Source organism: Mytilus edulis, chromosome 9, assembly GCF_963676685.1.
Source record: "Mytilus edulis chromosome 9, xbMytEdul2.2, whole genome shotgun sequence".
NCBI classification, from domain to species: Eukaryota; Metazoa; Mollusca; class Bivalvia; order Mytilida; family Mytilidae; genus Mytilus; species Mytilus edulis.
The window spans coordinates 60,626,092-60,770,270 of NC_092352.1; the positions used below are offsets into that span (position 1 = coordinate 60,626,092).

The window sequence follows — 144,179 nt, forward strand, 5'->3', positions numbered from 1 at the left end:
GATCACATATTGTTGAGGGTGATGGGTTATTTTCGTTTTTCGTGATCGGCGCATTTTCGCTATCGTGATCCGTTTTTCTAGAGATTTTTTTATATTTTCGTGATCCGTGATCATGGAAATTTATTTTCTGTGAATCGTGATTGACAAAAAAAATCAACTTGTGAATCGTGATGAGACCCCCCCCCCCCCCCCCCCCCCCCATAAGACCCTTCATTGTTGTAAATATAATGGAATTGCATGTGACTGTCATACAAGTAGATCATTTGGCTGAAGTCAACTAAATCAAAACAGGTTTCGTTCACGGGGTGTATTCAAATATCGTATTTTCATTTAATGTCGACACACTTCGATGACTTACTTCAAAATAAATCTCTGCTTTAATACACACAATACTATATTTACAAATTTAAAGATTACTTTAAACTATTTCATACAAGACATTGTATATGAAAGTTATAAAATGGAGAATGAAACTGATCAGAAGAAAAAGGTATTTATCTATTTATCTATTTATCATCAGTATTTGTGTTTCGTGTATCTGTATTTGAAACCAACGCATGTTTTACATTTTCAATGAAAAAAATGAAATCGGCGCAAATAAAAGAATGACAATTTTAAAAACCGTCAAATGTCATACGCCTATTGACAGTGAGACGAGAAAGAAGAAACATTCAAATGTTTTGATAATATTACACAACATAATGTACCAGAATATTTGAGTAATCTAATTCCCCCAACAATCCAAAGTATAACTGTGTATGCACTACGCAATGGTAACGGTATAATGCTTCCATTCTGCAGACTTGCTTTAACTAATGAATCATGTATACCATCAACTATACGTCTATGGAATAATCTTGATACTTCAAACCGCGAAACAGATACAATAGGAAACAATTTTTCATAAGTGGGGGCACACTGACTGCCTAAGAGGGGGCCCGCTCCAGTCACGTTTTGGTGATTCCCTATGTAAGCAACCAATTTTTTTCCCTAAAAGGGGGGCCCGGGCCCCCTATCCCCCCCCCCTAAATCCGCCTCTAGGAAAATTCAAAACAAAACTCAAAAACTTGAATCCCAATAGTAATAAATACGTTCCGAAATATTAAAGTCGTAAACTTAACATTGTGCTTGCTCAACTTCGATGTTCTGCTTTCTTTCTTTATTATAATCTGTATAGAGGTAATATTATTTATGATCCATCTTGCCACTGCGGTGTGTATCTGAATTTTAGAAATAAAAAGACAGCTTTTAGAAAATCTTAGCTGGCTCCCAAATAACTGTCCATTAAATGTAAAACTATTAACACCAGTTAGTAAGTAAACTCATGATAGAAACCTGGATTAAATTTTATATTAACGCCAGACGCGCGTTTCGTCTACATAAGACTCATTAGTGATGCTCGAATCCAAACAAATTTAAAAAGGCCAAATAAAATACGAAGTTGACGAGCATTGAGGACAAAAAAACCTACAAGTTTTGCCAAAAATACAGCTAAGGTTATCTATTCCTGAGGTAGAAAATCCTTAGTATTTCAAAAATTCGAAAGTTTTGTAAACAGTTAACTTATCAAATGACCATATCAATGATAATTCATGTCAGCACACTACTGGGCTGGTGATACCCTCGGGGAATTAAAACTCCACCAGCAATGGCATCGACCCAGTGGTGTAAATAAACTCATACATGTATATATGCTTACTCAGACCCAAAATGAAAATAGCTTTAATAAAATTGAGAATGGAAATGGGGAATGTGCCAAAGAGACAACAACCCGACCATAGAAAAAAAACAACAGCAGAAGGTCACCAACAGGTCTTCAATGTAGCGAGAAATTCCCGCTTAAATATGTGTTTGAGCTTATTATAGGGTCAAATAGATTCCTTATTGTTTAGATATTAAAAAACATACCAAATGTACATCATCGTCTAAGGTTAAGTTGTGTGGTTTTTGTTGTTGTTGTTGTTGTTGTTGTTGTTGTTTTTTTTTTTTTTTTTTTTTTTTTTTAGTGTCCAATTAATATAAATGTTGAAAAATTGTAATGTTTGCATGCTCTTATTCATTGTATTGTTACATAATTATGTTATACGGAGAAAACTCAGTCATAAGTCTGTTTGACTTGTGTCGCATCCAATTTGTGTTTATGCAAATAAAATATGTTTTAACTGAAACACCGCTATTGCCCCATCATTAACTCCTTATAAAAATCAATTGAAAGTTTCTTAGAATCCTAATCATACAAGGCATTTTTGCTATTTCGATCCGCTTAATTTTTGTTTTGAAATTCCCAAAGCAAATCAAAGAATTTGCTATTCCTGAATATTGGGTTATAAAAAAGAAGATGTGGTACGATTACCAATGAGACAACTGTCCACAAGAGACCAAAATGATACAGACATTATCAACTATACGTCACCGTACGGCCTTCAACAATGAGCAAAGCCAGTGCCGCAAAGTCAGCTATATAGTTAGTACAGTTTTGTCAGTTTTTTCAGTTACGAACCTTTTATCATATGATATTATTCGCACCGATCAATAATTAATATGGAATTTAAACAAATATGATGAAGAAAACTCTGTTTAACTGATGTTTTAAATTTTTACAATATTTTGTATTTGAAAACATACAAACAATAGCACACATAATAAATCGCTGAAATCTTAGTGCAGATCCATGTAAAATTCAAGCTAAACTAAGTGCTTATAATCATAACTTTAACATTTCAAAATATTTAATATATGCGTTCGCTAATGTTATTTAAGCTCAATCATTCGAAGTTATGTTTTTGCACAATTTTATGATATGGAAAATGTATGCAGAATTTTATGGTAATTGTTTTGAAAATGCCATTAAGTTTCTATTAACATTGAACACGCAAACATTTACGGTAACTGGGAGTTTGCAAATTTCACGTTTGGCAGTAAGATCTACATTGCATGCTAAGTATAGGTACAGAGAATCTCTTTGTCAATTTGACGTTAAAATTTTTGCAACAACTTTTAAAGTGTTGCGCTGATGGAATGTTGCCAGGCTAAAAACCTTACGCTGTCGAACATTGCATTTCGATTATTGTATATTTCCAAATCAAGTTCGGCATTTTTTACAAAATGTTTTCGGGTATGACTTTTGGAACGCTTACGACTCCTACACACACAAAAAAAAAAAACAGTCACCAATATTACATGAGATATAAAAAAAATTACGGCTATTTTTAATCTCATAAATACATATAATGTAATCTAAAATCCGAAAATAACGACGACTACTGTTTGGTTTGACCGGGAACACTAACACAAACTGTTACCCGAAGCATATGAATTCAAATGTTACAAAACAATCAAACGCAAGCAAGAAACCAAAATATCGATGTCAGTCGCACATACTCAAAACGTTTCGGCAAAATTATTTAATTTTGATTGCACAAATTATTCCTAGCTCTGGTGCATTGTTACTTTTCTTAAGCCTTAGGCCAAATAAAAATATATGTGTGGTTCTAGTGACCATACCTTCCCTACTGTTTTGTCTTGAAATTAGCCTACCCTAAAGATTTTATTGTCATTTTTCATTAAGCACTGTTATAAAGTCAGAATGATGCTCCCATAGACTCAATGTAAAAAAAATAAACATAAAATAAAAAAAATCTACCTACCTACCCTAACTTTTTTTCAGATGTAACTGGAACCACACATACTATTTTATTTGGCCTTATAATGATAAATCATAGGAATAACAGTTCTGCTGTTTTTTCTTCAATTTCAATTTTATTTGTACATTTGACAAGAAATAAAAATATGCATGATTTATTTTATCAGTATTAAATCGCATATTTATAAGATCAAATATGATTGTACTTTAAATGTTAAATACAAAAACAAATAAACACCTACCCTTAAGGGTATTTTGAAAAACACATCATACTGCATTATTTAGTATTATTATATTTATGCGCTGTTTCAACTTAAAGACGTAAAATCTATATCATGAAAATGCTTTTAAATGGTTATTCCATACATTTTTTAGTTAAATTTGTAACAAGTATAAGATCGTTTATTTGGAGGGACTGAATTATTCAGGTTATGAAATTTGCCGATTTTCGAATGTCGACATTTTTATACAATAAAATTAACGGTACCAATTTTCTTGCACCAGATGCGCATTTCGACAATACATGTCTCTTCAGTGATGCTCGTGGCCAAAATATTTGAAATCCAAAGCTTATATAAAAGATGAAGCGCTATAATCCATAAGGTCCAAAAAGCATAGCCAAATCCGTGTAAGGAATCAGAGCTTTGCATGAGGGAGATACATTCCTTAATTTATAATAATTTCTATCATTTTGTAATAGTAAATTTTAATAACACAAAAAATCCGTATTTTCAATGTTCTAGGGAGCTCAAGTAATCAGTTATTGTTGTAACATGAATGTATATTAACTATGAAAACATATCGGACAATATGAATTAATGTAACCTCATTTTGACTGAAAGACTATCCATTTGTCCATGATACAATTAACACGATGACAGCGCTACATTTCACTTTTAATTTTATTTTGACGATTGTGTGATCCTAAAGTTGTAAGGTAACTTTGTTATGATTATTGTTAGCAAAGTGTGTCATTCAGGTACCAAACTTGATAAATGTGGTATCTAATATAAACCTATAACAAGTATAGAATAAGGACTTTCAATTGTATTTTTAAAAGCACTGTAGATGCAACGGTTCTATGCGTCTACGATAGCAGATAGGTAAATGAGTAGTTATTTATTGAACGTGAGTATGGCAAAAGATGTATTTTTGTTGCTCTCACGCAAATATAAGTTTAACGGCATGGTAAGGCACAAGTATCTATGTCGCCCAATGTACGTAATATTTGACTGACATTGTGATTTGAGTTATTACGTTATAATTATACAACGTCATATATATATATTGACCTCCTTATAATTAAAATAATTAAATAAGACAGAAAAAAAGGTAGCCCGCGGTTTAATGTACAAATGTATACTCATTCTAGATTTGATTCTGTCTTTCTTGCAAAAATCACTATCAAATTATAGCAATTTTACAAGTAGGACATTTACAAATACATAAATCATCCCTTAATTAGGTCAGTAAAGTGAGTTGAACATGTTTTCACTATACTATTGAAAACAAACTATTTCAAAAGTTAAACATGTCTTTGCTCTAATTGCCCAATCAAGTGATAGAACATTGAGAAAATGAAATATTAGGTATCACAAGCACGTTTATCGTAGACAAATCACTATTATTAAATCAATTTGAGAAGGAAATTTTGTTTTCTGGAAAGCACTCAAAGATTTTATCATTTACGGAACCGTCGCAAGTGAGTAACTTAGCATGTTCCAATTTCCGGTAATTGCAGACGACCTTGAGGAATGATGTATTTGCAGCATGCTGCTCTGTAGTGCGTTTTGTTTAAATTGGTAAAAAAAACTATTATTCATTTCCCGTATGGCTATGCTAGTCTAAAAACATCAAGACAAATATTTTCTTACGAAACAAAAGATATTTGTTTGAACTTCCGATTACTGTTGACTGACAAAATAGTTAATGCAATTATAAGTAATTCATATATTAAGAGTGATTTTGGGGTGAAAGGTTACTAGGTCTAATTGAACGTGGAGTATACAGATATAATACAGTGTAGTAATGGAAAGATAACACATTACATACAAAAGTGTATTCAAATCAATTAATTTCGCGAGCGATTTATTTTTCGCGACTTTCGCTAGTAAAAAAATAACGCGAATATAAATTGTCGCGAATAAGTAACACTTATGTTTCAATATTTAATTTCACCAATAAAAATTAGAAGATCGCGGTAATCAATGCCTGTGAAGTCGGGTGAAAAGGGCTACACGCGAAATAAAGTATCTGCGTAAACAAGTTGGTTTACAATTTTTATATTTACCATCTATCACACTAGTGTTGATGCTTACAGTACAAGACAAGACATTTGAAGAAATATAAACAAATACATATGTATACATGTAGGTAAAAAATACTGTCCACTCAAAATGCAAAAAAAATAAATAATCAAAGATACATGCACTAGGTTCGAAGGTTTATGTAATTTGGTACGTCATACGCGAGTTCCGTCTACAAACGGTTATCAGTGACACTTGAATTGACAAAAGATTAAAAACAAAGACAAATACAGCACATACTGAGTTGGAGAGCATTGATGATCTAAAAGTCCGAAAACTAATTCCGATCTCCAAAGTCATATGGATGACATATACAGTAGCTGCTTTATTTTGAAAACAGCATGCCAAAGCTTTTAAATACTATTTACATAATTATATTGTTCACTGTTAGTTTCAAATTTGTGTCCGATTAATTAAGATGTATTTCTAATTCCCGTGCGACAATAATGGCAAATTTCAATAACAGCTTCGAGGAAACTCGAAATACTAAATTTATGCACGAAATAGGAAACAAAGCATTGAAACAAATTAGTTGAGCTACATTTAACCTTTATAGTCGTATTGTGTTAATTCATACAGCGAACTCCAAATGTAGAAATAATGACGTTGTTGTTATGGCTATTCAACCTGACAATCATTCATTTCGCGCATGCTCTGCTTCTCTCTCTGGAGTACAGTGCACACAGTTCATCTTAAATTCGATTTGTTTCTTGTTCTAGGTATGTAAATTGTTATTAATGATATTTGCTAGTATGAAAGATCTTTCATTTTTCACAAAATAGAGTCCTTAGAATAACTGCTAACTAAGATTGAATATTCATATTAAATGACCAAACTTGCTCGATAATCTTAATTATCGTCCTTCCCTCCGCCTATATCACCCTGCTCTGTTGCTCCGTAATTCTCGTATCAAGACTTCAAAACGAGACCAGGCATTATCAGCGACGTCACAATGTGAGATGAGAAGTTATCAGCGATGTCACAATGCGAGAGGAGACGTTATCAAGCTTGCTTTTGTCAAGCGTAAAACTGTCTTAGGGAGAAAAAAACGACAAGTAATAAACGATAAAAAGATAATCGGGGTTTCTTCGTATAGATATCGTAAAATATCAGCAGCGAGCCACAATGTGAAACTTTTTGGCGAGTAAGCGTAGCGAACGAGCTATAAAGTTTCACATTGTGTCGAGCGGCTGATATTTTACGATATCTATACGAAGAAACCCCGATTATCCGATTATATAAGCGAATGTGTAGAAAACCCGATAATCTATACAAAGACGTCACATAAACTATTAAAAAGGACGATTGGGTTATGATAATAGACAGTATATCTGAACACAATGATTAAAAAATGCATATCTTCAGTGCTGTCTCGAATTATGTAATTCCTATAGATAAATGAATTACAGTGTATGATCAATTATAGGTTGATATGTTTGGACTATTTTTTTTTCCGAAAATGTCATAAGTAGTTATCAAAGGTACCAGGATTATAATTTATTACGCCAGACGTGCGTTTCGTCTACGTAAGACTCATCAGTGACGCTCATATCAAAATATTTATGAAGCCAAACTAGTACAAAGTTAAAGAGCATTGAAGATCCAAAATTAGTTAATTCGATATCAATATTATGCCATAAGCAGGTTCGAACTAATACGCTTCTGAATTGAGCTTAAACTGTATAACATAAGGGTCAATGTAACTATTATACCACTAGTGATGCTGAAAAACATCAAGCGGCGTTTAAACTTTTCAATTCCATTTACATTTTTTTGGCAATCATCAGACGATTTCCCATAATTTCGTATGGTGAAAAGCGTATGACTTTCCACAATCAGTATCAGGTATATAGTTGCAAAAATGTGTACGACGGACCCGCCTACTTACCAACATTGCCGATATGGCTAAAAATAGAGCATAGTGGGGAAATGCAGATTTGGCTTATATCTCTGAAACTAAATCAGTTCCACTAAATTATAATCAGATTTATTTCTATCTGCCTTGAAATTTTCAAACTAATTTAACAAACCGTTGATTGATTGCTGACCAAAATTGTCAATTGACCCCTTAAGGAGTTGTTGCTCTTAATAGAAATTTATTTTGTCAAATTTTGTAATTTTTTACAAAAAATTTTCTCCACTAAAACTACAGAGAAAAAATCAGCCAACTTGGCTATAATCATTGTTAAAAAAATAACACGCCTCCCAACCTGCCAACATGGCCGCCTTAGCTAAAAATAGAACAAAACTCAATGCTTGGCCTATATCTTTTAAACTACAGCAAAAGTATAATGGTTGCATTATGTCATGCATCAATTGTAACCAAATAAATCAGATAAGAGAGACGGGTGCGGGAATTTCTCGCTACATTGAAGACCTGTTGGTGACCTTCTGTTGTTGTTTTTTTTCTATGGTCGGGTTGTTGTCTCTTTGGCACATTCCCCATTTCCATTCTCAATTTTATTTTATGTTCATTAGAGCCTCAATTTTTATATTATTATTTATTGGATAAATGTAGGGTAATAATTCATTATGCATTGTAACGAAAATTCGAAATATTACATCAAATATTTAAAACGAAATTTAGTCTTACATAATTATTGAAATTTGAACATTCCAATTTCCATATTTCAGAAATAAGATATGCATGTTAGCAGAAAACAAACAATAACAAATCTAATATAATCGTAACCATCATTCGTAAGCAAAATATGGATTTCATATTTTTGCAAAGTTCTATTTCGTTGCGTTTTTCTTTCTGTTATACAATAATTGGGCAAAGATTGAAAAGTAATGATTTAATCTAAATGTAAATCAAGAATTCCAGTTGGCTTAAGTTATTCTTTTCCATTTATATAATAATTTGTTGCGTATTTTCCATTTCTAATTGAATATTGGCTGTACAAGAGATTTTTCTGACTAGTCTCTTCTTAATCTTTTCATTAAAGCATCGCGAAATATAAGGTGTCAAAAATGTATGTCTTGAGAACGGTGTAACCTCGATATCATAATTATGTTTTTGATCAAATTTGCGGTTGAAGGTTGTTCAATGTGAATAGTAAATGTGATCTCCAAAATATAACAGCTTTTGAGAACACATGTGAAAATAGGTGGAATTACCTGGACAATCATTATCCATGCAAACCGACAAAACAAAACAAAAATAAAAAGCTAAATGAAAAATACGATTCTGCAAAATACTTGCACATTAAATACTTATTTAATAACTGTGTGTTACAGTAAATTGGTACCGTTAATTTTTTTTATGAGATATGTAATTCCTGATCGCTTCTAGTGCAGGATGTCTTGGATTCACACATACATGTACTTATAAACAGTAAAAGATAGCATATATTATCGTTATTCAATTATAAATGTAACAATATAGCGGAGCATGATACATAAATGTTTTCCTTCGTTTTTAAGACATATCAATCTAGAGTTTTATCTCGTTTTTACTGTTCATTGATCGTGGTTTTTCGATTTAAATTTCAGATTTTTGTACTATGTAAAATTTATTTGAATGTATACGTCCGCTTTTAATTTCACTTCAAAATATACTTTGACAGAAGAAGTGTATAAAATTCATGGATTTGTGTGACCTCGATTGTTTAGCTTAGTTTTAGACAGTATATGGTTTGGACAAAGGGAATTTCGTTGATCTGTTAATTAGTAAATGTATTTGTTCAGTAGCAAATATTAGAGACGTATTTAGTTTACAACATGCTAATGCAATATGAATATTTTATGTTATTTTGTATAATTCTGAAAATCTGTCTCCGTTTTTTATTTAACTTGCAAGCTTTAAATGTAGACTCATGACCTCAAACTTATCACTTGCAACCTCAGAAACATAATTTTTATACCCAGCCTTCCCTCGCTCCCCGCGATTTAAGATAAATGCAGATCGTGATGAGGTCGTGGTATGAGCGGCATGAAAATCTAAATTTTCGTTGTGTTCATAATGCTTCTTCGTCCTTATCACACTTATAACAATCAAGCTACGAATATACCATGTTATCAGCACGTTTATTCTGCGACCTCACTACGATTATCACGATCGTACTACGTTCGTCACGCTTCTACAGCGATTGTTTAACAGGCTCATAACACGTTCAAACTGCGATCTAACTACTTAATACAGCCCCAGTCCCACTAGACCACGATCGAACCACGCTCACCGCGATCTAAATTAAATTCAGATCGTGGTGAGGTCGCGGTATGAGCGGCATGAAAATGTAAATTTTTGTTGCTTTCACGATGCTACTACGTCCTCATTACGCTTCTACAACGATCCCGCTACGATTATATATAACACGTTCTCACCGCGCTTATTCTGCAACCTTACTACGCTTATTAAGATCTTTCTAAGCTCATCACGTTCTCACTACGACCATACCACGAGTTATCCGATTGCAACACGATCTTACCACGCTTCTACTGCGATTATAGCACGTTCTTACCACGATTACACTACGTTCAAACCGCGATCTTACTACGCTCTCAGCAATAACGTCAACATCGTGTTCAATATCAATACAGTATCATTCCTTCAGTTCTATTTCTGATTGATGCATGTACGTAGATTTCTCGAAAAAAATACAGTCATGCCATCAAAATCTACTAGAACACGTGGACGTGGTGTTAGGGTTGATGTAGAGGCAAATGGAGCTCTGATAGTAACGAATCTTGATCAAGTAGAGATGTCGGACCGACCAATCCGACCTAAATTACAACCTATTGCTGGTCCATAAAGCTGAAATGACGATATTTTACTGAACGATAGCAGATATGAAACAATAGATGTAAGAAGATGTGGTATGAGTGCCAATGAGACAACTCTCAATCCAAGTAACAATTTTTAAAAGTAACAATTATAGGCAAAGATATGGCCTTCAACACGGAGCCTTGGCTCACAACGAACAGCAAGATATAAAAGGCCCCCAAAATTACTGGTGTAAAACCATTCAAACGGGAAAACCAACGGTCTAATCTATATGAAAACAAGAAGTATGGTTGAGCCGTTAGAGAAAATGGACAAGAAGTCCCAGTTACATACAGACAAACAAAACCTGGAGAGAATTAATATATTTTATGGGAAAATGACAATGAGAATAAATGCCTACCGCGCCACGTTCTTCTTACGACCTGACTACGTTCACACTACGACCATCATTCTCATTGTCATTTTCACATAAAATAAATAAAAAAGCTCCTTAGATTTGGTTTGTCTGTATATAATTATCCATTTGCTCTACCGATTCAACCATGCTTCTCGTTTCTATATAGATTAGACCGTTAGTTTCCCCGTTTAAATGGTTTTACACTAGTAATTCATGGGGCCTTGTATAGCTTGCTGTTCGGTGTGAGCCAAAGCCGTACCTTGGCCTATAGTGGTTTACTTATAAATTGTTACTTGAATGGAGAGTTGTCTAATTGGCACTCACACTACATCACCCTATATCTATTGACACATGTGTGTCATCTCTGCTATCGTTCAGTAGGTTGTAATTTAGGTTGGATCATCTCTGCTGGATCAGAATTCACTACTATCAGAGCTCCCTCTGCCTCTATATCAACCCTTACCGCCACGCCCACATGTTCTAGTAGATTTTGGTGGCATGACTGTATTTTTTTCGAGAAATCTACGTATTAATCAGAAATAGAAGGAATGGAACTGTATTGATATGGAACACAATGTTTACGTTATTGCTCAGAACGTAGTTATAGAACGTATGAACGTAGTATATTGATTGATTGTTGGTTGCTAAACGTCCAGTGGCAAATACTTCATGCATGTTCAGGTCGAGAACAAGTTAGCAATGAATACAATATGTAGGTTTTGTAACAATAGAGGCCAACTTGGATGATGTTCGGGAAAATTTGGACTGCAACAGGAAAAAGGGTATATTGGGTACCGAACAGAAAATTTGCCTTGCAACAGGCCACCTACGGACCCCTCAGAGAGTTGTTGCAAGGGTTCTTAACGTGCAAAGATCGTGGCACTCCCTTTACACGAGGCATCGGATTTAACGAACCCATTCTGACCGGACGTGGCTGCAAACTTGATACATCCCGCACAACCAAACTGACGCCCCACTTTGGCAAGCGTTTGACTGCCGGTCGGGAGAAAAACAAGTGAACGTAGTATAATCGTGGTAAGAACGTGTTATAATCGCAGTAAGATCGTGTTGCAATCGGATAACTCGTGGTATGATCGTCGCGAGAACGTGAAGAGCGTAAAAAGATCACGATAAGCGTACTATTGAGGTCGCAGAATAAGCGCAGTGAGAACGTGGTATAATCGTAGCGGGATCGTCGTAGAAGCGTAATGAGAACGTAGTAGCATCGTGAAAGGAACGAAAATTAAAATTTTCATGCCGCTCATACCGCGACCTCTCTACGATCTGAATTTATTTTAGATCGCGGTGAGCGTGGTGCGATCGTGGTCTAGTGGGACTGTGGCTTAATGGTCGTAGTGAGGGCATAGTAACGTTGCTGTGAGATCATAGCGAAGTCTTTCCAACTAGAAATGTGATTTCGCTACGCTCTCGATACGATGGTACAACTTCCTTTACGATCTCACTACGCATCTTCTACGACCTGATTTCGCCATAAACGCACGACGATTGTTTTGAACATGTTCAAAGTTTGTCTACACTCATCACGATCATTAAGACCTCAAAGCGACCGTACCACGACCTTACTGTGATCTACACGAGCGCACTACGATCTTTAATATTTGTTCTTTTTTCAGAGATCGTATTACGATCGGGGACATGTGTGACGGGGGTTTTATATCCACAGACACCTTTAAAATTTGTTCCTAATTAACTCTTTCTATATAGTGGATCTGGCGATGCCGGATTTGTTGACTTTGTTGATGTACTAAAAATAAATATAAAAGAAGATTGAAACATTTGCTGCGATTTATATAATCGCGTTATTTGCAGCTATGTTTGACTTTGAGGGGTTTTGGCATTACTTGGCGTCCAGATGGACTGACATCAACCGGTGTCCGTCTGTCCGTTGTCGTCAACGTTTTTTTTCTTCAAAATCTTCTCCTCTGATACTATACTGCGTTTTCAAACTAAGCAAGTTCAATGATTCATAAATAATGAACGTATTTCAAAAGTCGGAATGAGACTTATAAATAGTTGTGCATCGATTCTGACGTAACAGTATGCATTTTTGATCTTGTTTCAATTGGTAAATGGTCGTAACATTCCGTAATAATTAGTGAACCTCCATAATTCCAGACGATTAGTACATCCTAAGAATAAGTATTTGGTTAATTATATTTATGTCTTATTATTAGTTGATTGGTACATTTTGTATTTAGAGAAACTGTACCAATTGTTGTATTCTGATTTTCTGTTCGACTAAAAACAACAAACAAGAAATATCTATGGATAGCTTTTTCATTGTTATAGACAAAATTGTTTTTTATTGTATAATAGCATCTCGTGCTGTGTAAAATAATTGTACGATTTGTCAATTACAAATAACAGCGCGACACGACCTAAAGAAATTGACTTTCTTTCCGAAGTTAAACATGCTATAACCCATTTGTTTTTCACATCAGTCTTCCAGATCAAAGCATATTATTACAGTCATTTCCAGGAGACGTATTCTATCAAACCGCTATGAAATATTCCATTTCTAATTGTCTTTGTTGTCAAACACTAATTAAGGGTTCTACAAAACGTTTTGCTGTCGTAGATTTTCTTTTTGTCATGCAAAACGTTGCAAAGCTAAAGAACGTCATCCGGGAGAATACAAATTATTATATTGGTTTGCCAACATTTGATATAATTTGAAATAATCTATTTTTCTTCTAATACGAGTGATTTAAGCCTTTGCAGACGACAGTTAATCGCGCGTGCTAGGGCTTCGGAGATTTTCATCGAATATCTAATTTTTCTTTTATAAAGAAAGATTGATGTTCAAATAGTGGTCACAACACATTTAAAAAGTGCTTTAAAACTATTTAAGCTGAAAGAAAAGGTTCACTGTTTGCTCTGAAAAGCGTACAGCAGGACCCAATCGTAATCCAGCCATTTTTGTTTATCTAGTGTCTATGAACGTGTTAATGTTCATCGGTCAGTAATACCGCGAGGACATGATAATTGGTTAATTAACAGACTACTAATTACTTGTAATGTTGTGGGAGTTGTATCTATGTTGAACACCTCAGAACTATGTGGAACTGTAACATTTACTTATTCTTTTAATTATAAACCTTTGAATACATACGGGTGCTTTCAGCGTTAATTTTGAAGTTTTTAGTGACTTGTGATGTTTTTATAGTGAATACAATGATAGAATTTATATTTTTGCGAGAGTGACCATATTTGAACTCATGCCACTCATACGTAAAGAACGAGACAGAAGTGAACTTTTGTATGGATTATGTTTTGACGTAAGTATTGTATTACTTAAAATTTTTTTTTTTTATAGTGCGGAAGGATCTAAACGACAAAATTAAACGAAAATGTAGATTCGGAATCAGGTCGAACTTTTATAATGGTACTAAAATGAAAATTTCATAGGAACAATAGTGTTTACATAGTTAAATGTAACTTGACTGTGTTATTTATTTACTTTTTATGTTTTACAATATATATACATGTACATGTCACGTATACGGCTGTTTAAGGTACAATAGGTATATTTGGCATCTTCATCAAGCGCCATTAAAAACTTTCTGAGACTCTAGTGTCGGTTTCACGAAAAGTCATAAGATTAAGATTAATCGTAAGTCATGGACAATTCAGTAAACTTAGTATATTACGCTTAAACTTAGTCGTAAGAATTTTTGTGAAATTGACTCGTTTTTCCGTCATTCATTATGATGTTTCTTTTAAAATAACTTCAAAAGAACTATGAGTAAAGGAAAAACGAAAAATTATCTATAAAGGAAACTCTGAAGAAGATAATGATGATTTATACGAGAAAAACTGTGATTTTATATGCTGCACTGTCTTTATAGTTGTTTGGTACATTTCGTCAAGTACAATTCCAATATCGGGAAATTGTTTTGATGCAGAGTATTTCTTGTCAAAAAATATGGTTATATGCTTTAGTTGGGCACGATTATGACAGCAATGATGTCTGACTGCGCTGTCTGTACTTGAATGTCCCTCTGCGGTGGTATTTTTCGCTCCTCTTGAATACTTGAGTTCGATCAAAACATTGTACGAAAGGTAGCATCATTTAAGTCTGTAAATATGATTTAATTTATAATCTAGATTTTTTAGTAGTTTTTAGTTGTTTATCTTATAATTTTGTTAATTGAGAAAAATGTATTTTACAAGTTTTTAAACATAAATGGAAAAAAATAAACTTCTACCTATTAAAAATAACCTTACTTTCTCCAATATGTCTCAAGTTTTATTCAGCAGAGCCTGAGCTAGAAGTAGATCAGCGTATATAAAAATCAAGCCGGCCACTAAACTTCAAATATTTTGTATTTTCAATTTCTTGTAAAAGAAAAATTATCAGCTTCAGGAGATAGTTGAACGGATGGTTTGTTTCCATTAAAAATTTCGTTAAAATGATAATTACATTTTTGTTGTAAAAATATTGAGATTGGTTAAAAAATATCTTGTTCTTGTATGTTTTTGGACACTGTATTTTATCTTAATCTAAAAAAAAAAGGTAAATGCATTATTATAGTACACTGACACCCTGAGTATACTATTTTGTATCGGGCTATTTCACGAGGTAACAGTAGACAGGAAGTACTAACACATTATTCTGACGCCGAGCCGACAAGTCTTTGTTTTTACTACAAGTTTAAGGGCATACGATACAGTTACAGGGAAGGTAATGACGTTGCTAACGTAAAATGTCATTTTCGCGACGTCAAACTATGACATGTCGGGAAAAGATGCATTTTTCGACTGATTTTTATCATTCAAACTGATTTAATTTGAAAACGAGTGCATGGACCCCTATTTTTTAAAACAGCAATTCGTTTCATTTTGCAAGGAGATTATGTGACCCAAATTTTATAAAACTGTAAATAGCGCAATTTTTTCATTTTGATAAACATGCAGCAAAAAATGACGTTTTTTCCTCTATTCATGAACATTTGATAAATATTGAGATATTTCGGAATAAAAATTGAATAATTTTTAATGATACTTTTTAAATACAAAAATTACCGATTATTTAACAAAAAACAATTTGTGTTTATCTTTTAAAACAAAAAAGTAATGTCTTTCTTTCGAAAAAGAAAATTCGGACACAAATCTAAATTTTGAGCAAATATACAAAATTTCGACCTTATTTTACTCAAAAAGTAGCACATGAAGGTATATTTTTTATTATATATTTGATTTAATGAGGTAAAAAATAGCCTATATGCAAATTTTCATCAACTTGTAAATACAGGTTCAAAACTGTATCGTATGCCCTTAATGCCGCGCAGCAAATACCAATTTTAATGTCCTTGATTTGGTACCTTGATTACTCGAGTTGAACGCGCTACCACAAGATCGACCGAGATGGCTAACTTGTTAAGAAATCACTAGGGATGCTCCTGAAAGGACAGTAACATGCATATGCTGCGATATTATTGGTTAACTAGTTTTGCATATCTCAATTCCTCCCTATCTCAATCTCAATCCCTTTTATCTCGATATCAATAGAATAGAAATCAGTACAGAAAATCAACTCAAAAGAACTATCATGAATAAAGAAGAAACGAAAATTATCTAAAAGAAACTCTTACGAAGATACTGATCTAATATGCCAAAAACATTTAGATGGAACATTAGAAATACTGAAGAGGGTGCATGGCCTGAATGACACGAAACATGTAGAAAAAAACAACCACTGACAACATTCCTGACCTGACATGACACAACATAATTAATATTTAGATAACACAACAGACAACTCCTGACAAGTTTACAGAATTGTATGTCGAACACACGTGCACTAAGATGGAAAATACGACAACTGACGCGTTTTCAGAATTGAAAATTTAAATACTATATTAATGAGTGTTCTTATGGAGAAATAAACATTTAAGACTTATTTCGAATGGCAAAACCTTTAAAATATTTGTTTATTATTTATAAGATGGCATTTAAAAAAAAATATTTTTTTAACTTTATTTGATCACTCAGACACAATACATATATACGTGTAACAAGAGGAATACAATATTTACATATATACAAACAATACAAAAAAATGGTGGGCATAAGTTATAACAAGGGAAAAAACATAAAAAAATATGAAAGATACATGTATATAAACTATATATGTATATATTGTCGGCCTATGTAAATTTGTGTCCAAGTTTTGAAAAAAAGGCGAAAAGCGAGAAAGCACATTATATGTATGTATCAAGTACATGACTAAGTGCAAATAAAGCAAACAAATGGTTTAATATATACGGTAACCTTTCATCTGAACAATTATAGTTTGCTGATCGCAGGATAAAAAAAAAAAAAAACAACCGCTGGCTTTAAATATGTGTTTCCCTTGTTTTTTTTTTTTTTAATTTGATATAGATGTAAATACTGATAATTCATTTGATATTTATCGACCTATTTGAACTCGTTGTCATACTCACTTAAAGACTTGATTTAAAGATGTACTTAGGTGATGTTTTGGAGTTCGTGTCAAATTTTCGGACACCTTGGTGTTTTTCCATACAAAACCAGGTAAAATATTTTGCCCAATAACACCCATTCATTTTTTCATATAAGACAAAAGCTCATGAAAGGTCATTTACAAAAATTTTAGAAGATTCTTAAATTTTTTCTTTTGTTTTTGGAACTAAATATTACCAATGCAATCATAAGGTAAAAGTCCGAGTCAGCCTTTTCCCCGGCATATTTTAAATCTTAAATATCTCGAAAAGGAGGTCCATGACCTATTAATATTTTTAGCTTATTTCTATCCTTGAAGAATGCTCTATCAGCTTAAAGTATCAATTTTAAATTCTTGATTTATTAATTTTCAGCTAATCTCACCTAAGTACATCCTTAATATATCTGTTCCAGCATTTGATTTGTGATAATTTTATGGGTTTTTGTTTTTAATTTTTGAATGTGACTTACAAATGTATGATTTTATTTTTTTGAATTAGTAGTTATTCGCACCCAAAACTAATTTTCTAAAACTAATCTTTGATCGGGAGCGTGCTTTGTAAAACGTCTTACATAATATACATTTAAATCGAAGGGTTATTGAACTTATTCGCAAATTAGATAAGTGTTTCATTTATGACTTTCTCGCATAATACAAAATGTATGCATTGTTTTCAAATTGGTTTTCCTTTTCTATAACAAAAATGGCAACTGAAACATTTACGATATCTAAAGATAAGTTATGTAAATGTTTTGGAAATTTGAAACTCTTCCAAATAACCTTTCATATGCGACAATTCATTAATCAGTTACGATACTTCTGTGCGGGAGGTTAATTTTGCTTTGTTTATTTGCAAGTTTATGATTAAAAGAACTGGAACGATAAATAAGTTTGTACCGAATTTCTACTAGTTCAGCTGTACCGTACTAATATGACCACTAACAAGCTCATGATATCTTTTTTTAGCACAAGAAAGAGGACCTAATGATGTATACTTTTATACTTTAAATATTTTTCATAAATGTTTCTATCAGAAAACCATCTTTTTTATTACACAGTAGGTATAGAAAAGAAAATTAAAAAGCATATTTGTGATCTTAAAAATAACTAATAATAGATGCCAGGATTAAATTCTGTGATCTTAGAATTATTTTTTTTTTTGGGGGGGGGGGGACCGTCTTTAAATTCCTTAAAATCTAAGGACATTGTTAAAATAGAATAAAAGCTATTCCCCTTTTACGAAAGTGACTGCTTGTGATAAAATCATTGCACACAATTAACATGGTGGAATCAACAAACAATCAGTGCACTGTTGTCTAAAGTCATAAAAACAAACAAACAGCGTTACACTTTCTCTCAATGCTATGCGACTGTGCACGACTTTAATTCGACCATTCACGACTTTATCGCGACTCCATCCCGACAACCAAATGAAAACATATTTGATAATTCCGATTAATTTACGATCTCTACGCGATCTTTACTTGACTAGCTAGAGAAAATCAACTATGCTCGATCTCAGCCTGATATCGACCAGACCAGATCGACCTGATCGTAAATGGGTCGTAATGATAGTCGGAAATTGGTGAGGTATACACAATTTCAGTACAAAAACGTCCGAATGTTTTATTTCCCGACGCTTTTGGGTGGGCATAGTGTTACACTTGTCCGTCCGTAAGAACGTCCATGCGTCCCAACATTATCAGTTTCCGTTTTCTAATTTTATTTAAATTTTGGCTCAACCAAATTTTATGAAATGTATACACAATGGTTAGTACCATAACACAGTTCAAGTGCGAATTTGTTACATGCCAGATGGGACATAATCTGTATTCCATGGACACATTCTCCGTTTATTTGAGTGGCTTCAGTAAAAGGCCTGAGTAAAATCATACATTTAAAATATCTACATAGAAATAATTTAAAAGCAGTTTTATTTGTGGTCAAAGTGGTAAGAGCTCAGAGAGGCAGGTTAAAAGCTGTGCGGGAGCTTGAAGAGAGCATAGAAGACAAATTAAGAGGTGTAAACAGCAACGGGCGCCGAGAAATGTAGGCGAGGCAGTGACTGACACGGCGACCACTGTGTTGGCAGTATGGGAGACTTGCACTTACTCAACGAAGAGGAACTAAATGTTTATAAAAAAATCTTCATAGTAGACGCTGATTATGGTGGGAGCTTTTATTGCTCTTTTCTTGAAAATGACACCACAAAATGAGATTTGTCACTGGATTAGTTCATAAGTTAAATAGCAATATACAAACATTTTACCATCCCCTTTCCCTTGCTTTCTTACAAATAAAGCGTACTGTTTGTGTCATATATGTGCATAAGGATGTATAATCAGTGTTTTTTCATAGATTTGATATCCAGTAGTTAATGGTGAAAGATAATTCTTTTTGGTTTATGGCAACAACCTGCATGTATTTGCTAAAAAAATATTGCAAAAAGAGGGCAAACATGTCACATGATTTCCCAAAATTTGTCCGAAAGTAGAATGTTAATACCCTGAAATGATACCTTTTCGGAAACTGTTTACTCATATTTATCAAGCGATTAAATTAATTTGAAATTATTGTCTTTCGTCTAATTTTTGTGAGAAATTGCGTCAAAAGTTTGAACAAAAATTTTGGCCATAAGATGACCTATTATAGTTGTTTTTAATATCTGTGCCATTTTGTGTTCTGTGAAGAGTTGTCTCATTGGCAGTTTTTTTTTTTTTTTTTTTATACTACAAACAATTTTGGACAAACGGAAAATAAACCATCTTTGAAAGATAACTTAGTCATCAGCAGTCTAATAATGAATTTTATTGCACAGTTACTTTCATATATGAAAAATGCATCGGGGCCAAAATGCAGGATGTTCTTCCCTTCCGGACATACTGAGATCATCCAAGGTTTTGTTTGGTCACGTGTTGCTGTGTTTTTAGTTTTCTATATATTGTTGTGTTATGTGGACTGATGTTTGTTCTCTCGTTGGTTTTTTGTATTTTGTGTCGATTTGTTTTCGACCTTTGAATTTGATTGATCCTCAACGACTTTGGTATCTCTTGTCTCTCTTTTGAAATTTTAACTCTCCTTGCAAAAGTACAGATATGTACTGTACATGGAGGAATTTTTGTAAAGTAAAAAATAATGTTGCCAATGTCTTTTTGCAGAAATATATTTTTGAGAGTTAACCAGATCTGCACACACTTGAGAGAATCGTGTAGCAGTCATTTGTTCTCGTGTATGGTCGAGTGGAGATCGAAGAGAGGTCGAAGGTGGTCGTGAAGGGATTTGGTATTGGTCGAGTTGGTCAGTGATAAAATAATTGTATTGTAACTGTATGTAAAAATTGTTTGTATCTATGTATCTATGCAAATCAATATTCTTTTGCCTTATTCATGTATGCTCTGTATGCCCCTTGTGGGCCCTTAATTGGAAATAAAATATGTTCTGTTCTGTTCTGTTCTGTTCTATAGAAGTCGCAGTGATCTGAAAGCGATCGGGCATTGGTCTAGTTAATCTTGAAATGATCGGACATTAGTCGAGTACAGGTCGAAATGATCGAGTACTAATCGGTAAAGTTTTTGTATTCCGACCAAACTCGATCTCTACACGACCCCTTCCCGATGAATTCGACCGCTACTCGACGAGTTCTCGATCTCTTCTCGATCCTTACTCGAATGTTTTTGACATGTCAAAAATTCTTGGGTAGAAAGTCAGATCGATGACGACCAAAGTAGATCAACCCGAACAGTCTGGTCGATTGCGTCAGACCAGTCTCAAGATCACTTAATTTGTCTTGATTGGGCTTAGTCGAGTTGATCTGATAGGCAGTGTGAACCTAGCTTTAGGAAATAACTTTTTTTGTAATCTAATTTTCATCACAACAGATATCATATCATTGTTCTTAGGTTGGGAGTTCGAATCCTGCTCGTTGTAAGGTGCGTTTGACTCCGATCTTAATTGTCCAGGAATGGCTGTTCTTGCCGAAGGTTATTCACGGGTACTCTTGACTTCCTCTGTCCAATAAAAACTTACCGCAATAATATTGCCCAGTGTGTCAAAAGTGGCTTTAAACACAAGCAGTTTATCCATCATTGCATTGTTATTTATGTCGGTGAATAATCGCTCATTAATTTTAATCATGACTTGTCATTTCCAAAAAATCTGCAAATTTGAAAATGAAATAGATGAAATAAAGGGTTCAATTGTTTTGTCTGAACTGATTACTCGGACAGTACCAAAGACATAGCCACAATTTAAAGAAACCTTTATTTATTAATAGTCTAAGGTCAACTTTTACGATCTTTAACAGGCGGAATTGTGCTCTTTAAAATTTCAGAAAAAAATATATAAATGTATTTAAAATTTCGTATTAAAATTCTAATCATTGGGTTCACTGCAGATGATACCTTTTAAGACAACCAGTTCACCACCAGCAGTGGAATTGACCTAGTTGTAGAAATAAAAAACAATTATTACTACGGCGATAGAGATCAGTAGTACAAAATGTCTTGTTTTATCTGCACTTTTAATATGTTTTCAACAAGTTCACTTCCGTGGCCGATATGTTTTCTTGTGTGATAATAATCAAAACAAAATTATAGCCTATGTCACTTTGACAAATTATTTATCGATAGAATCATTATTTTCTTCTTCCAAGACGCACAAAAGTCAGTCTTTAATTTGGCCTGAAATTATGGAAAAATAAACACTTTAACCTTGATCAATAGTACACAGACACTACAATAACCTCGAAATCAGTTAGCGTTAATGATATGCAGTCTGTGTTGTGAAATGTTCATTTCAATTTTCTATTTGTCAACTATCGCAAAATGGTAATTGAAGACACGCTTCACATCAACAAAATAAAAGGTTGGAATTTGCTTTAGTGATATTTGTGATAGGACAGGCTTTTGACACATTTTATGATATCAATTTAAAAAATAACGAGGGTATATATGTGTTGTGTATACTTCATTGTGAGATCGTGTAGGTATTCCCATATTGACACCAATTAGTTCAGATTGCAATATAGCTTCACAGGAACAATACAAAATTACATGTCATATGAACACTTACATGTAGTAATATTATGCAATAGAACACATTGAACAACCAAGTTCTCGTCAGAAGTGCGTGACAGTAAGATACTAACTCTTAATTGTATTTAGGTTCAATTTGCTATTTCAGGAATACAACGTTATGCGTAACATTTTCAAAAGTGTATACATTGTACCATGTACATGTATCAGCTTTCCATAAAATGTCAGCTAGATCTTTTTGACAAAATTGTCAAGCCCATTTTGTTGTATGGGTCTGAAGTATGGGGTTTTAGTAATAATGAGGTATTAGAAAAGATACATTTAAAATTTTGTAAATAACTTTTAAATCTGAAATCCTCAACACCAAACTATATGGTTTACGGGGAACTAGGTTCCGGTTCCGGTTGACATAGATATAAAAGTTCGAGCAGTATTATTTTGGGCAACCGACCGTGCGAGGGCTGTATAGCCAGTCAAGGTCGTTAAACACCACCACATATATATTTTGGGCAAATTTGATATTCGGCAAACAAGCAAAGTTTTCCCTGTATATTGTATCAACTTTCTCGCCATATGAATGTTCATTTTAACATTCTGAATCAGACTAAATGGATTTTTTGTCAAAAACATATTTCAAGATTGTGGTTTCTCATATATATGGGAAACACAAAATTTTATAGATAAAGATTGGTTAAAAACTGTTATAAAGCAAAGACTGTTAGACCAGTTTCTTCAGAATTGGAATTCGCTTATTCAAAATTCGTCAAAAGCTATTAACTACAAAAATTTTAAGAAAAACTGGGAGTTTGAGGAATATTTTAATATTTTGAACTTTAAAGTTGCCGTTAATTGTTCTTTGTCGATTTCGAACGACAGATAACAAATTGCCGATTGAAACAGGAAGGTGGCAAAATGTACTGAGAGAAAACCGTGTTTGCCATCTATGTAAATATCGACAAATTGGTGACGAATATCATTTATTAAAACACCAGCTGAAAATTCCGTAACAGATTTAAATAGAAACGTACGTGCATACAGACTTGTACTCGCACATCGTTAAGACAATGACAACTACATTTGTATTAACCAAATTTCAAATGAAGTGGATATAAGCAATCTGTTATTAAATTAATTCTCTTTTAGCTAACAAATTATATGTACTTAAATCAGGTTTTGGCTTCACACATAGTGAACTAACACTTGTCATAAGCGACAACCAAATGTTGTAATTGACCTATTAATCATAATAATTGTTTGTGTCTCTAAGATGCATGCGTTCGTATTGTCAATGATTTATATATCTACAATAATGATATTCATTTTTTTTTTAATTCAAAGCAATACAGGAAAATACCAATAATAACAAAAGATAACACAATGTCTATGGATTTACTTAAGATTTCGAATTAGCAACTTCTTCTCCAATTTAAGAAAAGGGAAAACACATCTAGGTAGAGCAAACTGTATCCCTGTCTGTCCAAAGTCAGCGGGACGAGTATGGTTGTAAACATCAGATGTGATACTTATATTTACCTTTGAAATCAATGTAAAATCTATTGAGCCAGGCGACTTATTTGAAAGACAATTGCTAGCTTTTAAACAACATTAATAATTAAAAAAAAGACTGGAATCAAATGCACTGTTATTAGATTTCTGCAGGTGGAGTCATACTTCGGTACTGCTATGATTTAACAAACTTTACTAAAATTGTCCGTTTATAATTATATAAATTTTGAAATTATTAAGAAAACTAGATAAGTAAGGTTTCAACTCCGCCACGAAAAGATGGCTTTAGATGAATTTGACTATTTATTTTAGGATTTCAAATGTTTGGCTTTGAGCGTTCCTAATGAAGGTAAATCCAGAAAAGCGCTTCGGACGCAAGAAATTATTAATTTATTATATAAAGTTTTAATCCTCGTGATTTTAATTGGCAAATGTATGATATCTTAAAGAGGTTTTTTCGTAATGAAATATTACTTCAAAGTTGCCTTGCAATCCGAAATAAAAAATGCAAATTATATGCATGTATCTCCATGTGTGTGTGTGGGGGGGGGGACGAACATCGACATCAAGAAAAGAAAATTCACGATAGGAAAGTGGCTCAGTTTATCATAAATTTTGGCGTGGTTATTTCCCCTTTATTAGCATTAATGTGTAACAAAAAGGATATCGGAAACTACTTTTTTATTAATGTTTGATAACCCAATTTCTGAACTTCGATCCTGCATTCATATTTTTAATGAACAACTTGGCAACGATATAGATGATAGAACAATCTAAATTAGTTATTTACGAACTCATTTATCATTTTTCTAAAGATATAACGTGAAAATAAATAAAAATGTAAAGGTCGTTTGTCTTTGTTTGTTTATAATTAAGATGTTTAGTGTTGCAAAATTGGTTTGTTTGTTTATTTAAAGGGCTTTTCTATCTTTCTCTTTTAACATTTCAGTTGTTTTAGAGCATTTAGCATGTTTATTGTTTGGTTATATTTGTTTATTTAACACATTTGGTTATTTTTGTTTTTTTCACATTAGTTGTTGACTCTTATATATAGTTCAAGACAAGATCAGAAAATAGAATGTATTTGTTTGCGTGTTTATTTAATTTAAAAGACCTTTACTTATAATTTTTAATGTAAGAATCATTGATTTTGTATATTTAGAATCTTGTTGTGATAACGAAAAACAAACCTTCTGAAATGTACATGTTCATCGTCACATTTATGTAATACATATTGTCGTCATTCGGATATTAACACGTTTAGCGATATCAACATCTTAAACGAATATAAAGGAGGTAGAATGTATGTCACTCCACAAATATTTACAAAACGTTAATTACCTGATTTACAGTATCAGATATTGTTTATACTAAATTACTATCGCAAAGTTCTTCATACTTTATTCATTAAGACGATAACGCAAACACTATACGGATACAGCTTTGGACATTATATTTAGACAATTGCTACTTTTTGCTGCTGTACAGAGACAGTGGACATTATATTAAGACAATTGCTTCTTGTTGCTGCTGTACAGATACATTGGACATTATATTTAGACAATTGCTACTTTTTGGTGCTGTACAGATACAGCTTTGGACATTATATTTAGACAATTGCTACTTTTTGGTGCTGTACAGATACAGCTTTGGACATTATATTTTAGATAATTGCTACTTTTTGGTGCTGTACAGATACAGCTTTGGACATTATATTTAGACAATTGCTACTTTTTGGTGCTGTACAGATACAGCTTTGGACATTATATTTAGACAATTTCTACTTTTTGCTGCTGTAAAGAGACATGTCGATGTTTTGTAAAACTAATTCCTATGGATAATGGCCGTTAAGCAAGCACTAATCAATCAAATAATCTTATGGATACGTTACAGCCTGCGAGGATTCGTTCAATATCGACTAGTAGGGAAGTCTTGGTCGTAAATGTAAGTTTTCGTTCATTTCTCTTTTATTTACATGCACCTTCAAAATTCAAAACCTGCAAACTTTTTTCTTCAATCTTATTCGTTGAACATTTATATAAACTCGTATTTAAAAGGGTAATTTTTTTTAATCTAATTACATGTACCTTTAAAGATTTTCATGTTGTACATCTACATAAATGTTCTTAACAAAAAAATATATAAAATTTATAAATATGAAAACTTGACCCTACCAGGTTAAAGGGCTTCAAACGAACATCAATGGCCGTACGGTGACCTACAATAGTTGTTTACTTTTATGCCATTTCAACTCTGATGGAGAGTTGTCTCATTAGCAATCAAACAACATCTTCTTATTTTTATATCAATGGATTAATTTGCTGTTAGCTGCCAAAGTCCATATCTCGTACAGAAATCGTAGGGTGGACCAGTTAAACAGCACGAAAAACCTCTCACATATGTATTATAGACTTTTTCAAACACGGGACAGTTTTTCGACCACGCTTGATGTAATACAGTAGCTACATTATACATGTATGAAGATACAAAAAAAAAGTAATAAATTAGTAATCAGTTGAACTTGATATGTTGTTTTCTAAAGAACTATTTTATCCTCCAAAACGTTTTATATAATATTTTACCTCCCGAACTTGCATCTTAAAGATACCTTTTATAGCTTACTATAATTATAATTGAGTAACATTGACATTATGGGCTTAATCTTTTTATGAATTTGTTATTTATAATTAAGAGTCAGCTATGCGATGTTTTTTTTTATTACAAGACAATTCGAACACTTTATTTTATACCAAAGACAAAATAACATGTTCGAGATAGGCAAGATGAGTAAACTGCGGTTAGAAAAGCACCAGGAATCTATAGTCTTGAGATTTGTCCATTCTATTGTGTGATTTATTGATTTATTGTAATAATTTTTTTATGTCGTGTAAACAATTATTTCCACATTTATACCAGTACTGTTTTGAGTTATGCCGCTTTGATCAACAACATGTTTTCTCAATCAAAAGGAGAAAATAGAAAACTGCACATACAAATATGTAACACATCAACAAACGCCAACTTCTGACTTGGGACAGGCACAAGCATACAGTATGTTGAGGGTTAAACATGTTATAGGCTTAAGGGATCCCAAACCTTCCCCTAATCTGGGACGGTGGTGTAACAGTATAATACAACATGAGAATGAACTATTAAATTCAGTTGAAAAAAACTTTAAGTAAACTCATCAGATGGGTATACAAATAAAAATACATCTGACAAAAAACACATAGTGGACGTGGCCGGGTTCTTGTAAATCCCAACAACAAAAAGACGCTAAGTACAGATCTGAGAGTATTCGCAGTTACTGACAGCTAGTTCAAAGCCCTTACATATTATAAAAAAATATGCATCTTAGACTAAATTCATTTACATCTTTTTGAGATGACAGACGAGTCAAAGCTTTGCTTACTATATGGATACAAATATGATATATAGCAACAAACGACAACGATCGAATCACATGCTCTTTATGACATACAGACATACATAGTTATGTACATGTACTGAATGTAACGGGGTAAAGTTTTGTTTTATGACGCACCGCCCCCTTTTAACCTTTGGCTTTGGTGTAACATCAAAATATAGGAACAAAGTTTCAAGGAAAAGATCAGTTGACATTTAAAGGACTTGACTCATCCGATCAATAAAAAATAAAAATAAAATTGAGTTTACCGTCTATTTATGTAAGTTTTATATCGATATGGTTGTTGTGTTAAAAAAGACTTGTAGAGAATACCTTAATAACATAATAAAGGAAATCTGGAGTGGTGTTTGTGATTTCAGTTAACGTTTTATGTTTATCTATCATGTATAACTGATCAATCTTTAAGTCGGAGTAATCGTCACTACAAATAACTCAATCATTTGGTCTGGAGGTTTAATTGTACACGTAGAAAACTAATTAGAAATAAGATGCCACATCGTATATTTTACAATGATGCTATTTATTAAGATCGAACATTAAGAAACGATCCTATTGTTACTTTTTGTTCCTTTGAATGAATCCTTCCTTAAAGGTTATCAATTATTTTAGTAGCAAGGTCTTTGAATGATGTCTTTATTATGGTACTAACCTTTTATTTACATTGATTTTATTTTGTATAATAAAATAAATAACCAAGAATGAATTGCTATCTATCATCATTCCTTTAAACATGTATGGTCCTGCAAGTACAACCTACCAATATTTATTTGTTTTTCCATCGCCCAAGCTTAAGCTTTTTTAATACAAAGTCTTGTCAGGTTTTTTCCAAATGTCGTTCCAGCTTCATCCACCAATAAAAACTGACAGTCACGAAACAGTGCTGAAAATGTAGTTAAACATCAATCTATCAATCAATCTAAACTGCTTATCATGTCATCACCTACGTTAAATTCATTGGAGATTGACAGATTTATATCTTAATCTTCAGTTGGATAACATGATGCATGTATAAGTTGATGCTGGATCAGGAACTTGCCTGCGGCAACTTTTAGTAGTTTGAGATCTTTTTGTGCTTTTTGGTATTTGTATTTTGTGTTTTTATTTCAAATTTGTTCAGTGTTGTTACAAACACGTTTTTTGTTATGGTTGTTTCACTTTCAATTACAGCCATGTGCTTTTTGGTATATTTTTTTTATACAGTACAATTACATTCTATTTGAAATGAAGTAATGATGGGGGCATTGCTGTCGGATTTATAGATTGTTGTTGATCATGCATCTCAACGGGATAGCTTTTCTCGCTTGAGCCGGGCCATTGAGATGACCAATGATAATCTGTTTATCGCTATTTGACCTATGACGACGTTGTCAATTTCATGTCGATTTTATTTGCAACGCCACGTGCCTTCTAAGTTTCTAGCGATAATTTTCCATCTCAAGCGAGTAGCATATGAAAAATTATCACACATAAAAAGAACAAAGGAAAAATGCAAAAAAATAGCGATAATGATATTTACCTGTTTCCTCTGTGCGAAATAAAAAGCAAATTTCATTGTCTAACTAAGTTGTTTAGAAATATCTACAATTAAACTACAAATTACATGTAGTAATAAGCCTCCCCCCCCCCAAAAAAAAAAAACAAAAAAAAAACAACTAAATTGTTTTCAGTTGCTATTTAATTCTGCATTTCGTTTAATCACTTACTATAAATAAATCACTTAAAATACAAATAACAAATTGATTATAACATTTCCTTTTTGTAATATTTCCCACGTTCCCTGAATGAAAATATTGAATCGTTCGTTGTATTCATATATACAGTAGCAATGACTTTTCCTTTTGATTATTTCACTAAAAGCCAATAATCTAATGGATTTCTAATTAATTAAAAAGCGATTTTTGTACAAATCCTTTACAAATTTCTTTCAAGCAGAACACTAGTTGCTAATTCAAACCTCCAAGGTTGTATATGGTAAATTTAATAGTTATGTAAATCAATAAATTATATGTTTTACGTACTTTATAATCTGTTCTTCAGACAATACAACTTTGTTATTAGCCTTGAAGAGTCAATTGACGATCATTAAATAGTAATTTCTCTATCAAAAACTAATATTTGCTAATAACTAGTAAGATCATAAGAGTGTATTTCTAGTGCTTATAAAATTAGATTACTGTCAATCACAATGGCTACTATACTAATAAAAATTGATTAGATACAATTATTTCTGACGATAATATATAAACATTACGATCTTAGTTTCAGCCTTTTATCGAACAAGAATCTTTATCGATTATCGGATATTTTAGAGAGTACAGTCATATATATACGAATCACAAAATTGAGAATGGAAATAAGGAATATGTCAAAGAGACAACAACCCGACCAAAGAGCAAACAACAGCCGAAGGCCATCAATGGGTCTTCAATGCAGAGAGAAATTTCAATGCCACATTAAACAAATGAACCAAAATTAAAAAAATATATACATTCACAAGGCTGACAGAGACTAGAAATTCCTGACTTAGGACAAACACAAACATGCAGTAGAGTAAAAGCTGTTTCTTTTAGATCTTAAACAGCGCTTTTATCGCTACATTAGACCTAAGGACTGATTTACAGACGATTTGTTCGGCGAAATATTGAATCTGGGAACGATTCAAAAGAAGAAATATAATTTTCCAAATGAATATAATTACATTCCATACTTGAAACATTGTAATATGTTTTTGTGATTGGCTTAGAACAATCTCGCATCATTCTCAAATTTACCTTCATTTTAAATTGAAATGTACCATTCATTGTGTCACAAGATTCCACAATAAAATGCGCAGGTAAATAAAAGAAAAACTTGATATATCGTGTTTTCATGATCCTATTTAAGAATGTACTTATAAGTATTTTTAAATGGTTCTTTTAGTAATTTTTTAGGTTGTAAAAACGTTTATAATGCGCACATTTTGTTTTATAGTACTTTGGAAAACTCGTTTACATACCAATAAATTTACAAAAAGAAGCATTCAATTCTTAAATAAACACATTCCCAAAAACGACATGCATGTGTTATAACGGTTTACAGCATAATATTAAATACGGACTCACGAATGTTACCATTAAATTAAATTTGATCTGTAAAAAGTATTAGATATACTGTACAGATATATATTTGTAATGAAAGAATATATATATATATATTCATTTGTTTGCCTTTAAGCAACGTCAGCTTTTTATGGTGATTAATAACTTTGTATCTAATATTCAGTATCAGAAGAAAAACCAGACTCTTCAGGCTATTGAATAGTGACTTAAGACGATAAATTGTCCTTCATTAGTCTATATTGATGTTGTTTATAAAGCAGAAACAAGTTGATTTATTGAATAATTAATAAAAAAAAGTTCACACAGTCTGACTTTTGACTTTCTGCAGCCGTTTCAAATCATGAAACTAAATGTAGTATAGATTTCAACCTTCATTGACCGCAAGCATCGATCTTCAACCTTGATTGACCGCAAACATCGATCAGATTACTAGGATTCCGTATTAGTTACACATGTAGAAGAATCTGCACGTCTTCAAGTAAATTATCATGAAAGGAGTTTTACTGTATATTATTCGAGTTACTGCATAGATCGGAGTGGGTCGGTTGCTATTTATATTACAATGAATGAACAGTAAACGATATGAATGTATACTGTTGCCGATATGAATGTACGGTAGACGATATGAATGTACGGTAGACGATATGAATGTACGGTGATATGAATTTACGCTAGACGATATGAATGTACGGTGATATGAATTTACGGTAGACGATATAAATGTACGGTAGACGATATTAATGTACGGTAGACGATATGAATGTGCAGTAGACGATATGAATGTATACGGTTGCTTATATTAGTGTACGGTAGACGATTTAAATGTACGGTAAACGATATGAATGTACAGTAGACGATATGAATGTACGGTAGACGATATGATTGTAAACGGTTACCGATACAAATGCACGGTTGCCCATATGAATAAACGGTTGCCGATCTGAATGTACGGTTACGGATGTAAATGAACGGTCGACGAAATGAATGTATACGGTTGCCGATATGAATGCACGGTAGGAGATATGAATGTATACGGTTGCCGATATGAATACACGGTAGACGATATGGATGGATACGTTTCCGATATGATTGCACGGCAAACGATATGAATGTATACGGTTGCCGATATGTATACACGGTAGACGATATGTATGTATGGTTGCCGATATTAATGTATACGGTTACCGATATGAATGATTACGGTTACCGATATAAACATGATATTAGATAGTTTTATGCTTATTTATATAGGGAGTCTATTTCATATAACTGTGACCAATATTACACAATACCAATATATTCAACTTTTCATTAATTGTCAGTTTTCATCAACGCTATAAGTTTTCATCAGCACTATCAATATAATACAGGTTAAATACTTTTTAATTAGGTGTTTGAGCTGTGCAAAAACTTGAACCCTCTTCTTTTACATTTTTGTTTACATTTTTCGATTCCTTTGCCATTTACTTTTTTTCAAATAATGAAGTCAAATTTATTTAAGTTTTGAAGATGAACTGAAATTAGGTTGTCATATTTGTCAACAAATAAGATTGATGGCCTTTCAAATTTATGTATCTATTGAACGGTTATTTTACATCTTTTATTAAGGAAATGCTAATTTTGTGATTTATTGTGACGTTAGATGCAGATAAGATTTTTGACTATTCAAGAATAAAAAAGTTGTTTAAATAGAGTTGATAAACTAATGAATAATTAAACTTTATGCAGTAAAATTGTTTGACTAGTTATAATAAAAAAGTGTGTTATTTTGATTTTATTTTTAAATTTTGTCAATTAAATCGATGTATATTTCCATGTGCGTGAAATTGACATTTGACAAAAGCAGTTGCGATTTCTTTGTGAAGAAGTGTTATTAACTGATAGAAAATATTTACTGTACACCTTTGACACGATGTAAAAGCTTCAAAAACAAATTTAAAATGTTAAAATGTATTAAGTGCAAATGCATTTAGCGGGCATCTGATCGTATTTTTCGTCAAGTTCATGTAGTAAGCTTTTTAAATGAATGTGTGAAGGGCTGTGTGGGATTTGGATGAAAAGGGTGGAGGGGGTTAAACTAAAAAAATGAATTATTAAGTCAATTATACTTCAAAATCAATAATAATGTAAGTGATATTGTATTTCTATACAGAAAAACGCAAAAATAAACCTTCACTAATTTTTATGTCAAAGAGGGCGGTGGGAAGCACACTCAGCTTTCTTTGCCTTGAGATTTTTTGATACTCAATGACTATGTAGTTCGACTCCAGTTGTTTTATTGACCATTGTTATTGAAATCTAATAATTGTAATAATTGTACTCGTCTGTACCTTACAAAAATAGATTGCAATTATTTCCTATAAGTCTTGGTGATAAGAACGGAGTAAAAATAATAAGTCAATTTCAAATTCCAATAACCACAACTTATAAAATAAGACCCAATATCTGTATAGTTATGTATATTCCAATATCATCATATGTTAAAATTTCTGGTCGTAGAGCGGAACCGCACTGCAAGTCCCGACACCTTGATTGTATTCCCATGTGACTTTCGTGTTTCATCGGTGACATCTAGATTGTCCCGAATGAATAGGATAACAGACAAACGTCTTGGATCCGTCGTTTCAATTTTAAGACTAATTTCTTCTTTTATTGATGTTTATTGTAATCAGGAAAATAAGTGATAACATTTAATTATATTATTACAAATAGACATTCAAAGAAATTTTATTAACACGAACTTGTAATGATAAATGTATAAATTACATAGAAATACATAGTGTGAACTTAGGAAATGATTTTCCGATGAAATGTGCACAGTTGGAAACCAGTTTGTAAACCAATGGACATAAAGGCTGATTTGGCCAATCGAGTTTGAACATAAAGTTCCCATGAATTTACAATGAGAGGAGGGGATATGAATGGCAACATTACAAGAAAAGACTTTCACCCCAATATATTTGGTATTAGTTCTAGGAAAATAGCTTTAGTAACTTTTGATTTATTTAGCTGTAATGGGAATCTGTTTTTCAATATAATTAGGATACAGTTAATTATGGTCGGAATATAAATACTTTATTTACCGAATGAATCGATGTTGGTTTAAAAGAGTATTTCTTCTGGAGTTGCAATATGAGTGGACGACTAATGAAAAAAATCCCACTGAAGATTTTAAACAATCCGAATCGTTATTATAAAACCAACGATGATCATAATACTATTCTTCTTCAGGCTTGCTTTGATAATCCGATCTTTCAAGAGGATGGAAATAAGTTTCAAAATGACGATCATGTGATAGCAAACGACAAGTATCCCGGAAATGACTACAGTTACGCTTCAGGACCAGGACGGCCAACCGAAGTGCACTTCCGGAAGACAAATCAAAGACACAAATACATGCGTATAATTGCAACTGTAGTGATAGCCATTATTCTTATTGCCTTGATCATAGCTCTTTTAGTAGTGTTTGCAGGTGAGTGATTTTAATTTATTTCAATAAATAGTACTAGAAGAGGCTTCATGACCCTTTAATTTACTATTTTATAATTTTATTATATCGTATGGTTATTTCAGAGGCACTAGCTGTCAAATTCATGTACACCAATTTGCCACAATTTCTCATATTTTATCTAAACAATGTAAATCATTTATCATAACTATAAAAGTATAGTCTAAAATAAACAATTTACAGGGCATTGGCTCGATAATATGTAGCTTCGTTTCGTGTGTATATTTGTCTAGACGTCATCTAATTCACTATTGAATTGACCTACAAAGACCTCAGATGGGCATATAAGCGATATAAATTACAAAACACAAATTAAAGATTTAAATAGATAGCGAACTCGTGCAATTGGATTTTTCTAGGTCGGTTTAATTTCATATTATAAAGTGACATATATGTTAATCATCGTTTTTTCCTGTATAAGAAAGATTTTTTTGTGCATAAAATTATTCAATCAAATGATTTACTTTGTTTCACTATCAATGTTGACATTATTTTACTTATTAAGATTACTGAACATGCACAATTCATGCGTTATTCATCTCAAGCTAAGGGGTTAAATTGAAGTTAACACGAATAAAGTTTCAATGAGATCGTATTATGCACTTGCTAGTGAATAATTCATTATAACATTTTTTTTAGCTTATTTTGACAAAATTGAACCATACTGGCTGCTAAAAGCGAATTATTATTTCACTATTTCTCTTTCATTAAATTATGATTGAACAAACAAAAACATCATATTTTAGATTAATGCTATGTTTCTCGTATGTAGCTAGTGACCCTTTAAGAGAGCAGAATTATTTTAAGTTGATCTTAATAACAACAATACTGTTAATGAAGTGTGATGTGCGCAAACGATCCGATAGAAAATACAGCACCGTTGATTAAAAATATAATATATACAAAGTTAAAACTTCTTAGTTGAGTTGGTTCTCCTGGCATGGTTGGTGCTCCTATTCTGGGATGCTTTGAAAGCCTCCAGTGATGGTGAGAGCACAACGATTTTGACAGAGTGTTCTAGTCGGTAACTGTTCTTGGGAAAAATAAGTGTTGATAGATGAAATTCTGCAGTGGTATGGCACGAATTTCAAACTGTGGCTGTTTCAAGTTGGGTCAATATCTTTAATTGTTTTTACATAGGCGGTAATGGTAACGTTTTTTCCTGTAGCTCAGCCCATATCGTAAACTTGGATATGTATGATAGCTCGTTTCGAAGCTGTGACATTTTCACATATCGGGTTAAATTGTCGGGGTACGAAGTGAGATTACTTTTCCCGTAAATTAGCATACCCCGAACATCCTTTCGTGATGCAGCTCCTTGTGGTAAAATATACCCTTTTTAACGCAATAAGTGCTTTGAAAATTTAATACTTTGAACCCATTTAATAGCTCCATAGTTTTTACACATTTATTCTATGTTCCTCTACTTTCCTAATCACCACAAATGGTTAAGCTCAGTCATTTGTATAAAATAAAAAAATGTCCAATATCACTACACAGAGATTTTTTCTTTACACGTGACTTTTGAGTATTGGAATGTAGAGTACTGGTATAGGTATTAGTTGGTGGACTACCTTGTACATGAGGGTGACATCTGCCATTGTTCTTCTTTGTTTCAGTGTATTCAAGTTGAGGTTTTGAACAATTGATGTTACACTGATTGGCTTCTCTGGATTGTATGGTTGGTTTGTTATAAATCTTGCACCATTCCGCTTTACCTGTTCTACCCGTTTAATCTGAGTTTTCTGTTGTGGATTCCTAATACGACAAGTGTTGCGTATCTGTTTGTTTTTGCTGATGATTTAACAGTTTTCTGTTTTGTGAACTATACTATTTCATTTGATGTTTATGTAGTGTTTTGTTAACTGGTGATTTTTTTTTCGTTTTTCATATGTATTCTTTGGTTGTCTTTCAACCTTGTGGTCTTTGATTCCCCCCTTAAAGTATAATACTCCTATTTTTAGTCAATCCTTTAAGTTGGGTCCTTTGATGTTACCGCACACCATCCCTTATACATAAAACAATTCTTATTCAGATACAATGTTAGTGTGTCTAGTTCAAGTTTAAGGGTAATTTGCACTATAATAGTAAAAATTCGCAGGTCTTCAGCATTTTGTTAAATTCTGAAATCCCAAATAGTTTCGGTCATTTAACAAATTCATAAAACAGTTATTTTCTATATCCTTTTTTATATTCATAAATCTTAAATGTAAAAATTATTCTTTACGATAAAAATGATTTACTTCTGTATATGTATAGTTAAAGCTAAGTAATCAATTAATCTTTTCTACTCTACATCTTAAGTATTGTCAACCCGAACCTCATTTCCATATTCATTCAGTAAAATTATAGAACATGTTTATTATATGAAAAATCACTTAGTAAAGTGGTAAACATTGTACACAAGTTGTCCCTTAAGAAATTGTATCGCTATCATATGATATGTTGATAAAGTCTTTACGATATTGGAATTGTTTCACAATGACACAAGAATCAGTATGATTATAGTTGAATCCCGAAGCATCTCGTATCTCTCAAAGTTTATCTTAACCTGACTAGATTGTAAGGGTTATATTTCGGCACTCTATTCCTTCTAAATTTTATGAATTGGTCTAGAACCTCAAGGTTAACATTTGGAACATGAAAGTTATCACCATGCTCTTCTTCCGACCGGTAGTACAACCTGTGTCAAAATGTGGCGAACATTTGACTGTATGTTATCCCTCAATTGGCAGCTTGGACCGGTTATATTGACGATGTTAAATCCGACGCCTTTTGAATAGATAATGCGCCGCTCTATGCACGTAAAAGAATAAGTAACAAATGTCAAGGGGTCCATACGAGGAATGTTTCAGGATTTCTGTCCCGATCAAATACAAGATTGTTTTCAAATGGTAGTTCAAATTGCTCGCCCTTTAATCCTGCAGATCCTTTCTAGTATTGTATTCATATTAACAGTTTCTCGCCCTGAATGTACATGTCACAATTTACATTTGTCGATTAGCAAGCTACAGTTAATCAATCAATCAATCAATCGCTGTAATAATTATAGTAGTTTTATTATTACCCCAACATATTCCGAAACGACGAACATTCAATGAAAGTTTTTAAGTATTAAGGAATGAAAACGCAAATTGGACACTGGTAAATGCTTCGTTCATATTCATAGAAGAAGAGGCAGTAAATCAAATAATAGGTTCTGCAAAGTGACTTAACTCGGCTGACTGGCTGAAAATAAACTCATCATAGATACCAGGATTGAAATATATGTATGCACCAGACGCGCGTTTCGTCGAGTAGACGCTCGAATCTAAAAGAAGTTAAAAAGGCCAAATAAAGAACGAAGTTGAAGAGCATTAAGGAACAAAAGTTCCTAAAAGTTTTGCCAAATCCTGCTAAGGTAATTTATCCCAGAGGTAATCTTCATTATATTTCTGAGGGAAACTTCGACTGTAAATGAGCATCTGATTTAACGATCTCATTGTGATACAGCATGACAGTTTATCTATACAAAAATGAATGCCCCTCTTCAGCTAGTTTTTCCTGTCAGTTGGAAGAATTTCTTGGTGACTCCAGCCAACCTTTGAGACTAAAAAAAGAGTGTTGTGTATAAAACAGCTTTAATTTATTCTTTGAACATACATGTAGTGTATGTATAGTCTAAAGTGTTTCAATCCTTCCTGTTCTTTCCTGTTTTTTTCGTCATTCTTATTTATAAACAAGATATGTATCACAAGGTTATAATTAGTTATCAAATGTACAGTCTTATAATTGTATACGCCGACGCGCGTTTTCGTCTGCATAAGACTCGATCAACAGAGACGCTCAGATAAAAAAGTTTGAAAGCAAAAACAAGTACAAAGTTGAAGAGCTCTCAAAAACAACAACTCCCAAAAAACAATGTGCTTAATACGGCTAAAGTTATCTTTGCCTGGGGTAAGACAATCCTAAGTATTTCGAATAATTCATACTTTTGCAAACAGTAAATTTATAAAAATGACCATATACCTGATATTCATGTCAACACCGAATGAGGGGCTGGTGATACCCTCGGGACGAAACGTTCACTAGCAGTGGCATTATAAAATATATAATGTCATTAACGTAAATTAATGTAAAAAATCGTACTCTATTTTTTTCTACTACTCATTTTTCATTTCCCCAAAAATTTGAATTAAGCTTTTTTTTTTTAAAGATGTTTTAAAAATTGTTTTACCAGCATCAAATTAATCTTGTCATCAGTAACAGTTATTCTAAAAATAAATGAATAATGCGAAAGGCTTGTGATGAAGCATTTCTTCAGTTTCTTACAAATCGGTGGTTGTGTAAAAATTTACCAAAGTCTATGTTTTGGTATGAATGTACGAGATTAACCTATACCCAAGCAAGCAAACCTGGTATTCGCTTTATAAATGCAAAAAACCCAATGTATTGATGTTTATTTAAAAATTTGCTCCATTTCCTCTAAATAAAATTAAGAAAGAAAATGAAGTTGTATAGAAAATAGTTTTTTTGAGATATTGAATCCGTAAACGACAAACATCACCTCTCTTCCTTAAGGCTACAGGAACTAGACAGTAACGTCTTGTGTAGACGTTTCTCGATGTGTATTGTTATTGGTTTTTCCCTCTGGAAGCCGTCAATGTCAACACTTTATAACTCAGATGGTTAATTAGTGGAGAGATTTTACGATCCAATGCCCATTTTACTAACTATGTCCTGTAAGTGCTTATAAAAGAAGTGTGTTTAAATCGGACGATTAAACGCTCCTGGTTAGCTGTCAAAGCGTCTGTTAAATTGCCTTCAAGGATACTTTTCATTCGACAATTACAATCTTTATCTGTTAGCAATTTCTACATTTGCCGCTAAATCCCTATTTTTATTTGTTGAACGTGTAGAATCATTTTTAGTAGAAAAGTATAACAAAAATATCAAACTCTCATTGTTAGTAGAAAAGTATAACAAAAATATCAATCATTGTTAGTAGAAAAGTATAACAAAAATATCAATAATTGTTAGTAAAAAAGTATAACAAAATTATCAATCATTGTTAGTAGAAAAGTATAACAAAAATATCAATCATTGTTAGTAGAAAAGTATAACAAAAATATCACTCATTGTTAGTAGACCAGTATAACAAAAGTATCAATCATTGTTAGTAGAAAAGTATAACAAAAATATCAATCATTGTTAGTAGAAAAGTATAACAAAATTATCAATCATTGTTAGTAGAAAAGTATAACCAAAATATCTTTCATTGTTATTAGAAAAGTATAACAAAAATATCAATCATTGTTTGTAGAAAAGAATAAAAAAAATATCAATCATTGTTAGTAGAAAAGTATAACAAAAATATAAATCATTGTTAGTAGAAAAGTATAACAAAATTATCAATCATTGTTAGTAGAAAAGTATCACAAAAATAGCAAACTTAAGGCAAAAACAAAAATGTAACATACTGTATAGCTACCAAGCATAGTGTTTGCTTCTCACATTTAATATCTTAGTTGTTTTTGGCAAAACCTTTCGGGACTTTTGTTCTCAATGGCTTTCAACTTTGCACTTTATTTGGCGTGATTTTTAATATATTTAAATTGATCGTACATTATGAGTCTTTTGTAGATAAAACACGCGTCTGGCGTACAAAGTAGTCCAGTTATCTATGATGAGGTTTTTTTTAGCAATGCATTTGAGAGATTTTGACGATTGGAAATATATACAGTGGTTTTTTTTCTACAATATGAAAAATATCTCTTAGTAAACTAATCATCAATCAGAAATAACAAATACGAATTAAATTATGACGTGATGATTCAATTTCTAGAATTGTCTACATAAGTAAATGCCTGTACCAAGTTAGAAATATGACAGTTGTTATCCAGGCGTTTGATAAGTTTGAGCTTTTGATTTAGCCATTTGATTAGTGACTTTTTGTTTTGAATTTTCCTTGGAGGTCAGTATTTTTGTGATTTTACTTTTCGAATATACTGCTCCCAACAACTTCTCAAACTTCAGGATTCTTTAGGATTACGTATATAGTTGTTATTCTAAAAACAAAATTACGTACTTTTTAATTGCCTAAAGTTTGAAAACATTCAAACATTTCCACTACCTATGTTCGATCTTCTTATTTGTTATGCTCTAAATTGAATACATCAACCCATCATAGATACCGGTAATAAATTAGTGTTCGCCACACGCACACCAAATGCTTTTTTTACGATTCCTGAGCAAACTTTATATTTTGACAACATTCTCACATTATACCTACCTAAGTTTTGTATCGTGCTCTTCTGTCAATTAAATGCCTTTGATGGCTGTACATTCTTCCACTTTTGTATCATGGTAAATGTTTGTTTATATATTTGTCTGTTTGTATAGTTATTAAGATAATAACACAATGTTGACTGCTGTACTCCTATTTTTGACAGTTTTACCTATTTTGTCTGCTTGTTGTGTTCACTAATCGCCGTCGATATAATGGAATTTTATACGACTGTTATACAAGTGAGAGGTTTAGCTAGATATACATTTGATTAAATCTACCATTTTATACATACGAAAATGTCTGTACCATATGAAGAATATGCCAATTGATGTCCATTCGTTTGATGTGTTTTATGTTTTGATTTTGGCATTTGATTAGAAACTTTCCGTTTTGAATTTTTCTCTGAGTACAGTATTTTTGTATTTTACTTTTTACAATACAAGTCAAAATCATTGAATGAAAATACAAGCATGACATATGTACCGTTGGACCGTAAGGTTTTTTTTCTTTCTCAGTAATTAGCAAGTATAAACATCTAACAAACTAATTACATTGGAATTCTAATGTATATTTCTGCTTCAGTAATGACAGTAAGCCATAATACAAATATTTGAAATAACACAGAATAAACAGATAACTATAAAACAACATATTGTTATTTCAAAATAACTTTTAATCTATATAATGGTTTCAAAGCAAATAAACAATATAATTGACCTTTCCACCAGATGAGGCTACGTGTATTACGCTGCACAGAAAGATAGTCTAGTCTTTAGATGTTTTCAATGCCGTTGATTTTATCAGTCCCTGTTTTTAAATTATTGGAATTGGATTTAGAATGTAGAGTTTTGTCACATAAACATGACCATGATGATAAATGACAGGTTAAAAAAGAGAGATGTGTTAAGTGCGTCAATGAAACAGTATCCGATTGAAACTCAAAACCAATGTGAAATCACGTGTCTATATTTGGCGTATGTAGTGGTCTAGAGGCTAGTTTATTTGATTGGTGAATTCAAAAACATATATGATTGCTGTCATTTGGTCTTTGATGAAAATATTGAAGTTATCATTTGGTGATCATGTTTCTTATATTGATATCATAGATACTATAAGATTATCGATATCATATTTTGTTTATTCTAGGTAAATCTGATGAAGAAAAACCAGTAGGTTAGTATGTTTAAGAATTATGATAATGAATTAAAATTTCATTTCGTAAATATTTTGTTACTGGTCGTACATTTCATATTTTAAACTGAGATTATGATCCATAAGGTTTGGCTCTCATAACGAACCCATAATGTTAATTGAATATGGAAAATACAGTTTAGAGTCTATTTTTTCTGAACTTTTAGACATTTTTGTTTAGCATGTTTAGAGCCTGTTGAAGCACGCCTCCAGGAGCAGGATTTTTTCGCTGTGTTTAAGACCTATTGGTGGTCATCGTCACTGTTTTCTGCTCTTTGGTCGGGTTGTTTTCTCTTTAACACATTCCCCATTTCCATTCTCAATTTCATTAAAATAACATTGTTTATATTTATCCTTATAAATATATCCCCCTTTTCAAACTTTTTGATCTGCCATCGACAAATGCTATTATAGAGCGCACGTACATGTAAAACATAATGAACCTACACGAGGTTTATCAATCGTGATATATTTTCAGTCATTTTACTTGATTTTACCTAAGCCTTCTGGATATATGGTAGAAAGCAATTAGCCATTTCAATCGATCGAAAACAATAGAAAAAAACTATGTCAAGCGTAGACGAGGATAAACCGAATGTATCATGTGGTCAGTGGTTTTACTTAAAAATTAATCATGTGCAAATAAATGTTACAATAATTACAATGAATTATGCGTATCTAATACAATTATGGTCTCCTAAGTGGTCTTGTACTTTTGTTACACTCATGGTAGTTTTATATTGACCTATAATACTTTAATGTTAATAGCGAATTGAAAACTCAAAGGCGTTTATGTTACTGCTTTCACGGAAGTATTGTATCGTCAAAATAATACTTTTATGGTAAAATTTACGTCATAGTTCAAATTGGTGTTTTCTTTGGTGTTCACGTGTGAATGAAATAACACTTTAGGAATTTGATGCGTCTGGATCGGTTTTCTAAATCTACATTCAGTAGCAACGCTCCGTATACATGTTATAGAACCAACTATTCTATAAGACGGCATTGTACATTTTCTTAGAATTTCCCATCATTCATTAAACACCAGAACATTTATCTGGACACATGGTTCTAATTAGTTCAAAAGCACCTAGAGTAAAACAAATTATTTTCAATAACTAAATCATTACCATTCGATTTTCCAATTAGACATCTTAGATCTTCGAGTTAACTCTACAAATTCCCATAAAAGAGGACGTCTTACTTTCGATTTACAATATTGCTTGTCTTGTTAGTAACGCTTCGCTAACACAGATAATGAATGTATATGATCTAACTTTCTGTATTGATAATTATAATATCAACCAATGAGATATTCCGAATGTATCAAGGTCTTCTAAAAAAAGGTAAAATTGAGTGTTGTCAGATACTCGTACAGATCTGTATTCAAATGAAAATGAGTATAACTATTCAGATTTACAGTGATGCTGGTTATGTGTAAGTTTCACGAACTCCGGTCAAAAGAAATTTCCACAATACATGTAGCTGCAAAATATTAAAAGATTTATAGAAATAATCATATTGATCACAATTATCTTTTTCTCTAAATATTATTTTATTTTAAGAAAATTAAGAACGAACAAAATAATGTTAGAACAAGTCAGTGAACCTAAAATAAACAAATTTCATAATAAAAACCAATAGTATATGAATACACTTTAGTATTAAAATATACAGATTTAACAAAAATAGCGAACTCCAAGGTAAACTCAAAAAGTCATATACCATAAAAACTCACGACTACAGCTTTTATATTCCTGACTTGGTGCAGACATTTTACGAAGAAAATCTTTTTTAAATCTAGTTATTGAAATAATTCATGCATATATAAAAAAAAAAACCAATATAAAGTGGCATCCTTTTCATAATGTATATGTTGTTGTTAGTTTTGATAATGTAAACAATACATAAAAGAAATTTCAGCAGCAATTTATTACAAATCGGATAGTTCAGACCATACCTGTACATCTATATGCAGTATTCAATTTAAGAAAATTTACTCTTGAATAAACCAGTTCTTCAAAAATGTCATAGTGGTGTTTTAATTAAACAGAAGACTCTTTCAATTCATGTCTCTTTTTTGGATTATAAAGTTCCTAACGTGTTAAATAAAGGCAACAGTACTATACCGCTGTTCGAAATTAATAAATCGATAGAGAAAAAACAAATCCGGGTTACAAACTAAAACTGAGGGAAACGTATCAAATTTAAGAGAACTACGACACAACAGAGACACAATACCAAAATGTAACACACACAGAAACGAACTATAATCTAACAATGGCCATTTTTCTGACTTGATACAGGGCATTTTATGACAAAATGGTGGGTTAAATGTGGTGTACATCCATGGCTTTCAAATGTTTTGGTTTGAAAGTACCGGATGAAGGTAAATCAGGAAAACGCTTCGGACGCACGTCACTAAACATTGTCTTATTATAGTTGGTATCTTTAGCTTGACATGCATCAATACTTTTCTGATGTTGCAGTATAATAATTTGTTATCTTTTATATTTCAGTGCTTTTTAAAACAAGTAGGATATCGGGCAGTATAAAGATCATCCAGGGACCATTTTCTGTATATACATCATCATTAAAAGACTCCAAATCGGAGGCGTATCGTTATTTTTCAAATAGTTTTATTTATAAAGTAAGTGAATGTATTATCTTTTTTATATATATTGTTTTCAAAGAGATATTATATAAATTTCACGAACAAGGCAATGGTTATATCAAATATTTTTTCTAATGTTTGCACTATTTTCACATTTACCAAAAAATGGTGAACAAAAATTCTCCTCACTAGGGAAATGTCTGTTCTCGGCAAACAGTTGGTCGAAATTTTGTTAGTTTTTCTGAATGTCCTATTGTGACATTGATGCGACCATGGCTGATGACGTCACATATAAAGGACACAATTTTCTGCAAAACTTTTGAAATGAAAGGATACAAATCATTTCAGAATCAGATTCCATCACTATAACTCGTATTCAAGAGATAGCTGTATTGTATTTGAAGCTTTAAGGACGTCCATCGGTAGTTTTACTGTCGCAAATTTAGTTTACCTGGCGACGCGGAGCGGAGACAGGTAAACGGGTATTTGCGACAGTAAAACTACCGATGGACGTCCGCAAAGCTTCAAATACAATACAGTTATCTCTATTTTAATGCAAAACAAGTTTATAATTAAATTTCAATCATTATTTCAGTGTAAAATGTTCATTAAAGAAAATACCGCGAAAAGATGTTATGTTCTTTTGTCCCTACACTAGGTGACGTCATAGGTATGCTTCCGGCGTCAAACATAAAAACCGGGCGTTTTATGGCTTCTGTGCCGCTTCAGAATGTAATAACATTTGATATTTAGGTGCAAAAAGTGAGTTTTTTTTTGTTTATTATTGTAGAAATAACATTTGAATACATTCCGAAATTCAAAATGTCGGCTTCCTTAGTTACAGACAAGGAGATAGAGAATTTTACGCTTGCTGTTATCCAATCAGAACAATTGTTACAAAATAATTGCATTAGAATTCACTTTATTCCTCTTCTACTGTGGATTGATTTACTTTTATAGATACCAATGTGTGTGGATTATATTTTCGTGGATATTTTGTCTTCATGGTTTTGCCAAAGCCATATCATGTCAAAATAAAAGGTGTACTTCGATTAACATTTACAATCGCGGTTTACCTATATCCATAAAACTCCCCCAAAATGGTATCCTACGAAAATGAATCCATAGTACCTTCTAAAATGGATTTAAACGTTATTTATAACATTTCAACCATAGAGAGAATAAAATTTAAAAAAAAAAACAAGGGCTAAAGTTATACACCAAAATCTTGAAACACATGTGTAGTGCTTCTTGCTAATGATCGCTCTTATATACATCCAAAATGACAAGACATTTTTGTGAATAATACAGTAGTAAGTTTTCTGACGATATTAGTATATGACATTGTTTACCAATGTACGTTAAATTTGCATTCTTCATCTATAGAAGCCTATGTAATATTGATTCACAGAAAGTGGTCTGTTATCTGACTGATGAAACTTTGCTTATTTAGCAATATTAAGCATCTGATAGACAGTGTTACCTAATCACGGTTATTTACATGCAAAATAAAAACGGATACCGAGTCAATTGCTTCTAGATTCAGAATGGCTTGTTCAGTAAACACTACTGTCGGATTCATCTCGTGTTTTGGCATCAGATGGTTTATTAGTAGTGGGTGGATGGGTAATTGTTTCTATTAAAGTAGAATGTAAATTTAATTTGTATCTGTTACAATTCTCTTCAAATAACAATATAAAGTTATTTGATGTCAATTGCGTCCAAACACGGAAATAAAACATTGAAATATACATGAATGTCTCTTTGACTTACGACATTATTTGACGTATTGTAATGGAGTATTAGAAAATAGATGTATGTAATGCAAATAAAGAATAATTGATGGAATATGTCGTAAGGGTTTTTGTTTCACAATATTCTATATGTATGACGTCATTAAATTCATCGGAAAGATTAAGGTAGCAATTATTCATAGAAAATATTTTGACACGGGTCAAGTTGTGCAAATTTCAATGAAATTATTCTTTTATATCATAAGATATTTTGATGAAAAAAATCAATCAATCAGTACATTAAACTTAACTTGTATTCATAGATTTTCTATTTACGTACACCTATCGATATCAACTCCTTTATTTTGAATTGTTTATCCTACTGTGAAATGTTCGCACAATGAAATGCAGTAATGATTATCTATATATATTTTCACGAATGACATTTCTATTGTAAATGTTCGGTCGTTAGCTGTTGCCATTTTAAAACGAAATGTAGATTTGAAAGTTTTTAAAAATTTTGAAATTGAAAAAATTATCATGAATTTGTAAAAATGTCACCAGGAGATTATTACTGTAAATGTATATTTTACACATTATATAAGACATGTCACCGAGTTAAAATAAAATCCAATGAATATTTGATATGGTCAAATGAATGCTGTATTCAAAGTATCAAAGATTTAGTATTATGGTATCTATGAGGAGTTTATTTACAACCACTGAGTCGATGCTTTTGCTGTTGGAGGTTTTTTCCTGGATCGTATCACAAGCCTAGGAGTCGACAATTCTATGTTGAATTACAATTAATATGGTGGAATGAATAAATCAACTGTTTACACATAAAAAAATAAATACTTAGAATTTTCTACCCCTGGAATATATAATTGTATCGATACTTAGCAAACACTTCCCGAAATTTGGGTCCTTAAAGTTGTTTAACTTTGTACTTTATTTGGCCTTTTAACTCTTTCATTCGATCGTCAAAAGTGAGTCTTTTGTATATTAACGCGATACTGACGTACGAAATGTTAATCCTAGAATCTATGATGAGTGTATGCATGGTTCAAATTTCGTATTTGATATAAACTATGCAATATAACGACTCATCATTGATCACTTGAAATACAAGCTGCTTATTTGACAATTTTGATCAAATTTTTCAGATTTGATTGAGGTATATAAGATCTTCCTCCAGACTAATATTATGTACTGTTTTAACTTGATCACAGAGTCTGTGTATAATAATTATCTATGATGAAAATGCGCAATTAGCAAAAGACGAGTTGTTAAAGACTTGTCCACAGTTCTTAAAACTCAATGAAAAATAACATAAAAAGTGATATAATACTAATCGCTCAGTTTAGTTTAAACTTGTTTATTTATAGTGGATTGGGAAACAAGTTTTGCAACTTATATTAATCCCTTTCCACTTTGCGGGTGCAAGTGCTGCCTTGTAGCGGCATTAGCCTACTCTTTTTCGAAATGTACAAGGGTGTCTTTTACGTGCAAGAGATATGGCTTTCTTTTAACACGGGTCAGCCATTTATTGTCCCCTTCCGACGGACTATCATCGTTTCCTAAAGACCATACTCGCACATGATGTCAAGGGAGAGCCGAAAATTCAGTCCCTGAAATTTCATTCCGGAACGGGAATCGAACCAGGAACCTCTGTGTTAGTAGTCCGATGCCATAACCACTACACCACGGCTCTCTTTCAGTATTCAGAATGTTCCCATATAAACGTAAACAACTTAGCACCTATAACTTAACATTTGTCAGAAAGAGGGGATGAAGCGAGACTGGTAAATAAAGTCAACAATAGTATACCGCTGTTCGAAAATATAGCAGAACAAAAAAGAAAAAGACAATCAAGAGTCTACAAAACACTACGGAAACACCTAAAAAAAGAGCAAAAAGAACATAATTTAAAACCATGGCTAATCTCAGGTAATCTTGAAGGGTTATCATATTCTACTCCACATGTTATGACGATCACGTCATTGAATCGAATAACAAATTACCTTTTGTAAAAGACAAAAAATGTGCAAACGCCTTTTTCAATTCTTCAAAGACTTCTTTTGAAAATACCATAAAACGCTTGACAAAGATACCAATAGGTTGTTCTCGGTGGGTATGATTCCAATAAAGTTTTGTTTATGTCATAATCTTGAAAAGGGATAATCGAAACAGCGTGTGATTCCCATCCTAAAGTAATTAATTGAAACCTCTCGCCTTTATTTTTCTAAATAGTACCATATTTAGAAAAGCTATTAAAATAAACAGTGTGTGTAAGAGGTTATTTTAATGGTCACTATTCTTAGAACTATTCCAATCCCTAAATACAGTTTCACAGGCGTATTTTGTACTTTATCACTAATTCAACAGAAATAGCTCTGAATCATTTAGATAAGCTTGAATTTTCTAGTATTTGTACTGGGACATCACAGCTTTTGATTGTCGAAATGCGCGACTGGCAATGAAGAAGTGGTACGGTTTATGTTATTACACAAATTTAAGTCTTGATAACTTTTTCTAAAAGATACGTAAGCTACGATCTGTTCATGTATTACTTTACGATTTATTGTTCGCGATTTGATGCTGTATTCAAATTTGATATCTCTAGCGCGCTGGATTTTATTTATTCCAGAAAATCCGAGCAGCATGCGAAATTTAAACGATCAATATAAAATATGATGATGTGGTATGATTGCCACAAAAGAAAACTATCAACCAGAGTTCATTGACGTGGACTTTGGCAACTGTATGTCACCATACGGCTTTCAACAATCAGTCAAAACCATGCACAAAGCCAGCTAATAAGGGCCATACCATAATTTTATGTAAAACAATTCAATTGAGAAAACAAACGGCTTACATGTACTCTATGTACGAAAAAAATCAATAAAAAAATAATGATGAGAAGGAACAAACGACAACCACTCCATTTTCCTGTTTTAGACTTAGAACAGTCACATTATTTAATGTGGAAGGGTTAAACATGTGAGTGGGCGCCAAACCCTTCCCTTGCCTAGTATAGTGGTACTACTATACACTGTTCTATAAAAATTCGAAGCCATGATTACCATGCATCAAATAAAGTTATTCCCGATGTATATTAGAAGTATTTCTAATCGGCCTGTATCATTATATAACTTAAAACAAATATCTAAAATTTATATTGAAAATGCATATTAATATGACAGATATAAACCAGTTATAGTCAAGGGAAATTGGTTACATAAGATCTATTACTCATGGGGAAAATTGTATAATATGCATTCATTTCTCTTGAATTTGAGATAGCAGTCTCCATATTTATAGATGCAAAGATCATTGTTTCATATTTTATGACACTTCAATATCAATAGTTTTCTTTTTATGCGTGAATAATTATTTCAAACAATGATGTTTTATATAGTGGAATTTTATCTCATTTTAACCATACGCTTTTGATTTTTATTAAACCCAGGATGACGTTCCAGTAAACGATCAATCTATATTTGAGCTTGGAATGTTTTATCTTTGGTCAATCAATATTATTACATTTTACCGAATAGCTAGTTTTTTTTAAAATGGTTCATTTTATTTAAATAAACTTTACAGAATCCCATGTTTTGACACGAATAAACTTTATAATTGATATCACTATTTTTTATCATAAGTCATTTGTAGAGAGCTAAAGTTAAAAAGGAAATGTTCATGGGTATCTGCCTACTCATGCGGATCGACTGATAGCACCAACTTTATTATTGTTGCTCAGTGTTAAGTGAAATATTTCGTGGTTTTGTTTACCCTTCCTGGTTTTTCTTATTATTTTTTTTGCTTTGCTTTTGTGAGTTTAGAAAGTTTACTTTTGTATTCTACTGTACCTATACATGATAAACAATGAAATTGTGTTGACTTGACATTATATAACGATATACGCATGAGACTTGAAAACGGAGAAAATACAAAGCCGTTCCGATAATGTTTATGCTTCAAACATTTTTTACTGATTCTTAAATCAAATGGGAGGTGATTCATGCAGGTCAATAATACTTATTCTGTCGACTTACCCGGTTTCGCTCCTTTTGAAGTTTAATACGATTCCGGCAGTTGTCATTTTAATTAATTCACGTTGCCTTAATTTATCAGAGAGTACACTTCTTGTATTATCTTCTTTAGTGGATGATTTAAAACTAAGGACTTTCTTATCCCAGGATTATATAACCTTAGCCGTATTTGACACAACTTTTTGGAATTTTGGATCCTCAATGCTCTTCCACTTTGTACTTGTTTGGCTTCATAACTATTTTGATATGAGCGTCACCGATGAGTCTTATGTAGACGAAACACGTGTCTGTCGTATTAAATTAGAATCCTGGTACCTTTAACAATTAATACAAGCTAAAGATGCAAAACACAACATGCATATCAACTGTTATTTTCCTTTGTTTGGTTTGAAGGTAACCAAACAGGACTGAAATGTATATGTTTACCAAATAAATATGCTAAATGTTTGCTTTTCAATGCCTGCGTGAATTAAAATCTAAATTTATAATTTATAAATGGACAATTCAAGATAACCATTTAACGAATGTTTAATTTTTCTTTTTTTTCCAGATAAATGCAATATTTCATTCAAGTGATTATAGATCTGTATATAATTCAACCATCATCAATTCATTATCGTAAGTATATAGTATATTTGTCCGGGAAAAGTAACAATACAATATTTGAATGCTAAATATCTAAAATAGACATGTCATACAACATCGCGTATCGGTGTTCAACTATTAACACAAAAAATGTAAACACCTTCGATTCATTAGAAGGACGAGCTATCTTTAAGGCCAATTTCGCCTTCAAAATTACCAAAACTGTAAATTTATTTCTAGCTATTTCTATTCTTGATGAAACTGTGCGGACTTCATAAACAGGAATGTCCTCCTTACACAAATTCGGTGACGACGAACGGATAAGATCGACACTATATCAATTGTTTAGTCATCTAAACGAATTGGTAGACCGATACGATATATATGTCTATGTCTCAACTCTCTAGCTGAATGTTTTCGTGACCTCAAATCTTTATATACCAGTATAATGGTCTGGTGTATAGTTTTACTGTTTTCTCCTAATCGCCAATTAAGACATTTTGACCGCGTTGGCATTTCCATAGGCTTGTCTGTATACGCTACCGGCCACAATATTTTTGGAATTTTTGTCAAATTCTTCTACATTTTGTTTAATGCCTTTTATTGTATCTTCTTAAACGATAAACAAGACTTGCACATCGACTAACTTCGGTCGCCTTAATTTTCATCAGTTGATTTTCTTTGTTATTATGCCAACGGTACTTTTAACCTGTATCAGTATGCAGTCTTTATATCATAGCAAAGTCGATATTTCTGAATGATACATTTCTTTGCTACTAACTTTTTATTAATCAGACCTTGGAATTTTATTGACAATTGTTCATTCAGTTGGTATAACACGCTGGCTTTTATGCATTATGTTCTTGAATGAGGTTATAGGCGGAAGTAAAATGAGACATAACTTCTTTGCACAGTGGTTTCATAGTTATAAATCTAATACTTGTAGAGTTTCAACAATGATATCTTATTCCAAGCAATTAAGCAAATTCATACTTTTAATCAAGTTTATCATTTATTGCTTGTTTTTTTTTCATGTTAGAGAAATTAATTGCATGTTTGTTCTGTGACCGTCGCTTGTTACACTCGGGTAATGTTTATCTAGCATGATCATATTGTTACTGCGTATCTCTGAACGCAATATTAGCATTATTGATATCTACAAGAAAAATTCTAAATGTTCTAGCCTCAAATTCAAATTAATTTTAAAAAAGAGTGTTTTTTATTATATAAAATAAATTACGTGGTACATTTATGATTGTCATTGATGACTGGTTTTTATGATAATAAAATAGAAGACTTTGTACATTTATCATTGTCAATGAGACAAATCTGCATCAGAGACCAAGTGACATTGCAGTTAATAGCTGTAGGTCACCGTACGGCATTTAAAATCTACAAAACCCAACAGTTTAAGGCCCTAAAATGAAAAATGTTGAACAATTCAAGCAAGAAAACTAACGGCTTATTTATGAACAAAACAATAAACAAAAAAAAACGATATACAGAAACAAACTACAGCCACTAAAATACAGGACCTGACTTCCACGTATATATTGTAACAAATTCAGACATGTTTCCGGGAGCTATACTCCTTAACCAGAGAGACATTAGTTTAACAGTACGACATAAAAACAAACTATGAAAATCAGATGTAAAATGACTTCACTCATCATTTAGTATTCAACATCAATTTCAAGTCTGATTAACAAATATTGGTACGATATTAAAGGAGGGTCTTGATTGGGGGGGGGGGGGGGGTCCGTTATTCTGTAAACATTTAATTTTCACCCCTTTTTTCTCTAATCTTCAAAAAATAAGTCTATTCTTTAAAAGTGATTTTTTATGCATTATTCTCTAATTTTTTCCCCAGTTTTCTTTAATCTTTAAAAAAAAAAGTAAAAAACATTTTTTTAAATGAATGAGAATGGTGATTACATATAAAAAAGAAGATGTGGTGTAATTGCCAATCAGACAACTATTTAAAAGAGACCAAATGACACAGAACTTAACAACTATAGGTCACTGTACGGCATTCAACAATGAGCGAAGCCAATACCGCATAATCAGCTATAAAAGGCTTCCAAATGACAAATGTAAAACAATTTAAACGAGAAAACTAACAATACAGTTTCATTGTGCCTTTTTTGAGTTAACATATATGAACAATTATACAACAATAAAATATCCTTATGCGTCTCTTACAAGTCTAATCTCACAGTGGCCCTTATAACACGACCTGACCTACAGTTACTGATATGACCAATGTTTTCATTTTCAGTTTGTTCCTGTGTATCATGGCTATCATCACTACTGCTGGATGAGTCATATTCATCTGAATTATCGGAGTCATCTAAAATTTCATCAACTAAAATTTCGTTTGGTTTATTCATTGTCTCTTCTGTAACACGCACTTCATTGCTTATTCTGAATTCAATATGCCCCCTGTTTTGAATGTCCTGATTCCGGTATAAAGAAATTGGTAAAGTGCCAGCTTTGTCTTTGGTTGTTTCATCTCTGACGCTTCTTTTTCTAATGGGTCGGTAATTTTCTATCCATGATTTCATTGCCACTACATCAGTTTTAGATACCTTCTTTATTTCCAAGTCAAATTTAATGTCGAAAACGTATGATAAAGGCATGTTGCGGTTAGGAACGGGATAGTAGGAGTTTGGGTGTGTGAAATACTTTACAGACTAAACAGATACTCTTTTAAGAGATTCTCGAATGATAGCGCTGAAATCCATGGCATATTCCAGCATTGAAAATGTTTGGTGTCGGAGGTGCGATACGACATGGAGGTTTTCGACAATAGAAGTAAGCAAAGTGGAGGCTTCTGTGCGATACTGAACGGCAGACAACACGTGAACATTTCTAGTTAACTCGCTTATTCCGGAGTGGAGTATCTGTATGGATCTACAGGTTTTGTTAGACACGGTTCCTTGTGGGCCATTTGTCAGGTTAACATGAAGCTGTTGGACGTTTTTCGCATTTTGGACATGCTCTTGTACAAAAGATTTTGCATCGTACACACACTCTATTGTTGACTTTAAATCAATCTTTGGATATTTGTTTCCCTTCTCATAAATTCCAAAGGCCCTATATTGTAAACCCAGACTTTTTAAAAACATTCTTGTTCCGAACAAATCTGACACGATAGCTATTCTTCCGCAGGCTGGTTCCGTCACAAAGACAGAGTTTCCTTCTGTTCAAATCCCAAATGGTTGGCTAAAACGGGAACTAGTGTTAGTGACATCCTTGTATCCCTTAGTTCCATTTCCAGCTATTGGTTTTAATGTGTTATTTTCCGTGTTAAATACACTAACACTGTGATTCACCTCATCCCCAACAACAATAGATTCTCCCAACAATCCTAATTAATTTAACCATTGCTTTGCAATAATGGTCTGTCGTGCACCTGATTCCGAGTAGAAGTATCGGAAACCAGTTCACATTGACTTAATCCTATAGTCTGTTATCACGAAACCAAAAAAGGTTTATCAAATTTGTTTTCACATTTTTTATTTTTACAATGATAATTTTGATAGTTTTCTTTAAATTCTAAGAAGGGAAAATTCTGTAAACACTTAATGTTTAGCGTTTTCTTTTATTAATCATTCAATATTCATTATATTTTTAGACCACGCATTTCTCTAATCTTTATTTTTTTGGCCCGTTATTCTCTAATCTTCATTTTGTAAGGGCATTATTCTCTAATCATTTAACCCCACCCAAACCCTCTTAAAGAGGCCGACAGGAAAATAATAGAGACACGAAACAAACATTTCTTTCTTCATTCCACCATTTGGCGTATGTGCCTGTCTCATGTCAGGATCTTGTATTTCTGTGATTGAAGTGTGTGTCTGTATATATTATATATTATCTATGATAGCATATTATTAGTTTAAATTTATTGTTTTGTACATTTTATCTTAATTAGCAGTTAGCTTACGGCTAAATATGCAGTATTTTGATTATTGTTGAATACAGATCAAATATAATGTTGATGTATACTAAACAACAAACTGTTGGCCCTATCAATAAGAACCATGTCTTTTTTATTCTATTATTCGTATGACTGCGTGTTTTATTTATTTTAACTGGAGGTAAAGCAACAAATAATCAGCCAATTATATTTTTTTCAGATCCGGAAGTGTGATAGTGCATTTTACTGTAATATTTAAATCAACTATAGATATCAAATCATCAACAGCAGAGTCCATAAAATCATTGCTCATCACAGAGTTGGACGAAAGTGTGTTCTTCATAGATAAAAATGATGTAAAAATATTACCAATAGGTAGGTACTGTAGGTGACAGAAATATTTTAAAGGAGTAGGTCCAGTAAGAACCCCTTTTTGGCCCCAAAATATAGCAGTTTTACAAAGTTGTTAAAATGTATACTTTTAGTTATTTATTGGACAGAAGAATGCTTCTGCTACATAAATATGGGCTGTTTTTGACAATACACTGTACATATATCGAGAACTGGCACAATTAAGTCATGCTAAATTACTGAAATCTTCAAAATTTTAGCATTTTGGTTAAATTATAGACGGTTTCCGTGTAAAACGAAAGTGGCCGCATTCGTGTTCATCCAAAATATTTAAATGTATTTGATGATAATACATAACATATATAAAGGTTAGGGATGAACACGGATGCGGCCACTTTCATTTTTGACAAAAACCATCTTAAAAGTGACATTTTTCAGCATATTTGGTAGACTTTTCATATTTTAGCTTGAATCGAAGCGTTTTAAATGACTAAATTAGTTAAAATCTTTCACATAAATTAATGTAATCAAATAAAATAGACACTTAAGTGTTTAAAAAGTGGTCAACATCTTTCGTCAGATGAACCTGAAATTTGAGGCCAAAATCGGTCCTTACCGGACCTACTCCTTAAAGGTTCGGTAAAACCTATTTTTATATTCTATATAGCTCAATATGATGATAAACTTCTTTATATTTGTCAGGACTATTGTTTATATTTTTGTCTTTATAAATAACAATATTTGTTTGTTGATCTTGGAAAACAGGCTCTTAAAAACTGTCATAGTTCTGATGTAAACTGTTTTAAAATAAAATGATTTACTACAATAAGCCAACCGTCCTTTACACCCAACGTAAGACATATATATCATTTGTTGCTTGCAAAATTACAAAATATTGAGCTACACGTGAATGGACAAACACTAATTTAAAGTAAATACATTTCAACCGAGGGTTATATTGTACATATGTTTAGTATTCATTCATTTTTTAATTGTTTGAGGAAATGATTGATTAACGAGTGAAAGCACGAATCATAGGGTTTTTATATATAATCTATTAGATTATTCAAACAATATATTGACTTGCGTATATTTGAAACTTGCTCACATAAAATGAAATGTATAACTAAAACAGCATTATGAACTTGTGGTATACACCATGATTTTAGAAATATTCAGAAATAGTGTTTTCAATAAAAACAAGATTAAATATGTCGTAAATTTGACGAATGAATTATATTTTGGTTGTGAGAATGAAATAAGTTGGTTGTGAGAATAAAATAGCAAGAAGAAGATTTCAGGGAGACAATAAATATAATTGAAGAACGCCGAACAATGACAAATCCAAAAAGAAATATATATATAAAAACTGTCCGAAATAAACCAAATAAGAAATGAGCAGTGTCAACTACATCAAAAACTGAAGATGGATAAGAAATGTTTTGATAGTTCTTTGATTCATTTTTTTCGACTGAAACTCATCACGTGGTTCAATTTATATGTGCTAGATTAAAATGTTTATGTTGGTGATCAAAGTCAAGGACCTTTCACAAAATCAGAAAAATAACTTTGTATATAAAAGAGTTATTATAGAACAATGACAACGTAAGATCTAATCACAATCAAATCAGATTTACCGAAACCTAATGGAGCTTCCGTATTTGACATTTGCAAAATCTCTCATAATGAACGCATTTAAGTGATTAACTTATAATTTTGTATGCATGACTTGGAATCTATAGTCTTGTTTTACCATTTTTCCTTTCCCATACGTATATCAAAAACTGATTGGATGACTTCTTCTGTATTCGTCAATAAACAACAAATCTACTGAACTGACGTTATATATTATTAAGTGATAGCCTGACTAAATTTTTATTTCATTTTAATCGCAAGGTTCTCCCTGGAAACATATAAGTATGAGACTTACTGAAAATGATATCAAATATTTTTTGTGTCATATACATCATATAAAGAATAGGAATACAATGAACATAATAAATAATAAACATAAACGAAAAAAGAGGGGAAATCTATTCCTAGAAAGTATAAATTTAAAGCAAATAAAATTAAAAAAAAAATATCATATAAATATACCATTAAGTGTCTTTTGATTCAATGCCTGCTTGAAAACGGTCCTTTTCCCTAGCAATCAGAAAATGTATCTGGTTTGTCGAATTTTGCAAATCTAAGATTATAAGTAAAGGTTTCGCATAAGATATAACAAAAGGTAATGTTAAGGGTATAACTAAAGCCTTTTGGCCCTTCTAGTTCTGAATATTAATAGATTCAGTTTAGAAAAGCATTAGATATAACTTCAATTGAGAAATAAAGTATATATGAATATTTATTACAGGGCCTCCGCCAATACATACGACAGTTTCACCTGGTAAGTAACCATATAATACAACTTTCTAGTTTTGTTTATTCTCAATGAAGTAAAAAGGGGAAATGCAAAACAAAAAGTCGAACAGATCGTCAGAACCACAGTTGTATTATATAATAAACCAAACATACATAAATATATATAAATGGACGTATATATTGCTAGAAGCAATCAAGTCCGTTGTGTGTAAGCCTGATGCTGGTGTTAACAAAAGTAAACTAGTGCCAACGCTTTAAAAATGATTGCTGATGTTAATGAGATTGAAACAGACTATGTTTGTAGTGTTGTAATGTTTTGCTTCTGTTACATGTTAGGGTCCAGGTTGGCATTTAAACTCGGTAAATATATATCAATGGACGTATATATTGCTAGAAAAAATCTAGTCCGTTGTGTGTAAGCCTGATGCTGGTGTTAACATAATTAAACTAATGTCAACGCTTAAAAATGATTGCTGATGTTAATGAGATTGAAACAGACTATGTTTGTAGTGTTGTAATGTTTTGCTTCTGTTACATGTTAGGGTCCAGGTTGGCATTTAAACTCGGTAAATATATATCAATGGACGTATATATTGCTAGAAAAAATCTAGTCCGTTGTGTGTAAGCCTGATGCTGGTGTTAACAAAATTAAACTAGTGTCAACGCTTAAAAATGATTGCTGATGTTAATGAGATTGAAACAGACTATGTTTGTAGTGTTGTAATGTTTTGCTTCTATTGCATATAAGGGTGCAGGTTGGCATTTAAACTCGGTGAATTTGCCTGTACCAATCTTAAGTCAGGTACCTGTTGTTCAGCGGTTGTCGATTGCTGACGTTGTTCATCAGGGTTTCTCATAACTCGTTTATATATAGTTTTGACCGTTGACGTTCCTATTTGAATTGTTTTACACTTGTCAATTTGGGGCCTTGATAACTTGCTGTGTAGCATGAGCTCTGTGCGTATTGGAGGCCGTATTTTGACCTATAACGGTTTAACTTTTACTAAAAGTGTTTTAGATGGAGAGCTGGCTCATATGCACTCATAACACATCTTTGGTATATCTATATTAGACAATTTAAAGTTTTATTTTATTTTCAGGTTTATGCCAGTCTATAACGTTACAGCAGTGTATCAACAAAACTGATTATAAATATACGTCTTTCCCGAACTTTGCTGGACATAAAAATCAAAAAGAACTTACGGATAATTTAGAACAATTTAATGATTTCTTACATAACCAATGCTATGGATTTGCAAACTCATTCTTTTGTGCTTTGTTGTCACCTGAGTGTCGAAATGGACGACGAATTCCACCATGTCGTCAGTTTTGTGAAGGTAAGTTAGCAGATAGTGAATATCCTCTTTCAATATTTATAAAAAAAAATGTTGGTTAAAAATACCACACACTAATTCTTTTCAGTGATGCCTGCAGCCAAAATATTTGAATCATAGGCTGAAGAAAATGTTGATAAGCTATAATCCAAAAAGATTCAAAAGTGGGGCAAGGAATCATATTATCATTATGGCTGATAGGTCTCTATTTGTTCGGTAGGTTTTGTAGACGTTTGTCTATCATTGTTGAAGGCCATATAGTGGCCTTTCATTGCTTACAACCAAGCATTATAACTTGAAGAAAGTTGTCTCATTAACAGTCATACAAAATCGACATATCTTGATATTGTTTGGTTTCGAACTATTTTCGAATCTTATTGCGAAATCGCTGTCAGTTCGGTTTTGAATGTTCAGTTTTGATAGTTATCAAAGGTACCAGGAATTTAATTTAGTACGCCAGACGCGCGTTTCGTCTACATAAGACTCATCAGTGACGCTCATATCAAAATATTTATGAAGCCAAACAAGTACAAAGTTGAAGAGCATTGAGGATCAAAAATTCCAAAAAGTTGTGCCAAATACAGCTAAGGTAATCTATGCCTGGGATAAGAAAATCCTTAGTTTGTCGAAAAATTCAAAGTTTTGTTAACAAGAAATCCATACAAATGACCACATTATTGATATTCATGTCAACAGCGAAGTGTCTTTTATAAATGTTTTGTTTTTACGTGGTCAGTAAGTTTATATCATGGGTTTGTTCGTTATTGCACGTTTGATATCCGAACGTTTGAAGTCTCCGTTGAAATCATTGACATTTTTATTCATTCAATCTATTTGAACTTCGACATTATGCTATGGTTCTCAACTAAATGTCTATTGTTGAAGATCATTTGTTTATTCTTGAGTGTCTTTTCTTGTTAAATGTTAATGTTAGATGAATTTAACTGTCTAGTTTACGTACTCTGAACTTTTCTTTTACTGACATCTTTGTCATCACTTTCGTTTATAATATTTTAACCTTTTTCAAAGCGCGTAATCTTGTTTTGGGAAAGTTCTGAAAACTTTTTATGTACATCACAATAGAAGGCGATGTAATATAAATCTTCTGACGTAAGAATTGCAAACTTTCACTTCGCATTTGTGTCGAAATGTAATTGTCTTTTTATGTCCTATGGTAAATTAAGTGTAGAACCTGATATTGACTTTCAACCTGTCTTGATAACAACCATTAGTACTAAAATCAGACGGGTCTGATGAGTTCTCTATGGCTATTTTGTAGTTATATTGAGATATCAAACGTCAAATATAACATTATTGTATTGATCTTTGGCTGCTTTGTGATCTTCTGATTGTTATTTGATCTGATAGGTTTGTAAATTTCCGAGATACATTCTGTTTGTAGCTATCTTCTATGGAATACGTTCATGAAATCGTTAGGAATATTCGAATCTAGATGTAAACAATAAAATGTAATTGATTTATCTATGCATACATATTAGATTTAGTAGAAGATTCTACCATACATTCTAGTTGATACCGATATCTATCAACTTGATATTTTCAAACTCAGAATTAGAGAGTTAAAGTATCTAATTTTGATAAATATCTAAGATAAGTAAACAAATAAATCTTTATATTTAAAACATGGGATCTGTTTTCCGTTAACTAAATTAAAAATGTCCAATGTAAAATTATGACATTTCTATAAACATTATAAAAGCAGAAGGTATGATAGGGGTACATTTAGTCCTTTTACTTTTGAAAATAATTTAAATATATGATTTTCAAAAATTATAATACATCTTTTCAAAAATTATAATACATCTTTTTAAAAATTATAATACATCTTTTCAAACCAAAATATTGTTGCATGACATTAGGCAGCTGTCAATTATACGTAGGTCCATTATTGTAATTGAACCCATTAAACATATATAATGCAATGCTTCAACATTCCTGTCTTAAGGTGGTACATTACACTACAGGGAGAGAACTCTTTAAAATCCGCTAAACGTTTTAATTTCGTTGTGTTGTTAAGGGAATATTAAGCCTCTCAATGATCAAAATTAGTGTTTGTCAAACTGCTATATAACCAGTGTATTTTTTCTGATAAAATGGTTGTTTCAAATTTTTTGAAATTTTTATGTTTTTGTCAAAGGATCAAAGTAAATATTTTATCAACATTTTATGAAAGTTAAACGAGCCAAATTAATTTTAGTGAAGGTGTCGGGTACAACCTTAAACGCTCAACTATAAAAACTGCCGAACTCGTCTTGTTTTCAAAGCCTCTCATTTGTATTTAGCTATAGGCAATTTTTTGCTAAAATCGATATCTTTTTATACTTTTTCGTAATCAAAGAAATGAACTTAGCATTTATAATATTTTTGGCTTAGGCTTTTGGTCAAACTTTCGTTTTGCAAAAGATTTGTTGAATAGTGACAGCAAAACTAGAATGTATACACTCGCGTGTCTAGAGATTAAATCATCCTATTGACTTCGCGAAAAATAACACATAACTTTAAAAGGAATGAACACGTTTACAGTTAAAGGAGCCAATTGATGGCTCTTATCGTACCTCATTCTTTATGTATTAGACAGAACCACCTAATATTTACACAGAATGAGACAAACAAATTAAATGTTAATTGTACATCATAAAGACCTATCGTATACATTTCCGTAAAGAATTCAATCTTCGTGATATTCATGATATAAATCATACAACTCTAAAAGTAGGTATTGGTGATTATTTTATAGATGTAAAAGATGGTTGTGTAAATCAAACATTCCCAGTTGACTGTGATACGCTACCAGATTCAAATGATCCCTCAGTCTGTGCAGTTAATCCTTATAAACGTAAGTATCTATAATACTAAAATTACCAGGTCCAATTTGTCAGCCGTCATCACGTAAAAACGACGAATCAAAGAATTTAACTTTATATATAACTAATATAGTACAAAGGTGTAGATTAAAAATTACACCACTCCAGGCCCTTTTGTTTTCCACGTAACTAATATTGCCAATAATTCGGGTCGAGTCCGATACCGATACCAATAGTATATTCACCTGTTACCTCTTACCTTATCTGTACGTTCCGCATCTGACAGGCGCACCACTAAACGGTGTATTCAGGATTAATATGCTATATACACGGGTCATAATCAATTCAAGCATTGTCAAATTGTTCCCTATTGTGGTAAGACTTTCTAAGATAACAATACGAATTCTAAAAATCTGGACTTAAAATAAGGCATATAGGTACAGTTTTCAATTTGATAGCGGGCATGACGTAAAACAACAAATAAAAGAATTCAACTTTATTTATTAACTAATATAGGACAATGCTGTTGATTAAAAACACTCCATTCCAGGACCTTTTCGCCGCGATATAGCCTTTTTGTGCTAATACGGCGTAAAGCAACCAACAATCAATCAATCCAGGACCTTTTGTTTTCCAAGTAATTAATATTACCAATAATTGATAAGTTCCAGGTCGACGGGTTCAAACCGAAAGATTTTGAAAGCAGAGAAAACTGAGCATCTTATAATCGGCATGACTTTATCAGATGACAATACCAATACTTAAATAAGGGTTACGCATGGTTATATAATTTAATTCAGTCACGGACCCGCGATATCACGGGTGTGTTCTAGTATTACATAATAACATTGCAAACATTTTTATGCCCCATTTATGGGCATTATGTTTTCTGGTCTGTACGTTTATTCGTCTGTTCGCTTATCCCGCATCAGGTTAAATTTTTAGGTCGAGGTTGTTTTTGACGAAGTTGAAGTCCAATCAACTTGAAACTTTATACACATGTTCCGTATTATATGATCTTTTTAATTTAATGTCAAAATAAGATATAAATCAAAGTCGAATGCAGTAACCTCTCTAAGCTACCTACAATGTGTAAACTTGCATTTTCTCTTTTTTACCCTTCAAATGGACTTTGTTTTTTAACTAAATGAACGACAACTGTATTATATATATATGCTTCATTTATAAGCCAAAACAAAACAAAGTTAACGTGTTACCTTTTTCAAAATAAGCGATTAAAACTGGGTATGAGTAGTTTCAGTTTTTTTGTAAGTACAAAATCGATTTTTAATAATTAATCTTTATGTCTTCGATACATCTAGATGTATTGGCAATGATCTTAACCAACATGTATGATATTTTTTACTTAACCCTAGTCAAAACGATGATGCTTGATTTCAAATAAAATTATGATAGTTTGATACAAATGGCTCATGATTTATTTTTATATATATTAATTCATATATTTCATCCTTACTTTTGAGATTATTTGATAGCACTTATCAGAGCAAAAAGGCTTTATAGTAGTTTGTTTTTATCTAACTAATATCCACCCTTTAACAAAAACTACTAGGAATGGATAGTCACGTTCATCGAATAATTTCTAATTAGATTTTATGATTTAATTTTTTTCAGCTGCCCATTGTTTTGAATATAAGAATGAAAGCTTTGCAAGATGTTGGAGTATGGGTTATAAAACTACAGCTTTTCCTAATTATGCTGGAGAAATTTCTGAAGGGGAAGCAGCTCATTATGTGAATCTGTTAACCTCAGTCGATGACGCCACAAGATGTTATAAACATGCTTCCTTATTTGCCTGTTCAGCATTTGTCCCGAAATGCACAGGTATAGAAGTTGTAGGTCAGCACACCATACCACCGTGTAAAAGTCTATGTAAAGGTATCTGTCTTTGACTTTAGTATATATTAAGGTTGCTCGCTTGTCATGTTTTGATTTTTTTTGGTCATACTTTCGGAATCCTCTGGTTGTATCCATTTGAATGCATTAAACAATTTTGCCCATTGACCACCATTTTTCTCTTTTAAAATCTTGTGCATGTATAATACCAAGCAATTTGTCAAGTATTATAAAATCTTATTTATTTTTTAATAGTTTTTGCAAACTTTAACTTGTTAATGATAAAGCTATGAAAAGTCAAGAGAGAATATTTCCCGCCAAAATTTCAATGGCTTATATCTCGAAAACAAGCGCACTGTGACCACTATATATGTTTTTTTTCTTTTTTTCTTCCTTAATTAATCCCCTATTTATATTTACTAGTTTTATGAATAGCTATTTATTTTGAAACTGAGAAGCGAACGGGAATAGTATTAATAAATACAGTATGCAGACTAAAAATACTGGAAATATGAAATAATATTCATTGAGACATCCTTAGCCTGTTCAACAACTCATATACTTTGTAAACTAATACACAAATATGTGTTTAATAAGGTAAAGTTATGGTAGATTGAAATACATGAAATCACGTCCAAAGAGAAACGTGCATAAATGGGACAATTTTCTAAACTCTTTCGCGAGATCAAAATAATATGTTGTGGCACTGGTGAACCGCTTTGAAATAATGTATTGACAGCAGTCAGTTTACACATTCAAGAACGTTTTAAGAAGCTAAAAAAAGGATAACATTACAATTGACAGTTTTTTTTTAAAAGATTTTAACATCTTAATACAACATTACACAGTATCTAAAGAGAATTTTGAGTTACCATTTATTTCTTATAGGTAAAATGTATATAAAAGTTTATACAAGTTCAATTAATAGTTCTTCTCGTTTATTTTGAATTCTCACAGCCACGAAAGCTGGATGTGAAGTATTTATGAACATATTCAGCATGATATGGCCAGAAAATCTTGACTGTGACGCCCTACCAGACGTAAATGATACATCTATTTGTATTGGGTATGCCGAAGCACACGAACCTAGAAAGATTGGAGGTAAAAACTCAATTTATATATAAAAGTATCTCATTTTGTCGTTTTGAAGCACAAACGTGTATTTTCAGAGGAAAACAAACCGCCTATGCTAGATCACATTGTTTTCAACATTAACATGGGGAAGAACATTTTGTTTCTTTACGATATTTACGAACTAGAAATAATTTATATTATTCAAAATGAATATACCAACAGGAGTAAAAAATAATCAAAAATTCAAGGTCGTGACGATCTACAGCAGGTATAAAGATCATCCTTATAAGTTGTTATTTCATAGTTTGTGAACTGTATGTTATAGCTGTGAAACTAAAGGTGTGGTTCTTATCTTTTTTATGTCCCATGTATGGGCATTATGTTTTCTGGTTCGTGTGTTCGTTCGTCCGTCCGTCCGTTACATGTTCCCTATGATATAATCTTTCTAACTTTAATGCCAAATTAGAGATTTCCCCCCATTTTCACGGTCCATTAAACATAGAAAATGATAGTGTGGTTGGGGCATCCGCGTATTGGGGACACATACTTGTTTGTAAATTAATTAACACGTTCAATTCTAGCATTGCTTGGCTTTCCAGTCTATGAAAATACCCGTTCTTAACTAAACTTTGCTTGAAACAATTATAAAACACTCAAAACAGCAGTTTTTGTTTTTCTTTTGGTCATTAACACGGACACTTTATATGTATAATACAACATTCTATATACGATTAACAAAGAGAGAAAATCGAAAAGAACAATAATTTGTTACAATTACATAACAACTTTCGAAATGTTTGCACCAAATATGTAAAGAAAGAAATTACATTAACACACTTTTATATAAGTCATTTTATTTTGCAGCATGTCCCACTGAACAGTTACGATGTGACACGGATGTGTGTATTCCGTCATCGTGGGTTTGTGATGGTTATCAAGACTGCAAAGACAATTCAGACGAAGAACTCTGTGGTAGGTCAATATACAGCTTCGTCGCTGTAACAACATATTGATATTCCCATATTATTACTCATTGAACATTATTTTACATGCAATCAAACTTATTGTTTTTATTATTTGTCTTGGTTACATACTGAAACTGGAAACATATTCTGTGACCAATGTTTTTTTTCTATTTTTTTTTCAAATTAGCAAGATATAAACCACATTTTGTTTGAAGTACGATAATGGTTCCATTCTTCATTATATGACATTATTGACCATACGTCTGGCATTAAGGTGGCTGTCGGGTACAAAAATTTCAGCAAAAAAGTGAACCTTAATTTTTTCATTAGAAATTTTATTTATAACACTAGTAGTTATTACTTTATAATATGGTAAAAAAATCAACCCAACAAATCGATTCGGTTTGGCCCCAGATGACTTTTAAAATGTTTATATCATTGAAAAAGCTCCATATTATCTCCATTTGATGCAAAAATGCCATTTTTTGGCATTAGATTTGAAATATCTTTTTTAACTCATCGGTGACCTATATTTTTTAATATTGTTTTCATATAAGCTGTACATAAACTAAATAATTGTAAAATTTAAGCGATTTCTGTAATTAGGTTATTTTTTTATTTCAATATTACCTCAGACTATTTCTCTTATTAGTTTAACAGAAAAAAAGGACAGTAACAAAAATGTATGTAGGCAGATTGTGAGCTTAAATGAACGGTGACCCATTTTTTTTATTTCATTTTTCTTTTAAGTATATGATTAAGTTCATATAAAAAAAAATATAGCGAAATCCTATATTAGAAAAAAATGATTTATACCCAGGAGCCCCCTTAATGGCCACCTTTTTTAAAAACCCAATCTGTTCGTAGTGCAACACTTCAAATTGAGAAATGGATAAACATAAAAAAAAAATCAAATTAGTCATATTTTCACGGAGATTTCAATTAGATAGAGAGATTAAAATGACAAACTTAGGCGACAGTAGCTTTACCGATGTCATAGTTTCAAGAATCAAATCAGGATAATATACAAAACAATTGATAAATCGCATAAAATACAGGGAAGTAAGGATTAGTAAGCCTCTCCTGTTATGCATGCTTCCCTCGCCTTACGAGTCAAAATATCACAATCAGACAAAAACACACTCGGAAAAAATAACGTTTCATACCACTTGTCGGGAATGTTCTTAGGCTGCGAAAAATTGTTTCGATATTGATTTCACACACACTATCCGTCAACTAATTTGTGATCGGTGGTAACTGTCAACAGTATGTGAGATTGATTTCATTTGTTCTTTCTGTTGGAGGATTTTTTTGTGCATAAGGAAAAACGACCAACAAAATGAGACTACAAATGAGTCATAAGAATAGGTTTTTCTGGATGTTGTTACTTTTTCGTATACCAAATGATATTTCCCGAAAAATAGGATTGTAGCACGGAAAATTAAGATCACGGCTATTGATGTCAACGATTATTATGTCTCGTCAAGGAAAGTGAGGGAAAATTTTCGGATTTCCCTTGCAATGCCTTGCCAGAATAACGTTTTCGGTTGATATATAAATAAAAAAAGAGGTGTTTGTGATTGCCAGTGAGACAACTATTCACAAGAGATTACATGACACAGAAATTAACAACTATAGGTCAGCGTACGGCCTGGAACAATACCACATGTCAGCTAAAAAAAGTCCCTGAAATGACAAATGTAAAACAATTCAAACGAGAGAACTAAATGCCTATTGGCTATGGACAGGCACATACTTACAGAATATGGTGGCGTTAAACATGTTACCGGAATCCCAATCCTCACCTAACCTCGGTTGAGTTTCTTAACCATGAATTGATGTTTTACATCGATTGGTAACTTTGCGCACATGTTCATTTTGATATGATCTTTTTATTTATAATAAATTACAATTTACGACAAAAGTTGCTCTTAATTGACCCGGTAAATGATAGAGTAAGCAATTCATGGTGTTATATTGACATACATTTCGATTCATAGATACATTTCTTGCAACATTTTTGACTTGATTAGACAAACGAAAATTGAAAGTACCAGAATACATCTTAATTGAAGTTACAAATTCATACCTATTTTTTTCCATAACAGATATCATTGCATTTTGTGTGCTAATGTTTTTATACTCTTTATAGCCAAATGTCCAGTAGGACAAGAAAAATGCCATCCAGTTTCCGGACAGTGCATAGGTACCAATTTAGTATGCGACGGTGTTGGCGATTGTTATGAAAACGTCGACGAAGCACAATGCAGTATGTACATTTAGCTTAAATGTTGCTAATGATAGTGTAAGGAAGCTCCAAGGTGGTACTTAACATCTAACTAAAATTAATTTTGCTCGTTTGATTTTCATTAAAGCTGAACAACAAATTAACTTTGGCCCTTTGATCAAAATATTAAAATTTCAGATTTCAGATTAAAACGTTTAGCTGAATTTTACAGAGTTATCTATCCCCTTTTAATGTTATGCACCACCTTACGACTTGTTACTTTTAACAGTTCAGTTAAATCTTTGAACTTGTTTTCATTCTGACCTTCACTGTTATTATTTAACTTAAGGTTTAATTCTTTATATGATATCGAATTTCGTTTAACTTAGCTAGTAACTTGTTTTATTTTCAACGTTGTTTCAAAAATTAAACTAATATTTTTATCAGTTTTATAAGATTCTTTGCTTCGCGTACTTTTTCTATACCAAACCATGTTTGCTGTGTCATACCGTTGTATCGTAGCTGTTTCACGCATAGCAACCGCTTAAAAAGTGTTGAAAGAAACCCTTCAGGTATCATTTTGAATGGTGCAAACTTCGTAATATTATTTTGTAAAAAGTGTATTCGATATTTCCATAATGATTGTAATAAAATTGAGAATGAAAATTGGGAATGTGTCAGAGAGACAACAACTCAACCAAAGATCAGATAACAGACGAAGACCACCAATGGGTATAAAGCATAGTTAACACCAAATATTGTCCTAAATGCGGCATGCTAAATGTTTAATTATCACGATATTCAACATTTTCTCTATGATTGTTTTTAATTTGGTTTTAGTTAGACTTGGAAATGGTACAAACTCGGGCATTTTACTAGTTAAAGATGGTGTTAGTTCACATTGGCAGGAGGTTTGTTCTGATGACTGGAATGCAACATTCAGTGATATGGTCTGTAATCAGCTGGGCTACAAGTACGTTCATTTGCTTAGCCATTTTACAACCAACATATCGCATAAAAAAAATTAATTTCAAAACGTTGTATTTTATTTTTTATTTCGATGCTGTTTTTTTTTAATTTTTAAACTAAAATTGTTTCATTTCAATTTGTTGAATAAAATACTTCAAAATATTGCTTTATATGTAAGATTGTATCACATTTATTTTGAAGTATTCAAAATATGATTTTAACTTGCATTGTTTTTTTTAAAAGTCATTTGTACATGTAAATAATTAAAGAAGATTTGCTCCTGAACGTTTTTAAGGAGGTTCGCTACTTTGTTTAAAAATAACAAGCTTTTTAAAAGACTGCTATAAATTGATAGTATATAAATAAAGAAACTAAAATAGCAGAAAAAAATGATGGGTCCGTGTGCTTGTTTTCGAAATATAAGCCATTGAAAATTTGGCGGGAAATAATTCTCTCTAGATTTTTCTTACATTTAACATTGGCACTCTTCTTGTTTAAAAAACTATGAAAAATAACAGGGATTTTAAAAGATTTTGAAATATGGCTTCTTAAACTATATGTAATAAAAATATCAAAAGATAAAGATAAAATTTGAATGAATTTATCTTAAACAAAAACTATAGGTAGGTGTTAATATAAGGAAGTGTTATTATATTTTGATGCTTTTTCGTGTCAAATTTACAATCCTGTAAATTTTGAAAACTTGTGATTTTCTCTGTTTTAAGATCAAAATGCATATAAAATACATATCTAAGAAATTTGGAACAACAAACATGTACATGTTTCTGGTAAAATCATTTTTTGTAATCCTCAACCTTTTTCTCAATATTTTGGTTAAAAAAATTACTTAATTGGTAATAAAATTTGAAAAACTTCTTACTCAAAAACGACTTATTGTGAATACACAATATTTTTACAAGTTAAGTTTAATTTTTTTTTAAATTCATTGCTTTTTTCTACATGTATCGCATGTTTTATAAATTCAAACGAGATTTCAACGAGACTGAAACAAACATTGCATATCATAGAAATAATATTCTTAAAACGGTCAACAGATTATATCTTGTTTTACTTCGATTTATCTGCAAGGATTCTCCATTTTTTCTCCCTCAATCAAGCTTGTCACCAAATGATCGGAAATCCATAAATATATAACATTTGACAGTAAAATTACAACAAATCCTTACAAAATTACCTCAATTGATCGTCGTAACTATACAAGTTTTTTTTATAAATGTTAATATTTAATATATATAGATATTTAATGAAATCACTTATTTGTTCGAAGTTGATATTTTTGTGTGGATCAAGGTTTATATGTGATGACAAATATCGATGATATTGTATTGTCTTTCATTTTTGTAAACAGTTTATTTCTGGTCGCTACTTCTTATTATTAATTCGTACCATTAACCTATTTTTTAAGAGATACCAAATCATTCGAAGCGACAAATCCAGGTCAAAACCTAAAGTCAGTTATACATATAGATCTGAAGAATGGTTCTGACACTATGGCTCTTCAATCCTACCTACAAAAATCGTAAGTATAATACCAGCATCAAATAAACTTATCCTAGATACCAGGATCAAAATTTTGTACGACAGACGACAGTTTTGTCTACAAATGACTTATCAATGACGCTCGGATCATAACATTGAAAAGGCAAAATTAAGTATGAAGTTAGAGACTATTAACGACACAACATTCCGAAAGGTTTTGACATATTCTGATAAGGCATTCTACTTTACTTTATAGAAAATCCTTAGTATTTTAAGCATTTCTGACATAAACAAGCATGTAGAGTTGTCTCATTGGCACTCACACCACATCTGCCTTTATCTATGTCAATAGTTATTAAAGGTACCAGGACTATAATTAAATACATCAGACGCGCGTTTCGTGTACATGAAACTCATCAGTGACGCTAAGATCAAAATAGTTGTAAAGCCAAACAAGTATAAAGTTGAAGAGCATTGAGGATCCAAAATTCCTATGGGTTATGCCAAATACGGCTAAGGTAATTTATTCCTGGGATAAGAAAATCCTTAGTTTTTCGAAAAATTCAAAGTTTTGTAACAGGAAATGTATACAAATGACCATATAATTGATATTCATGTCAACACCAGCAGTGGCATCGACCAAGTGGTGTAAATAGTTATCAAGAGTATTAGGAAATATAATTGATATTCATGTCAACACCGATTGCTCAATATTCACAACAAAAATCCAGACGTTTACCATGTTTACAGAGATGCAACATTCTTCATTTATGTCTTATATCATTATATATTATATAAAAGGGAGATAATCAAAATATTTTTGTGATTGGATGATGTTTGGAAATATTGAAAAAGTTAATTTTCTTTCTGTTGGTTTATTTTATCAGGTTTTTTGGACTTCACTCTTTTTACACTAGAATTCGGTATTACTGTTAATACTTTTTATGCCCCATTTATGGATATTATGTTTTCTGGTCTGTGTGTTCGTCCGTTTGTCCATCTGTCCCACTTCATGTTAAATTTTTTGGTCGAGGTTTTTTTTTTATGAAGTTGAAATCCCATCAACTTGAAACTTAATAAATAGGTTCCCTATGGTATGACCTTTTCATTTAAATGCCAAATTAGAGATTTTATCCCATTTTTACGGTCCCCTGAACGTAAAAAATGATAGTGCAGATTGGGCATCCGTGTACTTGGGACACATTCTTGTTTGTAAGTAGTTATGTAGGTATTGCTTTGTCTAAATACCAATTGAAGTTATGGTAATTACATATCAACTTAAGAATTGTAAAATTTACAAAATCAACATATGTTGTTTTTTTGTAAATTGGACATGAAAGCTTGATGTATTTTTTAAATAGACATCATATATATATATTAAACATTTAGTTTCTTTTAGTTTGTTTGTATTTTTCCAACTTTGTATGGATGGCAAGCTATGAGTTTGTTAAAAAGAAAAAGAAAAAAATACGATTGTTATGTTTAATATCCATAATTAAAAAAAAGGAATTTAATTATTCTTTCTATTGTATATATTGTGATATTTATTAATTTTAACGTTTTCACTTACAGTGTTGCTAGCTGTACCAGTGGAAAAGTTGTTCATTTGTCCTGTGAAAATGCAGGTAAACCAACTATTATCTTATTGTGAAAATATTAAGTAATATATATATAGTGGAGGATACAGGGGAACCATTGTTTTGACGATCAATGCTTTTAAAAAAAGATACATGTTTGGAAAAACACTCCTTTATCCTGCTTTATCTCTCTTGCTAAAAGTTACTGGATCCGACCCTGATTCAACAACTGAAAAAGGAAGTTTTACATGTTTCAAATTATGCTTCATTCTTAATTACAAGCATGAGTATAAAAGTGCGATCATTGATTTTTCTTTTTAAATTTTAATCAAATAAATTGGAGATAAACGACATAGAAACAGCATCAAAATCACAAAAATACTGTTTTTTCTACATGACAATTCAAATTAATAATTGTTTTATTGTCTTCCTTACATTCGGTTCTGTGTCCATCCATAAAGCATTTTTCTAAAAATATAATTAATTTATATTTACAAAAATGGGTTTGTCGTGACAAGCAGGTTTAACAACACATATCGATCGCGTTTCATAATTAGCAAAGTATTGACATAAAATATGTGATAAAATATAGATTCCCATTAAATAAACTCATCATAGATACCAGGACTAAATTTTATATATACGTCAGACGCGCGTTTCGTCTACAAAAGACTCAACAGTGACGCTCGAATCCAAAAAAGTAAAAAAAAAAAAAAAAAAAAAAAGCCAAATTAAGTAAGAAGTAATTCTTATTTTAGTCTCTTGTTCCATCCCAACGAATTATAACACCACTGTGTGTGGTATTTTTCAATGTCTGAGTTTCCATTTATTATTCTAGTATGTGGTAACAGACCGGCAAAACATCCGTCTCAATTACGAATTGTGAATGGCATTGAAGTCGACCCCGGAACATGGCCTTCCCAGATTTCATTACACGGCGGTGAAAATGAAGCTTATTACTGTGGAGCAAGTTTGATAGGCCACAGCTGGGTCATGACTGCTGGTCACTGTGTAGGCGGGTAAGATATTTATATTATTTAAACATTACTATTTTAAACAATAAATTTGGGTAAATATTGAAATAAGTGTGCAAGTCTTGCGGAATAATGCTTTCCTTGTAACTTATTGAAAATATTGACACTTGCAAAATAGATCAATTACACGATGTGTTAATTTTCGCCATATTCCTTAAAATAATTTGTTAATAAAGATTGGTAAGAAATTATCAGGTGTTTGGCAAATTTTAAGACATAAAGTAACAGACGCCGAAAAGACATGATGAAAGAATCGTAAAGAATAATTAAACCAAAATAAGGAATTCACAAACAAATACAATTTAACAAATGAGTCCTATATAGTTTAAAAGTCATTCAAAATCCGTAAATCTTTAATGGAAGATTTTTACGTTTTCCAATATTACAATATGCATGCACTCAATTTCTTTTCAACGGTCTTGCAATGTGCAATGTATAGACTATCATAACATTTCACTACATACATATTTTTGGCTATTTAGAAATAAGGATGCATCGACAATAACATTGAAGATAGGAGCAACTAGACGATATGCATATTCAGCGTATCGTCAAGTCAGAAAAGCTAAAAATCTCTACCCACATCCAAAGTACAACCCTATCACAGTAGACAATGATATAGCATTGATAGAATTAGACGAACCTGTTTATTTTAATGACTACCTCCGTCCTATATGTCTGCCTGATCCTACTCATGTGACACCAGCCGGAACAAGATGTTATGCGGTCGGATGGGGTAGAAAAGATGAAACAGGTAAATTTCTTGCTAATACAATGGAAACCTGTTTAAACTAAACCTCTTCGGGACATAAGATTTTGTTCGGTTTTGGCCGATGTTCGGTTTTATCAGATTCACAACACATATAATTTGATATGACGGTGCTTTAGAAAATGTTTGGTTTATACAGGTTTTCGGTTTAAGCAGGATTCGGTTTAGCCAGGTTTCACTGTAGTATTGTGAACATAAAAGACAGTATTTCAACTGAGTTGTGTTATATTATAGCTTAATGACATCAGTTCATGACAATGTTACTGTTGTGTTTTTTATCTATATATAACGGTTTATTTTTAATCAATTAAGACGTATTTAATACATTTTCTTGATTCATGTATGACTTACAATATTTAATTTCAACGGAAACAACTCTATGAGAAGGTCTATTTATTTTCCTGTCGTTTGATGTGTTTGAACTTATGATTTTGTCTATTTGATAAGTGGCTTTCAATTTTAAATTTTACTTGGAGTAAGGTATTTTTGTTATTTCTTTTACATTTTTTAAGTTATTGAAAGAATCATTCCAAACTACCATTGTTGAATATACCATTTATTGACATGTTGCATTATATACACACAAAGTTGTATAAAACATGACTTAAACAAAATTTGTTGAACCAAAAGAATCCAAATAAAAACTCGTAAATACTTTTAATGACGTTATGATGTTCAGATTAAAAGTAACATTTTAAAGGACTAGAAAAAAGTAAAATAAGAAAAACACCGGACTCGGAGGAATTTCTAAACGGATAGTCTCTAAGCAAAAGGCAAAATTAAAAGGTCGAACACATCAAGCGGATGGATAACAACGTTCAAATATTATTTGCTTTGGTTCAGGCTTTTTCTTATCAGTATACCTGGTTTTATAGCTAGCTCAATCACTCACTTATATGACAGTCGGATAAAATTAGTGGTCCAGCATTCAACATTGTTTAATAATAGTTTAATCAAAGGTACCAGGCTTTTTAATTTGATATGCAAGTCGCCTTAAGACTCATCAGTGAAGCTCAGAATATGAACATTATTAACAAACACGAAATAAAAGAAAAGAAAACATTACTAGAGCACAATAACACAATGACGGGATGTATAAAAAAGGGAATTGTTTGGCATGAAAAAAAATCATAGTGTTTCCATTAAGATTATATATTTAGTCATTGGTCGCTTCATTGTCTCTAATTATACTATTTTCAAGGTGAAATTGATGATATTCGTAAAATATATGAGAATTGTTGCTGTAAAGTTAAGAAAACATTTTCAGATACATATTATGTTTCAAAATCTTAACAACGATAAACCATATTTTTCATTCTTTAAACGTTTGCCCTGATGTGGTGTTTATATCAATATTTCAAATTGTTATTTTTCAGCAACTGACTATGAAAGAGCATTAAAGGAAGTTACTTTGAACATTGAAAATTGGGATTCCTGTAACAATGCAATAGAAAACTCTCCAGTGAAGTCATCATACAAACTGACAGATAATATGATATGTGCTAGTGGAGGACCTGCCCATGATGCATGTCAGGTTAGAATACTATAGACACTTTATTGATTTCGACAATTTATTGAATAATTAGCTATAACATATCAATAACAGGACAATTTAGATAAACGATATGGGCATTAATTTCTATTTTGAAGATTTATTAAGATTTTGTTTGCTTCAATCATTTATATCAGCGGAATTATGAAATAAGGTTTCGGTATTAGGAGTCAGTTGGGTTCAATTATGAAAAAACGTTGACATTGCTAATGTATAGTTGGATTGCAAGTCAATTATTTGATTCATTTGAATCCGTATTCCTGCCAACTTCAGTTTAACCTTAACCTGGGGATGAATACGCATGTGCCAACAATTTTATGTAATTCAAATGAATAGAACATCAACATGTGTTATGTCTAACATGAATGTTTAAAAAAAACATTTATATAAAATGTAAAACCTTTTATCGATTATGCATATATCTATCTTGACCAAAGGCTTTCCCCTCTATGTTATATCTACTTTTTGATCTTGTTACAGGGTGATAGCGGTGGACCATTATTGTGTTCCAAAAACGCAACACTAGATACTTGGTACCTAGCCGGAGTTATTTCTTGGGGTATAGGATGTGCTGTAAACGTTCCAGGTGTATATACTGAAGTACCACTGTATGTCGACTGGGTCCGAGAGACTACGAAAGGGGCTGTTGGATGATATTAAAACTTTTAATTTATTTTTATCATATACACCATAGACAACATAACGTTATAAACTGACAACTTTACTACCCAGATTAACTATAGACCAGTACTAGTAGAAGTCATTATCATAAGCAATATATTAGACCGCGCCTACTTGTTCTTTCTAATCCTGAAGTGCAAAAAGCACGATACTGTATATGATAATATACACATTTATAATGAATACCTTGATATGAAGACAATTTGAAATAGTGCATATGAAGTCTCAAAAAAGGTGTTTATACTATAAAAATATTATTATTGATCAAGTGGGATATTGCAGTATGGAATTTTGAAATATAAGAACACTAGATACAATGACGTTTGAAAGAATGTTTTGAGAGATTTTAAAAGTTTTATAGATGTTATAGATCCTCTTAAAATTAAAACAAAATCGACAAATAATGTTTAATATAATACAATTATGAAATGCATGCGTTCGTCGCGCTTTTCTGGATGTTCATTATAAAAGCTAGGGATTTATAAGACCTTATCCTGTGATGACAATAAGATAACTAGAGGCTCTAAAGAGCCTGTGTCGCTCACCTTGGTCTATGTGAATATTAAACAAAGGAAGCAGATGGATTCATGGCAAAATTGTGTTTTGGTGATTGTGATGTGTTTGTACATCTTACTTTTCTGAACATTCTTGCTGCTTACAATTATCTCTATCTATAATGAACTTGGCCCAGTAGTTTCAGTGGGAAATGTTAGTAAAAATTTACAAATTTTATGAAAATTGACTATAAAGGACAATTACTCCTTAGGGGTCAATTGACCGTTTTGGTAATGTTGACATAAATTTAGGTCTTACTTTGCTGTACATTAATGCTGTTTACAGTTAGTCTCTATCTATAAAAATATTCAAGATAATAACAAAAAACGGGAAAATTTCCTTAAAATTACCAATTTAGGGGACAGCAATCAAACAACCGGTTGTCCAATTCATCTGAAAATTTCAGGGCAGATAGATCGTGACCTGATAAACAATTTAACCCCGTCAGATTTGCTCTAAATGCTTTGATTTTTGAGTCATAAGCCAAAACTGCATTTTACACCTATGTTATATTTTTAGCCGTAGCAGCCATCTTGGTTGAATTGCCGGGTCACCAGGCACATTTGTTAAACTAAACACCCAAAAAATGATTGTGGCCAAATTTGGATTAATTTGTCCCAGTAGTTTCAGAGGAGAAGATTTTTGTAAAAGATTACTATCAACAAACATGGTCGCCATTGCTAAAAATAGAACATAGGGGTCAAATGCAGTTTTTGGCTTATAACTCAAAAACCAAAGCATTTAGAGCAAATCTGACGTGGGTAGTATTGTTTATCAGGTCAAGATCTATCTGCCCTGAAATTTTCAGATGAATCAGACAACCTGTTGTTGGGTTGCTGCCCTTGAATTGATAATTTTAAGGAAATTTTGCTGTTTTTGTTTATTATCTTGAATATAATTATAGATAGAAATAAACTGTAAACAGCAATAATGTTCAGCAAAGTAAGATCTTCAATTAAGTCAAATTGACCAAAATTGTCAATTGACCACTTATGGAGTTATTGCCCTTTAAAGACGTTTTTCACAATTTGTTCATCATGTTGACTTACTTTAAAAAATCTTCTCCTTTGAAACTGCTGTATCAATTTCAGCTAAACTTAGGCTAAATGAGTTTCAGAGTATCTAGTATAAATTTTATATTTTATTTCCTTGTATGTCAAGAAACATAGCTCCTATCGCTAAAATAGAACATAGGAGAAAATGATTATTTTTTTTGGCTTTTGAAGAAAATAGGACGATCCAAAAAACATTTAAATAAATTGAAAAGCCAAAATAATCATTAATGAGAGATTTAAACAAAAGAATTAAGGTGAGCAATTCAGGCTCTTGAGAGCCTCTTGTTTAACTGCTGAACTGTTTGTAAGAATGGTTGAGTTAACGTGAATAGTAGATGGATGGATGCACATGATGGAGCCAGTTTAAAACACTTTTTGAATGTATATGTAATAAATCTGTTATCATGGGTAGCATTTGTACTTCATTTCTCATAATGTACTACGTTTTTTTTTCTTTTACTATGGACACAAAACATCTAAAAATTTGATTAGTTTACAAAATCAAAATTGTTGGTAATACAGCTATGCCGCATACAATTTTGCACAACTGCATTTTAAATATATCAGTGCAAACCAGAAAATTATATTCTATGCGCTCAATTATTCACAGGACTTTTAGATGACGTATAAGTAAGCGTATTAAAAATTTAAATTTAAAAAATGATTATCATTGATATCATCTCTCAAATAGCGCCTTTTTTCTCAGTGCAAACAGTCTTTATATTTCTTTTGCATATCAGTTTTGTTGTATTAAATGTTCATATAAAATTATATCAAAGACATTTTAATTTATAATCATGTGTCATTATTAACTGAAACACCTGTTAATGTTGTATAATTATTCTGTGAATATTATTTACTTTTGCTTTGTACATAACATAAACAAACGGTAAAGATTGCATTGTTTTATACCCAAAATATCATAAGTTGTATGTACCGTTATTCTTTCATCTAATAAACAATAAATGTACAAAACTATTAATTTATTCAATATCTCTATTCAATCCAACCATATATGTTGTGTTTTGATAGCGTGGTTGCCTTTTTTGTTCGGCGGGAGGGGAGAGAATCCCGACTTCTTTAAAAAAAAAAAAGACTGAAGATTTTGTTGTTTTTGTTCCTGTTATATTAGTATTGAATTATTTTATTTACTACAGATGAAAGAGGAAAGACGGGTGAGCTCAATGTCAGATTAACGTGTGGCGGAAGAGTGACAAACATGTCTATTTACGGACCATAATCATGTGATCCAGCAAATTTAACCCGCCGTATTACGTCGGGCAAATTCAATATCATGAATATTATTGTAAAGAAATATGGGTTCTTGACATTACGCACTTAAAGCTTTTTAAATAAGAGTAAACATAAAAACAAATGTTTTAGACAGAGTTTTTTTTAAGACGTGTGCCTTTCAAATATAAGTGGGTGACAGGGGAATGCACTTCTTTTTTCACTCCTTTCTTTCTGTTTTTCCAGATCCCACTTGCTTTACCCCCTATAATAAATTAAGCATAGGTACCAGGATTCAAATTTTGTATTTTTGGGATTCGTCAGCTTCAACATGTTCAAGGAAGCTATTAAACCAAGAGTTCCAAATGGTGGAGTTGAATTCATCCCTTCGTAAATTTTACGGACGCCGTCACGAGTTGGTTGACCGTTATGGAATAACCGTTTCACAAATGTTATCGGATATGTTCCTTACGTCGTAATTACAATCCCCTTCCCCTTTCATGAATGTGACCTACCGAATTAGACTATTTACCGGATTTGTTATCACATAAGCAACACGACGGGTGCCGCATGTGGAGCAGGATCTGCTTACCTTTCTGGATCACCTGAGATCTGGTGGGGTTTGTGTTGTGTCATGTGTGCTGTTGTCTTTTTTCATTTTTAGCCATGGCGTTGTCAGTTTGTTTTAGATTTATGAGTTTGACTGTCCCTTTGGTATCTTTCGTCCCTCTTCTTTAATTAGAATAGTATAAAAAAAATTAAAAAAAATAATTATGCAGTTGAAGATAACCCACATCCACTATTATCTACCCCTTATATCCAACACCCCAAAATCGATGCATATCATAAAATACAAAGGTATACCATATGCATAATTGACAATGTTGGGATTGTAAGGCAAAAATTCTTTTAACAAAATATGAATGAATTTTTGAAAAGTAGTAGCAAACAACCATGCCATTGGTATATCTGATTGAATTGATGTCCATTCTCAATCAGGAAATAAGGAAGAAGATGTTTTAATAGTATTTGAAATTTTAATAATTCTAATAAGCATATCCTAGTTTTAACCATGACTACATGCTCCTGGTGTGACAGATACATCGTCAATAGCCAAGTCGCTGTGGTATGAAGTTCCTGTTCTACCTTCAATTTGGAACTGAAAAGTAAATACTAAAACAGTAAAATATGTTAAATACGTTACATTAGATTCTACTTAGGTGATAGAAGATTCAAAGATAGGAGGAGTTTACAGGTAACCGTGTGTATACTGAACAAAATAAAACACTTCAATTCATGGAAAGGTTGTGTTTGTTGGAAAAAAACCTATGCAGATGACTTTTTTACTAATAATTAATACATGTGCATGTAGCGTACACAAATCATGACTCGCTATTCCATGACTATCAGTCAGAACGGTTATAGTAGACGCTTTGTAGTAATTTCAAAGTTGTGAACCAAATGCTTTTAGAAAAGAACGTATGACACTGGCAATGCAAGGAAAATGGCCATTGTTATATTATAGTTCGTGTCTGTGTGTGTTACATTTAAGTGTTATGTTTCTGTTGTGTCATAGTTTTCCTCTTATAATGCAATATTATTAACTAAAATGTGCTATTAATAAACTAACACTGAATGCATGGGATCCTTTAACGTTAACTTGAGTCTGCACGTGCATCCATCTGTCACCGTGGTCACCGTGGTAAGACCTCATCGCATGTTTCCTTCCTCCGATCAGTAGTTCAAAATAGATATAGCCCATTTCATGACCATACATGTTAAACCATGCTGAGAAACAATAAGTTCCAGGTTGGTACTGTGGGGAAACAAGGATGGCGTTTTTGTTCGTTTGTCCACTGGATTCCAAAAACAAATAATGTCCTGTAAGAAAAATGTATCATCTTAGGATTGAACGTATAAAACATGGAAGCAGTATTTTGTACAAAGTACGTGCTGAAACATAATTTAACAATATTTTAATGATAATAAAACCACTACATCGATGTGAAATGCAGCAATCCGGACCAAGTAATGAGTAAATATTCTAAAAAACAATAATCAATGCATAGATTTGTCAAGAAGTAACACAACTTCGTGCGTATTTTTGGATTGAACTTAATTTAATGGACCTTCGACAATTAACATGGAGCTGATGTTCTATTAATAAATCAGAAATATAAGACAAAAATACATATATGGAAATATCAATTACACAGTCAAATATACCTCCGCTAGTTCCACTGTGGTCGGCATGTGGACCAGTGTTTCGGCTAGGTGTACTGCCCATACCAGTTCTCCAGTCAATATTATCACTTGTGGATTGTAACCATCCACACAAACCAGCATCAAAGGAACATGTGGCAGCTGTAGAATATAATGAGTATTTATTCATCTAATTTGTACTTTTTCGGTCATTAATCTATGTATCATGTTACTGATAATTATGCGTTTATTTAAACATTTATGCGTTATAAGACCATGTGATATGGCGGCAGCTACTACCGGAGAAGAATTATTACAGTCCAATAAACCTGTGTGTGCTAAGTCTTTTTTTATGTTTCAATGGTGTTTTGTAAACTTATTTGTCTTGATGTTTACTTTTTTTATTGTTGTCATGACATTGTCATTCATCTTCCATCGTTAGCCTTTTTTGCAGCATAAATTATATTTTTATGTTACAATAGTTATCAAAGGTACCAGGATTATAATTTAGTACGCCAGACGCGCGTTTCGTCTTCATAAGACTCACGCTTTCCTGTTTTTAAGCCTCAGTAGTATAACAATCATATGCGAGCTCATATTATTGTGTTTTTATTTGAGATGAGTATTAAGCAAATAAGCTAATAACATGAAACTTAATACAAGTTTCACAACATCAATTTTGTAGCTATTAAAAACAAAATGCAAAAACTTACCTTGGTTTGTAATGACAGGATCTGCAAAAATGTACGTCATTATTTACAAACCGTTATTGTATACATGCACTAGTATAGAAAGGTTGTGGATATCAAAGCTTCTCCCTATTATACAAGAGCATAAAATCTTGGTGTAATGACGAATGAGAACTGGGTATCACTAGATATAAACTCATATCCTTTAATTTCAATGTAATTGTAAACGAGTCTGGAATTAACTGATTGAATGGTAAATAAAGAAAACATTTATAATCAGCGTGCGTCCAATGCACGTTCATGGATTTATTCTCACCAGAAACTCTCAACTCCAAAACAGTTGACAAGTAACATTGCAAAATTACTAGAGGAGTAATATCAAATTTAAAAAAAGCTAAATAGAAGAAACTAAATGAATATAAAGTTTACGTTGCTTAATTGAGTTTGAACCTTAGATTTTGAATCTATAAATATTTCGTCAGCAAAGTACTGAATATGGGACTGTCTCAAAGCTATGTCTTAGAATTATAGAATGATATCTGTAAATTGATTGTACCAAACGGAGACCTTGGAATATTATTATTATCCAACTGTTTGATGTGTTGGAGCTTTTTACTCTGCCATTTGATTAGGGAATTTCCGTTTTCAAGTTTCCTCGGAGTTCAGTATTTTTTGTGATTTTGCTTTTTTTTCAAATGTTTGTGCTATTCTTTAAAAACACACGGGTTCCCGTAAAATTTGACATCACAATATGAAAAATTGACGTCTTAATTCAATTTTTTTTTGCCTTACGTCAGAAGGCTATTTGGAAACAACCTAAAGGTCATTCGGATACCAAATTCAGCATGTACCAAAAGTGATAATGCCTTGATAAAACTAACATAACTTTAAAAAGGTTGAACAACTTTTATTTTTATTGGAATTCAGATAAGGGCTCTTATATTACAAATATACCTTTTCCTGTAATAGAGATTATCGAAAATGTACCACATTATTATATGCTTCATATTGTGGCGTTAGTGTAACGGTGTCCTACTGTTCCCCTCATAAAAAGAGTTTTAATTTTTGGGTTTAAATAATATTACAACAGTTTAATCATACAATATAAGGTCATATAAAAAGCATGACAAACACATCTCATTCAGAAAAAAAAACAATGAAAAAAAAGCATTACTGTTTGTGATCGACCAACAACTTATATTAGTAAATGTTCTAAATGTACAGTTAATGACTTGTATGACACAATGTATTAATCTTACTTGGTGTAGAAACGTGTGAAATATCTGGTGCATGAGTTGATGCGCCAGGTGCTGCTGTGACTGTTCCAACACTACCTCTTGGTATGCAACCATATAAAATCTGAATTTCTTTGGCATCAGTTTCGCTCAGTCTTACTCTTTGTCCAATGGTTACTCCACTTTGTTTTGGTTCAAGGGTCATTTGATGTCTATCAATGGCGAACGCATAGGCTGGATAATGCATAACTGATCCATAATCGTATGGCATACCCAAATGATCAATTTGTGTGCCTAATTGGTACTTGTCAAAGTTACGTGCATGACCTGTAAGCAACAAACGAAGAAGAACATTGTGTGAAAAACTATTTGAATCTTAAATGATGTTTGTAATTAATTCGGAAAGTATAAAAGCCATGTTCCGTCAATTTCATAACTTTTAATACTTAGTGATATCTCATATACGCTGCAACTTCTCTTTTATTCATAACTTTTAATACTTAGTGATATCTCATATACGCTGCAACTTCTCTTTTATTCAAGTATGAACTGGGTTTAACATATAAGTTTCTATCTCCCATACAAAAACAACACAAAATTAAAAAAAAGTATATAAAACGTTTTCATCTTTGCAAATTTTACTGTTTGCTAAGTAAGCAATGATAGTTCATACATGATTTTAAATGATTCATTCAACATCTTTTTGAAACAAGTAATTGTCATATAATTTATGATAATAGATTTTGCTTATTTGGGCCATCTGGGGTTAACTTGGTGACACAAACACACTTTTGTTTGATGAGATGGTACAAGAATTTATACAATAAAATAATCTTTCAAAAGATCAGTATTGCAGTGTCAGAAAAGTTGACATATTGTGATAAGAATGAGATACTATATCAATGCCGCCTTATGGAAAACAGAAGTCACCTGAACTTTGATTATAACCATTTTCAAAATATATGTTGTAATGAATAATATGTTTGTGTTTACTTGTTTGAATATTCTTCCAGTGAACTGTGACGTAGTTGTCTCTGTCTGCTCTGCTTTGTTCGTGCCAGAATCCTAAACCATGAAGGATTTCATGCATGACTGTTCCTTTTCGTAGACATCCGGTACCTAATGTGACGTCAGATCTGCGTGTACTGTGATAACCAATTGGTGTGTGGCATCTTTAAATGAAAATTGTATGTATTTAATTTTGGCATCGGTAGCTTGTTCAAATTTCATCAATCAAAAGACAATGTACTTAATTAAGGTTTAACAAATTGTGTCAGATGTTCGGACTCCTCCCCCCTTAAATACAGGGTAGACTATTTTGACCCATGATACCTAATTTTTTTTTAATTAAGGCATTTATAGCTTCTATAAGGTCGTTTTCCAAAATTTAGGCACACTCTAGATTTATTTCTTGCGATTTGATATTTCTGCATTTACAATATGGAACAAACTGAGATAATCTGTACTTACCCACTTCCGTAAGTAAATTGCATATATCCATGTTCCGCTTTGCGTGGTTGGAAGTCAATGCATTTCTTTCCATTTACTTTTGTCTTTTCCATAATTTCGTTCATGGCATCATGGAAAACTTGGACATGAGAAGCTTGTCCTGAGAGCACAAAAAAATAGGAAAATTAATTTAAAGAAAGAGAATTAAAAAAGGCAACAAATTCGGAAATACAATATAATATTTTCACTAGTTTCGCAGTATGTTTAAGGTATCTTTTTTGGCACATGTATTGATTTTCTCGAGAAATTATCGATATCTTAAGGCAATTTACTCACTTGAATGAACTGCATCAATGGTCCATGGAACAACACCATGTGGCCAGAGAAGTCTGTGGTTGGCAACAGCATTTCTCAACTATAAAAAAAAAAAACATGTACGATCAAATATACATGTTTATATACAAGGAATAAATATAATTACTATGAGTAACATGTGTTCCAAATGTCGTAACAACAATCCCTTCCTCATTTGCTCGAATGTGACCTATCGAGTTAGCTTCCGTAGAAACTTAGATTAACCCAGATGTATGATTGGGTTCGTGTTGCTCAGTCTTTCGTTTTCTGTGTTGTGTTTTGTATACTTTTGCTTTTCTGTTGGTTCTTTATTTTATTTTTATTTTTAGCCATGGCGTTGTTAGTTTATTCCGATTCTTGGGTTTGAATGTCCCCTTTGTGTTCTCTCCTCTCTTGTTCGACGGAAACAGACAAGGAGCCACCGATCTTTTGTGTATTACATTATTTTGTGTTTTCTTCTATAAAATGGTCATGTTTGTGTTAAATTTCTATATAATAAATAGTATTTGAATATAAAAAATAAAAAGAACATAACCGAACGACGCCGTTTAATTCACAGCGGCATTCGGTCACCTGTGATCAATTTTTTGTATTAAAATAAAACGACTTATAATCTGCATATTTTATCATTTAAAAAAAAATCACATGCATTGAATTTAAAAGGTACTTCTAAAACCTTTTAGTGAAACAGATTACCATAAATTTTGTTAGTTAGAAGTTTTGAATAGATTTATAAAAATAGTTGACTAAAAAATATTAGTGAATTCTAGAGTTATGTCCCTTGTTTTAAGTCAACAGCCTTGATGCAATAAATGAAGTAAACAAAAGGGACCATGCAGTCACACTTACATATGGCTCCTCTCCTGGTTCTATCTCTATATCTCCTTCGAAAAATCCTGCAATTCAAATAAAACTAATGTATATTTCTAATGCATTGATTTGACAAAAATGGGAATGTTTGTTACTAACAAAAACCAACTTCTAGTCTTTATCCATGATCACATATAAAGTTAAGAATGTTACAACCAACTGACCTTAACTTGCTACCAACAACTAACACAGTGTAACTAAAACAATATGCGCTGTAATTGTATTTTAGAAATAAGGTTTAGATAAAGGTATTGATATTAATTTTAAATTTATTTCACAGTTTTTTGGTTAATGGAGAGAAAAGCAATTCGCATATTTAAACTTTATAATTACCTGCTTCTTCTGGGTTCTGGTCTGAAAAATAATAACAGTTTTGTTAAATTTTATATTCAATGGTAAATAAAACATTTCTCGTCTTTGATAACATGTAAGGTATTCAAATATAATAATAATTAGTATTCTAAGTTTCTTTTATATAATATTATTATAAATAAATGTTTTAAATTAATATTATTATTGTTAAATATATTGGTTTTGTTTTTAATTATCATGATAGTAATTCATAGTTTCTTGCTATTGTATTTCTACTGTGTTAACAATAATTAAGCTCCTCCTTAGATTCTTACAAAATGTTGCCTTGAAATGATAACAGGCTTTATTTCGGTGCGAACACCTTTAACCATAGATAACAATGTAATCTTTAAACCTACCACATGAACACATAGGTCAAAATGTGGCAGATAGGTGTACACATTTAACCTCGAAACGGTCGGTATTTATGACATTTATTTTTGTAATGAGACATCAGCACATTTCTTTTGATATACTAAACTATCATTAAGAATAGAATAGAGAATGAAAAGTTGAAATATGTCAAAGAGAAAACAACCCGACCACAGACTAGAAAACTGTTCATGGTTACCAGCTGTCCTTTTGCGCAGCGAACTCACTATGAAGCACTAAATATTTCATATGTGTTTGTGCAAAATATCAATCCTTAGCAGGTGGTTATTCTCCTTTCGAATTTGCCATAGTCAAGAATATGTACATAAGCTCATTTGTGCAATAGACTTTTTTCAACGAGATTAACCATCCGTTCGTTTGTTGTGCTGTCAAATGTTAACCTCGTCACATGCTTGTTGTCGTTAGTTTATGTCGGTCATATCATTTAGCTTTTTTGTTTCTTGTTTTATAACAAAATCAGACCTGTTTTATCATAGTATAGTTATGTTAGGCCATTTTATAAATTATAATACAGTATAGTATTTTTTTGTCATTTGCAAATACCTTACAGTATGTATAGTTAACATTTCTTCAGAAAATAACCATAACAAATCAGGAATAAGGTTGTTGTTCTGCGCATGTTCCTTTTGTTGATAGTGTTTGATTTTGTCTATATTTTATTTTATTACCCCTTTTTGAATTTCATTTGGAGTTCGGTACTTTTGTTTTAGTTTCATGATCTGATACCGTTTTGTTCCATATTGAAAGCATCGCTATAAGTTGAGACGAAGAACAACTTTTACACTTGTTACAATAAAGGGTCTGTTGCTAATATGCTTGGCCTATATGCCATTTTGTGCTTCTTTGTTACATATTTGTTTTTTATAAGTGAGTAAGGTTATAACACAATGTTGACTGCAGTACCCGTGTCTTTGACATTTAGAACTATTATTTATGTTCACCAATCGTTGTCAATATAAAGGCATTTGATGCGATCGTCGTAAAAGTAAGATGTTTAGCTAGCTATATGACCAGGTTTAATCTACCATTTTCTACATAAGAAATTCCTGTCCAAGTCAGGATTATAACAGTTGTTATCCATTCGTTTGACGTTTGATGTGTTTGAGCGATTAATTTTGCATTTTTATTTGGGACTTTGCGTTTTGAATTTTCCTCGGCGTTCGATATTTTTGTGCTTTTACTTTTAATATTTTTTTGTTTTGTCAGATATACAAGTAATTCCTTCACAAGAATGGAACTTCAATACTGATATGCACTAGATGGGTGATTGTTAATCTTTGTGTACATGTATTTTAAAGTTTTCTCATTCCCATGTTGACATTGCATACTTCCATAGTTTCATTTCTCAGTTCCCATTTGACAGTTTTTAGTTTCAATTACAAATTTATATTTAATATTATATGTTATAATATATAACCATGGAACTGAGAAATGACAAGTTGAACGTTGTCAACATGGAATGGCGAAATTACAAAACCAGATAAAGAATAAAAAGCACTCAATCACCAGATAGTACAAGAATAGAAAGATAAATATAAGGTTATTTTAAGAAAAAGACTCACCATCGACCTAGATAAAAAAAAAATCAAATATCATATACAAATGTGGTATTCAGCCTACCATATTGATTCTATTCAATGCGCAAGTGGTTTGAAAATGAAAATTATTATTGGTTTGTTTGGTACTTCGAAAGAAAGAACACTATATTATGATTTCAACTGTAATATAATATCTGTATCAACTGTGCGAAAGACCGAACATGCAGAATGTATATTTCAAATATGGAAGGCTTCTGCAAAAGTGTCACACATAGATCATATATAGATATCAAACATTGAAAAATATACGCATATGCAATAAATAGAACCTTGAAACATAAATAAATGTAACCTGACTTTATTGTTTTTTTAAATTAAATGATAGGAATTAAAAGCATGTTTAAGTAAACCAATTATGCAGAGTTATTTGTATTCTTTACCTGCACCGGTACAGCTAGTACCAGAGACACCCCCAGTGATAGAGCTAGAAAAATGTTCATCTTGTCCAAGCAAAGTGAGACAACTATCTGAAGAATAGAATCACGAATAACCTATATTTAAAGATCGTGCCCTACCAAGATAAGACATTACAGAAACATTGAGGTACTTTAAGAACATTTTGTAATATATTATGATCACGAAAGGTGATAATATTTTGTTTACGTTCATTTGTAAGTGAATTTAAGTCTTAAACAGTCATTTCATCTTAATAACATCATCTGAAATGTCAGAAAATTATTCCTAAGACATATTCAGTCTTTTATAGAACACAGCTGAAAATTGAGCACCTTCTCGTATGTCTTATATTTGTATTTATTGTTCACATACGGAGGGATGATCTAAACTTCACCATCTTGGTTTTATAGCTCCCTTGTGGGCAGCAAACCTCTATCAAGGAAATCATGATAGGAAATACCTAATCAATTGGGAGATATATACTCCGGGATATGCAGCCGCAGCTGGAAAATTTAAGACTTTATTGATATGTTTGGTATACGAAGATAAACAACTTGATATAGTTATTACGTAATACTAAACAACAAATCTTAAATTAAATAAGTACGCCGACAGATACTTTGGTACAAAAAGATTGATGAATCAAAGATCGAAACTATTGGTTCAAAAGCTTTAAGGTTAACGTTATCTTTTCTAAAATGTGAAATACGCCATTGTGACTTTGGTGACCGGTATGAAATACATCTTACACTTTTGATCTCGACCTGCCGTTTCAAACTGAACTGTTGCTGTTGTAGGAACAATTAAGGACTGGCTAACTTTCCCGTGCAGAAAAAAGTTATATCAAACACTATTTAGCTCTATATCTTGTGTGATATATTTTCTTAGATTAGAACTGATGATTTTTAGTACAAGATATTGTATTTTAGAGCAGTGTGAGTGTCTAGTTTTCGATTACAATTGCTATAATAGTACGGTTAAACTTTTCAGTATCATACATGTCATAGGTATAAATCGAGGTCAAGGTATTGTCTTATGTACTTGTCAAACTTCTTACATGCATTTATGTAATATACTTTTAAATACAAAACCTTTAAACAGACTTATTAAGAAGGGATATAGTTACGATACTGTTGTCAGGTCATTAAAGATTGAATATTTTGGCTTTAATATTGATTCACTTATAGGATCTTTGCACCGGAACTAAACACATCTATTTAAAAAAAAACAGTTGTTGGCATGACACGGGTTATGTTCTTCTCATATACTTTATGAGAGTATGATACTAAACCCCTAACGGGAGGGATTGTGCCTGATATTCATATGATGAAGACATAATCTTTCAATCAGTTCAATTGAGGTCTGGAACTGGCATGTCAGTTAACTGCTAGTAGTCTGTTGTTATTTATGTATTATTGTCATTTTGTTTATTTTCTTTTGTTACATCTTCTAACGTAGGAATCGGATTTCTCTTGAACTAAATTTTAATGTGCGTATTGTTATGCGTTTACTTTTCTACATTGGCTAGAGGTATAGGGGGAGGGTTGAGATCTCACAAACATGTTTAACCCCGCCGCAATTTTGCGCCTGTCCCAAGTCAGAAGCCTCTGGCCTTTGTTAGTCTTGTATGATTTTTAATTTTAGTTTCTTGTGTATAATTCGGAGTTTAGTATGACGTCCATTATCACTAGTATACATATTTTTTAAGGTGCCAGCTGAAGGACGCCTACGGGTGCGGGAGTTTCACGCTACATTGAAGACCCATTGGTGGCCTTCGGCTGTTGTCTGCTCTATGGTCGGGTTGTTGTCGCTTTGACACATTCCCCATTTCCTTTCTCAATTTTATCTTCCAGATATTCACGCTAACTATACTCTTGCTATCAAATTGAGCAAGGTATAAACATAAAAACATATATTCAAGTTTTAGAGGGGCACTAGCTACGAGATATCTGAAAAAATCTAATATATTTTTTTTTGCTTAATCATTAATGAAATGCAAATAGTGAAATAATAATTCGCTTTTAGCAGCCAGTATGGTTTTAATTTTGTCAAAATAAGCTAACAAAACATTGAATATGAATTATTCACTTGCAAGTGAATAATTTGACCTCATTGAATCCGTATTCATGTGAACTTCAATTTAACCCCTTAGCTTGAGATGGATTACACGTGAATTGTATGTGTAAGGTTATTTAAAGGAAAAGAATGGCAACATGGAAAGTGAAACAAAGGTAAATCATTTCATTGACTGATTCGATCCAAAAATAAATCATTCTAATAAGGTAAAAACGATGATAACATTTATATTTCATTTATAATATAAAACTAACTAGACCTAGAAAAATCTAACAGCACGAGTTTGCTTAATCTATTCATATTCATGTTTACATCGCTTATATGGTTATCGGATGAATTTAGAGGTCAACTCGATGGTAAGTTGGATGGCGTATAGACAAAAATACACACGAAACGAAGCTACGTAAGTTCATGACAGTGCCCTGTTTATTGTTTATTTTAGACTTTTAATAGTTTGGATAAATGTTAAACATTGTGATTCATTGATATTTTATATATTTCTAAACGAAACGCCGTGAAACGTCCCTATTTCTTTTCTTTTATTAGCGAGTATTTCTCATAAGTTTCGAAAACATATCTGCAGGTTCCAAAGTAGAAATAGGCGAAAACGTATAAATTCGATTTTTTTTTATACTTTGCAAGTATAATGTCCGGAATTTTGTTAAGGAAATTCCATCTGTTGCAAAGATATAAACTAAAGAATAATAATGTTTAATTAATTTCCAAAGCCATGAGGCTTATCCTTGACATGTTTGGATAAAAAAGAATATGAAATATTGAATTAAAAAGAAAATGAGACGTTGAATGAATAAGAAGATGAGATGTTCGATAAAAGTCAGCAGAAAATATCAAATAAACTCATCATAGAAACCAGGATTAAAATGTAATATATACACCAGACGCGCGTTTCGTCTACAAAAGACTCATCAGTGACGCTTGAATCAAAAAATGTTTAAAAGGCCAAATACAGTAAGAAGTTGAAGAGCATTGAGGACCAAAAATTCCTAAAAGTTTTGCCAAATACAGCTAAGGTAATATATTCCTGAGGTAGAAAAGCCGTAGTATTTCAAATACTTAAAGTTTTGTTTACAGTTAATTTATAATTATGAACATATCAATAATAGCTCAAATCAACACAAACGTGCTGACTACTGGGATGGTGATACTCTCGGGGAAAGAAATCTTCACCAGCAGTGGCATCGACCCAGTGGTTGTAAATAAACTCGTCATAGATACCAGGATTAAAATTTAATATATACGCCAGACGCGCGTTTCGTTTACAAAAGACTCATCAGTGACTCTCGAATCAAAAAATGTTTAAAAGGCCAAATACAGTAAGAAGTTGAAGAGCATTGAGGACCAAAAATTCCTAAAAGTTTTGCCAAATACAGCTAAGGTAATCTATATTCCTGAGGTAGAAAAGCCTTAGTATTTCAAAAATTTAAAGTTTTGTTAACAGTTATTTTTTTATTATGAACATATCAATGATAACTCAAGTCAACACAAAAGTGCTGACTACTTGGCTGGTGATACCCTCGGGGAAATAAATCTCCACCAGCAGTGGCATCGACTCAGTGGTTGTAAATAAACTCGTCATAGATACCAGGGTTAAAATTTAATATATACCCCAGACGCGCGTTTCGTCTACAAAAGACTCATCAGTGACGATCGAATCAAAAAATGTTTGAAAGGCGGCGAAATAAAGTACGAAGTTGAAGAGCATTGAGGACCATAAATTCCTAAAGTTTTGCCAAATACAGCTAAGGTAATCTATTCCTGAGGTAAAGAAAAGCCTTGGTATTTCAAAAATTTAAAGTTTTGTTAAGAGTTAATTTATTATTATGAACATATCAATGATAATTCTAATGCAACAACGTTTGTAAGGTTCATTTTGATTGGATAACGTCACTTTCTTACATGGCATCAATTGACAATTGATGCTATGGGACGTACGCGCAAGCGCAGACGGCATATGACAGATTTTAGATACACATTTTAACATTGTTTTCTGTCAGTTTCATTAGAATGGAGATAACAATATTGTATTTTAAGCTCCGACGGCATCAATTGGGGATTTGATGGTCGCAAATACCCGTTTACTGTCTCCGCTAACGCGTCGCCAGTTAACTTAATTTGCGACCATCAAATCCCCAATTGATGCCGTCGGAGCTTAAAATACAATACAGTTATCTCCTAACTCAAGTCAACACAAACAGATGTGAAAACTCAAAAAGTCGAAAAACAAACGGCAATAGAACAATTTACGACAAAAAGACAAACAACAGTCTATAAAACATAAAAAAAAATACAACTGGGTATCCGCTCTAAAAAGCTCCTGAATAGTAAGCAATTCGACTCCACATATGATACCCGTCATGTTGCTCGTGTATTAATGCGCAAATTCGGCTATAAGTTCAAGATATGATAAATATTACTACTGACTAGAAGTAGACACATGAATCTGTGGCGGTGTAAAAGTCATTTGTTTTTCTTCTCATCCTCACTTCTCTTTAGCTAAGAATACTAACATACATGTAATAGACTGTTTCGACACGAGCACATTAAAACACAGATACATATATGATATGTATTCTTCCGACACGCATAAACATAAAGATCATGCCTTGTAGATATGTACTCACATTTGATCTGTATACGTAATAAGGTCGTTATTTATGACAAGTATTGGTAACATTACATAAGCCCATTTCTATTTTTGGAAATATGGTATGAGAAATCTTTTTTCTAATTCACGTTGACCTGTTGATTTATATTTACATTTCAATTTTATATCAGTTTCTATTTTTGTTTGCACAAAAACTGCATGCATTTGCACTAAGCAGATATGTCGAATTCTCCATGGGGATAGGATTTGATATGATGCATTATAACTTATAAAACACGAAGAAATAACTTCCCCCCTTTTTTATTTCATAATTTTCGATTTTAATTGAGCACATATCCGTGTAAATTAACACTAAAAATGTAGTCTTGCACATTTCAAAATGGTACAAGAAAAGAAAACAATAAAAAGGTAAGAAAGATTGACAAACAGATGCATCAGATTCTAGGAGCATTCCTTAACATATAAGTATAAATTCTCATAGCAAGATTTGACAGTTTTGTGATGATTTTTTAATTCCTCTTAAGCTTTGAAATCGGTTGTGTTTTGATTGTAGCTATAACGAAACCCATGTCTGTCATTCAACATTATCAGAACATTGATGAGTTACACAAAGCAGTTAGATTGATGGATTGATTGTTGGTTGCTTAACGTCCAAAGCCAAATATTTCATGCTTATTCAAGACGAGATCAAATTAACAAGATATACAACTGGTACATGTAGGTCCTGTAATAGAGGCTATCAGGGATGAAGGTGGTGGAACGAAAACTGTCACTTGCAAAGGAGGGAAAATTGGATGTGAACATAAACGTTGCCTTGCAACAGGCCACCTTTAGACTCTTCATAGAGTCACAAGAGTTTCTTGCAGAGAATGAGACACTATCTACACGCGATATCGGATTTAACCTCAACGTTCTGACCATACGTGACATCAGTAAGTGAATAATTGTCATTTCATTAGTTTAATTATCAGTGATTATAATAATATAATTTATCCTTTGTGCTTTCGCCACGTGTACCATAGAGGACGTTAGGATTTACCACTTCAACATTATTGTCTCGGTTTTTTTTTGTGTTCTTTTTTATTTTCCATGTAATCATTCAGCCCGACGCCGTTATTACCAAAATGTCATAAGGAACATTTTACCATGACAGCTGTGAAGGCGTTTTTGTTGATACGTAAAAGATGTTTTAATTATTTATTATATATATAGATTTATATTAGAATAATGATATTTGAGTAGAGTATCGGCGTTGTCGTGCGACCATCCATTTTAAAAGGTCGATAATAATAAATAGCTATTTACTGTGTTGAAAACTGACAGGAAAACAGATGACTATTCTGTAATAGGTTTTTTATGTTGCTGTGCCATTGATGTTTACATTGCACGTTTTATTGAGATTGTTTTTACAATATTTGAGTCTTTAGTTGTGTTTTGTATACTGTTGTTTGTCTTTTTTCCCCTATTCTGTCAAATGATAAATGTGACAAATGCGAAAACTTATATAATTTATACGAATGACCACATCCAGTTAAGTGAAGCTGACTTTATCGGTAGTAGAGCATAAAACCAATGACCTTACATGTAAGTTCAGATATACGAGTGCTCATATTTATGGAGGCCATTCAAACTAATAAATATCATGTGTTTCCTGAGAACATATCAATCAGCACACTTACAATGAGTTGGTACAAAGAAGTTATTAGCAGTCAAAAAAAAGTACTACGCTTATATATACAACGCCAAAATATAACTACTGTCTGGGTGCCTTATCATAACTGGTTTATTTAAAATTACTGAATAACAATGCACGTATATTATTTTTTTGTTTTTACATGAAAATAATTGTGAGTACAGATAAAGACAATTTTCAAAGATCTTATAACAATGTACAAAATTTAAACGTTGACCAGCCCTTTTAACAACTGTTACATCTTTTTTGATATCACATTTGTTTTAAAATTCCTATACATAAGTATAGGCACATGAAGAGTCAAACCTTCTGTTATGTGCGAGTTGTTTTTTTGTCTCTCAACATATATATTTCTTAGTAATTCAGTCAACCATGTTCCTCAAAGTTTAATATCATTACTCGCCAAAACGTATAATATTATAATAAATTAAGAACTGAAAGTATACATACATAATATTTATGTTATATGAATTTAAGGGGGTTCGCGGGTCTAAATCATTTATATAGGATTTCTCTATATTTTTCTATAAATGAACTTTATCTTATAGTTAATAGAAAATTAAAATAAAAAAGTGGGGTCACCGTTCATTTGCGCTCACAATCTGCCTTCGAAAGAAGCATACATTTTTGTAAAGGTGGTTGAAGTAATAGGAGAAATATAGGTAATATCGAAATAAAAAAAGAAATTTATTACAGAAATCGCTCAAATTTTACAATAATTTAGTTTAAGTACAGCTTATATGGAAATTATATTAAAAAATATATGTCACCGATAAGTTAAAAAAGATATTTCAATTTTAAAGCCAAAAAAGGGTATTTTTCCACCAAAGGGAGATAATTTGGAACTTTTGCAATGATGTACACATTTCAAATGATATCTGGGGCCAACACGAATTGATTGTTTTGAATGATTTTTGTACCATATGATAAAGTAACAACTACAAAAGGTAATAAATAAAATTTGTAGTGAAAAACAAATGTTTAATTTTTTCTGAAATTTTTATACCCTCGAGCCTCCTTACGGCGCAATTACTATATAAGTAAGCCGCCTACCAAAACCAATAACAACAACAATGAAGAGTCAGAATTCAAAACCAAATGTTGAAACCTTTGTAAGAATTCTACGACTTTTGTTTTAATTTGTCAGTAAATCTTTTAAAGTATCGATTACTTATATATTTGTTATTATCATCGGATTTTGTCTAATGCTTACTAGTTAGTTTCTGTGTGTTACATTTTGAATGTTGTGTCGTTGTTCTCCTCTTATATTTAATGCGTTTCCCTCAGTTTAAGTTTGTAACCCGGATTTGTTTTTTTTCTATCGATTTATGAGTTTCGAACAACGGTATACTGCTATTGCCTTTATATAGCAATTTAGAAATTTTATCAGTTGTAAATCAACCTCTACAAATATCAATTGAACTTGAAAGAACAGCTCTAACAAATCATTTACATAGTCGTAACATTGTAAACAGATCTGGATCAATTGCACTTTTTTCTAAACTTTACTTCTAATTACATGTAGCAATAGTTTAAAGAGTGTGCAACATTTGGTAATAATTACCGTTGATCTTCTTTTTTTTTCATGCTAGGCCGTTTCAGTTTGATTTGATCAAACGATAACAAATGCATATTTGTGAATTCTTCCAGTATTCGTTTTTTAAGACAATAACAAGACTGGTCTAATAGTATATGGTTTAATCGAATTAATTTATCCTCCGCATCATCATCAATGAATGTTTTAGCGAGTAGTTAGTTCCTTTCCATGTTCGCCAGTAGACACCATCGTGATTCTGGTCTGGTGTCTTATTGAAGTATACTCCATTCAAGTCAGACGTAGTACAACTGTTGAACCACCAAGCGCCAGTGTAAAAAGTAGCACAATTTGACTTGGAATTATCATTATCCATGTCTTTGGTTGAAAAGGCGTTGCCATTATGGTGTGCCAAGCTGTTTCCTATAAAATGTTATTGAAAAATAATTACTTGTTTAAAATGAATATTTGAAGCTGATATTATGCAATTATAGCCCTTGTATGAGGTCGGTACGAATTTTATCTATATACATGTAAGAGAAGAAAAAAGTAAAATCACAAAAATACTGAACTTAGAGGAAGATCAATTGGGAAAGTCCATAATCACATGGCAAAATCAAATAACAAAACGCATCAAAAACGAATGGACAAAAACTGTCATATTCCTGACTTGGTACAGGCATTTTCAAATGTAGAAAATGGTGGATTAAACCTGGTTCGATAGCGCTAACCCTCTCACTTTAATGACAGTCTCATCAATTTCCGATATTTTTACATTGATGCGTTAAATAAACAGACACAATAAATATAATAGTCAAAATATGGGTACATCAGTCATCATCGTTTAACAATTTTAAAAGGAACAATTTAACAGAACACAAAAACATCTACTATCTACGAACACATTTATTGATTTGTGTGTCTGACGTCAGAAAATTTTATACGTCACATAAATTTGTCGTTCAATGTACGTACAAACAATTTTAAAATTTTCATGGGAATGTTAGCATACAGGGTTAAAAAATCAAAAGTATGTAAGAATAAATTTAAGAAATAGACCGAGATTTAAACTAGTCCAAAAATAGTTAATTCCACTACGCGATTGAATAATTTTGACGTTTGTGGTTCAACGTATATTGTAATTCATAATAGAAATATATCATAATGACATATACATAGAACAATATCATACTGACGGGATCTTTTAAAGTACATAGTCACGTTATAAGAACAAAAGAAATACAAAAAGTCGCAAATACAAAACAAACCATAGAATACAGACCGGGGATCAAGTCTGAGGTCGATATGCTTCAATAGGTCGATATAAGATCGTGTTGACCTCAACCAAAGGATATCATAGTATTAATCAACATCTATTGAATGCATAATGTAAAACTAGAATGTATTTTAGTAGCATGATGTATGACCTGTCCAATATGCTGACTTGACCTGCGAAATGCTAGACCCCACAGCACGTAGTAAATACAAATTTATATGTGATCGAGTTTTAACGAACCACAAATCATTAAAAAAATATTTGATTAATAATACAAAAAAAAAAAAAATGTATAAGACATAACAAATTATTTATTCCCACATACATGTATAACAAGAGTTCTCATTGGAGGCTCAATTTGTTCCATGTAGGGTATTAACATTTGTATTTAATATCTGCTAGGCTGGTTCTCTCCCTTACAACATACGGGTATCATAGCAAAACAGAAAAAAAACGGGGAAACTAGCCTTATTTTTTACGTACATGTACATGTAGTTATAAATTATCGTTGATCATCTCAACGAGATTGATTTTCTCGCTTGACCAATGATAATCTGTTTATCGCTATTTTACCTATGCCGACGTTTTTAATTTCATGTCAATTTCATTAGCAACGCCAAATTCGTCCTTAGTTTCTAGCGATAATTTTCTATCTCAAGCCAGTAGCATGATATGAAAAATTATCACAAAAAAAGATCAAAGGGAAAATGCACAAAATAGCGATAAATAAAGATTTTACCACTGCATCTAGTGTGATGCGATATGTATCCACTCCAGACATTTAAATATTTAAAATTCAGCTGTCGAGAGTGGATAAATATCGTATTACACAAGATTTGGTGGTGGAATCTGTTTCTCTAATGATTTTTATGATATGCAGACAATTTCAAATGATCTGCAAAAAGATGTGTTCTTTCTATGTGACGTCATCAGGCATGGTCGCCCTTTTTCGTGCCGTCCCAATAGGAAATTCAGAAGAAAGCAAGAAAATTCGAATTTTGAACAATGAAGAACTTAGATTAAACGATCCACACGTTGATTAAATAAAAATAATGATACATGTCAGGAAAGGGATATATTGAGATAGTTAAAATTTATAATTTAACTATCGAGATTGGATAATTCCGATAATCCACGAGTAACTATGTAAGAATCTGTTTCTCTAATGATTAAAAAATACATTTTCTTTTTTTGTTAACTGTAAATCCCCTTCGAGTACCTTTCACATTGCACGAAGTTGTCAATTTCATTAACACAAATTATTAATCAAAATAATTTTTTATGCTAACAGGGTTGAGTTCAATATCGTAGCATCTACGTAGCCGCTACGTAGCTGCTATCAATATCTATGTAACAACTAGTACATAGCTACACGTTCAATAATCAAAATCTATGTAGCACTACGTAGCTGCTACGATATTGAACGCAGCATAAAAAATTATTTTGATTCATCCAGTTAACTAAAAAGGTCATGACCCTTAAAATCATCCAATGATCTTTTGAGATCACCAGCAACCACACGTTGATTAATTATTTTTTTTTATACAATGGGTTCGGAAAGGGGTTAATTTCCATAGAATTAGGGAGAAAAATATATCTTGAATATATCTTGACAATGTGCTTGATGTCAATTTTTACTTCATTTAAGTTGCTGATCTTTTTTTTTTATAATAAAATTGAGAATGGAAATGGGGAATGTGTCAAAGAGACAACAACCCGACCAAATAAAAAACAACAGCAGAGGGTCACCAACAGGTCTTCAATGTAGCGAGAAATTCCCGCACCCGGAGGCGTCCTTCAGCTGGCCCCTAGACAAATATATACTGGTCCAGTGATAATGAACGCCATACTAATTTCCAAATTGTACACAAGAAACTAAAATTAAAATAATACAAGACTAACAAAGGCCAGAGGCTCCTGACTTGGGACAGGCGCAAAAATGCGGCGGGATAAAACATGTTTGTGAGATCTCAACCCTCCCCCTATACCTTTAACCAATGTAGAAAAGTAAACGCATAACAATACGCACATTAAAATTCAGTTCAAGAGAAGTCCGAGTCTGATGTCAGAAGATATAACCAAAGAAAATAAACAAAATGACAATAATACATAAATAACAACAGACTACCAGCAGTTAACTGACATGCCAGCTCCAGACTTCAATTAAACTGACTGAAAGATTATGATTTCATCATATGAACATCAGGCACAATCCTTCCCGTTAGGGGTTTAGTATCATACCATCATAACATATATGAGAAGAACATAACCCGTGTCATGCCAACAACTGTTTTTAGAATAAATTTATTTATAAATCAATTTTATTTTTTTTAATGGAGTAAATTTAATATCCTCTTTTTGAAACACAATCTTGTTTTATCCATTTTACGGAATATTGGTACATGTACATTAATGTAATGAACCTTACGTTTTAAATCCATCGCAATTATATTCAATTCAGACAAACTTAATAATTTAATTAAAAGTGGTCAGTTTGTAGGATATGTTAAGTTACATTCTTTTACCTGCAGTGCCGTTGTATCCAGTTGCCGTAAGTTTGAACTTTGAACTTGCATCTCCTATTTTGAAATCTTTGTATTTTGCAAATGCATGGTTCCTATCAAAGTCAGACAGATCTATCCTCATTTCGTACCTTCCTTGTGCTGTAAGTGAATGCATCTGCTTGTTCCCTGTAGAAATAAATCATCATTCATTCAACTGAAATACATGTATGTGTCCAAGTGTATAAAACCTGAATTTATTTGGGCTTTTAAAGACAGAAAATTGAATCAAATGGAAACAACTACTTGAAAAACGTTGAAACTGTCGATAAAATAAAGAGCAAACTGATGTACCTATAAACAAGTCTAGATTGATAATATATAAATAAGTACTCTTTTAGGACTGTTTCATATTGGTCAAATATAGATTACTTCAGTTTTTGGAGGTTGAATGGTCACAACAACCGATAAACAAACAAGAATGTGTCTCAAGTACACGGATGCCCCATCCGCACCATCATTTTCTCAATTTAGTGGACCTTGAAATTGTGGTAAAACCTCTAATTTGGCTTTAAAATTAGGAAGATAATGTCATAGAGAACATGTGTACTAAGTTTCAAGTTGATTGGATTCAACTTCATCAAAAACTACCTCGACCAAAACCTCTAACCTTACCTCGACAAAAAACTTTAACCTGAAGCTGGACAGACGGACGTACGGACGAACGAACGGACGGACTCTCAGACCAAAAAGCATAATGCTCATAAATGGGGCATAAAAAATGTAGACAACTTTAAATATATAGCTTACCAAGCCAGAATTCATGCTCGATGTCTCCAAATCCATGTTTGTAGTCATCCCAACCTCGAAAGAAATCAACAGCTCCATTCTCTCGTCTTTGAAAAACCTTGAATAGAATGATTTGAGAATTTTTAACTTCCATTTGAAATGATTTAGAAATATACCAGTTACCAGCAGTTTTCTCTAGGAAATTTCCATATTTACCCGTATAAATGAGTATCAAAATTCTAAGACAATCCTATAACCAGTTTTCGATTAAAATTGGACCTTTTTTTTATGTTAATCATGACGTAGCATCATTGAAAGACAATCCTTATAAAAATACACATTAAGAAAAATCTTAAGCAAAAAAATCACATCTCATCTTACGTAACTCGATAAAAATGGCAGCTGTCTTTGAAGGTGTTGCAGTCTACAGGGTATATTTGTAAGATAATAATGACCCCCTCCAAGAAGAGAAATTCAATGCTCCCATTTGAATGGTTTTACAATAGTAATTTTTGTGGCGTTTTATAGCTTGCTGTTCGGTGTGAGCCCAGGCTCCGTGTTGAAGACCGTACATTGACCTACAAAATGTATATTGGTGTACTTTTATAAATTGTTACTTTGATAGAGAGCTGTCTCATTGACACTCATACCACATCTTCCTATATCTACAAATGTAACAGGGAAAAACACATTTGTGTTCGCCAATTATGATTGATGAAAATAATACAATGGCTAATAAAACAATTATACAATTGAGAACGGATATGGGGAATGCGTCAAAGAGACAATAAACCGACCATAGCGCAGACAACAGCCGAAGGCCACCAATGGGTCTTCAATTAGCGAGAAACTCCCGCACCCGGAAGAGTCCTTCAGCTGCCCCTTAACAAATATGTATAATAGTTCAGTGAGAATGGTCGTCATACTAAACTCCAAATTATACACAAGAAACTAAAATTAAAATCATACAAGACTAACAAAGGCCAGAGGCTCCCGACTTTGGACAGGCGCAAAAATGCGGAGGGGTTAATCATGTTTTTGATATCACAACCCTCCCTATACCTCTAGCCAATGCAGAAAAACAAACACACAACAATACGCACAGTAAAACACAGTTTAAGCGAAGTCCGAGTCCGATGTCAGAATAGGTAACAACAGAAACTAAACAAAATGACAATATCATTTATCTTTCCTCACTTCTATAACTTACAGTCCAATGTCCACCGTCTATTTTCATTTCACAATAGACGTCAAATCCAGTTGAGTATCTTGGATAAACTGTGTATACGTCACTTGGACACAATTCTGGAATATCATTACAATCGCGTGGTCGTCTTCCTATAAAATATAAAATACTTAACTTATAATATAAAACCAAGAAGATGTGATATGACTGTCTAACATTGAGACAACTAGATGTATCTACCAAAGAACAAATGGCTTAGATGTGAGAAATGATATATCAGATCACTGTACGGTCTTTAGACAGCAAAACTGATCGTAAGCCAAGAAAGGCCCCGACATGACAGTTACGTTATTACGTAAAACAGTATAAATAAAAACGAACAGGCATGGAAAAAAACCCATTTCAAACCTGTCTACTGTATATTAAACTTCGAGTACATTGTGTACGTGCTATAAGCTTCAAATTTTCCCTTTACGAAAGAGCGTACAATAAATATAATGCTACTGAGTATATACAAAAATCGTGTTAAACTCGTTCTGTTAGATAGTTGAAAACATAATGATTGTATTTCTTACATTGCCAATTTCCAGTTAGTTATAATAATATTTTTGCGATATATGAGTCGAAAACGTTTCTGATAATATCTAATGTAAATTTCTTACTATGACATTTTGGATTTGAATCTTTCATTGCCAACGCCAGACTGAGTATTCTTTCAGCAGCTTCTCCATAAAGACACACGCCTGTTTAGTTATATATAAATTTTATATAAATATACCAAATCAAACAAAATATACAAGTTGTACATTGAGGGCAAAGGTCAAGCTCACATGCCACATATTCAGAAGCAAGGTAAATTGAAAATTATATTTTGAGGTCAAGGTAATATACCAAGGAACGCACTGTATCATGATGGCACACACAACGTGCATATGTCAAGAGTCAAAAAGTCATAATCTGGTCAAGAGTTCCATGTTAAAAATACACACAGCATTCCTGCACGAAAGTTCATCATGGTACACGTAACAATGTCTTGTGTCATGATGCGTACACATGCCAAATACAGAAAACCTAGGTCAGAGACAGAAACCTAAGACATATAACTAAACTCAATTGAACGGTACTTGTATTGCAGGTCACTACAATTGCCTTCAACATAGAACATTAAACTCTCGCAACACTGCAAAGTTAAAACCGTCTTTCACAAAAGTTTGAGCAGGATTCTTTGCAACGATTATCTTAATGTTAATTGAGAATCGAGTCGTGCAGTTACATGTAGGTCAATAAATTAAAACGGTAATTTTAGACATTAAAACATTAAAAACTAGGGTTTACCATTAATTTATAACCTAACCATGTGATAGTACACATGATACAGTATCTGAAATAGTACGACCAGAACAATGGGCCATTCCAGTTATTATCTGCTAAATGGGGATGGATGGTCTTTTCTGAGGGGTGTAAAATTCATACATCTTAGGGGTGATTTTTTTATTTTTTTTCATCTGACACGTACACTTATACGCAAAAAACTTCTGAGGGTCTTGCAGCAGTAAATGATTAAAAATAATTACATTTTAGGGGTTACAAAAATGTCTATATTAGATCTTAGGGGTGCTTTGGAATGTAAACAGTGCATTATCTGGTATCGTATTTAAAATTCTGATGAGTACAATACTTGAATAAAAAAATTCTGATAGGTAATTTTTTCCCATGGAAGGCCATCCACCCTATATGAACAGAAACTCTTCATCTGATAGGTCTTAATTCGGAGATCTGATAGGTAGATTTTCATGATTTTTTTTTCTGATACGTATTAAAGAAATCTCCCCATCCATCCCCACCTGTCAGAAATTAATTGGAACGGCCAAAGACAAGACAGAGTTGGAAACAAAACATACGAATTTTTAACCACAATGCACAAATAAGGAACCGTATTTATTCATCTAAAATGTACGCTTGGAAATTAACACTGTATATTTATATCAACGATTAATCTTGTATACTAAATAAATAAATGATTTGGAAAATTCGTGGAAGGTATAAAAAGTCATGAGAATTCCGAATGCAATTAGGTTCTATCCGGGCATTTTGGTTCTAAACCTTGGTTCCATCTGGGTTTTTTTTTTGTTCTGAACCTTGGTTATAGCAACCCAACTTCTTGGTTCCATCTGGGTTCTATTCTAGATCATTCTAATGTTCCCGTTGAACTTGGAGAAGTTAACCACAAGTATCCGAATAAAAAGATAAACTAGGTCAAAGACGCTAAAATTGTTTTATAACATTAAACATTCCGCAGCATCGACGGTAAAGGAAGCTGTAAGGTATTTATCTTCTCATTTTAATTATTTTGATTAGGAAATTAGATGAAAGAAAGCATCGTATATATTTTAAATATAAACCGAAATATACAGTATATCGAACATCCTTTTATTTAATCCAGTTGTTCTGTTTTCATTTATTTTCCTTTTCTCATCTCTTATTTCCGTTAATATTTCTAGAAGTTTTAAAACCATCCAATTAGGGGGTGTTGCTAAACGGCGGAAACGGAAAACGGAACGGAAACGGAAACGGAAAGAAATTTTTATATAGACGGAATTTAAGGGGAGGGAAAAAAGAAGTATGAACATCAATAGATCTTGCTGGTAATTTTTGCTATTAAAAGATTCTATCTATTTATCATATATTTCAATATAACAGGCGAACATGTAAGTGAGAAAATTCGTCAAATAAGGTCGATAACTCCTAGTCATTTGACCGTTTTGACGTGAATGGACATAAGGTAGAGCTCAAGATTCTAATAAAATTGAGAATAAAAAAAGTCAAAGAAGCAACAACCCGATGAAAGACCAGACAACATCAGAAGGCCACCAATTGGTCTTCAACGCAGCGAGAAAATCTCGCACCCGGAGGTGGTATCAGCTGGCCCTTAAATAAAATTGTGTAGGCTAGTTCAGTGAAAATGGGCGTCACACTAAACTCCAAAACATATAAACTAGACTAACAAAGGTCAGAGATTCCTGAAATTGGGACAGGCGAAAAAATGCGGAAAGGGGGGGGGGGGGGGTAGGGGGTAAACATATTTTGTGAGATCCCAACCCTCCCCCTATACCTCTAGCCAATGTAGAATTAAGAAACACATATGAAGCAATACACAGTAAACCTAATTTTAAAAGAAGTCCGAGTCCGATGACAGATTAGACATGTTTTTCACACAGTTTTTAAACTAGATACACCGATGATAATTGTTGCAAAGTTTAACCAAAACTATCGGGCGACTCCTTAAAAGCCATATGTTCAATAACATTTGGCCCAGTAGTTTCTGAGACTGAGCCCGGACATTTTGTAAAAGTTAACAAAGACGAAAATCGGACGACGAACGCCAAGTGATGAGAAAAGCTCACTTAGCAGGACCCAGGTCAGTTAAAAAAGAACTCTCAAGTATACTACTAAAGACTAAAGCAGGTCTTAGTACTAGCAGAAAACGACCATGACAGAGCAAAAATATTGATTGAATATATCATTATAATTGTATCAACTAAGAAGACATCAACTAAATATATACCACTAAATAAACCGTTACATCCAAATTGGAAAGACATAATAACTTAAGTATGGACGAAAACAAAATTAGAATATTGATTCAATACATAAAAAGTATGAGGGCCAGACAAAATAGGTTATAGAATGTTAAAATAAAAAAAATATAAAATGAATTAGCAGCTTTAATTTCATATTATTATTCACCATTTTTTCAACAATCATCGATTCCAGCATGATACGTGGTGAATGGACAACAGGAGACATTTGTGCATTTCCGCTATTCAAGTATGAAGTATCTCAAACATGCATTCACTGCAGGATGCTGCAACATATAGTATGCTCCAACATAATGCGTTATCGTCTAGATTATTATAGTACCATCAATTGTTACGTCTTAGATGCATGAGTTTTTGTTGGTTGTTAGTGGCTTTGAACTAGCTGTCAGTTAACTGCAAGTACTATACCTAGTGTCTTTTTGCTGTTGGGATGTACAAGTACCCGGCCACGTCCACTTCAAGTTAATCTTATGTTGTAATGTTATACCACTGTCCCAGATTAGGGGGAGGGTTGGGATCCTACTACACGTTTAACCCCACCACATTCTGTATGTATGTGCCTGTCCCAAGTCAGGAGCCTGTAATTCAGTGATTGATGTTTGTTTATGTGTTACATATTTGTTTTTTCGTGCATTTTTTGTAAATAAATTAGGCCGTTAGTTTTCTCTTTTGAATTGTTTTACATTTTCATGTCGGTGCCTTTTATAGCTGACTACGCGGTATGGACTTTGCTCATTGTTGAAGGTTGTATGGTGACCTATAGTTGTTAATTTCTGTGTCATTTGGTCTCTTGTGGAGTGTTCTCATTGGCACTTATGCCACATCTTCTTTTTTATATTGTGTATAAGTTTTGTAGTATTTGGTTGAGGCAAACTAAAGTTAGGATAACGGAACTCATTTTTGGGGACGTTCGGGACGAACTTTATGCCACTCCACTATGGCGCCAATACAGAAGTTCTGGCTATTGTGCTGGTATACTCATCCACTAGCACTGTTGTAACACACACACAATTTCATTATTATTTTATTATAAAAATATTCAATCTTAACTTTGATTTCTTTATTTTAAGGCCGAATGATTCATGATATGCATGCCCTTCACAAAGAGTATCAAATTTGACAAATTAATTGTACATATACATTTTGTAATATTTTACAGCTTATTTTTCAACTAAATAAAGCTTACAAACTTAAATTGATCATCTTTTTCTTTTTATATGTTTTTTACCATTCTGTTTCGATCAAAACAATTTGTTAAATATACCATTCCCGTAGTCAGGGGGCGTGAGTCCAAATACCCCGCCCCCCCCCCCCCCCCCCTTTTGGAAATTCTTGGCTACGGGCCTGTATACTTCACATGTATTTCTATCAAATCTGACATTATTACAAAGCCAATTAAATAAAGTTACGTCGAACTTGAAAATAAATGAGCAATCAAATATATATAAAAAAAAAAATGCATAAAAAGCAGAGCAAAAGGCCATTATAAAAAGTGCTGTCTCAAAGCTGAAATTTCTTTCTTTCTTTTTTTAATATATCTGCCATTAAATGCTAGTGCTTATATTTATTTATTATTGTTTTTATGCTTTTAGTCTGTTATATTTTATGATCCCCATTGATTTGCTGATTCCCCCGTTTCAATGGTAATTTTGGTAGTTTTTAATGATTTTGGTGTTATGTCAAGACAACTGAAAACTCATTCTGCTCTGTTCTTTTTTTATGACGGAAATGATACTTTATTTCACACTACGCATCTGATCATTTTGATGTTTCTATTGGCCATACACCCAGTTTTTTCAAGATATCACTGATATCATTTACTTAATAACACCTGACCATAACAGTTCCTTGAGAGACCCCAGAATCAACGGTCTGTTGGACCTGTTTGATGTTGTTCAATTTACCACGACTCTTTGCTTGCGGAAGCATAGGAATGAGTAAATCCAACATTGCATGTGTTTTACCTGGTTTCCTAGGCCTGTAGCTGTTTAATTTTGATTTAATAGTTTATATGGGGCGTTTTCAAAATATGAAATAAATATATCTGTAAGGTGTTCTAACGATTTTTTTGGCGCAATACATGTAATTGCAACTGCGACATTAACGTAAATATATAAAAAGAAGATGTGGTATGATTGCCAATGAGACAACTCTCCACAAGAGATTAAAATGACACAGAAATTAAGGCCGGGTTAAACATGTTAGCGGGATCCCCGCCCTCCACCTAATGTGGTATGAGTGTCATTGAGAACTCTCCACTGAATTACAGGCTCCTGACCTGCGACAGTGTGACGTCTTTCGTATATACTAAATTTAGTCCTGGTATCTATGATTAGTTTATTTACAACCACTGGGTCGATGCCACTGCCACTGTGGAGATTTATTTCCCCGAGGGTATCACAAGCCCAGTAGTCAGCTTTTTGTGCTGACATGAATTGTCATTGATATGGTTATATTTATAAATTTACTGTTTTAATACAAAACTTTAAATTTTTGAAACACTAAGGCTTTTCTACCTCAGGCATAGATTACCTTAGCTGTATTTGGCAAAACTTTTTAGGAATTTTGGTCCTCAATGCTCTTCAACTTCGTACTTTATTTGACCTTTTTAACTTTTTTGGATTCGAGCGTCACTGATGAGTCTTTTGTAGACGAAACGCGCTTCTGGCGTATATACTAAATTTAGTCCTGGTATCTATGAGGATTTTATTTATTTATTTATTCACATACATACCGAAGAAGGCGGGGTTGAACATGTTAGCAGGATCCCCACCACCCTAATCTGGGACAATGCTTATTACCACACAACACAAAATCAAATTTGAAATTTGGTAGCGTCACTTTAACCGTTCATGAGTTATCGTGTCCCTTTAAAAACATAGACAATGACGAATTTTTCGTTTCCGTTCTCTTAAAAAAGTTTGACTTAATCAAATGTTATATACCTTATACGCAATGCTTTTTACCCCATAACACAGATCTATCAAGTTCGATATTGGGTGGCGTCACTGTTCATGAGTTATTAGATGTAAGAAGATGTGGTACGAGTACCAATGATACAAATGACAACACTGATCCTTAAAATAGGAAAAATGCTAAATTTGTTGTTTCAATTCTTTAACGTTAGTTTGTCTCAACTAAATGTTTTGAAACTTATACACAATGCTTATGGTCACAAAACGGTCAAAATTACGTGAATCCCGTGAATCCTGCGTCTACATGTATATGTAGAATTTTACTCATTGTGTTTTTCACAAGCAGAGGCATCTGTGGCCAATAGACATATTCTATACATTTATTTCAGTAAACAGGTTATTTACTTCCATTGAATTCTACTTCTAATAGAATTAACTTGCATATTTTTTTGAGGGTTTCTGTTCAGTTTGGTAACAGACAGTGAAATTTCACGTTACATGTGACCAGCATAACAAAGTGTTTCACTAGATTGAGCTCTCTGTCTAAGTGTACTTTAAAGGTTCTTTGCACTGAGTTCAGTTTATTCGTATACCTTCTGTGTGAATTTTTAAGATGTAAAAACAGACTATCCATACCTACATGTCCATGAAATAAAATTTAAGGTAAAATGATTGAAATATTTTGCATTATCTATCACAAGTCAACTGGCAAGCACATGCTGCTACTGAAGCAGTAAATGTTCTCTCTTATTTTTTGCGGAAATTAAAGGATTTAGTTTTCATTTGATTCAAACATTCTTTAAAATTGAGAATGAAAATGTGGAATGTGTGAAAGAGACAGTAACATGACAAAAGAAGAGAAAGCAGTCAAAGGCCACCAATGGGTCTTCAATAAAGCGAGAAAATCCATCAACCGGAGGCGGGTTTCAGATGGCCTCTCAACAAAATGTGTACTAGTTCAAACTCCAAAACATAAAAATGAACTTACAATAAAAAACATACAAGACTAACAAAACCAGAGACTCCTGACTTGACGTCAAGGTAATCATACCAAGAGACACAACCCATATGCATAGGTCAAGAGTCAAAAAGTCATAGCCTGGTCAAGAGTTCCTTGTCAAAAAAACACCAAGCAGATTTTTAGGAAAGGGACATCGTGGTAACCAAAACTAACAAACATAGCTCTATATCTAATATAGATATAACAAGATGTGGTATGAGTGCCAATCAGACAATTCTTCATTTAATTCAAACAAAATATACAAGTTGTCTATTGAGGGCAAAGGTCAAGCTCACATGAAGTTTCTCGTGCCACTAGACTCACCATCTTATGACAATACATCTACATGCCACATATTCAGAAGCAAGGTCAATTGAAAATTGTATTTTGAGGTCAAGGTAATATACTGTATCAAGATAGGTCAAGAGTCAAAAAGTCAAAAATTCATAGTCTCGTCAAGAGTTCGAATTCCATGTCAAAAATACACACAGCAGTCCTACACGAAAGTTCATAATGGTTCACGCAACAATGTCTTGTGTCATGATGCACTACACATGCCAAATACAGAAAACATAGGTCAGAGACAGAAACACAAGACATATGACTAAACACAATTGAACGGTACTTGTATTGCAGGTCACTACATTTGCCTTCAACATAGAACATAAACTCTCGGAACACTGCAAACTTAAAACTGTCTATCACAAAAGTTTGAAGTGGATTCTTTGAAACGATTATCTAATACTGTTAATTGATAATCGAGTCGTTCAGTTATGTCAATGAATTAAAACGGTAAGTTTAGACATTAAAACACTACGACACTAGGGTTTACCATTAATTTCTAACCTAACCATGCGATAGTACTATGGTAAACTTATGGAAACACATGATACAGTAATGAAATTGAATATTTGCAATAGTACGACCAGAACAATACAAGAAAGAGTTGTAAACAAAACTTACAAATTTTAAATCACAATGCACAAATAAGGAACCGTAGTTTTCATTCACTTTATTTATCTAAAATGTACGCTTGCATTGTTAAACAATTGAAATTAGCACTGTATATTTATATAAACGATCAATCTTGTAAACAAATAAATACATTCCATTGTGACTAGAACTGAATCTTCAGTTGAATGTCATCATTCGACAAAAAAATCAATTACAGTGAGTTAAATTGTGTTACTAAATGATAATAATTCTGTATTTATTCACAGAGAGCGTCCTCCATCAGTTTTAGCAGCCTGGTATTATTGCTTCTTTTTTTTATAAATCTTGAATGCCATACAAATTACAAAAAAAACGATTTTTTTTTTTTTTTTGCCTATTTATTTCTATAATCTTACTCATACTATAGGGTTATTGCATGAATATTGGGGAATATTGTCCCGAGTAGAATTTTATATTGCACGAGCTTACGAGTGCAATATACAAATGTATGTTCTACGAGGGACAATATTCCCCAATATTCATGCAATAATCCTTTTATTGTACAGCAATATAATATTTGAAAGTAAAAATTGGTTTAAACTAAGATTTTGTCGTTGATGACGTCATGAATTTTGAAGATTTATTGCACTAGTGCAATATTAGAATTTATTGCACGCTAACTTTTGGTTACTTTCTGTGGGAAATATTATATTGCTATGCAATACAATCTGTTATTATATTATTATATTATAATGATATAATTGTTAAATTGTAAACTATTAAGACAATCAAATCATTTACATTTTTTGTTTGTACCCCAACATGGATTGACAGCAACAAATTTAATTCACATAAAATTACTCTAAAAGAGCTACATGGACCATTTGAGTTTTAAGGGGGAGGTCTAGGAGCAAATAAAAAAAAGGCAGGACAAGAGTTTGGAGTTAAATAAAAAGGCAAGATGAACAATTGGTAAAAAGGCAGGATGACAATTTTTGTTTAAAAAGTCAGGATAAACTTTTTTTTAAATGCAGGATACGGTGAAATATAAAAAGACAGGACAGAGATGACAACTAAAAAATGCAGAACTTTTCATCCATGCCAGCACCTCGTATCCCTACCCCTTACCCTTTTCCCCCTTAAAATCAAATGGTTGCTGTCTTACCTGTCTGTGACGTCGACACAACATTTCGTCGATCATATAAAATTGAAGCTTTGTGAAGCCTGGCAGTTCCCAGAAGACAAAGCGCGAACAGTGCTGCAGTAAAAAACATTATAATTTCCTTCTTTGCAATGATCGAAAACAATTACTGAAAATAACCGCTCAAGTGTCAGTAATTTTATATGGTACGTTTGTTTGTGACAGATGTTTATTAATATCAATATTGCGTGATGGAGATGTGTGTCGCATATATATTGTTACAGAGAGCTTTATGTTATTTTGTTAGTTCTATTTTTTTAAATTCCAAAAACACGAGTATCTAAGAGCAAACTTAGTGACATGTTAGTGTAACTCTACAGCATAGACCCCATAAATACTGCGCTAGTGTCGTCACATTTACATCTACAACATAATTATGTATATCTTAACTACATGTAACGAGAAAATTCTACAAAAATATGACCTCTGAACTTAAAGAAAATGGTATGTAAAGAAAATGGTATGTCAATCAAGAACATCTCCTTTACCGTGTGTATGACATGTATTTCTAATTAAGACAACCATATTATAATGATACTAATAATAATAAGGAAAGTGTGTTCCTTATTTCCTTTGGAGACCATTTGAAATTTGAAAAAAAGCCAGTTAACATTGACTTGACATTGCTATGGTATCAACCAATATCTTGTGTGTGTTTGTGTTGGTGGGGGGGGGGATGAGAGGGGCCTTTTCAAGTTGTCTGACTGATCCAACTGCTGTATCCCTAAGTCTAGACTGTCAACATCAAGGTCGGGAGTTCAAATCTTTTACGTGGCATGATTGTAAGATTTCCGATCATAGAGCGGATGTTCTCTCAGAGCATACCGACTTCTGTTTCTTCACCTATAAAAACAGACCCCAACATCTAGTAGCGGTGAGTGACTAAATATTTGTTTTTGAGTAATTTTTAATGGAAATGTACTAAAGAAACCCGCTCCATCTAAAACTTTTTGTTTTTAAGAAATTAAGGATATTTAATACAATTTATTAAAAATAAACAGCTGCGCCACGAGCGCATGATACGCTCGACGTCTTGTGTGGAAGTTTTATGCAATAACCATAAATAGTTTCTGAGAAAGTTTTAAGCAATAACTATTTATTGTTTTTGAGACACGGCGGGACATGTGAAACACCCCTAGTACCCTGGGTTTTTTTTTTACAAAAAACTAAATATCACTAAAATTAAATTTTGAATCAAACCAAAGAGTATACAGATCTTTAGATTAATATAACAAAGAAGTGTGTACAGTTTCAAGCAATAGCCATAAATTGTTTTTGAGATACGTAGGGACATGTAAAAAAAAACTCCCCTTTTTAACAAAATACTCAATAACTCAAAAATAAAATTATGAGTCATCACCAAAAAGTATACAGATCTTTAGATTAATATAACAAAGAAGTGTGTAAAGTTTTGAGCAATAAGCATAAATCGATTTTGAGATACGGCACGACATGTAAAAACCCCCTCCCCTTTTTTACAAAATAATCAATAACTCAAAAATGAAATATTGAATCATCACTAAAAAGTATACAGATCTTTAGATTAATATAACAAAGAAGTGTGTAAAGTTTTGAGCAATAATCATAAATCGTTTTTGAGATACAGCGCGACATGTAAAAAAAAACCTCCCCCTTTTTTACAAAATACTCAATAACTCAAAAATGAAATTTTGAATCATCACCAAATAGTATACAGATATTAAGATTAATATAACTAAGAAGTGTGTAAAGTGTTAAGCAAAATTAAGATTCGTTTTTGAGATACGGTGCGACATGTGAAAAAAACACACCCCTGTTTTAGTTACATAGTGCCGTAACTCAAAAAGTTTAATTCTTATTTTCACCAAAGAGTATACCGATCATTTGACCATCATAAGAAACAACTATATTTTAAGTTTCATGAAATTTAGATAAGTCGTTCTCAAGTTACGGTGCGACATGTTTACGCCGGACAGACAGACAGACGAACAGACGGACAGACATACAGACAGACGGACGGACACCGGACATTTGTATACCATAATACGTCCCGTCAAAATTTTGACGGGCGTATAAAAATGATCCCTTCAAAATAGCAATGTATTGCCATCGACGATAAATAATTGTATGTACTGTTGGAGTGACTGACTGCAGGAAAATGAATAATAATGTGTAATATTTGCGAGAGAAGGATTCCTTTTTGCCAGGTAAAACGTCCGCTGCTAACCAACATGATTACTATTTACAGTGATATTCCTAACTTTCGTCTCCTCATTCCAGTCAATGAATAAATACCGCAAAAAAATATTCTCTTCGAGAATATGTGTGAAATGTTTGCTACTAGATGTTAATAAACACCAAATTACCAACCAAATATACATAACAGGCTGTGTGGTATATCCCAACTAGCGGAGATCCAGAAATTTCCATTATTTATTTTTTACATTCGGTTGACCAAAGTGTGACCTCTCGCAAATCATATATACTGCATTGTCAAAATTTAATTTTCAAAATGATACTAACCAATGTCACAAATGTATCAGTTATTTGCATAGTATTTCAATGTTGAAGGTTCAATTCAAGTTCTAAAGAGTTTACATACAAAATATCTTGAAAAAATTTATAAAAACTTCCTATATCTTTGTTACTCTCCATCATGTCCAGGAAAGTTACGATAACAAATAGATGATGTGAACTTTCAAAGTGTGTTTTTGTGAAGGAATAAAAGAATAACTTTCTCTATCTTGGTTGTTTTTTGTTTTTCTCATTTCTATTTCTTCGTTTCATCAAAAAAAAGATAGAAATAATTACTAGATTAAATTGTACACGTAAACCTGACAGGCTTATTTTATACATAAAGTTTATAAAAAATATCAGCTTGTGTACCTTATTGACGGTGGTTTATATAAAATTACTTTATCATTAAGATGTTGTGTGTTGATTTTTACTTATTCAACGTATTCATAATTCTCCATTTAAACTTTTGCAAAGTTAAAAGTTCGGAAACTATAGGTAATATTTTCAATTTTACTAGTATTTCGAAATTCTTCTTTTCAATACATGTTTTATGTTGAATTAGATTATTTTGCATTATGTCAATAACAGGTTATTTTTACCTTGAAGATTACAAAAATGTATGCAATAAACGAACAAACATATCTCGTTCTTGATTATGATATTCGTTCCTTTTCATTAAAGCATCTTGAATGATCGATTGTTGCTTGCGCAACGTCCAGTGGTAAATACATTTGTAGTTTATGCAATGATATATGTAGGAATAATTATTGATTCAAACCAATCAATGCAAAGTCACACATTGTAGATACATGCATGAAGCTATGTAAAAATTACCTCAACCGGGATTATGGGACGATATGGAAGTTTACCCAAAGCAAAGCTGGAGGTGTTTAGCATTTATTATAAAATAATAAAGAAACAAATAAAACATGTAAAACAATCGACGTTGATGTTTTCTAATCCAATAGTTAATTACCTACATATGTTCTAGTGTGGTTGTTGTGTATTGAGATATTCCGATTTACCCAACCTACTTGTTGCGACAGTGTAATACGGTGACACTACGCACGTTTTGAAGGAGCATTCCACATGTGTGAACAAGAAACACACCCTGGTAAAATTGCAAAGCTTGAACAACCGAAAAACAATCATCAGGAAAGATTTTCTTTCATTTGTAAATGAAGTCTGAACCCGCGTTGTTTAACCTTTTCAGGTCTTGCAATCAGTCATGGGTCAGACTCACAATAAACATTTTATGCTTTGTTTCATTTTGCCACTATTCTTTTTACTGAACCGCTAAATCAAAGGCTCATTCATGACTTCGGACAGAGACATACATTTGTACATATGAAGCGAATTTAAACTCAGGTCTGTGAAGTAAGAGAACTGTGTTGGTTTCGGAAAAACATCGTTCTAAAGTTAACAATTTAATGAAAAACAACATTTAACTTGACTTGGCAACCGATTCAGTTGTTAACCTGACGAATATATTATACAAAACAAACCAAAAATGTTTTGCTGGCATTTTTTCTGCCGTTTACGCTCAATAATTTTTGATTTGTATGTCTTACAAGCATTAGCCTTTCAAAAAGGGCTAGTCGACTCTTAGCTGATAAAAATGGAAAGTGCTCTCGCTTTGTAGATTAATTCATTTACAAGAATAGCCACGTGCATCAATCAACAAATTTTACCACACACGTGAGGTACCACGTTATGAAGTAGTATATATCGTTTAACGTTGTTAATGACCAGGCAAAATCTAATTGCTAAAATAGAGAGGACAAATCCGATACTCTACGGGATTGAAGGACATTTACTAGGTTTGAATTGACCTAACCAATCAATAAACTTCTCGTAATATCTTCCAATCAGGTAGCAAGAAAAATTCACGCACTTATTGTCCATCGTTCAATTATGTTCAGAGAACAATATAAAAATTAAACCACTTTGCGACGACTCATATAAACTCAGACTGAATTTACAAATGAAAGAAAATCTTTCCTGGTGATTGTTTTTCGGTTGTTCAAGCTATGCAATTTTACCAGGGTGTGTTTCTTGTTCACACATGTGGAATGCTCCTTCAAAACGTGCGTAGTGTCACCGTATTACACTGTCGCAACAAGTAGGTTGGGTAAAAATAGAAATCAAAATGTAGAACACGCTTTGTATATTATTTTATTTCATAATATTCACCGCTACCCGTACTTCTGACATATAATTTAACGGTAAAACCTTGCATTGAAGTGAAAAATAAAAAATATATAATCTAAACCATAATGATCCTTTTTCCTTATAGAAATTTAACGCTGGCACTATTTATTATCGACTCCTAGGAGTTATGGTTTAGATTATATTTTTTTTATTTTTCACTTCAATGCAAGGTTTTACCGTTTAAATTATATGTCAGAAGTACGGGTAGCGGTGAATATTATGAAATAAAATAATATACAAAGCGTGTTCTACATTTTGATTTCTATTTTCAATAGAAACCAAAATGTAGAACGCGCTTTGTATATTATATTATTTTAGATTTTTACATTGACATAATTCAATAAATGCATACTCTCTTTTTTCTCGTCCTGTTGTTGATTAAATGAGTCGCAAACAAAACAAGTACATCATATGCACCTGTAGATAATTCGAAAAGATAGAATTTCTAAAAAAAAAATTAAAAAAAGGAATCAACTTTGAACTAGCTGTCAGTATAACTGAGAGTACTCTCAGATCTGTACTTATTGTCTTTTTGGCTGTTTGGATATACAAGTACCCGGCCACGTCTACTCTGGGTTTACACTATAGGAATAATGCACTTGTAAAGACTGCAGAAATGAAACCAATCGAATAAAGCTAAAAATAGAAGAAAAAAATCCAAACATTAATTTATTGATGTTTGATTCTAGGCGTTTAACACCACCTTTTGCATTTTGACTATATCCTTGCTACAAATTTTTATTTATGGAAAACCACACTACAATAATACAATATTGTCATGATCATTCTTATTTCAATTTGTATAATATCTGTTATTATTTTTTTTATTTTTTTTGGGGGGGGGGGGGGGGGGGGATTAATTGTTTCATGTTTATTTTATACGAGAAAATCATCGGAAATTAGAATACCGTAAGTGCCCCCAAATTGCACCGAATTTTTGTTTGATTTTACTATTTTTTGTTGGTCCTTTCTGACCGTGTACCGGAATTGTCTGTGTGCAACCTATCAAAACATATATAACCAAAAGTCGATAATATGAAAAACTTATATTTGAAAACTATATACTGACTTAAGAAGACAAGAACAAGACTAGAAACAGAACATCTTCAGGCCACTTAGGCTAACGGCCTTCAAAAATGAGCAAAACATTTATCGTATAAAAGGTTCCGGAACGTCTTAATTTGTCAAATAAATTTTGACAAACATAATGTGATAAAAATAATGTGTAGTATTATAGTAAAAACTAGATGTGTCAACGCGGCACGAATGGCCCCGTCCAAAAAAGTTGAAAAATCTGCAATTTCAATATAAACACATGATTTTCAACAATTTCTCAAAGTCCAAAGCCCGCAATTTCGGCAAAAATTAGTGGCGCGGATCGAAACTTAAACTTGAGCTGTAACTCATCATGGTTAACTCACATACCAAAAATCAGCCCAATATCTGAAGGCATTTAGAAAAAAACTCCGTATAATGGTTTGTTGCGGAATGACGAAATGACGGAATTACGGAATTTCGGAATGACGGAATTTCGGAATGACGGACAAGGGTAAAAATATATGGCATCGACAAATTCGTTGTGGGGCCATAAAAATCACCGGAAAAATTCCTGAATATACCTGAAATATTTGCCACTGAACATTAAGAACACAGAACAATCAATCTATCATGGACAAAAAGGATTGTGGATTTATTGATTGGTGGTTGTAATACGCCACCTTAGCACACAAGCCGATGTTGAGTCTGGTCGACCTCAAACAGTTTTGTCAAAAATTATGTATTTCATTTTTAGTAATTTTGAATGGTTTTACATTAGTATTTTTTGGGGGCACTTTATACCTTGCTGTTTAGTATAGGCAAATTTGAAGGCTCCGTGTGGAAGACCGTACTTTGATCTATAATAGTTTACTTTAATAAATTGTGAGGTGTCTCATTAGCACTCATACCACATCTTATATCTATTAAACATTTTTGGAAGGGTACAATCAAAGAAGCATACAACTACAACCAATGGATCTATCATTTATTATTTGAATACTGCACATTAAATTAGGTTTTCTCGACTGTCATATGTGCTTGCCTCAACAGGCCTATCCTAAAGGTAAATGGGCGAAATGGTTGTTAATCAAAAAATTATCGCATGTGGTTCCCATACTACTCAAGATAAAATAATGGAGCAAAAAAAAAAAAGGTCTAGTTTCTTTGCCTATATTTTTAAAAGCAAAAACCCTAAACACGAAATTGTTTTTTCCTCGTTTTACAGAAACAATACAAGTTATTGATTGGCAGCATAATGATCTATTGAGGTCAATGTCATGTGACCTGAGGGACATACAAATTCTCATGTTACGTAGCTTATTTATTTTTAAGAATGGAATAGAAACTCGCTTCTCTCGTCATTGCCATTGTACGCTAGTCCTGCCTCTGACTTTGTTGGCACTATTGCATGGATAGGCGGGAAAAGCATGGAGAGGTTAGACGAAGAAATTGGCCAAAGCTTTGATTGGCATAGGCAAGTTCTATGCGTACTTACATATGCATTGCCCTGGTATGGAAAAGTCTTGTCGCAAAACTCTTACCGATTTAGCTTGCATGAAAGAAGAAAACCCTGATATATGCAATTGGTATTTGAATGATGCAGATCAGCCAGGCGAGCGATCTTGGAATAAACGCGGGGAATCAGGATCAATTTCAACAGCTCCAAAAGTTCCAAATCTTCCAAACCTTCCAGGTTCCAGAAAATGGTGGGGAAAGGAAAACCAGCCAACACAGTGCTTCCAAGATTGATTTCATTAGGGAAAAAGGCTTTTTGAAAAAATTGCTCAACAGTAGAAATTAACTTTGTTTTAAATTTACCGACTGCTGACCACGACGAACAATATACTTAAAACAGGACCCATTATCATTATTATTAAAATACACTCAATTAGTGCATTCGAATATTGATCAATTAGTTAATTCAGGATTAAAAAATATTTCACTACTTATTATGCACATACTTTATCGCATGTTGTGAATTATTAATACCCACTGGGCCACGTACCGTCTTGTGGCAAAGTTGACATTATTGAATATTGGAAGTAGAGGGTTTGATCCTCAGTCGGATCAAGGAGGTCATATAACCTCCTTGGTCGGATCAAACTAAGGACTATAAAATTGGAATTTGATACGTTTCTGTTCGTCTCTCAAAAATTAAGAATGAGTCCAAAAGTGGTTGATACTACATTGTAAGTCCATACATGTAGATGTCGGTTGTTGATATGGTTTAAATGTGTTTATCGTTTTCGTTTTTTATATAGACTATATATCGTTGGTTTTCCTGTTTGAATTGTTTTACACTTAGTCATTTGTCGAACCCTTTATAGCTTTGCTGTTAGCTGTGATCCAAGGCTCTCTGTCGCAGGCCATATTATCTAATAGTATAATTGTTTACTTTTACAAATTGTGACTTGGATGGAGCGTTAATTGTCGCATTGGCATTCATTACTCATCTTCTTATATCTACTTTTTAAAGCCATGCATTTGTTCAAAAGATTATCAAATATATTCAAATATTTGCTGCTTATTGTTATGTGTTCGCTAATCATTCAGTTTTTCAAAGTAGTTTTATCAAATATTTGAAAACAATATAGTCTTTATAAAATATAAGCCACTGAACATTAATCAGACAAAATGTATTTACTTATTGATTCTGAGTTTTAATGGCATAACAGTTTAGTAATGTCGTGCTATAATATCAAAGCATCATATGAGTGATACAAATTTTCGGATCATCTGACAGTACCCCTGGTGGAGTAACTCCGAGTTAATGTTAATCTAATATCCCTATTTTTCTCTGAAATATTTTGCAGACACTTTTTGTTTATTGCCACCATTTTTTGTTGTCTGGATTTGATTATCTATTTGGTATAAATTCTGCCCCTTTTTATCAACACATCATATACAACCTACAAGCACAACAACAAACTAATTATGTAAAGGTGACTGAAATGTCTTTAAAAGGTCAATTTTTTTTATTATTTCAATCTGTTCTATATCTGATATACCATCAGTTTATCTGTTTTTTTGGGGGTTTGTTTTGCTGTTGTAAATATAGGAAGTAAATCAGTTGACAACTTTCAAAACTTTGATATATGCACCAATGATTTAATATTGTATGTAACGCAGCTTCTGATTGTCTGACAGTGTTTCTTCTATAAAACTTTTTAATGGCATGGCAATAGATAATCCTATGTTTCCAAATCTATCTGATGCTCAAAAACTAGTAGTCCTACTCAATCCTTCTTATATAAACCAAGTGAAAAAAACAGGTTCCTTTATAAAACAGTCTTTAGAGCTGAGGACAGGGGACTCTTAGTTAGTTTTACTTGTATATATATAGATATGTGTGTGTTCAACTCAGTTATTTTATAGTTGTTGTTACTTTTGTTTATGTCACAAGTATAATGTTACTTATATGACAAATAAATAAAGTGTTTTTTTTTATATAAGCTTAGATACATTATTTTGTTATTAGACCGTGACGTCATCAACGTTTATTCATGATTTACTCCGGCTTAAAATTGAATTATAAATTAAACTGTTATACTTTTTCTGCCTATTTGAAATAACATACAAAAAAAGATGCACACTTTAAAATAACTCGCTACGCGGTTTATTCAGTGTGCACCACATTTTTTATGTTATTTCATCATTGACAGAAAAAAAAATCACAGTCATTCCCGAAACATGTGAAATTTATAACTTGAGTAGATTGGTTGACTTTTATTTCAATTGATCTCCTACTTGAATACTCTTGTACTTTTTACGTCTTTTAAAACCATAATAAATGCACTGTTATGTAAATATGATGAAAAGAAAGTACAGAACATGTAAATACAATATGGCGCATCAAATCAACAGATCAAACAGAATTTGTTGATATTTGTTGTTATAAATTATTATTTTAAATTATAGCAGAATAAACGGTATTATATAATAAATTACACGTCTTATGAAATGCATAACTATACATTGTGGAAATTAGTATGGCGTTCATTATCACTGGACTAGTATATATTTGTTTAGGGGCCAGCTGAAGGACGCCTCCGGGTGCGGGAATTTCTCGCTACATTGAAGACCTGTTGGTGACCCTCTGCTGTTGTTTTTTATTTGGTCGGGTTGTTGTCTCTTTGACACATTCCCCATTTCCATTCTCAATTTTATTGTGATAAAGCGGAATATGCTCCAATCATTGTATTAAGAGAACATAGGAGGAAAACTTTGTTGCTTATACATACATTTGTACCAACAAGTACTTGTCTAATTCTTGATATTTTGATGGATTTTTAATCGTGTTTTCATTGGAAAAATTGAGAAACTATTCTAATAAAAAGTCTTGAGACGTAGATTTTGGGATAGTTCTTGCATTTACGGTCTTTTAAATAAAGCCACATTTAAAGGTAAGTTTTTATTTGCTTGTAAAATGTTTAATTCATTATTTAAATTTAAGGAGATGTGGCATTAGTGCCAGTGAGACATACAACTGCCCACAAACCACCTGAAAATAAGGAAAAGTACATCTTGAATTAATGTCACCTTACGTCCTTAAAAAAATATGCAAAACTCACACCGTATAGATTAAATAATTGCATGATGTCTTAGGAAGCAACCAATTAATCGCAAGGAGGGAATTTATGTTTTTTTATTGAGTCAGATATTTAGTTTTTTTTTCGGTCAGTGCGAACAGTTTTATTCAACGCTATCAATCAATTTGTTTGTTCAAAATTTAGAACTATAAGATATAATATATGAAAACAGAATATTTTTATTTGCGATCTATTTGAAAAGGTTTTTATTTTTATAAATGTGGGAATCAGAATTTTTTTTTTTAGGAAAAAACAGTACTCAACCCCTTTTTGATGTTAAGTGTCGTTCTCTTAGTCCAAAAGCACATGTTACGTCAACGTTATTTTCATGATTTACTCCGGCTTAAAATTTAGAATTAAAATTAAATTAAATAATAAGACATTACTGCTATATGTTTAACAATACATGTACATGCAAACATTATGTATCTCGTTTATGGAAGGGAAAAATCAAGTATGTCAAAGAAGCAAACAATCTACATCAGATTCGTGTTCGAAAGTAATATAACAAAATTTTGAATTTTTTGAAATACTAAGGCTTTTCTACCTCAGGCATATATTACCTTATCTGTTTTTGGAAACACTTTTAGGAATTTTGGATCTCTATGCTCTTCAACTTTATTTAGCTTTTTTTTTCTTTTTTTTCTTTTTTTTTTTTTTTGAACTTTTTTGGATTCGAGCGTTACTGATGACTCTTTTGCAGACGAAACGCGCGTCTGACGTATATATAAAATTTAGTCCTGGTATCTATGATGAGTTTATTTACATTTCATTATCTGCAATGCTAGTTTATTTGGTTTCTCTACCTACAGCATATCATACATGTACATACGTGTATGCCTCAAAATGCCTACACTAACGTGTTATTTTAAGGTTGCACTACTGACAATATAAACAATACCATTTGCCATAGAGACTACTTTTACGGCTACAACTGAGCCACGTTTACTCTGAAGTTTTGTAAAAACTCATAGCCTGGGATGGAAAGTTCTGTTTAAATCATATGCAGTATCACTTTTCGCAAAGTTACAAACCTAGGTTTGTGCGACATGTTTTCAATAATTATACGCCTTACACTTCTAAGTTTCTTTTAAAATGCTATACTACACCCTAACTTCAATGATTCATCACGATATTCAAAATTATTAAGTCAGCTATCCAACAGTTTTTTACTGATAAATGTCCTTACTGTGTCTCTATGATATGACACATGAAGATCGTATCTGGGAACCAGTATGTAAACAAAACATATATATCATATATCAATGAATATCAAATATCTCTCCAAAAGAGGCGTGGTTTGTGTATCAGCTTTCTTGACAAAGTGCTACCCGTATCGGTTTTGTTTGTTTTTAATCGCAACACAATTGTACATACCTACATTTGTGTACGTTTAAAAAATATTATCTTAATAAATATTTAAAAACATCCTAACTAAATGTATCCTTCCTACCCCCCCCCCCCCCCCCCCCCCCAAAAAAAGAAAACCAATAAACACACTTTTGTGTAAGTCCTCTTTTCTCTGTCAAACTATCAGTGACCAAATAAACACTCTGCATGTTACATAAACAACTCATTGTTATTCTAATGAAAATATTCAATTTTCAGAATGAAGTCGAAACTCGTTTCTCTGTCATCGCAATTTTGTGGTGTGCCAATGCCAACGCCAGTCCAGCCTCTGACTTAATTGGCACCATTGCATGGATAGGCGGGAAAAGCATGGAAAAGGTAGACGAGACATTTGTCAAGTGCGCCCGTCGTCAATACCATGACGATGATAAAGATATGGAAACATTGGTTGGCGAGTGTGTGTCAACGATTGGTGACTATCTTTGTGAAGGACAGGATTGCAATGCTGACGTTCGCAAAACTGTAATTGGTATCGCAAGTTCTATGTTTCTTTACATATGAATTGCCCTGAGTTAGAAGTAGCTTGTCACAAAATGCTTACTGAATTAGTATGCAGGAAAGAAGAAAATCCTGACGTATGCAATTGGTTTTGGAATGATGAGCAGTCAAGTGTGCATTCTTGGAATAAAAGTGTAAAGTCTGGACCAGTTTCACCAGCTCTGAAAGTTCCAAATCTTTCAAACTTACACAATATTGGTGAGGTATTGAGAATCAGCCAACGAAGTGTTTCCAAGTTTGATTTGCTTAGAGGGGAAAAAATCGTGAAGAAAGTTTAACAGTAGAAATTAACTTTTGTTAACTTTTGTTTCACAATTCAATACCTTTAAACAAGACTGCCTATTTTCATTGTGATAAAAATGCATTCTATAATTATGTAACCATCCAAAAAATATATGTCAAATATTTGCTGCTTGACGTTTGTCATTCGTTAATCAATCAGTTTTCCCATATCATGTAGTATATTTATATCAAATACTTGAAAAAAAATAATTAAATGGCTGAATATAACAACACAATTTTGCAACAAACGAAAACAAAGTAAAGTTAAAGTAATGTTTGAGGTTTATTACTGATTTTGGAAGTCTTAATAATCTCTTAGTCACTTGTAATATGGAAAAACTCTTTGAATATCAATGTATTGAACAAATACGGATTTTCTGTACGTAAATATACCTTTTACGAACTTCAAATAAATAAGAGTATATTTACACTACCAAGAAAGTCTAAAAACAATAAGGTCAAGGATATATGGAATCTGATTATGAAATTTCTAAATTTCTTTCACAAAAATGAACATGATAAACCATGATGAGTTTTAACATAGACATACATGTAGACAAAAAGTTGCTGAGAAAATCAGATTCAGAAATGTCGCATATACGGAGAATTCATAAAAAAATAAGAAAAATGAGATGGAAACTAGCAACTATATATCAGTACGTCCTTCAACAATGGCATTACAATACCAAATTTTTAGTTACATAATGCCCCGAGATGACAAATATGAACGAAAACATATATGATACTTATACATAAGCAACATAACAACAACCACTGATTAAAAGCTTCTGACTTGATATAGACACATGCAGAATTTGACACTAAACACATTACAAGTAATCAAAACTGGATATCTGTGCAAATAAAACGTATTTATCTAATTAGTAAGGATGGATGGTGTCCGAAACCGCTCACTTACCGTTGACAGCGGTTGAAGAGTACTACTGCTAGTAGTCCTTTGTTAATTTATGTATCATTGTTATAGAAAACCCATTGGTGGCCTTCGGCTGTTATCTGCTCTTTGGCCGGGTAGTTGTCTCATTGACATATTCCCAATTTCCTTTTTGATATTATTATAGAACCAACTACATATTCAGCGGAAAATAATTATTCACTTATCAGATTGATACAGAGAAGAAAAATAAATATTAAAAATGTATACAGCCAATGTTTTTTTTTTAATATTGACTGGGAAACAAATATCAGATGCAACAATTTTTTAAAATACATTTAAAAAGTGGTTGTTATTACACTTGTTGCATTGGATGTTTATGTATTCAGTTTCAACTCTTATCTAATTCAGTGTATTATATGGTCCGAGAACACAATTATTTCATAGTGCAATTCTTTTAGACAACTAATGAAAATTAAAAAAAAATCCTGCGCTTTCTCAATATAATATTTTTACATTGTGTTGTACTACGTTGGGACAAATTATATCAAAATTATAACTTCATCGGCTCTTACTCAAAATATGAACAATTTTATTTTAAGGGCGTCTTGAAATCTCTTGACAGCTTGCGAAGTGCTAATTTTTAACCAATTTCAGCTGGACCAAATCACTACTTTACTTTAAAATTCATTACCCATTTTTTTACAGTGTAATTTCATCCCCTAGCTACTTGCTATTTGAGGCATAAAACATGAATTTGAAAGGGGTATACAAAATCGCAAATAACATACTGTCCGCAATAGGGACTATATCGATAATTGTGTTCCAGGACCATACGTATAATAATAGTTGTCAAACATTTATTAACCTAAGGTTATTTTTTTTTGTCAAAAAATATACGAAAACGGCATAAGACTGGATGTATTAGCTGTCCAACCCTGTAGATAACACAGGCGGATTATTATTTTATTTGGCCAATTGTTGGTTTTTTTTTATATATCTAAAATTTTGATTATCTATTATATGCAAAAAAAAGGGACGAAAGATACCTGATGGAGAGTCAAACTCATAAATCGAAAACAAACTGACAACGCCAGGGATAAAAATGAAAAGACAAACAGAGAAACGATAGTACACATGACACAACATAGACAACTGAAGAATAAGTAACACGAAACCCATCAAAAAACAGGGGTGATCTCAGGTGTTCTGGAAGGGTAAGCAGATCCTGCTCCACATGTGGCACCCGTCGTGTTGCTCATGTTATAACAAATCCGGTAAATAGTCTAATTAGGTACGTCACATTCATGAAAGGGAAGGGGATTGTAGTTACGACGTAAGGAACATATCCGATATCATTTGAGAAATGGGTTATTCCATAACGGTCAACCAACTCGTGATGGCGTCCGTAAAATTTACGACGTGATGATTTCAACTTAACCATTTGGAACTCTTGGTTTAATAGCATCCTTGTGAGCAGCAACCCTCTATCAAGAAAATCATGATAGGAAATGCAAGCACGGGAATATCGTATCAATTTGGAGATATATACTCCGTATGCAGATGCTGCTGGATTGTTGCTACTTAGAAATGAAAAGTTCACAATTGAAAAGCTGAACTCATCTCTGTTGTCGTAAAGTTTTGTTTGGAACCGACCCGACCATCAATTTCTAGATGTAAGTCAAGATATGAGGCCGACTTTACTGTATCTGTTGTATCCTTTATCTCTAGTTCGATGGGATAGATGCGTTCAACATAGTCACCAAATTTTGAATTATTTAGTGAAAGAACATCATCTGTATAGCGGAAAGTAGAGTTAAAGGATATTGATAACTTCTTATTTTTCTTCCTGAGAAGTTCTTGTATGAAGTCAGCCTCATAATGATGAAGAAACAAGTCGGCAAGAAGAGGGACACAATTGGTTCCCATTGGAATGCCGACAGTCTGTTGAAAAAACACGTCCTCCGAACGCAACATAAATGCAACATATGAACTTCTATCAGAGTTCATTATGAATAGATATAAACTAATGATACCTTTTTGTATTCTTGTCTTACAGAAACAAATTGAATTACTTCCCCTTTGAAAGACAGACCTACAACAGACAGTTTGTTTTTCCCACATAGTTGTCAATATAATGGAATTTCTATGCGATTGTAATAGAAGTGAAAGGCTTAGCTAGCTATGACAAGGTTTAGTTCACCAAGAAAATAACTTACAGAGTCAGGAATATGTTAGTTGATATCCATTTGTTTCATGTGTTTGAGCTTTTGATTTTGTCATTTGTTTCAGGATTTCTGTTTTGGATTATCCTCAAGAGTTCGGTACTTTTGTTTTTTACTATTTATACCATGAATGTTTTGGTGGATTTGAAGCACAAAATTCAATATATTTCTCCTTGGTTTCAATGTTCATGTAATAATAAATAACGAAAACAACACGTTAATAATATCATGCGTCCAAATCACTTTTCTTGAATTACCTTCATCAGGAACGCCCTATGTTAGAGCATTAAATTATCTATATATATATTAATATTGTCCGACTGTTACACATTGTGTTCGCTCTATATCTAGAGAACCGTTATAATGTCATATTTTATACTTGACATTGTATTAACCAACACTAGAGGGTTTGTCAAAAAGAGGGGTACAGTAGTCAACATTGTGTTATTATCTTAATCATTATAAAACCAAACAAAAGTATAAACACACAACGCGGAGGGGTTTAGCAGCTTTTACCCCTATTGTAACAGTTCTATATTTCGTGAGGATGTGGATAAATCAAGGGCTTACTTTTAAAAGACGGTATGTTAAAACATGTTTTATGATGGTAGGATACTTAACCTCCGTACGGGAGGGATTGTGCTTGATTTTCATATGATGAAGACTTAATATGTCAATCAGTTTAATTGAGATCTCGAGCTTGTATGTCAGTACGTTGCTACTAGTAGTGCCTTAATAATATTTGTGTAAACACCTCTGCGTTGTTTGTGTCTGTCACAAGAGAGGAACCTCTAGTCGTTATCTATCTTGTTGTTTTTTGTTTTTTACATTTTGGTTCATTTAAATGTTTCGAAGTTAATAAGTGTGATTTTTTAAATGGGCTGACGCCCGACTCAGGGTGTAGAATGGTCTTTACTGTGTTGTTAACCATTTGGACCGTCGGCTGTTTTCCGCTCTTTGGTCGGGCATTCTTCGTTTCCATTATCAATTGTGTGTATCGTATAGCAAACAAATCCATTAAGATATTTAAAAAAATGTATTTATGAGTAATCTGGGTCAGTTTAAGATTACATATACACCGCGCTAAAAAAAACAGTGACGGTCCATTCTACAGTTTCTTTTTTTCAAAATTAAGAAAATGAATAATGTAATTATAGTTTATAATAAATTTATAATTGAAGTTTGAAAATGAAAAAAATAGATTATGGACGTTCTTCAGCCCAGTTAATTAAACACAGACTAAATCCAAAGGATTAAACGTCTTATGGACCTATATTGTTAGTAATTATTGGAGAATATATATACAAATTACTATGTTCCTTCCTGTCTTTATAACTTCAATTAGAATATATTGTTTTGAATTTCAAACCATTGAGATTGAAATAATCATCTTGTCAGCTAAGTCTACTTCATTCACTGAAAAATAAAAGAACAAGTATTAAAGCGAATAATTATGGTAGGGAATTCTAGTAATACAGTTTTTGTTATATTTTCAAATAGAATAAATTTTGTTTTTGTGGAAAATACACGCACAAATATATATCTTGTAAGTGTTATACGATCAACGGTATTCGTACTGTTGGTCCTCAATGCACTTCAACTTCGTATTTTAATTGGTCTTTTTAACTTTTTTGGATTCGAGCGTCACTGATGGGCTTTTGTTTACGAAACGCACGTCTGGCGTAAATACAAAATGTTATCCTGGAATCTATGATGAGTTTATTTGTAACTATTCGTGATGGTTTCGATATCAGTCACGGTTGGGAGATCTTTGGATTATATTCCTGTCTCGGATTGATACGGATTTAATATTGAAAAAGCCATATAAGATACTCTGTGCATCTAATTATTTTATAACGTGCAGGTCAATTTATATTCAGACCACATCCGATACCACGTTTGATGTGTTAATAGCTACATATATATACTAGAAATAGTTATCAAAGGTATTCAGGATTATAATTTAATACGCCAGACGCGCGTGTCGTCATCAGTGACGCTTAGATCAAAATCCTTTAGTGATTTTCAGAACCGTCTACAATTGGCACTCCCTAAGGTGTCTGAAACTCTTATTCATCAACCCTTTTATCAAGGCTTTTAGAATTGAACAAAATGTAGGTTACACATCTTTTGCACCCTACACTTGATTTACGCACTTAAATATTAATCTATCACAAGAAGTGTTATATTGCTTAAATACTTAACAATGCAGCCTCGTTTTGAAATGGCATCGTAAAGTAGCAATGTCGACCTTTACTCTATAAAACCACTCAACAGTGCCATTAACAGTTTAAGGCAATAAGTGTATCACTGATGTACGTTTATCCATTTTGTTTTGACGCAACCAAAATCTGCTTACTTTGGGAGAATCGCATAACCAGCATCGTAGCCAAACCATGTACGTCATTAGCTAGGCAGGCACTACTGACATACATTTAGGAGATAACTGTATGGTATTTTAAGCTGTGACGGCATCAATTGGGGATTTGATGGTCGCAAATTAAGTTTACTGGCGACGCGTTAGCGGAGACAGTAAACGGATATTTGCGACCATCAAATCCCCAATTTGACAGAAAACAACGCTAAAACATGTATTTAAAATTTGTCATATGCCGTCTGCGCTTGTGCGTACGTCCCATAACATCAATTGCCAATTGATGCCATGTAAATAAGTGATGTTATCCAATCAAAATGAACGTTACAAACGTTGTTGTATTAGAATGTACATAAGTGTAAGATTCTCCTGCGTTACGAAAACAAAGATATGTCTATGATATGAAGAACAGTTATAAACACACTTTTTCTATTAGTGTTGTGGGTATATGAATTTTGAGTCAAGGACCTACAGCATCTCATTATTTACAATTACAAGTATTTGTTTTGGCCCGTTTTCTCTTCGAACATTATAATATTACAAGTTTGTAAACTGTATAATTATTATAAGAGACTTGTCATATGGTCTCCAATAAGTCAAATGTTTACCTAGGACAAAAGTCCGTGGTACTCGTATCAGCAGGTACACTTCAAATTATGATACGATCAAGTAAAATTGACGAAAAATAAATATAGCGAGAACTGCATGAGCAATCGGGGAATTTAAGAAAAGGTACACATCAATATAGATATATATATATATATATATATATGTTAATACGATTTTTGCTAAAAGTTAAGATACCTTACTTTACGGACGCCATCACGAGTTGGTTGACCGTTATGGAATAACCGTTTCACAAATGATATCGGATATGTTCCTTACGTCGTAACTACAATTCCCTTCCCTTTTATGAATGTGACCTACCGAATTAGACTATTTACCGGATTAAAATTTTGTAATCACATAAGCAACACGACGGGTGTCACATGTGGAGCAGGATCTGCTTACCCTTCCGGAGCACCTGAGATCACCCCTAGTTTTTGGTGGGGTTCGTGTTGTTTATTCTTTAGTTTTCTATGTTGTGTCATGTTTACTATTGTTTTTCTGTTTGTCTTTTTTATTTTTAGCCATGGCGTTGTCAGTTTGTTTTAGATTTATGAGTTTGACTGTCCCTTTGGTATCTTTCGTCCCTCTTTTACTCATTACTTCATAAATTACAATTTAAATACATTTAATAGTTATCAAAGGTACCAGGATTATAATTTCATATGCCAGACGCGCGTTTCGTCTACATAAGACTCATCAGTGACGCTCATATCAAAATATTTATAAAGCCAAACAAGTACAAAGTTGAAGAGCATTGAGGATCCAAAATTCCAAAAAGTTGTGTCAAATACGGCTAAGGTAATCTATGCCTGGGATAAGAAAATCCTTAGTTTTTCGAAAAATTCAAACTTTTGTAAACAGGAAATTTATAAAAATGACCAAATTATTGATATTCATGTCAACACCGAAGTGTTGACTACTGGGCTGGTGATACCCTCGGGGACGAAACGTCCACCAGCAGTGGCATCGACCCAGTAGTGTAAATAGTTATCAAAGGTACCAGGATTATAATTAAGTACGCTAGACGCGCGTTTCGTCTACATAAGACTCATCAGTGACGCTCATATCAAAATATTTATAAAGCCAAACAAGTACAAAGTTGAAGAGCATTGAGGATCCAAAATTCCAAAAAGTTGTGCCAAATACGGCTAAGGTAATCTATGCCTGGGATAAGAAAATCCTTAGTTTTTCGAAAAATTCAAACTTTTGTAAACAGGAAATTTATAAAAATGACCAAATTATTGATATTCATGTCAACACCGAAGTGTTGACTACTGGGCTGGTGATACCCTCGGGAACGAAACGTCCACCAGTAGTGGCATCGACCCAGTGGTGTAAATAGTTATCAACGGTACCAGGATTATAATTTAGTACGCCAGACGCGCGTTTCGTCTACATAAGACTCATCAGTGACGCTCATATCATAATATTTATAAAGCCAAACAAGTACAAAGTTGAAGAGCATTGAGGATCCAAAATTCCAAAAAGTTGTGCCAAATACGGCTAAGGTAATCTATGCCTGGGATAAGAAAATCCTTAGTTTTTCGAAAAATTCAAACTTTTGTAAACAGGAAATTTATAAAAATGACCAAATTATTGATATTCATGTCAACACCGAAGTTTTGACTACTGGGCTGGTGATACCCTTAAAACAGCTGCACAAAGCACAAATCAAAGTGTTAGATCATTTTGAAAGTAATAAGGAATTATTATACTGTAAATTCAGAAATTATTGCGTACATTTGTTATTGCTATTTTGTAAGTTTAGACCTACTGTGATACCTAACACTACAGGGAGATAACTCTGTAAAATCAGCTAAAAGTTTTAATCACGTTGTATTGTTATACGCAAATATCAAGCTTCTCAATGATTAGAAGGAGTGTTTGTGCAATCATTTTTTTACCGAGAATATCAAGCTTCTCAATGATTAAAAGGAGTGTTTGTGCAATCATTTTTTTACCGAGAAAGTGATTGGTTTTTTTTTGAAATTTTATAATTTTTTCAAAGGGTCAGTAAATTTTTTGTCAAAATTTAATGAAAGTTAAACGAGCAAAATTAATTTTAGTCAAGGTGTTGGGTACCACCTTGAATGCGATTTTAATTTTTTAACGATTCTGTGAAAAGTCCTGTCTAATACATATAAAATATTTCAAAATGAGAGTTTAAATTATGGGGTTTACAACTCTGTAGCATTTTTTGCAATAATAAAAACCTCGCAATATTAATTTCTGAATTTACAGTAAATGTATATTCGACGTAATTTAGTATTTAACCATGAACCAAAACGCCTGACCTACCATAATTAAATCTTGCCACATGCTGATCAGCGCCATACAAAATATATGGATAAGCCTTTCCTGGTAGTCTATCAAAGTAACAAGAACGGCTAGCGGCGTCAGAGATGTCACTCACTACAAACCAACCATAGTCTGAATTACAACTTCCGTATCTTTTACTGATGAATAAATGGCGGGCATACTTTGGATCCCTATTTACAAAAACAAGGAGATACATTATTATACTTGCTGTAAAAATAAACAGAGACAGAGCCATTATGTAGATTTTTATTATCGCTTTATCTATTATTTTGTTATTCATAATAAACAACGAAATGTGATATGATTGCAAATGAGACAACACTGCGAATCAATGGTCAAAAACCTTGAAGACGTTACGCGCGATGTTCGTACATGTAAGCGAAACACAACGTCGCGAATATTTCGTAACGTTCAAACCGAAAATTCGACTGAAACGTTGTTTTTAAGCAAGTGCGACATTCTTGTAAGACTCCGCAAAATCGACGGCGCTTTTTAACTACTTATCGAAAATTGATGTATTTTAGTTTTTTGAAGATTTAAGAAAAATAACATTTTAAAAAATCATAAAATTCTACCATTATAAGAGAAGTGATAAGCAAACAATTGACGTAAATTTGAGTTGAGTTCGTTTTTACGTCAAAAAATGGAGGTGCGACAAACTTGTAAGCCTTTGAAAAATCGCTCATAAATTACCATATATCATTTTTCAGGATATTTGTCTTTAAATTCATAACATTAAGCAAATTAACATTGATGTAGTAAATACAAATACTAAACTTTTTTTCATTTTAGATAAATGTTTTTTGATTCTCAAATCTGGAATCCGATTTTTTTCCCGCGGGACAGATTTGTCCTTGTAGTATGGATCGCGTTTTTTTATGTGACGTCATCATAACGTCATAAAAATGCATAAAAGACTGAATGAACCATTCTGTTTAATAATGGAAACACGTTTTTCAAAATATTAAATAGTTTTGACGAAAACCATAGTTAAGTGGTTACAATAAATGAAATATGTTACGCGGGATAACCTAAAAATCGCCGTTTTTTAAAAATGAAGCTTGTCGCATGCAGCATAAAACATAGTTTCAACATTAATTTTTTTCGTTTTCATTCTAAAAATCGTTATTTTTTAAAATACGTACAATAGCAATGAATATGATATAACACAATTATATATTTTGGACTTGCCAACTACACCGAATTTCCAATGAGGTACGAACATCGCATCGATCGCGCGTAACGTCCATACTGTTTAGTAGCATAACATTGTGGAAGTTATAAAGTACATATTTTAAACGATTTAAAATTGAAGAAAAACCGACTGTCTGAATGATAGCGCTTGCTTTTGTCAGTTTTTGTACACGCTTTATTTTTGAATTTGACTCGGAGGTCGGTATTTTTTATACTTTTTATTATACTTTATTAACATATTCATCAATCAACGAATGCGATCTAAATGTAGTCGCTGTGCTGAAAAAAGTCCAATCACACCCAATAAATAAACCCTGTTCTAAATAACTAATATGTCAATCAGTGCACCTGCGATGGATATAGTGCAAAAAAGACACAATATGGAGGGAAACGCACGACCTTAGCAATATAGGTTGCCGATGATATAAGAACATTGTTTTTTTTTAGGCTGGAACAATTATATGTAAAATAGCAACAAATCTCTCTCTCTCTCTTTGACTATAATTACCCGTCCATTGAAAAAACATTGGTGGTAGACGACTGAGTCAAGTCGTTGAACGAATTGGAACGAAGTCGATCTTTTGAAAACCAATCAGACTTTGTTGAACCATGGCCATCAAAGTAAATCTCTACAGCTAGTTCTCCATTTTTAAATAGCTCAACTTTGACCTGAAATGAAAATATAACTTTGAATTCAGATGTATTTCAATGCAGTATTGAGTCTTAAAGTAAATACGCAAGGGTATTACACATGCTTTTATGATTTGAAAGATATGATTAATGCACAAACAATGATTGTTGTGTATCTTCAGAAAATGTAGCCCTGGTATTTTGTGCAATGCTTAAAACATCGCAAATCTTTGTAGTATATTACAAAACATAAATGCATCAGTCGAGAGGAGTTCTAACGTAATCCATTTTGAATGTAATAATTATAGATACCTGGATATTTTATACGGTAGACTCGGGTTTCGTCTACGAAAGACTCGTCAGCGATGTTCAAATATAAAAAGAAAAAAAGCCTAAAGAAAGTACGAACTTCAAGTTGAAAGATAGAAGGACCTAAATGTTTTGTCAAATGCAGCTACGTTAATTTATTTCTGGGATAACAAATCCTTAATATTTCGAAAAAAATTGGTTAAGTTAACACTTTATTTATAAATATAACTTTATTACTGATAATACATGTGTAACAGGATAGAAATGTAATAAGATGTCTGACTCGTCAGCGACGCTCGAATAAAGAAAATCCATGCGAATTAAGGAATGACTAGATTTAATTTATACCTGTTAGGAAGTAAAATTATTTATAAGTTATATAATAGTTTACCTGGTCAATAGGTAACACATCCCATTTGTCAATCATTGTACTCCTAATGTGTTGATTATTCATGTTGGTACACGGGTTTTTAATGTTTTCAATGTCATAGTCCATTCCCGTGCTTGGGTTTTCCCAAGTGGTCAATACTGACTGTTGATTTCCAGGGCATGCCACAAATATCTGTGTAAAATCTTTAGAAAGGGAGATAATTGTTATATCTTCCGTTAGCCAAGTATTTAAACATTTTTAGTATTAACATATTCCTAAAAGCATAAGAACAAAAAACCTCTATAATTAAAATGTATTATGACATTGCATGCAATGAAATAACGTGACTTCCCAGTGAAATAGAATCCGATACTATCACATGTGAAATAAATCCGATCATTTCACATGTGAAATAAATCCGATCATTTCATATGTAAAATAAATCCAATACTTTCACTCCTATGACGTAATATAACAGTATATCGTCGCTGGGCTTCTAAAATGTCGTAAATTTCAAATTTTTCAAGGAAAAAATATCTCACAAACAGGCTTTGAAATTTAGGCAAAATGCATGCTTCCAAAATGTCTTATGTGAACTGGAACATTTTTGTAAATAGCAGTGAAATAAAAACTTTGACATTTCTGGATAATCCAAGAACTTAAATTATTTTCACAGAAATAAAGAAAATGTACAATTATTTTTTTCCCAAAGCCTTTCGATTCTACAATGATTTTCAAGTTTTCATACAACATTTTGGAAGCAAACTTTACAAACAACTGACATTGGCAATTTTGTAATATGTCTTATTTCACACATTTTGAATGGTCTACCTGTATACTATTTTGTAATACCAAAGATTTCCTCCCGCCCAGACCATTGGTGTCAAAAAGTATTTTTAGCCAAAAAAGTCATATATACGACATTTTGAAGCCCAGCGACGATATGGATGTATTATCAATACATTGTCAACTACAGTGAAACCTGGCTAAACCGAATCATGCATGTATAAACCGAAAACCTGTATAAACCAAAAATGTTCTTAAAGACCAAAAAGTCGATTCAGTTCTACCAGTGATTTTTTCGTTAACATTTTATATGAAGGTATTTTATGATTTGAGGAACAAAATATGCTGGAAAAAATTAGGGTCCAACGACTTAGTTTTGTCACTATAGCAACCTCAGTTCCAGGTTTTCCCGAATATTAACATGATATTTGCTTGTTATCTCAACTTTCAAAAAATCCCTTTATATCAAACCATTCTTGTTTCACGTTAAACAGTAGATTTTGTGTCTATCAAATACAGGTTCAAGAGTTTAAGATTCCAATATTAAAAAAATATCTACCAGTGATTTCTTCATAAACATTTCAAGGAGGAAAGTGCCATGTGTACTCTTCAAAATAAAGGGAGGAAAATGTATGTCATCAACCAATACCGAACAAGAGATTTAGTCCCGGAGAGGTTCGGTTAAAACAGGTTTTACTGTATATGGATGTTATCAAGACATTGTCAAATTCATTGCATTAAAACATTGAGAAGGATTGGAAATATATAGTAACTTACATTTTATACTTTATTTTCTTCAATAACCCATGGATATAGTAAATGTAATATTATATAGATTAATAAAAAAAACCGAAAAATTCACCTATGCAAACAAAATATATTCGTGACCAAAAAATCACTAAAGATTAAAACTAAAAAAAAAAGATTATTTTAATTTACTAAAACTCATTAGATTTTAATCTGCATGTTTATGATTAATTGTTATTTAGCTCTTCTTTTTGTTATGCGCTATATACCAAAGGGTGTGTATTCAATTAAGAAATAATTAATTGACGAAAACATGGAACAAGAAAATAGAATATGAAAACCGGTGGCGGACATTTAAGCACATTGTTAGGACAGGTTAGCGAAAACAAATCGGACGTTTTAGCGCCAAAGTATAACCAATTTAAGCGCCGGATTTTTAACCCATTTTAGCGAAAATTAAAATTGTCAGTGCCCATTGCTAACAAACTTATAATAAACAATATAATGATAAATTAATAAAAAAATAATTTAATTGACTCAAGACAGCACAATATAAAACATATCATGTTCATTAAAATACAGCACTAAAAGTCTTAAATATTACATCAAATGTTTAAAGCCCGTTCTAATCTGGAATCTATATCCTAAATAAAATACAGCACTAAAAGTCTAAAAGGTTAAATAAAATGTTAAATTCGTTCTAGCCTGTAATTTATATCCTAGAGCGCACGTAATGGGATCTGGATAAACCCCCTGTACAATACTGTTCACAATATTGCGTTAGTAACTGTTCTTTCTCTTTATCTCGTCTATACTTAGTATTTTATATAACATGTGGTCGTCTGCATTTTGATGATAGTATCAAGAAAACCGCAAAAAGCTGAGTGACAACTATAAAATTGCTCACTATAATGGGTTGTAGTAAGGCGAGTATTATTCAACCAAGTAAGTTTTCGCTAAAATGGGCTATGGAATATACAGGTGAACGGATTAATCCGGCGCTAAAATGGGCTCTTAAGTCGGCGCTAAAATATCCCCTAGTAGTTTAATTATTTTCACTCGAATCTCCTGCACCCATAAAACATTTTCCATGGCTATAGCCTGAATCAATCATCATTCATTCCCTGAAAATAAAATATTTTTTATCTCCTTTTTTCTGCAATTAAATACACAAAGTAATATAGGATTATTGCATGAATATTGGGGAATATTGTCCCGAGTAGAATTTCATATTGCACGAGCTATGGAGTGCAATATATGTTCTACGAGGGACAATATTCCCCAATATGCATGCAATAACCCTTTTATTGTACAGCAATATAATATTTGAAAGTAAAAAATGGTTTAACCTAAGAATTCGTCGTTGATGACGTCATGAATTTTTGAATATTTATTGCACTAGTGCAATATTGGAATTTATTGCACGCTAACTTTTGGTTACTTTCTGTGGGAAATATTATATTGCTATGCAATAATTGCATTTATTGTTTAAGGTCAAGTAACAGTAAATGAACGCCGTCTAGCGGATTCCGCGAAATATCGCGACGTTTTGTACGAATTACGTCCCTTTGACCAGATTTTGCAATGTTAAAATTGCACCCGGCGACTTTTCGTTGGGACAATGTCAACGGTAAATTTGACGGAAAGTATGTTACTTCTAGGAGAATGAACTTGTTTTTCTAATATTAAAAATTGAAAATGAATATGAAAACAGTCCTGAAGACGATCTTCAAAATGAAAATCAGTTTGTAGGGTGGTAGAGTTTGTATATCTGCTGGCCAGTTAAAAAAAGTGTGAAAACTGTTGCTCACTATTGTGATTAGAAAAAAACAGTGTGGTCTCGGAAGTATTCTATATGTAGTATGTCAAAACTGTCCTTTCAAAAACCCTATATTCACTTGGAAAAGACATCGTCTAGCAGAAAATAAGCAGAAGGGGTGCAAGTTTAGGAGATTAATACTAAAGTTAAAACTTAGTATTGTACGGTAAGATTCTCCCATATTTTGAAAATTATCCCACCAGTCGGAACAAGTAAAAATATTTTCAAATTAGAGAGAAGGAAATGAATCACATAAACAAATACTGGTCATAAATTCGCCGCTGCTGTCACGGCAGTCAGTCATAGATGGCACTAAACTATAATACATTTAAATTAATTAACCTTGTTCACGGTTGGAACAATAGTTTTATATTCATACACAGTTTTTAGACTATAACAAATTAAAAATAAGCAAAAATGATGTTTCACGATCATTAATACATCGCTACATTTTGTAATCTAACGTTGTTTTTTGTTTTTGTAATGGTGCTTTCTTTCACGTCCGCAATTTCGATGTTAAAAATAGAACACAAATCTTTAAATAGTTACATGTATAAATAGTATATGGTTTGAAGATTTATACAGGGCTTAGTATCCTAATAGTATTCAATTTGATTCGCATGGTTGTCTCCTCAAAGGAAATTGTTATATATATATATGGGTAAAAATTAACCGAAAATAAAAAAAATGTACCCTAGCTGAAAGAAGAATCTCAAATATACAATAGAACTGTTCTCAATTCTATTTCACTTATAAAACTTGAAGGTTGAGAACGAGATTATATCGATCACCTCTATATCAACTTAATTACTACTATATATATACCGACTGAAAAATATGCACAGTGTCACAGACTTTCAGTACCTAAAGTTAAATGTAAATCCCGTAAGTAGTCAGTACTTTAATAAGACAGCAACCAGACAACAACACAAGGCCAAAAGAAAATTAAAAAGGAAAAGGCATCTTATGATATGCATTTGACGGGGTGGGGTGGGGGCTGCAGGGGTCCTGATCCCGAAATCCCGGACTTATAAACATGAAATCCCGAGGTCCCGAATTTATAAAAATTTCAATCCCGCCATACCGAAATTCGAAAAAAGATTAACCGGATCCATAAAGGATCAATCCTGAAATCCCGTGTTGAAAAACACCCGATCCCGGAGTCCCGTTTAAGGTCCCCCCTCATTTGTGTAGATGGACTAAATAACAAAAACACAATATTACCAGTCATGTCTCAGCCTGTGTGCGATTGTTTTTTTCTTGGTTTTTTTTTTTCGGTTTGGGGGGGGGGGGGGGGGGGGGGTTGTAGACATATCAAACATAAATATGTACATCTGTTTCTATGTCATATGTTTCAACCTCCTTTAATTTGGTTTCCTCGGAAATGTTTTTACACGATGTATTTTCTGGAAATGTCTTGAGAGAAAGCAAAATTCAGAGAGAGAAGCACAATAATTTATTGTCACATATAATTAGATCTCAACGGGAGTTGCATGCAGAATAAGGAATACTGGCGAATGTCAAAATTGAATAAAAAAGTTTGCAAAATTATAAAGAATAACAACGGAAAATAAAATAATTATTTAATATAATACTGTAGACCATGTACAGAATTTTACAAAATCGTTAATTGAAGATTTTACAGAATAAGCGTTATATCTAAAGATAAAGAACATTTAGGTCCACACTTCATATGGACCCTTAAAAATCGTTGGATTATCTCGGTGTTGCTGGTCAGTAATGAATAAAAAATCACTGGTCAATTAAAGGTTGTTGTAAGTGATGCAATATATTCTTATTTTCCTGTTCCCCTTATGTAACTTCCAGTTTTATTAAAGTTTACATTCATCAAAGCCTTAGTTTAATTTAGTTTCCTGTCATTACTATTCCCCCCCCCCCCCCCCCCTCTTTTATTTGTCGCATGTTGTGTATCATGTACTGATTCTATATATACTTCGAGCATACATATGTACACTTATGAAACAATAACCATTTAGTAAACTTTTTAAAACGTTTATATAGACTTGTATACAATAAATTCTATACAGAACAAATAAGATATTAACAAAGATGTCAGTATGTCTGCGTGTTTTACTTGTTAACTTGAAGATGTATAAAAAACCACACGACACTCTTTCAAGAATTTGTAGAATCATTGATATAATGTTTGTTTATATATGCGATGTTAAGCAGCAGTATATGGACAGAACACGTTCTGTCGTGATATAGTACCAAAACACAAGCTTTTACATGTTCCGCTGCTAAAAAAAACGTTTTTTTTCAAAAGTGGCCAAATCATATATCGGAATGGAGTTAAAGTGTAAACAGATGACTTACAAGATAGTCTAAGAGATTTATGAATTGGTTACCCAAAAATGACAAAGTTCAACTATCTCTCATTAGAGCAAATATTAATAAAGATCAAAACCCTGACCACATGCAGACAGCAAAGTACGTTCTAGGATTCAAACTAGATGTTTTGCGGAAAAACTATAAACTATAAAGGGGGACGGACGGACGGACGGAAGGACGGGCGGTCAGACGGAATGAAGGACGGACAGATGTACAGGGGTAGTTGAGGGGGCATAAAAAATATAGCTTCAATTACATCTTTTATTGCGTCAACTTGTATACAGTATCCTGATGATTTCTATTTTTAAGATTTTACCATTTTTGCGTTCATGTACTTACAACGTATTTTTGTCGGAATTAGTAATTGTTTTAGATATTTATTTTGATAATGAACATACTTGTTTCTACGGAAGCCCATAGGGGACCTAAAAAAAAAAAAATTATTTCGTTATCTCAATATAAATATCGTTATTTCGATATAATTAAATCGTTATTTCGATATAATTAAATCGTTATCTCGATATATTTATATCGTTATCTCGATATTTAATTTATTTCGTTATCTCGATATAATTATATCGTTATCTCGATATTTAAATCGTTATATCGATATATTTATTTCGTTATCTCGATATAATTACATCGTTATCTCGATATATTTATTTCGTTATCTCGATATAATTATATCGTTATCTCGATATATTTATTTCGTTATCTCGATATAATTAAATCGTTATTTCGATATATTTATTTCGTTATTTCGATTTAATTATATCGTTATAATTGCCAAGTCTTCATATTTTGTAAATTATATAACCGGCCAAAATTTTTGCGCCTTCCCGACTACGACTCAGCCGATATCGGGTATCGGGATGATAACCGGGCCGATATGGATTTATACAATATATTTAAATAATCTATAAATATCACAAACTTTAGCATTGAATTTGCATTGAAAACACCAGTCAATGGACCGTGACTGCGGGGTCATAGGCGTAAAATCATCATGTATCCGAAATATACTACCGGATACTAATGCAACTACATAAAAAATATTATGATCTAGTATCAGTGGTTCATGTGTAACTTCAGCTAAATCATAAACGTGAAAATTGTGAACGCTGCCGCTGACGCCGTCGGAAAAACAATATCTAAGTCTCATGCATTCTTTGTTTAATTTATTTACATGTGTATGTAGAATTTAATAGTATTTAAATATAAATCTAAGTGACAAAACCCTACCCTAGCTTATTTAGTAGATAATACATTTAATACAGAAACAGTGCTCACTTTCAGTTGAACAAGATGGGGATTTCCACGGTGTTTAAGACCTTGTTTCGATATCTGGTTCAACTGTTTGTGGCCTATTTTCAATGACACAAATATATTTTCAAATCATAACAATTTTGAAATAATAACCATATTGACAATTCTATTTTGATGTCCTACATTTTGACTTGGACAGAACCTTAATACTTAGCAGACCTTTTTGGACCAAAGTCCTGTTACTTATTGCGAATCATAAATAGAATCATTTAATATAGTATATACATGCCGAACATTCACAAAGATAAAGACAAATACTTTTACTTGTGATAAGTCAACAAATCGATATAAACAAATACAAAAATCACACTCACGTTCGGTTCCTCTTCATTCCTAGACGCCATGCTGGAATAAACACGTGACGCGTCAATTTATCAAGATAAACAAAATAAATATCGATATAACGATATAATTATTTCGAGATAACGAAATAAATATATCGATATAACGATATAAATATCGAGATAACGATGTAATTATATCGAGATAACGAAATAAATATATCGATATTACGATATAATTATATCGAGATAACGAAATAAATATATCGAGATAACGATGTAATTATATCGAGATAACGAAATAAATATATCGATATAACGATTTAAATATCGAGATAACGATATAATTATATCGAGATAACGAAATAAATTAAATATCGAGATAACGATATAAATATATTGAGATAACGATGTAATTATATCGAAATAACGATTTAATTATATCGAAATAACGATATTTATATTGAGATAACGAAATATTTTTTTTTTTTTTAGGTCCCCTATGGGCTTCCGTATGTTTCACATTTTTACAATGTATAATTTCTTTTTAAAATGTTCCATAAAAGAGGGTCTGATTGGGGTTTACGGAATACAGAATATTGGGCAAAAATTGCAGAATCAAATGCAAAAAAGAAAAAGAAAAGAAAAAGTGTATAATGAGGTGCTAAAATATAAAGAATAAAGAATATTGGTAAAACTAAATAACAATTTATGATAATTATCCAGACTCTTATGATAAAAAGAATCTATCAATACGAAACACATAATCATCGTGCATAATCAACACGAAGAACGTTGGAAATTATTAGCATGATAACTTGACGTTATATAATAAAAATTACGACGTCACGAATTTTTATGGTTTTTTTTATCAAAATGTTGGGTTTGCGTCGCTTCTACAGGGAAAACGAAGTCGGTGACCATATTTTTTTTTAATATCATCTAATTCGTAAGACAAAGAGGAAAAAAATATTACTTTAAAAAAAATTTCTATGGAGCGGTTCTCGTGATTTATACTAGAAACCGAAAATTGTAGAAGAAAAATATAGATTTACCCTATATATTCAATGTAATTTAGTACCCTCTCGGACCATTTTAATAATGGATTTTTCTTGAAAACGAAGTCGGTGACATATACTTTTTTTTACATTTCCTGATGTATATTTTCAATATCTAATTGAGTTCTAAGTTTTAAAAAAATCTATGGACTAGTTAATTTACTGATCCTTGACCTTAATATTTTTTTAAATCAAGTTAGTTTTCATTCATTGGTTGTATTTGCTTCTTAACATGCTGTCCTGCAATTTATTAACAGACAAAGGCTTACACACACTTCAAAATTCATCTCTACTTTTTCAATGGATATTTACTTAGTCATAGTCACATTGCATTCCATTATTTTATTTGAAAAAAAATAAAATATATAAAATAATATTCCTGTTCAAATAAAACTGACAAATAACATTTTGGTTATTATTTACATTGATTTTTAAAAGGCAATAGCTACGAGATATATAAAACAAATCTCGCATATGCTGTGTTTTGTTCAATCATTGATGAACGTGAAATAGTGAAATAATAATTCGCTGTTTTAGCCAGTATGCTCCAATTTTGTCAAAATAAGGGACGACATCAAAAGTTCAATGAAGGATTAAAAACTTGATTCATATATTTTTTTCACTGACCCCCTACCCCCCTCTGAACTTAATTTGGGAGAAATTGATTGACCAATAAGGATATATGTAAAAATCGATGTCAATTTATACAAAACTTGCAGAAATTTAGCCCCCACCCCAAACTATTCGAATTAAGCTTTTCATCCTTCATTGATTTTTTTTTATGTCGTCCCTAACTTTTTGAAAAGGAAATGCTTACCCTTCCGGAGCACCTGATTTCACTCTCGGTTTTTAGTGGAGTTCGTGTTGTTTCTTAATTATTATTTATATAAAAAAGAAGATGTGGTATGATTGCCAATGAGACAACTATCCACAAAAGACCAAAATGACACAGACATTAACAACTATAGGTCACCGTACGGTCTTCAACAATGAGCAAAGCCCATACCACATAGTCAGCTATAAAAAGCCCCGATAAGACAATGTAAAACAATTCAAACGAGAAAACTAACGGTTTTGTTT

General features: G+C 32.3%; 4 protein-coding genes across 8 annotated transcripts; 1 reads left to right on the forward strand and 3 right to left on the reverse strand.

Annotated features, from left to right (window-relative positions):
- The first annotated feature begins 350 nt into the window (after positions 1-350).
- Positions 351-78,163, forward strand: LOC139488716 (atrial natriuretic peptide-converting enzyme-like). 5 transcript variants are annotated; one of them, XR_011656068.1, is made up of 21 exons: positions 381-490; positions 33,855-34,095; positions 41,546-41,572; positions 44,110-44,240; positions 50,543-50,610; positions 54,720-54,874; positions 57,207-57,239; positions 58,315-58,551; positions 61,307-61,405; positions 63,009-63,272; positions 64,188-64,331; positions 65,169-65,276; positions 67,422-67,538; positions 68,337-68,469; positions 69,892-70,005; positions 71,538-71,590; positions 72,381-72,561; positions 73,059-73,330; positions 74,722-74,879; positions 75,378-76,911; positions 77,235-78,163. XR_011656068.1 is itself a non-coding variant. In XM_071274537.1 (21 exons), the coding sequence occupies exons 2-21, from the start codon at positions 25,977-25,979 to the stop codon at positions 75,549-75,551; spliced, it is 2,775 nt and encodes a 924-aa protein (XP_071130638.1). In that variant the 5' UTR covers positions 25,261-25,680; positions 25,794-25,976; the 3' UTR covers positions 75,552-78,163. The 5 variants fall into 5 exon arrangements, 4 of the variants coding, with proteins under 4 accessions (XP_071130640.1, XP_071130639.1, XP_071130638.1 ...); XM_071274537.1 differs by lacking the exon at positions 381-490 and adding exons at positions 25,261-25,680; positions 25,794-26,042 and having other exon boundaries at positions 75,378-78,163; XM_071274539.1 differs by having other exon boundaries at positions 351-490; positions 75,378-78,163.
- A 1,272-nt stretch (positions 78,164-79,435) lies between these two features.
- On the reverse strand, positions 79,436-85,640 carry LOC139488717 (meprin A subunit beta-like). The gene is made up of 10 exons (XM_071274541.1): positions 85,551-85,640; positions 85,197-85,243; positions 84,330-84,408; positions 84,015-84,153; positions 83,538-83,716; positions 82,569-82,871; positions 81,334-81,354; positions 80,645-80,782; positions 80,049-80,299; positions 79,436-79,577 (listed from the first exon to the last, which is right to left on the reverse strand). The coding sequence occupies exons 4-10, from the start codon at positions 84,116-84,118 to the stop codon at positions 79,485-79,487; spliced, it is 1,089 nt and encodes a 362-aa protein (XP_071130642.1). The 5' UTR covers positions 84,119-84,153; positions 84,330-84,408; positions 85,197-85,243; positions 85,551-85,640; the 3' UTR covers positions 79,436-79,484.
- A 10,402-nt stretch (positions 85,641-96,042) lies between these two features.
- Positions 96,043-111,376, reverse strand: LOC139490380 (fibrinogen C domain-containing protein 1-like). The gene is made up of 6 exons (XM_071277192.1): positions 111,249-111,376; positions 102,299-102,379; positions 101,661-101,788; positions 100,472-100,568; positions 99,686-99,850; positions 96,043-96,307 (listed from the first exon to the last, which is right to left on the reverse strand). Exons 1-6 carry the CDS (start codon positions 111,355-111,357, stop codon positions 96,057-96,059), a joined length of 831 nt encoding a protein of 276 aa, XP_071133293.1. The 5' UTR covers positions 111,358-111,376; the 3' UTR covers positions 96,043-96,056.
- A 16,735-nt stretch (positions 111,377-128,111) lies between these two features.
- Positions 128,112-135,142, reverse strand: LOC139490381 (uncharacterized). The gene is made up of 4 exons (XM_071277193.1): positions 134,752-135,142; positions 133,930-134,090; positions 132,207-132,397; positions 128,112-128,341 (listed from the first exon to the last, which is right to left on the reverse strand). The coding sequence occupies exons 1-4, from the start codon at positions 134,854-134,856 to the stop codon at positions 128,289-128,291; spliced, it is 510 nt and encodes a 169-aa protein (XP_071133294.1). The 5' UTR covers positions 134,857-135,142; the 3' UTR covers positions 128,112-128,288.
- Positions 135,143-144,179: the final 9,037 nt, after the last annotated feature.

What these genes read in the sequence shown, in the direction of transcription:
- LOC139488716 (XM_071274536.1), top strand. Translation starts at nt 33,756, where the DNA reads ATGAGTGGACGACTAATGAAAAAAATCCCACTGAAGATTTTAAACAAT. An exon ending in CGAACCTAGAAAGATTGGAG is followed by an intron (nt 64,332 to 65,168) that starts GTAAAAACTCAA and finishes TTTATTTTGCAG; the next exon opens with CATGTCCCACTGAACAGTTA. An exon ending in TTCAGACGAAGAACTCTGTG is followed by an intron (nt 65,277 to 67,421) that starts GTAGGTCAATAT and finishes TACTCTTTATAG; the next exon opens with CCAAATGTCCAGTAGGACAA.
- LOC139488717 (XM_071274541.1), bottom strand. Translation starts at nt 84,118, where the DNA reads ATGAACGAAATTATGGAAAAGACAAAAGTAAATGGAAAGAAATGCATT. An exon ending in TTCACACGTTTCTACACCAA is followed by an intron (nt 81,355 to 82,568) that starts GTAAGATTAATA and finishes ACATTTTTGCAG; the next exon opens with ATCCTGTCATTACAAACCAA. An exon ending in AAGGATCCCATGCATTCAGT is followed by an intron (nt 79,578 to 80,048) that starts GTTAGTTTATTA and finishes TTTACTTTTCAG; the next exon opens with TTCCAAATTGAAGGTAGAAC.
- LOC139490380 (XM_071277192.1), bottom strand. Translation starts at nt 111,357, where the DNA reads ATGTTTTTTACTGCAGCACTGTTCGCGCTTTGTCTTCTGGGAACTGCC. An exon ending in TGTGTCGACGTCACAGACAG is followed by an intron (nt 102,380 to 111,248) that starts GTAAGACAGCAA and finishes ATAACTAAACAG; the next exon opens with GCGTGTGTCTTTATGGAGAA. An exon ending in TGGATACAACGGCACTGCAG is followed by an intron (nt 96,308 to 99,685) that starts GTAAAAGAATGT and finishes AACATTTTATAG; the next exon opens with GAAACAGCTTGGCACACCAT.
- LOC139490381 (XM_071277193.1), bottom strand. Translation starts at nt 134,856, where the DNA reads ATGGACTATGACATTGAAAACATTAAAAACCCGTGTACCAACATGAAT. An exon ending in ATGTGTTACCTATTGACCAG is followed by an intron (nt 134,091 to 134,751) that starts GTAAACTATTAT and finishes TTTTCATTTCAG; the next exon opens with GTCAAAGTTGAGCTATTTAA. An exon ending in TGTGGCAAGATTTAATTATG is followed by an intron (nt 128,342 to 132,206) that starts GTAGGTCAGGCG and finishes TTTATTTTTCAG; the next exon opens with TGAATGAAGTAGACTTAGCT.